This window comes from Mixophyes fleayi, chromosome 2, assembly GCF_038048845.1.
Source record: "Mixophyes fleayi isolate aMixFle1 chromosome 2, aMixFle1.hap1, whole genome shotgun sequence".
NCBI classification, from domain to species: Eukaryota; Metazoa; Chordata; class Amphibia; order Anura; family Limnodynastidae; genus Mixophyes; species Mixophyes fleayi.
The window spans coordinates 85,188,682-85,332,860 of NC_134403.1; the positions used below are offsets into that span (position 1 = coordinate 85,188,682).

The 144,179-nt window shown below is 42.2% G+C and overlaps 2 protein-coding genes across 6 annotated transcripts; both read left to right on the top strand.

Moving 5' to 3' along the window:
- The first annotated feature begins 19,518 nt into the window (after positions 1–19,518).
- On the top strand, positions 19,519–57,831 carry LOC142141215 (retinol dehydrogenase 16-like). 4 transcript variants are annotated; one of them, XM_075199442.1, is made up of 5 exons: positions 19,519–19,730; positions 48,001–48,323; positions 50,042–50,300; positions 52,599–52,762; positions 57,545–57,831. In XM_075199442.1, exons 2-5 carry the CDS (start codon positions 48,011–48,013, stop codon positions 57,760–57,762), a joined length of 954 nt encoding a protein of 317 aa, XP_075055543.1. In that variant the 5' UTR covers positions 19,519–19,730; positions 48,001–48,010; the 3' UTR covers positions 57,763–57,831. The 4 variants fall into 4 exon arrangements, with proteins under 4 accessions (XP_075055543.1, XP_075055541.1, XP_075055540.1 ...); XM_075199440.1 differs by lacking the exon at positions 19,519–19,730 and adding an exon at positions 35,638–35,725; XM_075199439.1 differs by lacking the exon at positions 19,519–19,730 and adding an exon at positions 38,179–38,273.
- Positions 57,832–80,492: 22,661 nt separating this feature from the next.
- On the top strand, positions 80,493–105,570 carry LOC142141216 (retinol dehydrogenase 7-like). 2 transcript variants are annotated; one of them, XM_075199444.1, is made up of 6 exons: positions 80,493–80,572; positions 98,075–98,416; positions 99,568–99,826; positions 100,658–100,821; positions 101,963–102,208; positions 105,380–105,570. In XM_075199444.1, the coding sequence occupies exons 2-5, from the start codon at positions 98,104–98,106 to the stop codon at positions 102,181–102,183; spliced, it is 957 nt and encodes a 318-aa protein (XP_075055545.1). In that variant the 5' UTR covers positions 80,493–80,572; positions 98,075–98,103; the 3' UTR covers positions 102,184–102,208; positions 105,380–105,570. The 2 variants fall into 2 exon arrangements, with proteins under 2 accessions (XP_075055545.1, XP_075055544.1); XM_075199443.1 differs by lacking the exon at positions 105,380–105,570 and having other exon boundaries at positions 101,963–102,806.
- Positions 105,571–144,179: the final 38,609 nt, after the last annotated feature.

A 144,179-nucleotide genomic window follows, 5' to 3' on the forward strand; every position in this document is an offset into this window, starting at 1 on the left:
AGGAGAGGTGGATGGGAATATTTTATGTAGTCTCGTAGGACCAAGATACCACCTGGTGTAATTTTTATTTATTTGAGATGGAAGGTTTGACTACTTTAGATGAATAACAAACATGAAGAACCACTGGCTCAGCACTCCTTAGTCTAACATAAAGATCCCTTCTCAAAGTCCTTGTGTTCAATATTTCCCTAGGAAAGTGAAGTAAAAATTGAACTAAAATAAAAGAATGTATCCAGTGGACTTTTTTTTCTTCTTTCAAGATGGTCTCTTCTTTTTTTTAACATTAATAATTTTTATTGAAGTTTTAAGATTAAAGGTTAAAGCGGTACAGAAACAAAAAATGGGGGAGCAGACATAACAGTGTATATTAAACTATACAACATACAGGTAGGTACATATCAACAATACCCCAATGGGGGGCAGAAGTAAACACTGTATTAAAGACTCAGCTGGAAGCTAGGGATAGATCAGCCTTATCAGGAGTTAGGGGTCAAGTATTTCTAGGGGGCAATTTAGTCTGGAGGCTTCGCCGTCAGTTGTAAATTCGTGCCACGGCATCCACTTGGCAAAAGGAAAGGATGCCGCCATAGAATAGGGAGCATACAATGTCTCTATATGAAAACTAAAGTGGATCTTCGCAATAACTGTATGGAGGATAGGTGGGGCATTACTGTTTTCAAAATTGCGCTATTGCTGCTCTAGTGGCTACAAAGATATGGCCCCAAATATATTGATGATGTTTAGCAGTTGTTCTGGGTAAAAATGGAGGAGGGCAATGAGTGGAGCCGGTGTTAATGATACGGAGGTGACTCTCCTAACAAGGTCAAAAACCTCTTGCCAAAGAGGTTAAATAACAAGGCACGACCAGAAGACATGAATAAGATCCAACACAGCTCCACAATTGCGCCAACAGAATTTAGAATAGTTAGGCCAAATCTTTTGGAGATGGGCTGGGGTAAGTACGATATAACAATATTATATAAAATTTCCACATGATTGTTACACTTAGAAACAGTAGACAAGTTGCCATATATGAATTCCCATTGAGCCGCAAAAAAGGGAGATGTTGAGATCTGTTTCCCACTCAAATTAGGAGGTGTGTTTAGGGATGGTAGGTAGAGAGGAGAGATATTGGTACCAAAAGTTGATACCACCCGTATTGTTACCCTTAGTCAATTTGGTGTCGAGAAGGGGCAGGGGTGGGTGTAATGGGCCGTTTTGGAGGTGGAGGTCCCTGATCCAATGCCGCAACCACAGGTATTTCTAAAAGTCCTTGGACGAGAGGGCATACGTGTCCTGCAGCTGTGCAAAGGAGCAGAGGCCCCCAGGGCCAAACAGGTGCACACAGGAAGAGAGTCCTGCGTGGACCCAACTGGAGACATCAAAATCAAGCAGTAGCGCAGATACCGAGAGGACAGAGATATTACTAGTTGGGTGGGTGAAATCTGTAGAAGAGCCAATTGTTCTGTCCCAAACTCTAAGAGCGTCAGCTAAAAGAGTTAAAGAATCAGGAGAGAGAGGCCTCAAATGTTTTAGTGAGCCAAATTAAGTCTGCAGTCGGACACACAGTATAGAGAGTCTCTAATTTGAGAAAGGATGCAGGCTTCTTGGTATCTGGTCAGATCAGATAAGGCTAAGCCTCCAGGCTTAGACAGGCTTTTCAATGGGGTCATATGGGCACAGGACAACCTAGATGGATGACCTCTCCAGATGTAGCGGAACATCAATGAATGGAATGCGGACATGACATCTTTGCGGAAATATTGGGGATGGTTTTGAATAAATACATGAGTTTGCATCATTTTAAAAGCCGCTACTCAGCCCAGTCATGAAACCTCAAATGTCATGCAAGAGCTAGAAAGTTTATGGAGTTGGGTTAGCAATGGAGGATAATTGACCTCAAATATCCCTGAGATATTCACGGGGACATGGATTCCTTCCATACATATTTAAATCTAGACTTCAAACGGACCAAAAAGTCTGGGGGTATATAAAATGGTAGTGTATCAGTCATTGTAGTATTTAACTTGTAGTACGAAGCCGGACTATATCTAGTCAGTATAAGATGTAGCAGATCTAAAAAGGTTTCAGGCTCAGAGATAAATAACAGAACATCATCTGCAAATAGGCATAGACTGTGGTTATTCCCCCCCCCACCCCCCACCCCCCCAGACCAAAGCCTTTGCAGGACTCCGATCTTCACAGCTGCCAGTGGCTCAAATGCCAACACATAAATAAGGGACGACAGGGGGCACCACTGTCTTGTCCCATTGATAATGGGAAACGCGTCAGATAAAAACCAGTTACTAAAAACCTCGGCAGATGGGCCACGATAAAGTGTCATTATCACCTGCAGGATGGTCCCCTGGAACCCAAATTTGAGCAAGACCTGCCTCATAAAGTCCCAGTGCAATCTGTTAAATGTTGACGACAGATGAAAACATCACTGGGGAGTATATTGGGGATTTATTATTTTTAATAAAATTATGTGGTATAAATGAAGGTGTTACTGTCTTTATTGGGGTTTTATTATCTTTATTAAATGTATGTGGTTTGAATGAGGGAGTTGTGGTTTTGTAAACTTTTTATTTTGTGGAACTACATGTGTTAGCAAGCCATGGGTGTCAGAACATGTTGGCACTTGTGGTTCTCCAAGCGCCAGCATGCCCTGGCTGCCATGGGTATGCTGGTGCTTGTAGTTATACAAGCATCAGCATGCCCAGACTGTTTATGGCACCCTGGCTGGCTGGGACTTGTAGTTCCACAAAACAAAATGGCGTCTGTTTGTTTTTTTACATTTCTATCACTGTTATTACCCTTCACCCACTGCCCAGGGGTGTAGGAAGAGCCCTAGTGCTCTCAGCACTGGGCTGGTTGTCCCTAGAGGGGGTATACGCTCATTTTTTTCAGCAGAGCCCACTCTCTAGGGAATCCAGCCCAGCGCTGAAAAGCCTGGGGTTGGTTGTCATTATGGCAGGGGGACTCCTGACGCATGTCCCCCTGCTATAGTGCCACCCACCCCAGGCTGGTTTGCCTAGTGCTGGTTAAGTGAAAATCAGGGGGACCCCACGCAAATTTTTTCCCCGATTTTCACGTAACCAGCAGTAGGCTGGCAGCACTAGGGTTAATAGTGGTAGGACGGGGGGCCCCACGATTTTTTTTCGAACATTTATTTTTTTTCAAACATTTGACAGCTGCCGGAGGTCCGGCTGTATAGGCAGAACAGTGTAACAGTGATGTGTTTACGAAACACGGGAGAGTTTGCTAAACACAGGAGTGTTTGACATTGCAGCAAAACGCCAGAGATGACCAGCGATTTTTAAGATCAGAGTCAAAATCGCAGTTTAATACATCTGGCAACGATGCTGCGATTTTAAAACGCTGAAAAAAATCTGACCTTGATACATTTACCCCCTGATGTTTTTGCCAGCAAAAGGGCTTGTTTTTGCCATGCCCTATATACTAACAGGGTTATTAATTGTTTTAGGGTTAACCTAAGCCAAATAATATTAGGAATAGTACTGGGAGGAGTAGAACACTAGGTATCAATCTGACACCCTGGAGCTGGATTAAGGTTTTGGGGGGCCCGGGGCACTTTAGACAGGGGGGGCCCTATGATGTAACATGGCTATCATTTTAGACAAATACACAGGCAATACTGTATGCACTACTGTTAGGTACACACAGTTCTGCCTTCACGAGCAGTACAGTGTGAAGCAGGACATACCTCCCAACTTCCTAAGCAAAACAGTCACCCAAATTCGGGACTGTCCCACCAGATTCAGGACAGTTGGCAGACTGTCCTGCTCTTTCCTACCTATTCTTGTCACTTTCACCACTTGTGGCTGCTGGATTCTTTAGCTCATTTGGTGGTTGTCTGGATCCTGGAAAGTTGGACACCCTATTTTTTTAAAAAAAAATGGGTACATAAAATTTAGAAAACTCCAACCAGCCCCGGTGTTAAATCAATCAATAGGACCCACTGTGACAGGATGGACCACCTATGCCACCCTGTCTGTTGTTGCTGGTAACCGGCTGGGCTTACATTGCCACTGTTCCCTTTCGTTATCACGAATACGCCCCTCCTGCCGCAGTGGAAGGGGCCTGCTGCCACCACTTAGCTCCTTCTATGGCACTCAGAACCACGTTCCTTCTGGGTCACTGACACTGCTAGCGTGTCTCATTGCTGGTGTACCTGGGCTGGTCCTCCTGACCTCTTACTATGGATCAGGGATGCTGTGAATGGATCCCCCCTGGCTTATCACATGGACAGGGCTGCTGGGTAGCAGACAGAGTGGTGATACTGGAAATGCTTGGGTCCAAACCGCAGAGACAGCCGGAGAACGGATTAGGTTTAGGGTCTAATCTGTAGATCACAGGAATACAACAATATTGAAGATGGTTCCAAGCAGGTCTTTGAAGCAAGATGGTTTATTTGCTCACACACACAGGTGGAAGATACCAGTGTGATCAGGTCAGATGAAAAATCAGAAGAACGATACATAACATGTTCACACAGTTCACTTTTTATACAGTTCTGACATAACTCCTAGTAGAGGTAAGCCAGCCCCTGGCTCCAACCCGTCTAGAATATTCCCTCAGATCTCAGGATGTAATCTAATTTTGCATCTAATAATTGAATTTATATATCAACTTGATTTCCATCAGACCTCAGGATGTAATCTAGTTTTACATCTAACACAATTTGACTTCCAAATTCCCCCTTCAGATGTTCTGTCTTCATTGTTTTGAGTCCCTGTCTGTCTAACAGGACCTGTACTCAGGTAATAGCCCCCCTGTTGTGCATTCAAGTGTTGTTCACACACATTAAATAGACTTAACTAGCCTTAATGAGGACACATCCTCTCCTCTACACAACAGACATACAAATGCTTATCAGACATCAAACATACCTTAGATATGAAGGCATTTCTTCTCACTAAGATATGCAAAAGGCTTTCAAAACAAAGACTTATTGTAGCCGATATATATATCAGAAATAGGCATTTCCTATAGCAAGGTTAAACAGAAAAAACAATTTTTCTACCCTGGTCTCAGAGATAACGACTTCCTATCTTACACTAAACAAAAATAAGTGCAAATGCAATTGCATAAATAAGTGCCCTGCGCTATTTGCTTTAAATAATTTTTTTTCCAAAAGTTATTTAATAGTGATCCAGTCTCACCCACGTTTTATAATTAGGTCTCCCTCCAGCCCAAACATTAAAATAATAATATTCACATTTGATAAATAGATCTCTTTCCCACCAACCAAACCAAACATTAAATTAATAGTGTTCCCATTTAACATATAAACCTATTTCCCTCCCCCCAAACAGCCCCAGCAATAAATTAAATTGCACTTACATTTAACAAATATAAACATTTTACACAACCACGACCGGCATTAAATAATTCATGTTCACGTTTAATAAATATTCATCCTCCCCAAAATCAGCCGAATATTCATTGAAGGTCAGCCTCTGCATGAGGCCCACAAATTGTCACTAAGTTAGCATTGGAGTTACCATTTTGTGTGTTTATGTTTTAATATACTCAGCGCTGCAATTACATAGCTTTCAAAAAGTAGAAGTGGTTAGTATACTGCAAGAACAGGAAAACCACAATAGCTCCTGTGCTATAAATTACCTGTTTAGAAGAAATGAGAGAGACTGTTTGTATAATAGAGTGACTTGTGGTTAGGTTTGAGACAAACGGAATTGAAAGGTTACAAGGGGAAACTTTGTGTAAGAGCTGACAGTTAAGAAACAAACTGTTAAACCTGTGTGATATTTAAGAATCTAAGGGGCACATTTATCATTAATCGGCAAAAGTGAGAAATAGTTATCAATCCTTATCGCAAGGATAAGGATTGAACGATTTCTCACATTTATTAAAAAGGGAACACAGAAACAGCAGTTCTGAAAAACTGCTGTTTCTGTGATAGAAAAAATCACACTTACCCCCCTCTTCGGATGCGCTGTCTCTGGATCTCCTCTTCGTTTCTCTTCTTCCTTCAATTGCGCATGTGCAGTGCACATGCGCACAAAGTCCCCACTCTGTCTCTGCAACTATCGTTGCAGAGAGAGCGCGCTGAGTGACAGGGAGGGATCATGTGATCCCTCCCACACATGCGCTGTCCAGCTCTGCTCTTCGGAGCAGAGCGGACAGCAGTGGATTTCTTCAATTCTGATAATGTACGCCAGCTTCAGCTGGCGTACATTATCAAGACAAGTTCCAGAAAAAAAATATTTTTCAGGACTTGTTAGATTGCGGCCAGAGCAGTCACCATTCTGTTGAATGGTGACTGCTCACAAAAATGATCAGGAGTGCAAAGCAGCAGATATCCATGATATCTGCTGCGATGCACCTTTAATAAATTTGCAGAGGGCACATCGGGACTTTAATTCCACGGTAAGTGCACAATAGTGCACTACCGTGATTTGTTAAATATGCCCCTAAATGTTTATTTCCTAAGACAGAGAGCTTCTGCATTATGACTCTGTGACCAACTTGCTGAATTATTCCTGATTTGTACCTTCCCCTGCCTACTTGAGAAGATTGATTAATAAAGACTCTCCTGATTGAAGAACTTAATGTAAAGTTTGGGTAACTTAGGCACATTGGGCTTGAATCATTTTTGAATGCAAGTTGCTCGTAAATTGCATTTTAAAAAAAGAGCATGGAACTTAAGCATGGTTCCTACATACAAATCCAAATGTATCTCAAGATACGCTTTGTTTCGAATCTGGGTTAATTACACCTAAACAGTACTTGCCATATGTAGAAACACAAAACACACTGCAGTATACGCACATGCGTATGTACAATAAAAGGTCACATCAGAATGCATCCAAAAAAAAATTGTAATATAAAATAAAAGAACAACTCTTAACAGTATAAACATTTATAGAAAAAAATGTTTTATTCATTTTTTTTACATTAAATACATAGACATGCTTGCAAAGCGTACTGTACATAAAATACATTTTTATAGTCTATCTTACTTGCATACACATGTTCTGTTCGGGGGGGGGGGGGTAATGATGAGAACAAGTTATTAATGGCTGTAACCAAACCTATATTGTCTGAATGAAAACATACCCTCCTGACATGGAACCTCTGCCTCCATAGTTCCACCACCAGCTCTATTGGGAAAATTTCCAACAGAACCTTTCATACTATCTTTCTTGGAAATATTCCCCAACATAACTGCACCAGTATAATTCCCAATCATCCACTAACTTCACCTGCTAAATTGACCATTCATTGTAGTTTTCAAGAAGCTCCTGAAATGTAGTTAATCTCTATTCCCAAAAAACTTAATTGTCAAAGGTATCACAAACGGTCCTGCCAGACAAATACTGCACAAACCGGTGATTCTCTTGAGCCCATAAGCAAAAACAATATCAAAGTAATGAATGGCCAACTTAATCCCTGTTTAGTAACCACTCTAGGAAAGAGCTAAATGCCTTGCAGAAGGCACAAAGGCACATGATATTGAACACCCCAATGAAATGCTCTTATTTACATATATTTTCTGTTCCCACAAACACCCCAACAGATGAAAATACTCTGAGTTCACTTTCATCTTTCTAATTGAGGACTCTACATTTGTCTTGACAAGGCTTCTGACCCAACCTCTGTAACTACCAAATCACCACATCAAATGAAGTATTTGATACCGAGTATCCTTGTCCTATCCATTTTGGATAGGACAAGTGTTGTATCAACCAAAACTAGAGATGGGCGGGCTCAGTTCCCCGAGATCCGAATTCATCCGAATTTAGCCTATCCGAGTACCGAGCCAAGCACGCTCTGTACTCTCCCGTCCATTCGAAATCGAGGCAAAACGTCATCGTGACGTATTCGTATTTCTGAGCTCAGTTCTTGCGAGATTTGAAAAGCATAAATAACAGCCTCCACAGCAATCCATCACCATTTGAGAGAGGGAGAAAGCAAAGTTAGGTCACACTGACTATATAGGCGCAGGGACAGAGCAGTAATTGAACACATTATTGTTTGTATGCAATACCAATGTAATCTTAATACCAGTTGTTACAGCAGTAAGAGGAGGATAGAGGAGGGGTTTTTTTTGTGCAGTTTCTGGCACTCCAAGTGCTTTTGGGGTGTCCCCCATTCTTTTGCATTAATATTTCTGGCTGGCAAAAGTACTATCTGTCAGCAGATTTAAAATATAATATTTAGCACGTCCAAGTGCTTTTGGGGTGCCCCCCATTCTTTTGCATTAATATTTCTGGCTGTCAAAAGTACTATCTGTCAGCAGATTTAAAATATAATATTTAGCACTCCAAGTGCTTTTGGGGTGTCCCCTATTCTTTTGCATTAATATTTCTGGCTGGCAAAAAAATTAAACTTTCAAAAGCTAACAGGGATGACGCAGGGGGCAGAACACAACAGTTTAATATCTGGGCTGGTTTGAAAGATTTTTCCAAAAAATGTGTGACCTTGCACATAAATCCATCCAATCCGAGTATTAACATGCAAAGGATGGTGGAGGATTATTTTCTAGAGGTAATTGATATGGAAATGTCAGACAGTCCCTTTCCTTACTGGGAAGAAAAGCAGGCCATTTGGAAACCCATGTACAAACTTGCTTTACAATACTTAAGCTGCCCACCCTCCAGTGTGTACTCTGAACGAGTGTTCAGCACAGCAGGGAACTTAGTCAGTGATTGCCGTAGAATGTTACTTCCCAAAAATGTGGAGAAAATGATGTTTATAAAAATGAACTACATCTTCCACGAGGAAGGCCTTCACCATCCAAGACATCCAAGCACTGACTGTTCTCTAATGGCGGATTCAAGCGGCGATGAATTGATAGTCTGTGATGATGACGTACACACTGATGAGGGTGAGGATGAAGCTGAAGATAATGACGATAACATCTTTTTAAAACTTTCTATGTAAGTGTAGGGTGCAATCTACCCCAAAAGAGGAAAGGGACTTGTGGCATTTCCATATCATGTACCGTCTTGTAAGGCTGCTGTTTGGGCAATTTCTCCTTAAGGGTAGGGTGTCATACACAGAGTGACCCCAAACTGTCTTTGTCCATTTCTCTTAATATTGTACAGTCTATAACGACTGAATTTTTTGGTATTTTATACAACTGGAGGGGGGCCTATACAGATAGAAACCAAACTGCCTTTGTCCATTTCTATTAATATTGTACAGTCTATAACGGCTGAATTTGTTTGCATTTTCTACAACTGGAGGGGGGCCTAGAGAGACAGAAACTAAACTGCCTTTGTCCATTTCTTTACATATTTAAGTATAAGTGTAGGGTGTAATATAACTCCAAAGAGGATGGCTGCATTGCCAATATTCATAGATGGAGAGGAAGACAATCTGGTCTGTGTGTAGAATTAATGAAGGCCTACCAGGAATTAAACTGTTTTTTGGATAATTTATTAGCTTTACAATTACATTACTGATTTTTAAACAAAATAGCAAAACAAAACCAAACAAAACCAAAAACAAAACCAAAACACACAATCACGGTATGGCAAAACCAAAACCAAAACACAACGTTAATCAAGATCCAAAACCAAAACACGGGGGTCAGTGAGCATCTCTAACCAAAACATTCCCAGTTTCTTCTTTGGTAACCACCCCCAATAGAGAAATCTGCAAGACCTGTACCAATGTACCTTCAACCCTTTAAGCTCTCTGAAAAGAATTCTAGAACCCTTCGAAAAACCTTTTTTTCAGCAATAATACAGACTCCTTATCTGGATATCTACTGAGATAGAGGTGCATCAAATCTATTTTCACTGTGTCATGCCCTTTTCCACAAACCCTGTCTTCCTACTTTGAAACACCCGCTAAGCAAGTTACTGCCTCCACAGTCAGGATTTATGATATTTGTATAGCGGTTATTGGTTTGGATTCCAGTGGCAGAAATAGTTTATAGTGAAAAGATTGTACTATACCTTAAGAACAGAAAATGCTCCTAAGTGAATAATGCAACATGTCACCTGGGGCAAAAAAATTATAACCCTGTGTAATAGTAGCTGCGTAATAGTAGCTGCCATCTACCCTTAGGGACATATTCAATTGACGGCGGGATCGCTGAAAATCACGCGCTCGAAAAATATTACCGTTAATACGGTAATCCTGCGCGTAAATACCGTTAATGCGGTAATTTACTCGCTGGATTTCAGCTCGAAGCTCAGGGAGCCGCGAGCTGAAATCCAGCGAGATATTACCGTATTAACGGTAATATCTTTCGAGCGCTGGATTTTCAGCGATTCCGCCGTCAATTGAATACCCCCCTTAGAGTCTGAAGTTAAAATTTCTCTCTCTCTAGTATATTTAATTCTCTGGAGTATGCCAATGAAAGTAAGTTACAAGCCAGATATCAGTGTCTGGCAAAAAGGTATAAGCAGAGGTCAGAGAAAAATATATTAGACAAGAGGAAGTAGTTAAGGTGAGATGTCTAGCATGGCTGTTAAATGAGAAAGAACCTTCACCAAGGGAAAGAGGATCTTATGTGGAACCCCTAAAACAAGGATAAGTAAAATAAACTACAAACCTTGAAACTTTATACATTTCCCCTGACATTTTGCCAGTTTCACTCTTAACAATTACATTTAAAGACTGTTGTGAACAGGAGAGAGCTGGCAAATTTCAGCCCGGGGGGCAGGACTTGACTCAGCAGCCTATTTTAAAGGAAAAAAATGCAGGTGGCCCAGTGACCCAGCCCAAGGTAGCCCACTATGGGACCTGCCCGTGGGGCTGATGCCCCCCTTCCCCTGGTTGTGAAGCTGTATGTGTAAAGACTCACTATCTAACCTAAGAACTGTTAATATAGGAGAGTGCCCTACATTTGAATTTTGCTGTTTAGTTTTTCCAAGTATAAGTGTAAAAACTGGTTATTTCCCCAGAAACAGTGCAGCTGTTTGTTATTGGATTATAGTCTGAATTGACATCATGGACTGTTCATGGAAAACAGTTTGGGGTTGCGCAAAGCAAGAAAGGATAACCCCACAAAGAACAATAAAGTTCATGGCTAAAAGTATAGTTGTCGATCAATTGAAAAAAATGTAACTGGGTCATACTTGCCAGCTTCTTATGTCTCCCCTTCAGGAGATCCCAAAGGACTGTCAAGTGCCTAGTGGAGAGGGGGCGTGGCAATTTGATTGTGCCCCCATAGCTCCATGGCATTTGTGCACTGGGGTGGGGCTTAATTACATGAATCGTGTCATCAAACCCAGCCTCCATCTGAGATCCGGGAGAACTCTCCAAAATTTGAGAGCCTCCTGAACATTATATATGTTTTTATATATATATATATATATATATATATATATATATATATATATATATATAAAAACTTAAAGTGAGCAGGAGGTGTTTTATACATGAACACTGCATGTTTATATTATTGGTGGATGAGAGGAGTATGAGTGCATACTGTGTCTACAGTACTCATATGTATGTATGCAGTTACAGTTAGGATCAAATTCAACAAGCATAAGGTGCTTATATGCACCCTCTGCCGTGCCAACTATAACTCCCACCAAGATATGGGACACCAGTGTTATCTCTCACCCAAAGCACTAAAATGTCTAGTTACAGCTCTGCTGCTGAGTTGTCTCTGAAAGGAAACATTGCATGTTATCTCTGACGGTGGTATAAATATAGATCCTGTACTACAGCAGAAAGACATTATGTATGTCCTGTGTTGCAAATTATTATTATCATTTAATTATATAGCGCCACTAATTCCACAGCGCTGTACAGAGAACTCACTCACATCAGTCCCTGCCCCATTGGGGCTTACAGTCTAAATTCCCTAACACACACACACACAGAGACACAGACTAGGGTCAATTTGATAGCAGCCAATTAACCTACTAGTATGTTTTTGGAGTGTGGGAGGAAACCGGAGCACCCGGAGGAAACTCACTCAAACACGGGGAGAACATACAAGCTCCTCACAGATAAGGCCATGGTTGGGAATTGAACTCATGACCCCAGTACTGTAAGGCAGAAGTGCTAACCACTTACCCACCGTACTGCAAATGAGGTAATTTCAGTTGTGTAGAAATATTTGAGGTGATAGAATGATGTTGAAAACCTGAGCTTAATGACACTACAAACCTCAAGAAAGTGAACTTGAAAAATTACAAAGAAAGAAACATTTTCACCAGGGCACAGGAGCTTGTGGAAAGGACACTGAACAGCCTAGGTGTAACAGACATGAGATAAGGGTTATAGACATAAAGTAAAAACAGTATGCCAAGTTTTGTAAATATTGTTTACTGAAAACTTTTTAAACATTTAGGGGCACATTTATCAATGTTTGCATAAAGTGAAAAATAGTTTTCAATCCTTATCGCATTGATAACGATTGAACTATTTCTCAAATTTATGAAGAACCCAACACAGAAACAGCAGTTTGGGGTGTGTTTTTTTGACTGATTTCAAAAGACTGTGTAGTTTGACATCGCCTTTCCCAGATGACGTACTGGGAACACTACCATCAGGCCTGGTGACAGAACCTGATTGCTCATTCTGCTCATATGTGGACTGCTTTGAATCCATTACGAGCCCAAAGCACTTGTAGTGCTACAAATTGTTTTGAGATACTGCTGACAAATATGACTTTTGACAGCCAGAAATATTAATGCAAAATAATGGGGGACACCCCTAAAGCACTTAGGGGCATATTCAATTAGGGTTCCGGTCCGCGAAACTTAATCCACGTTACCGCAATAACGTGGATTTTCGTTCGCAGCCCATAGGGTTGCGAACGAAAATCTGCGTTATTGCGGTACCATAATACCGGCAATAATGCACACTTTCCGCGGTAACACGCGTTACCGCGGACAGGAACCCTAATTGAATATGCCCCTTGGAGTGCTAAATATTATATTTTAAATCTGCTGACAGATAGTACTTTTGACAGCCAGAAAAATTAATGCAAAAGAATGGGGGACACCCCAAAAGCACTTGGGGGCATATTCAATTGACGGCGGAATCGCCGAAAATCCCGCGCTCCAAAAATATTACCGTTAATACGGTAATATCTCGCTGGATTTCAGCTCGCAGCTCCCAGAGCTGCGAGCTGAAATCCAGCGAGTAAATTACCGTATTAACGTTTTTTACGCGCAGGATTACCGTATTAACAGTAATATTTTTGGAGCGCGGGATTTTCGGCGATCCTGCCGTCAATTGAATATGCCCCTTGGAGTGCTAAATATTATATTTTAAATCTGCTGACAGATAGTACTTTTGACAGCCAGAAATATTAATGCAAAAGAATGGGGGGCACCCCAAAAGCACTTGGACGTGCTAAATATTATATTTTAAATCTGCTGACAGATAGTACTTTTGACAGCCAGAAATATTAATGCAAAAGAATGGGGTACACCCCAAAAGCACTTGGGAGTGCTAAATATTATATTTTAAATCTGCTGACAGATAGTACTTTTGACAGCGAGAAATATTAATGCAAAAGAATGGGGGACACCCAGAAAGCACTTGGGAGTGCTAAAAATTATTTTTCAGATTGCTGACAAACAGGAATGTTGACAGCCAGAAATATTAATGCAAAAGAATGGGGGACACCCCAAAGCACTTGTAGTGCCAAATATTGAAAAAAAAGACCTCTCTATCCTCCTCTCTTCTCTATCGATTGTTATCAGAATTGTATTGTCTGTCCCTGCTCTAATCAGCCTGTGACTACACCGTGCTCTCTCCCTCTGTCAAATGGCGATGGATTGCTGTGGAGGCAGGTATTTATAATTTTCAAGTATCGCGAGAACCGAGCCCCGAGATCCGATGACATCGCGATGACGTTCGGCCTCGATTTGGATTCCGAGCGGACAAGAGAGTACCGAGCCTGCTCGGCTCGGTACTCGGATAGGCAAAGTTCGGGTGGGTTCGGTTCTCGGGGAACCAAGCCCGCCCATCTCTAGCAAAAAGAACAGATCCATTGCTGAAATACTAATCTACAAGTCCTTGCAGGATTTTTTTCATAATTTGCACTAATAAGTGTAGGGTCTAATATACACCCAAAGAGAAGAGCTGCGTTGGTAATTTTGTCATTGCTGAAATACTAATATAGAAGTCCTTGCAAGCTTTTATTCTGAATTTGCACTAATAAGTCAACTGTGTTATCAAAATGGATTCACAGCAGTACACAGAAGAGCAGGAGCAGCAAGCAGCTGCTGCCATCAGTCCTGATGATAGTTATCCCTGTACGTCATCTGGTAAAGCCAATGAAAAAGTACATAGTCTTTTGAAGTCAGGGAAAAAAACAAACAAAAAAACACCTTTTACCGTGTTGAAGAAAAAAAGAGCTGTAATTCAGGAAAAGTTAACTGCTGATAAAATAAAAAATGCCAACATACCATTCTACACACGCAGTGGCAAAGAAAGAGTGAGGTCTTTGCCTTTCTCTATGAGTGCGAGATCTAAAATTGTTACTGAGGCTTCTTCTTGTAAGGTCACTCGTGACCAAGCAAGACCAAGTAATTTGGAGTCCAAAAGTGGTGCACAAATACTATTATGTGTAAAAACCGAGCTGGAAGAAAACAGTAAGGCATTAGAGGAAAATGTATGCTCAGATTCAGAAATGACACCAATCCCTAAGGAGAGTCCATCCACGAGGGCTATTTGTAATCATGACCATTCTGATAGTGTACCCATAAAGAAGGCCCCTTTCAGCATTTCTGCTGATGTGTGCCTGAACAGCCTGAGTGTAGCCGGTGATACACCAATTGAGGATGCCACTTTGGAATTGCAACAGGATGAGGGGGATATTTGTGTAGCCAAAGAGAGCGCTAATGAGGATGTTGATGAGGATGATGTTGTTTGTGTAAGTCCTGCACCGGTGGAAGCAGTCCTTGCACGTGATAAGAAGAAGGCCATTGTCATGCCTGGACATAGGACCAAAAAAGCCACTTCTTATGCGTGGAATTATTTTTACCCAAATCCTGCCAACAGTTGTCTAGCTATTTGTAGTGTATGTAAAGCCACAGTCAGTCGAGGGAGGGACCTTAACCATCTAGGGACCTCATCCATGTTGCGCCATTTGACGTGAGTTCATGGCAAGGTGTTGGGAAAATCAGAAAGTTATGGTAAAAAAATAACAACAAGCAGTCCATCATCAGCTAGGACCATTCTCTCACCTACATCCCGACGCCTGCAATCTACACCCACAACACCGTCCTCATAAATATCCTCAGTAGCGATCGGAGTTAGTCCTGCATGCAAGGCTAGATGACTCCTGCACTATCCTTGATTCCTCTGAAGAATTCTTGAGCGTTAGTCCCATTGCTGCTGCTGTTACTGCTGCTGGGGGTGATCTTCATCCCAGAAGCAGACCAAGAAGAAAACTACTAGTAGTTTACAACAATTGACTGTTAAACAATCGTTTGAAAGAGGAAGCAAGTATGAAAGCTGTCACCCAGTTGCAAGGCAGATCACAGACGCCATGGTGACTATGCTCGTATTAGATCTGCGTCCAATATCCACTAATAATGCAGCTGGTTTTAGACAGTTACTTGAGGTCTTGTGTCCCCGTTACCAAATTCCATCACAACACCATTTCAGTAGAAAAGCTATTGCTCACCTCTACCAGAAGGTTCGTAAAAATTTTATTATTGGGCTGCAAAATGCCATTCTATCCACTGTACACTTGCCCACATATCTGTGGTGAAGTGGAACTGGGCAAACTAAAGATTATATAACTGTGACAGCCCACTGGGTTGGTGATTCGCCTTCACCAGCAGGAACAGCAGCAGCATGTACCCAAGTACGTCACATTTGTCAGAGGCAGGCTACTCTGTGTATCACCGGCTTCACTAAGAGGCATACAGCTCACAATCTGTTACAAAAACTAAGGGATGTCGTTGCAACATGGATCCCACTTGGACTCTCCTCAGGATATTTCATTTCTGATAACGCCACCAATATTGTCAGAGCATTACAGCTGGGTGAATTCCATCACATTCCTTGTTTTGCTCACATAATAAACTTGGTGGTGCAGAGCTTTTTAAAAAATGACAGGGTCGTGCAGGAGATGCTGTCTGTGTCCCGTAAAATATCGGAACACAGCGTGTAGGAGATTGCAGCAGCTGCAAGAGCAATTTAATGTGCCATGCCACCAACTGAAGCAAGAGGTGGTGACAAGGTGGAATTCCATCCTGTATATGATTCTGCGTATGGAGGAACAGAGAAAAGTCATCCACGCTTACTCCACAAGACATGACGTTGGGAAAGGAGGGGGGATGTATTTTAGTCAAGAGCAGTGGAGAATATTTTTCGTTTTGTGCAAGGTGCTGAAACCATTTGAAGTAGTCACCTGTGAAGAGAGTTCAGACACGGCGAGCTTGAGTCAAGTTATTCCCTTAATTAGACCTTTGAAAAAGCAGCTTGAGAAACTGAAGGAGATTAAACAAAGCAATTCCGCTAAGTATGTCGGACTTGTAGATCAAGTACTTTATTCGCTTCGCCAGGATCCAAGAGTTATCAAAATCTTGAAATCGGATCACTACATTTTGGCAACTGTGCTTGATCCTCGATTTAAGACCAATGTCTTCTCTTTGTTTCCAACTGACCCAGATCTGAAGAGATGCAAGGAGCTCCTGGTAAGCAAGATGACAGCTCAAGTGTTACGTGACAGGACGGCGTCTCTTCCTTCAGTTTCTCACTCAAGTGCTGCTAGGAAAAAACTTAGCTTTCCCAAGAGACCCAGGGACGATGCAGATGACATTGCACCAAATTTTGACATTTGGTCTGGTCTAAAAGAATTGACCATAAAACGAGACACCTCTACCATAACTCCACCTGACCCTACAATCAACATCCAAAGTATGGTGGAAGATTATTTTCACGACAGCATAGAAATAGACACATCAGACAGTCCCTTTACATACTGGGAGGAAAAAAAGGGAACATGGAGACCCATGTACCAACTCGCTTTGCACTGCCTAAGCTGCCCACCCTCAAGTGTGTACTCGGAAAGAGTTTTTAGCACAGCCGGGAACCTTGTCAGCGATCGGAGTAGGAGGCTACTTCTTCAACATATGGAAATGATGATGTTCATAAAAATGAACTTCAAGTTCCATGAGGAAGGGCTTTCCTGCCAATTATATCAAAATACTGAGATTTTTGTAAAGGTGGATTCCAGCGGTCATGAATTACTAATGTGTGAGAATGATGTACAAACTGATGAGGGTGAGGATGAGGCTGAGGATGATGACAACAACATCTTGCCACAGTAGAGTTAATTAACAGCACTGTTACCTTAGGTGGCTGAAGGCCATTGTTATCTTGTTTTGTGGGGGCCCAAACAAACCAAGCACTTCAGCCACAAGGAGTGGCACTTTTGTGGCTGAAGTGCTTGGTTTGTTAAAATATGCATGTCCTTTTTAAGATCCAACATAAGGATGGGTGGGATGTCCCAAGGACAATTCCATCTTGCACAACTTTTCTGCCACTGCTGTGTGCCAATGTGTCCTAGATGTGGTAGGAACTGCCGTGTGTTTGAGTCATTGCTCTGTCGCTTACCATCCAGCCAGATTGCTGCAGTATTTGTACAAAAGTGTATGAAAATAATAATGTGACCTGTGAAGTGGTCAAAATTGACTGCAAATTATCTGAAATTAGTGTTATTGAAGTTAATAATAACGTAGGATCAAAAAAAGAGCAAAATTATCTGATTTTAGCATATTTTAGCAATTTTTCCAAATGAATACAGATCCAAAACCAAAACCAAAACACACGAGGGTGGTTTTGCCAAAACCAAAACCAAAACACGAAGCTAATCCCGATCCAAAATCAAAACCACTTCACATATGTATATATATATATGAGGCCAGGACATTGTTAGTTGGTTCATAAAAATGCAAGTGAAGAGCAGGAGGAGATGAGAGTCAGTTGGAGTGAAGACAAGGAATATCAACTAACAGTTAACTATATTTATTATTTTTATTAAATCCAAAATATATTACCAGTGGAACACAAACAAAGGAAACTTTCTTCAATTCATTCACGGCCAGAAAAACAGAACCACACGCACAGATAGAGAGTAGTATATGTTCTGAGTTTATCAAGACAATTCATCCTCTACATATAATGTTTCAGTCATGTAGACATTTCAGCACTTCGCAAATGTGAATTACAAAATACAGCATCAACAGATATTACAAAGAACAAAGAAAGATATACATGTCCTGGGAAACTGGACATAACTGTTACAAATCATAGATGCAGTACTTGCATGTCCTTGAAAATTAGAAAAAACTGTTAAATTACATATTTCTTCTGCACGAACTCTGCAAGCAGCTCCCCAGGAGAGGGCTTGTAATGATCTTGTCAGCTATATTCCTTACTGGCCACCTCTCCCGGAATGTCCGGGAGACTCTCGCGAAATGCGGGAGTCTCCCGGACATTCCCGGGAGAGTGTGGCAATCTCCCAGATCTGCCCACTTCCTAGTGAAGTGGGCAGAATTCGGTTCAAACGCCACGATTCACTGGGAATCGCGGCGTGCGGGGCCAAAATGACGCGAGTAGGCAAGTATGAGTAAAATAGAGCAGAGTTTCCATGTCAAATTACTTTTTGGAATCATTAAAACTATAGATATATATCAAAACTGCATACAAATATATTTTTGTCAGATTGCAAAGGTTTGGACAAAATTCTGCTTAGTCAATGAGCTAAGATAATATATCTGTGTATATTGTACATTTATTATTGCATAGATATATTTCTCAGACTGTAGTGAAATAGATCCACTTTTAAATACACAATCATATGTACATACGTGATAAATGTGCATACTTGCCAACCTTTTTAAAGTTCTTTCTGGGAGATCCCAGGCAGGGGGGAGTGGTTGGAGGGCGGGAGGGGCGGGTCGCGAGGAATTGCATCATTTTGGCCCCGCAATCCCCCCCCCCCGCGTGAAATGTTGTTCTTGTCACCGGGGGCGGGGCCAAAATGGCGTGAATTGCGCCATTTTGACAGCAAGAGGCCGTTTGCGGGATATTTGCCTGCTCTCCCGGGAGTCCGGGAGATCCGGGTGTGTTGGCAAGTATGTAAATGTGTTTATAAAATATATGATTGGACTAAAAGTAATTTTTGACCATTTAGTTTTATGAGCTGACCAATTGCAAGTCTGATATAATATATTTGCAGGTATATAGGAAAGACATATAATATATATCATTATAGATATATATTAATACTTATATGTTAAATAGAAATTTAAATTATAAATATATATCTATAAAGATTCCGTTTTCAATAGGTAAGTTATAGGTAACAGGTTTAGAGGCTGAGACTGAGTATTTTGTTAGAAGTAAAAAGAAATACAGGTATACAACAGTAAATACTGAACTATCTGTGTATGTCTATTGCAGTGACAAACTACTGCTGCTTTTGTCATGTGGCTCCCTCTGCTGGTGGTGTTGGGCTTGATCCTGCTGTACAGAAGGTACAAACAGTCAAATACTGGAGAATCTGTCGGATATATATGTCTTCATCACCAGATGTGATTCTGGATTTGGAAACGAGCTGTTGAGGAATCTACATAAACATGGAACTAGAGTTTTGGCTGCTTGTCTGACTGAAAGAGGGGCTGAGGAACTGAGGAATGAGACACCCAGCAGAGTGAAGACAGTAATCCTGGATGTCACTGACTGTCAGAGTGTAAGCTCTGCTGCAGAGTGGGTCAAATATATAGTTTGTGATAAAGGTCAGATATATGAATACACAAACAGATGGTTTTACATTTTACAGAAATTAAATAAATGATTAATTGATAAGGTTGTGAGTGTGTTACAGAGATACAGAGTGTGTTGCATAAGAATTCAGAAATGTTCAAATGTTGGTTGATTATTGTCACATCTTTACCTGTTTAACTTCTGTTTAGGCACCCAAAACTTTGCTATCTTTTACGTATTGACTGTTACCTCATACTTGCCTACTTTCCCGGAATTTCCGGGAGGCTCACGATTTTCGCCGAGTCCTCCTGGACTCCCGGAAGAGTACCCAACCCTCTCAGATTCTAAAAAATTTAGAAATTCACGCCATTGAATATCGGGGGCGGGGCTTAATTGTGTTATTAAGCCCCCCCCCCGCTATTTATTGTCGTGAATTCAGGCATTTTATATTGGGTTTGTGGCTATAGTCATGTAAAGACTTCACCACGACCCCCCTACCCCTATCACATGACCGTCACAAAGTAGGCAAGTATGTGCTACCTGCTATGCATGATCATGCTAGAGCCATGTTACATGTGTTTCTAGCATGATGACAGCTTAATAAATAGCATGTTAAAGTAAAGGCTATAAGTCTGGAACAAATAGTGACTTTAAAAGCACAATACTGTAATTACAAATAACTAAAGTGTGATCATCTGTGAGCATTTCTATATTCTTATGGGAGATGGAATACATTAAAGCATTATTCTCCATAATTCATATCTGTGATGGTCTCTGCAGGGGTGTATAATCAGACAAATTAGATGCATAAAATGTGTTGAGCGAAGACATCCGCTTAATACCAAAGAATAGAAAATAAATATCATCTCAAACAATTAATGTCATATTCATGTTTGGTATGCATTTGTGTACATTTATGCTCTGTTTGTTGATTTATTTTATATGATTCTGTTATGTTCGAGAGGAAACTTATGGCCTGTATAAGAATTTCTTGCTATTCCTGAATAGATTGTGAATCACACCCATATGTGAATTTCCCCCCTATTAGTATGTACATTGCCTTTCTAAGTGTCCTCACAAGGGATGAGAGCTGGGGCTAAAGGAGGATGTTTAAATGGCCAATGTATGTTATCAGAAATGGTCATTTCTGGAGGCCAATTTGTGTTGGAGGATTGATTGTTTCTGCGTCCTCCCACAACAGATAGAAAATTGCATACGTTTTTTTCTGTTTTGGTATTTCTCCTTTTTTATTTGTAAGACAATGATTTGCATCATTTTATATTAATGTGTGTCATTTTGTTATCTTATTTTGCATATCTTGAGTATTGTGGCTATTTTGCAAGATTACATTCCATTTGATAATTTTCTGCCTTTGTGTTCTTAACAAATTTAATGTGTTAAACATCTTGGCTATAAAAATGTTACTGAAATACAGGAGATTGCTGAGTACAATACCCTCGTTGATTTAAAGTTTAATTGTAGTGGGATATCAATTTTAATGATATTTTGAGTTAAGGAACTGCCCAAAGACTCCCATGAAGTGCTAGATTTGAAATCAAATCTTGGTGGTGGCAGTTTTGGATTGACACAGAGGGGCCTATTCAATTGATCCGGTAATATTATTTTAACGCTGCGATTAAAGTAAAAAAAAAACGCTCTGCATTCACTCTGAAGCCGCGGCTGCTTTCACGTTCTAAATAGTGCAATTCAATTCCAAAACTATAAATGCCTCCCCCACGTGTGAATCATAGGTGAATGCGAATGTTATGGGAGGAAGGGGGAGGGCTTAATGCTGCCATATTAATGCTATAACAAAAATCTCCAGCAACATCAAACTGTCATCTCCGGGCTTTCTGGTGATTTCCTTGTGACTCCATCGGATATATGATTATTTAGCAATTTTTGGCAGTGAAAATTTCAATTGCATTACATTACACTAACCATTTTTTATTATATTGTAATTACACTACAGTAATTTCCAGTTATATTCATACCAAAGTACCGTATATACTCGTGTATAAGCCGAGTTTTTCAGCATATTTTTGTATGCAGAAAAAGCCCTCTCGGCTTATACACGGGTGAACTAACCTGGTGTCCGGTCCCTCAGCTGTTAACTTCCGCATTCAACTGGAACTCAAGAGCCGAACTTCCTGTGTGTGGAACGAGCATGCGTTCCACTGCGGGGGTAAGTTAAAGGCTGATATATTTTTATTTTATTTTTTTTTCTCTCTCTCTCTCTCTCTCCTTCTTTCAAAGAATTACTTAATAAAAAAAAAACATCACTCAAAATACTACCAATTTCATAGATTAAAAACAATTATAATTATGGTAAATCAGTCTCCTAGAATGGAACTTGAGGGGATCTAGTTAATTATATATAAAATAGAGAGCTAAAAGGAGCTAGCTTCATTTTTTGGGTTAATTCACAAACTCAATGATCTGCAGATGCATCAATTTACATTACAAAAGAGCACCCCAGGGTATTGCTTAAATTATCTTTCATTTATTTATGTAAGGTTGTACCCGATGATTTTATAATCATTTATGAATGTTCCTAGTTGGAGTTGCCAGGTGATTTCCAAATGATCTTGTCTTTTGTTTTGTGTTTCCATGTGCATAGAATCTCTATAGAAATGTTTGAGTTATGAAATCATTTGTTAAGACTGTGATTATCCTGATTGTTTAAAACTCTGACTGCAATTACAGTAATTAAACAGAAGTGAGCTTTTAAAAAAAACCAAAAACATACCAGTAGCTGCTGCATTTCCCACCCTAGGCTTATACTCGAGTCAATAAGTTTTCCCAGTTTTTTGTGGTAAAATTAGGTGCCTCGGCTTATATTCGGGTCGACTTATACTCGAGTATATACGGTACCTCAAAACACATTACTACAAACATATATTCATAATAGGGTGGATTTGTAATCTTTTGAAAAAATATTTGCATGCTTTAAAATGATTCTTTTCAGTTCTTTGTAATTTTATTAAAAAAACACAATACATTTTCAGATTTTTAATACATACTTATTTCATTACTTTTTGGGGGTTTACAATTTATTGCCCGGCCAAGAGAGGTGGGAGATAAAACTGTCTATTTGACAGTTTACAATGCTGGGTTAAAATACAATTGAATAGCCCCCTTTAGCTTTAGCCTATACCTTAACATGGGGCTCAAGCCCGCAGCGATATGCTACTTTCAGAAAAAAAAACGGAATGTTAGATTTGCAATTGAATTGCGAGGAACATCATCATGCTCCAAAATGATACAAAATAGTGTTAACAATCGTTTAACGCTGTGCTATACTGTCAATTGAATGGGCCCCAGAGTGTAAAGTATAATTTTAGATTGACCTGGTGGTCTGGTAGTGATTAGCCCCTTGTTCCTTCTCTAAAACTAGTAGTTCTGTATTTGCGCAATTCCAATAATATTGAACCTTATGCAGATTGCCAAATCGCCCTCCTAAAAGGGCATAACATGCACATTACTTCCTATAAAAAAACGAATTGGGCATATATAGTCAGTATATTTATAAAACAAATTAAACTTTTTCTTTCACATAGTTGTGCTTCCACAAATCTATTAAGGAAACTTGTATGCTGTACATCACTATGAACCATCTGTCCACTTACAAATGTGTTCAGCCATTCAATAGAATTTCTGTACATGCAGCTTTGTCATGCTTACTCAGCTGAACATTAGCTACACCCAAATCAAAGTGAAAAGTTTTGTGCTAGAATATATACACTAAGACATATAACATTTCTTAATGTAATGCTGTATTAATCATTAGCCATTAGCTTTCAGAATAAACAGCTGATGGTGTAGTGGTTAGCACTTCTGCCTTACAGCACTGGGGTCATGAGTTCAATTCCCGACCATGGTCTTATCTGTGAGGAATGTGTATGTTCTCCCCGAGTTTGCGTGGGTTTCCTCCGGGTGCTCCGGTTTCCTCCCACACTCCAAAAACATACTGGTAGGTTAATTGACTGCTATCAAAATTGACCCTAGTCTGTCTGTGTGTATGTTAGGGAATTTAGACTGTAAGCTCCAATGGGGCAGGGACTGATGTGAATGAGTTCTCTGTACAGCACTGCGGAATCAGTGGCGCTATATAAATAATTGATGATGATGATGAATGTACTGACCATAATTACTGTCCATAATTAAAGGAAAATCTTCGCTAATGATGGTGAATATTTTTGGTGTCACATGGGTGTATCTAAACATTCCAAATTAAAATCATTAATTTATATGAGTAATTCTGAGAGATGTAACACTAGTGTTATAAATAATGGAGACGGTTTTAATATCCAGCATTTTGGTCAAGTTTAATTAAAACATTCGCTCAAAACACTCACCAACTGAAGTCCATTATATTGGAGCACAACATTTCACACAGAATATATCTGAGAGCCAGGGCCGGACTGGGACTAAAAATCAGCCCTGGCATTTATAGTCCACAGGCCCACCTCAGTTCCAGCAGGAAAGAAACCAAGGTGGGCCTTCGCGGCGGCACCGAAAAGGCGTGACCACATTGTGTTGTGGGTGTGGCCAACATGGGACAATGATACATTCATTAAAATAAAACATTACATTTATCACGCCACCCCCGAGGCACATTAGGACAACCCCAGCCCACTGTACTTATCTATGCTTCTGGTGCTGCTGACATCCATCAGGGTGGGAACTTCCTGTAGAGTGAGCAGGGAAGCTCTTAGTCTCACAAGATTACCAAATTATGTGATACTTAGAGCTCCTCGGCTTGCTCTGCAGGCTGTGTCCTATCCAGAGACTTGGAGCGGCTATCCGCTCCCTCCTGCTAACCAGAGCTAGATTAACGCTTGGGGGGGGCCTGGGGTATTTAAGACAGGGAGCCCCTATTATGTAACATGGCTATCATTTTAGACAAATGTTAGACAAATACACAGGCAATACTGTGTGCAATACTGTTAGTTGCACACAGCTGTGCCTTCACAAGCAGTACAGTGTGATGCGGGCAGGGCCTGATTAAGGGTTCTGGCCGCCCTAGGCTAATACGGCCGCAGCGCCCCCCCCCCCTCCCCCCCCCTCCTCCGAATATATAGGTGTATAGGAACACTCCTGAATATGAATGTTCAGGTGTATTCTCCAGCATTCAAATTTAGACAGATTGTGCCATTGTCTCTTACCTGTTCTTGCTCTTCTCTCTTGCAACTTTGTTATCCTCTCGCTGGCTTCTGGAAAGTTGGCGTCCTGTTTTGAAAATGCAAAAATGTATTATAATGCAAACCCTGAATGATTAGGCCCTTTAGTTAAAACAAAACACTCCATTATGGCCAGCTAAAAGTACCCCATTGGACAGGCATATATAAGCAATATCTGAATATTTGTTGTCAATCAAATACAAACCTCTACCAGCCCCATCTCACTAATATTTAGTATTCTAGTGATTGCTGAGACCACCCATGTGACCACCACACAATCATGAGATTCTGCCCCCCAAAGCTGCTGTATTTTTTAAATACCCCCTGCAGCCATTTTCCTTAACCACAACCCCCCCCCCCACAGCCATTTTCCTTAACCTCTGCTGCAGCCATTTTCTTTACCTCCCATCCTGCATCCATCCCCCTTGCAGCTATTTTCCTTACCTTCACTCTGCTAGCTAGCTATCCCCCCCCGTCACATCAAAACTCCCACAGTCACATATATCAGCCCCCCTCCTCTGCCCTCCTTCATACATATCAACCTCTCTCCCTCCCTATAGATTTTCATGGCAGCCCCCCCCTCCCACCCTATAGATTTGTATGACAGTCCCCCTCTCCCTCCCTATACATATGCATGACATTCCCCCCTCTCCCTCCCTATAGATATGCAGGGTAGTCCCGCCCCCTCCCTATAGATAAGCAGGGTAGTTCCCCCCCTCCCTATAGATATGCAGGGTAGTTCCCCCCCTTCCTATAGATATGCAGGGCAGTTACCCCTCCCTATAGATATGCAGGGCAGTTCCCCCCCTCCCTATAGATATGCAGGGCAGTATCCCCCCTTCCTATAGATATGCAGGGCAGTTCCCCCCCCCCTCCCTATAGATATGCAGGGCAGTTCCCCCCCTCCCTATAGATATGCAGGGCAGTTCCCCCCCTCCCTATAGATATGCAGGGCAGTTCCCCCCCTCCCTATAGATATGCAGGGCAGTTCCCCCCTCCCTATAGATATGCAGGGCAGTTCCCCCCCCTCCCTATAGATATGCAGGGCAGTCCCCCCCCCCTCCCTATAGATATGCAGGGCAGTTCCCCCCTTCAATTACCTGTAGTTGTGCCAGCATCGCTCCTCTCCTCAGATCAGCAGATAGGAAGTGAAGACGTCCTGCTTCCTGTCTGCTGCACAGCAACAGGCAGCCTGGCGATTGGCTGTGTGTTGCTAACCACTGACCACCATTGCTTTTGATTGTCGAGCCCTCCACCCCCCCCGCGGCGACCCCCCCCCCTCCCCCACCCCGAAAAAAAAAATGAATGATAAAAAAAAAAAAAAAATTTTTTTTTTTTTTAAAAAAAATACCCACAGGCCAGCGCCCCCCGGGACCCAGCGCCCCAGGCTGCAGCCTGGTCAGCCTAGTGGTTGATCAGGCCCTGGATGCGGGACATACCTCCCAACTGTCCTTGTAGTCGGCCCAAAACTCACTAAACGAGACAGTCACCAAAATTCGGGACTTCCCCACCAGATTCAGGACAGTTGGCAGACTGTCCTGCTCTCTCCTACCTGCCTTGTTAGTTTCACCACCTCTGGCTCCTGGTGACTTTAGTTCAGTTGCTGCTTGTCTGGATACTGGAATGCTGGAGGCCCTATTTGGAAAAAAAATGGGTACATGCAATTTAGAAAACTCCAACCAGCCCTGGTGTTTAATCAATACAACCCATGTTTTATAATTAGGCCTCCCTCCAGCCCCAACATTAAAATACTAGTATTCACATTTCATATAAATAGCTGCTGCTGCTGCTGATAAATAAACCTATTTCCCTCCCTCCAAACAACCCCAGCAATAAATGAAATAGCATTTACGTTTAATAAATATACCTAATTCCCGCAACCATCACTGCCATTAAATAATTCATATTCACATTTTTTTTTCAGAAACAGCCCCACTTTCAATTAATAGCCCCCAAACCACCCCATCATTAAATTAAAGGTCTAATTACCCTATCTTAAATTGCTAGGCCCTAATATAAAATTAACCCACATCACCCCACAAATAAAATAGCACTAATTAAATAATTAGCCCCCACCTAAACTTCACCATTAAATTAATAGCCTACCTCCCACATTATATTAACATTCTCCTCATTCCCTCATGCCTGAGTACATGTCCCCAATTGATATTATGCCACACAGTAGTGCCCCAAAGTCATATTATGCCACACAGTAGTGCCCTAAAATCATATTTTGCCACACAGTAGTGCCCCAAAATCATATTTTGCCACACAGTAGTGCCCCAAAATCATATTTTGCCACACAGTAGTGCCCCAAAATCATATTTTACCACACAGTAGTGCCCCAAAATCATATTTTACCACACAGTAGTGCCCCAAAATCATATTTTACCACACAGTCGTGCCCCAAAATCATATTATGCCACAATAGTGCCCCTAGTTGATATTATGCAACAATAGTGCCCCCAGTTGAAATTATGGCACACTTCTCTCTCCACCCCCCCCCCTCACCCCCTGCCTGTTATTGTCTGGCACCTTTCCTCTCTCCTCCCCTGTTATTGTGTGGCACCTTTTATGTTCTCCCCGCTACTGTATTCTTCTTGCAATTGCTTTAACAAAAATCGCTAGAGAAGAGAGGAGGATAGAGGTTTATTATTATTTTTTAATATTTGGCACTCCCCAGTGCTTTTGTGGTGTCCCCCATAATTGTGCATAAATATTTCTGGCTGTCAAAAGTCATATCTGTCAGCAGTATCTACCAAATAATTTTTAGCACTCCTCAGTACTTTTGGGGTGTCCCCCATAATTGTGCATAAATATTTCTGGTTGTCAAAAGTCATATCTGTCAGCAGTGTCTACCAAATAATTTTTAGCACTCCTCAGTGCGTTTGGGGTGTCCCCCATAATTGTGCATAAATATTTCTGGCTGTCAAAAGTCATATTTTTCAGCAGTATCTTACCAAATAATTTTTACCACTACAAGTGCTTTGCCATCAGAATGGATTCAAAGCAGTCCACATATGATCAGAATGAGCAACCAGGTTCTGTCACCAGTCCTGATGTTAGTGTTCCCAATACGTCATCTGGGCAAGGCGATGTCAAACTACAGAGTGTTTCAAAATCAGTCCAAAAAACAAAATCAAATATTTTTTTTACTGTGTTGAAGCGAAAAAGAAGTGTTACTGAGCAAAAGTTAAGTGCCAATAAAAAAAAAATTGCCAACATGCCATTCTACACACGCAGTGGCAAAGAGAGAATGAGGCCTTCACCTTTGGCTATTAGTGGCAGATCCAAAAATGTTCCCGAGCCTACAAGTGGTGCACAACTACTGTTACGCATCAAAGCCGAGCTGCAAGAAAACAGTAAGGCATTAGAGGATAATGTTTGCTCTGAATCAGAAATGACACCGATCTCTGTGGAGAGTCCATCCAACAGTGGTATGTCTAATCGTGAGCATTCTGTTAGTATACCCATAAAGAAGGGCCCTTTCAGCAGTTCTGCTGATGTGTACCTGAACAGCCCGAGTGTAGCCGGTGATACACAAATTGAGGATGCCACTTTGGAAATAGAAGAGGATGAGGGGGAGATTTATGGAGGTGACGAGGGCGCTAATGAGGATGTTGATGATTATGATGCAGACAGATACCAAATTGCCTTTCTCAATTTCTATTTATATTCTAGATTATATAACGGCTGAATAGTTTTCTATTTTATTCCTAGTGGAGAGGGGATCTGATGCAGACATATACCAAACTGCCTTTGTCCATTTCTTTGTATATTCAAATTTCTAGTTCTACAGTCTATGCAGGCTGCTTTTTTTTCTATTTTACTACACGTGGATGGGGATGGGGGGGGTCTGATGCAGACAGATACCAAACTGCCTTTGTCCATTTTTTTGTATATTCGAATCTCTAGTTCTACAGTCTATGCAGGCTGCTTTTTTTATATTCAACTAAAAGTGGAGGGCAGGGGGGGGGCTTAGATAGCCACCAAAGTACCGTGGTCCATTTAATTTTACTTTCTAGCTCCACAGTCTGTGCAGGCTGCTTTTTTTATATTCAACTACAAGTGGAGGGCAGGGGGGGGGCATAGATAGCCACCAAAGTACTGTGGTCCATTTAATTTTACTTTCTAGCTCCACAGTCTGTGCAGGCTGCTTTTTTTATATTCAACTACAAGTGGAGGGCGGGGGGGAGGCATAGATAGCCACCAAAGTACTGTGGTACAGTTAATTTTACTTTCTAGCTCCACAGTCTGTGCAGGCTGCTTTTTTAATATTCAACTACAAGTGTAGGGTGTAATATACACCCAAAGATGATGGCTACATTGCCAATAATCAAAGATGGAGGAGGTAGACAACCAGGTTTGACTGTATAATTTGCAGACAAGTGTTTGCATTAAGGACGGCCTACCAGGGATTAAACTGTTTTTTAATATTTTATTAGCTTTAGAATTACCTCACTTATCTAAGAAACTGGTGGAGCACTAAATTAGGTTATTTTAGACCAAATTTTTTTTATTTTTTTTAAAAAATAGCAAAACAAAACCAAACAAAACCAAAACCAAAACACGCAAGGGCGGTTTTGCAAAACCAAAACCAAAACACGAAGGTAATCCAGATCCAAAATCGAATACAAAACCAAAACACGGGGGTCAGTGACCATCTCTAGTTCTAAGTGAAGCTGGAACTACTAGAGTGAAGAGTACAGGTAGCCTGCTTTTCGGCATGTATGCTAGGGTTCCTGTGTTTTGGCATCAGAGACACTTATCCTTTTTAAAAGGTGGCAAGGGAACTGTTATTTGTAAGCTATTTCTGTGAGCATCTGACAAAACACTTTTGCTTTGACTGGATAACAATTTGCATTACCATGTGCACTATCCTTCTTGTGCTGCACAGGAAAATTGGACACTCAAAAGTATAATTTTTTATTCTCTCTTTTCAGCCTTGTGAGGTGCTTGGTGTCGGTGATTCATATAAAATGTGACTCCTACCAATAGCTCTGCACTTTTTTCAGGGCCCAAATTAAGCCCACACTGACTATAATTTTATTAATATTGTATAATAATAATCTACCTCGAGGCAGCAGCTTTGTGCTCATGTAAACAATTGAATGCTTCTTGCAAATCAACATAAATATAGGCACGCGCTAGTGTAAAAAATATAAACACGTGTAGTTAAACATCAAACATCTCATGATACATATATAGTCTCTATAGTCTATTAGAGAAACATCTTATTCAATTGCTTCAAATCACTGAATAGGACAATCCAATCGCCAAAAAAATAGATCGACATATACAGATGATAACAACAATAGATGACAGAGAGTCACTATTTCTTTCTGTTGGATTCACGTGATGTTATATACTGGGCCGTCGAGAGGGGGGACGGGCCCTCACTGTCGACCTTTTGTTTTCTTCTTTTGTTTGTTTAAACCTAAATGTTTTATATTTTTTCTCATTTTTTAAATTATTTTTTCCCGGGTGTGTGTGTGGGATGGGGTGGCTCCGCCCCCTTTTTTGGTGGGGGGAGCAGGCTATTTAAATAAAACAAAAAACAAAACACATACACACGTGATAGCGTCGCCGGCGTCCCTCTTCCTTCCTCTCTGCTCTGTTCACACTAAATGTCGGGCGTGACGTCGTCACGTCATGTCCGACATTCAGTGAGGAGCAGCGCAGAGAGGACCCAGACAGAAGAGAAGAGATGAAATGAAAGAAGCCAATACAAAGGTAAGTAAAGGAATGGAGGCAAAGGGAGGAAAACAGAAAGGCACCGAGTGATGAAGGAGAGGGGGGGGGCAGCATGTCACAGTGATGAAGGAGGGGGGGGAGCAGTATGGCACAGTGATTGAGGAAAGGGGGGAAGCAGCATGGCACAGTGATGAAGGAAAGGGAGGGAAGCAGCATGGCACAGTGTGATGAAGAAGAGGGGGAGCAGCATGGCACAGAGTAATGAAGGGGAGAGGGGGGCAGCATGGCACAGTGTGATGAAGGGGAGGGGGGGGCAGCATGGCACAGAGTGATGAAGGGGAGGGGGGAAAACATGGAACAGAATGATGAAGGGGGGCCAGGTGAAGGGGGGGGAGCAGCAGGGAGGGCTCAATGTGATCATAAGAGGGCATAGTGTGGTGGTGATGAAGGGTCGCAGTGTGATGTTGAAGGGGCACAGTGTTATCAGAAGGAGGCAGAGCGTGGTGATGATGAATGGGCACAATAATGTGTGTGTGATGGCACAGGGGGCTTGTGGTAGTGTGTGTGATGGCACAGGGAGCTTGTGGTAGTGTGTGTGATGGCACAGGGAGCTTGTGGTAGTGTGTGTGTGTGACACAGGGGGCTTGTGGTAGTGTGTGTGTGTGACACAGGGGGCTTATGGTAGTGTGTGTGTGTGACACAGGGGGCTTATGGTAGTGTGTGTGTATGGCACAGGGGGCTTGTGGTAGTGTGTGTGTGTGTGTGTGAAAGTGTGAGGGGCTTACCTGGTTCCGCCGGGACAGTGAGCCAATCAGGGCTCACCTCCCGGCCATTAGAAACCCCACAGTGGCGGCAGGCCAATCAGGACCCGCCACGTCATCGCTTAGTGTCGCGTCGATGCTACGTGATGACGTCAGCGCGTCGCTGACTATTTAAGTCGCGCGTGCCGCAATCTTTAGTCCGTCGCCAGAGAGACAAGAGGAAGGACGTGTTGCGGAGAGCTGCGAGATCAAGACAGGAAGAACAGAAAGCAGCGGAGACCAGTAGTGGCGGCAGAGAGCCCTTGTCAGGGCTAAGAGCGCTTCTGCTGCCTGAAGACCGGCATGATCAAGACCAGAAGCCGGCGGCAGAGCGTGGAAGCAGCGGCAGAAGGGGAAGGAGTCCAGGAGAAGCTCCCCGAAGACAGCAGCAGGTAAGGCCCTTGCCGGGCAACATCTCTCCCGGGCCCACGCCTGCAGCACCCTGCTAAAGTCGGGCACTAGGACTGTGGCCACGGTCGAGCACAAGGCCCGTGGGGGCATTGTATTAGGGGCACAAGGCCCAGAAGTTGGGCGATAGGCCCCTATTAGGTGTTGGGCAAGTGGCCCATAAAGTGTTTAAAGGGCATAAGGCCCCGTTTGATAGATAGGGGGGGCTCAGAGGCCCCAGGTGTACCCTTAGTTAGGTAGTGGCCTAGAGGCCATAGGAGAGGCCACAGGGCCCAGTTAGGGGGCTGAAAGCCCATAGACTGATGGGCACAAGGCCCTTAGTTAGATAGAGAGGCCTCAAGGCCTGAGTAGGCAGGGGCTAGTGCCCCTAGGTAGCAGGGCACAAGGCCCTAGTTAGTGGGCTCAGAGCCCTGAGTTAGAGAGGGGGCTAAGGCCCGAAAACAGAGCACAAGGCTCTGTGTACAGCTGGGCAGAGGCCCATGGTGTGTAGGGCATAAGGCCCTGGTGGTGTGATAGAGGCGTGAGAACCTTGTGAGTGTAGGTGCGGTCCTGTGTGAGGTGAGCACACGGAGTTAGGAGGTACAGTAGAGCGGAGGCACCTCTGGGTGCTGTAGCAATCGGCTGGTTGGATAGCAGCTGTGTGCTCTGGTGAGTAGCGTACAAAGTACTGTATTACTGTATTCTGTCTGTGCTGCGAGTATTGGCTGCATTACTGTATTTTGGGGTGTGCTACACAATTGTGTCCAGGGGCAAGACGTCAGGCCCCCATTAAAGGTAGGCTCTTGTTTCCTGTGTTTTCCTGTGCTAACCCGTGCTGTGGGGACAAGTGTAGTTACCAGCTTACACATAGTCAGGGAAGAACACGCATAGTTTTCCCGTCCCTTAGATCCCTGGGGTCACGCTGGTTCCCAGAGGGGGTGACTGAGTGAGTCGGTGGCAGTGCAGCACACCTTGAGGCAGTTCCAGGGGCGGCCCGTGGTTCTGGTTGAGGGTCCCCAAGGCCGGTTCCGTGCAGGTCATCCTGTGGTTCCGGGTGTAAGGATACGTTTCGATACCAGAGTACAGGCAGTCGGGCGGTTCAGTTTCGATCGGCTGTTCCGTGCGGCAGTCGCCCCGCGGGTTAGTTTGCTGTTCCAGCGAGCCTCAGTCGGGCCTGGTGCAGCCGGTCCTTAGGGTCCGTGGGTGACCCCATAGTAAGGAGACAGTCTCCTTGGTTAGACCTGGGTGAGGGGGCTAGGAACCGCCCTCCGGTATAGTCCGTGAACACCGGCTGGTGTTCCCCGTAGTGCTTAGTGAGTAGTTCTGTTAGTGCACCACACCTAGTTAGTCATAGTTGTTTGACTTGGTTGCTTTGCCGACCATTAGAGCGTTGTTAGGGTTGAGTCGCTGTTGTAGTCAGTTTAGCATTTGTGGGTGCACACCTTTAGTCTCACCGTTAACGCAGAGGGAGGCTGTGTGTTCCTTGTCATCCGCAGGTGTCGTGGAGGTGCAGGAGAGCAGGACCGGAAGCGGGAGTGTCCCAGTGAGTATCACGCTCGATTCCCCTTTCGGTTAGGCCCTCACCGGGAGGTGTGCGAGGTACTTGAGGCAGGACTGTTCCTGGTCTCAAGTGCCTGTAGTCCCCTGTGCCTTGGCAAGAGCAAAGTGAGGAGGCGATAAATGAGCTTGGACTGAGAGTGTCCTTATTCATTGCCATGTTCTCGGACAGCCCTTACCTGGTAGGTTCGGTTTAACTCTGTTTCTCCTCTTAGGTGTTGTTCGTGAGCGTACAGAGAACTTCCCGATCTGGGACCGAGGTAGGTTCCAGTCATCCACGCGAGACGTGGTAAGTCTTTAGGTACTAGGAGTTAGTCGCCATGTGAGGCACATCTCCTCGAGGATCCTTACAAAAGCACAGGGGGCTTGTAGCAATGTAGTGTGTGTGAAGTAGGTGGTGTCTAATTAATAGGTGCTATTTTGTTTGTGGGGTGATGGTGGGGCAATTTAATAGTGGGTACTATTCATTTTAGATGGGGTGGTTTGGGGGCTATTGAATGTGGGGGTGAGTTTGGGGAGAATGAAGTCTCTTTATTTAATGTGACTATGAATTTTTTAATGACAGTGATTGTTGTGGGAAATAGGTATATTTAAAATGTAAATGCTAATCATTTATTGCTGGGGCTATTTGCATGGAGGGAAATAGGTTTCTTTATTAAATGGGAATACTATTATTGTAATGTTGGGGCTGGAGGAAGGCCTAATTATTACTCGTGGGTGCTATTGATTTAACGCCGGGGCTGGTTGGAATTTTTTAAATGTACCCTTTTTTTTCCAAATAGGGCCCCCAACATTCCAGGATCCAGGGAAGCTGCAACTAAAGAAACCAGCAGCTACAGGAGGTGAAAGTGACAAGGAGAGAGCAGAACAGTCTGTGAAATGTTGTGATTCTAGTGGGACAATCTTTAGTGACTGTTCTGCCCAATGTAAGGGGCAGGCCAAGACTGTGAACTCTTTATGTAGACGCTGCATTCTTTATATACTACACTATGGTGCTAGATGTCCTGAAAGTCAAGAGTGCTGGGACATATGTCACGCTTGCCATGCGCCGGTGGTGTACACATCAATGCAGGTTTTTTTCTGTAGGAGGGTGGCCTAGCGCTTTTCATCTGCTAGCCACGCCCCAATGATGCATAGCCACACTCCCAATCACATGAACACTCCCACTTTCTCCATGCTCAACTACAAGGGGGTCCCATGATGTTGTTGTACCGGGGCCCTGAATTCCTCTTGGCAGCCCTGGTGCATTTCACTGGTTAGCAAGGATCCATATGAATAAAAAACAAGCACCCACAGTGCATTATCTTTTTTTAAATAGAAGAATGATTTATTTCCAAACATCCAGCTTCTCACGATAAAAGCGGGTATACAAAAAACATTAAAAAATGCATAAAATCTTCTGCAACAAATCTCAGCACATCACGTCCACGTTGGACTCTTACCCTAAGGCAGATGGTAAACAGCATGTAAAACAGTACAAGTGGAGAGCCGGCTTCCTCCACTGATGCCCACCTAGAGTTAGAAGATGTGCAACATATGGTAGATACACGTAATACATCAAGATGCCAGGTCAGGTGCCCCTTTTCCTTCCCCCTCTTACCACACTAACATTTCCTCCTTTCCTCTCCCTCTTTCCTTCCCTTCCCCCTGTTCCCTGCTTTCTCTCTTTTCTTTCCCTTTCTATGTTTTTGCTTTAATTGACAAAGTTCACATTGTTCTTTTCATTTGCATGGTACTTGTTGTTTGATCAATGTAACTTAACCTTTACACTGTTTTGAAAATTGAAAAATCTCCGTAATAAAATATGCTTAAAAAAAGAACCAAATAAGGGAAAATACTTTGTCAGGAAGACTGCATCTGATGGCCCGTACTAGTGCCCATCACCACTCTACAATAACAAACAATGAGCAATTTCTTCATAACAAAACAGCACCCTCTATAGTCTGTTATTATAATATTAAAGGTAACCCAGTATATGCATTGTGCTATAATTTATCTACAATTTATCTGTTTTAACAGGAAAATCAGAGATCTTTGAACTATCATTATTTTTGGATATTTTTATCTTTTTTTCTAACCCGATTTTTGTTTCCTTGTGAAGCACTGACCAGTTCATTTCCTATTTGTTTTGACTGTCTCCTGGCCTTTCCCTCATTACAAAGGTTACTAGAAATCAATGAACATTAAACTATGTTCCATTCTCTCATGCACAGGTCAGGCTGCTACTGATTCTTATCTTTACATTCTACACAGGGGAAGGGAGTGGGGGATCTGATAATGGTCATAAAGTCCATTTCACCCAAACACAGCCAATGACATTTGTACTTTGTGTGTGTGTTAGATTTCCTGCGTGCTGCATGTATTTTAACTTCACATCTACTCCTTCCTGAGGCTGTCTATTAAGAGGTACAGTAAGAACTACCTTGTACTCAGCAACTACCTTGTTAACTGTAATCTCAGTACCACAGGTAGACTGTTTGGTTTAATACTAAACTAAAAATAGTTACATTCTTATAAAACTCAGTTTCTGTTTTGTGAGGTTGTAGAACATTTTCAGTGACTGTACAATATATAGAGGGAGAGGAAGAGACGTATACGAGGGGTGATCAGCAGTGTAGGATTTAGCAGTTACAACACATCTGATTTTTCTGAGCTGTTTCACCTGGTGAAGAGGTAGTGGACAAAATATTTTTTTTCTCTAGCTCTCAACTGCACTATTAATAATTTTCTTTTATATTTAGGTTTCTTAGTGATAATTTTACCAGTTTGTTCTTCTAGTCCTTAGTGACAGTAATCAGGCTGGCTATATCTTAGTATAAACACCTTGTTTGCCTGGTGGATAGTGGTGGTGTATTACACCTACCTCCGTTGTGCCCTCAAGTCAACCACTGAACTGAATCTCTCTTACCTCAGGCTCCTGTGCTTCAGCAGCAAACAGGTGTCCCTGCATATGCAGGTTATTAAATGGCAAGTTTGTAAAGTACAGATACAGCAGGTATGGAGGTGCACTACCACCAGGTTTGAATTTAATGGACACCAGGCCATCTCCTTTGATGAAAATAAACATAGCAGATCATAATTTACAGCTTGCAACATTACTCTCCAGCACGTAGTTACATACTCTTCATAGTGAGATAGTCACTCTTTCTCACTTCTCTGACTCTACACACGTCTTAAGATGTGTACACACTACAGAAAATTTCTCCCAATGCAATATCTTTAACGATTTTACCAACAACTGAAAGTCCAGATCAGCAGCTGATTCATGTGTACACACTTACATGATCTTACACGATTTACCTCCAGATTTGGGCTCTTCATATGTCATAACCATCTGCTGAAAAGAGATCTGCCTATATGGTTGGTCGCGAGTACGTACACACACTACAGAATTTGTCTGACATTGTTCCATCATTTCTAGAGATTTTTAGTCCGGTTATAAAATCAAATGAAACGATACGATGTGCTATGTTATGATAAAACATGATTGTGGGAGCTTACACACTAATGCAATAGCGGACCTAACAATTGTTTATTGTGTGATAGGACAATGGGAGTTTGATACATGAGGTTAAGTGCTACATACTAAATACTGGTTCAACCAGAATGCAAATGTAAAAGCGCTTAGTGGGAACCAGTCACACAGCAATATTGGTCAGGAGGTCAGAGGGTTGTTGTCTTGTGTGAACTGTATAAAGGGTGGTAATAAGTTAAAGCAGTGAGGTTAAGAGGGTGTTTGAGGAATATTATAAGCTTGTCTGAAGAGGTGGATTTTCAGATAATGCTTGAAGACAAGAAAAAAGTCTTATTGGGCAAAGGAGCGAATTCCACAAAGTGGGTGTAGCCAGAAAAAAGTCCTGGAACTGGAGCATGTAATCAGTATAGATGAGAAACACAGATCTTGTGCTGAAAGATAAATGTCTAGTTGTGAGAAATTTTGCCGTTTTTAAATGTTCCCAGTCATCATCAGCTATTTATATAGCGCCACTAATTCTGCAGCGCTGTACAGAGAACTCACTCACATCAGTCCCTGCCCCATTGGAGCTTACAGTCTAAATTCCCTAACATACTCACAGACCGAGAAAAACTAATGTCAATTTAATAGTAGCTAATTAATCTACTAGTACATTTTTGGAATGTGGGAGGAAACTGAAGCATTCTGGAGGAAACCCATGTAAACACTGAGAGGACAAACAAACTCCACACAGATAAAGTCATGGTGAGAAAATGAACTCACAACCCCAGTTACCGTTAAATATGCTGCTGAGACCAGTAAAGTAGGAGAATTATGCCATCAGCCTGGGATTGTGCAGTCACTCTATCACACTGCTGCATTTAGAGTTTAGCCTCGCCCCCATCAATGAGCACATCAGCACTGGCCCTCACACATGTAAACTTCCTGATATTTCTCCCAGCTCCTTGCTGCTGCACCCTTCCACCTCGATACCAAATCTTTTACCGGAGGCTGCAGGGTATGAAACCAGCTTCACACAGAGCGTGAGAAGAAGTGAAGGTATAGCACATACTTGCCAACTCTCCCGGAATGTCCGGGAGACTCCCGCATTTTGCGAGAGTCTCCCGGACTCCCGGGCGAGTGTGGCAATCTCCCGAATTCTGCCCACTTCACTAGGAAGTGCCCACTTCCTAGTGAAGTGGGCAGAATTAGATCCCAAACGCCGCGATTCCCGATGAATCGCGGCGTTTAGCCCCGCCCCCTGCTGTCAAATGACGCAATTTGCGTCATGACGTCACAGGGGGCGGGCCGAAATGACGCGATTTTGGCCGCCCCGCCCCCTCACGCCCCCCTCCACTGGCTGGCTCCCGGAAGAGAGCTGAAGAAAGTAGGTAAGTATGGTATAGCATAATGGTACATATTAGATATCACACCACTTCCATCACTACCCCATAAATGAAGAAAGTTTCAGGCAAACCATCTAGGCTGAAATACACTCAGGTGAGCATATGGTACAATTAAAACATTCTATAGCATATATATATATATATATATATATATATATATATATACTCTTATCAGTTATAATTCACATTTACATTGTGTTTAGTTGTAATAGCTTAGATATATAATTTTTAAATAATAACAATGATTTTCTTTTGTCCACTAAATGCAACTGAAAGCTGAGCTGGCAAACTGGTAAATTAACCATACTTACCAACTTTCTGTTGGTGAAATCCGGGAGCCTGCAGAGGAGGTGGGCGTAACGGGGGGGCGGGGCTCCAAGTGGCGTCATTTTGGACCTGCCCCCATGACGTGATGACGCAAAATGCGTCATTTGACAGCGGGGGGCGGGGCCAAACGCCGCGATTCACCGGGAATCGCGGCGTTTGGGACTTAATTCTAGTGAAGTGGGCAGAATTATCCAGATGCGGGGGATTGCCACACTCGCCCGGGAGCCCGGGAGACTCTCGCAAAATGCGGGAGTCTCCCGGATATTTCGGGAGAGTTGGCAAGTCTGAAATTAACTCTTACCGCTTCAGACAGCTCAGCAATATTTTATTGATAGATTGTTGTGACAAGTGATTATTTTTTTAATCGCTGCGATAAGCAGCAATAGAATATCAGCCTTATCATGGCACATTAATAAAGAGGCACTTATGTCTGTAACAGTTTTATTTTTCTGTGAAGTCTTTTCCATCATATTTTTGTAAATCCTCTTTCCAGACACCAATATTACCCCCAGATTAAATTATTACCCACCCCATAAATATAAACTCCTCATAAGTAATATAGCCCTTAATAATGACTGAACAATTCAAATGTAATGGATGGCTAAGGTACTCAGAGCCCCATTCCGGCAGCCAGAATGGATGGTTAGGGTATGCTGAGCCCCGTTCCAGCTGCTTAGATGGATGGTTAGGGTACTCTGAGCCCCATTCCAGCAGCCGGATGAGATGATTAATATAATAATAAGATGATTAATATACTCAGAGCCCCGTTCCGGCACGTGAAATAGTTGTCTAAGATACTTAGAGCCCAATTCTGGCTGCCGGAATGAATGGCCAATATATTGAGACATCCATTCCGGCACCTGGAATTGATGGCTAAGGTACTGAGACTTCCATTCCAGCGGCCAGAATGGCGACTTTACGCACCATGCGCCTTAGTAGTTGTTGATCCCGCTTTGTGATTTTACGTGGTCTTCCGCTTCATTGCTGAGTTGCTGTTGTTCCTAAACGCTTCCACTTTCTGATAATATTACTTACAGTGGAATATCCAGCAGGGATGAAATTTCACAAACCGTCTTATTGCAAAGGTGTCATCCTATCACAGTACAACACTTGAAGTCACTGAACTCTTTAGAACGACCCATTTTGTGTCACAAATGTTTACAAACGGAGACTGCAAGGCTAGCTTCTTGACCTCATACACCTCTGGCAATGGGTCTGATTGAAACACCTCAGTTCATTAATTAACAGGTGTGGCCAAATACTTTTGTCCATCTAGTGTGTGTGTGTGTGTGTGTGTGTGTGTGTGTATATATATATATATATTAGGGATGAGCGCACTCGGATTTATGAAATCCGAGCCCACCCGAACGTTGCCGATCCGAGACAGATCCGGGTATTGGCGCCAAATTCAAATCTGAAACTGAGGCTCTGACTCATAATCCCGTTGTCGGATCTCGCGATACTCGGATCCTATAAATTCCCCGCTAGTCGCCGCCATCTTCACTCGGGCATTGATCAGGGTAGAGGGAGGGTGTGTTAGGTGGTCCTCTGTCCTGGTAGATCTCGTGCTGTGCTGTTTAGTTCTGTGCTGTGCTGTTTAGTTCTGTGCTGTGCTGTGCTGTGTTCTGCAGTATCAGTCCAGTGGTGCTGTGTGCTGTGCTCTGTCCTTCTGAGGTCAGTGGTGCTGCTGGGTCCTGTGCTGTGTCCTGTTCAGTCCAGTGGTGCTGTGTCCTGTGCTCTGTGCTTCTAAGGGCATAGTTATTTCCCCAATATTCCCCTGTGTTTAAAAAAATAAAAAAAAGTTATTTAAAAAAATACCAAAAACTACTTTAATTTTTTTTAATTACCACAAAATTTGCACAACCAATCCTGCAGTATAAGCCCATTGGTACTGCAATATTACCAAGTTCACACATTCAGCAGTAAAAGTCCAGTGGTACTGCAATATTACAAAGTTCACACATTCTGCAGTATCAGTCCAGTGGTGCTGTGTCCTGTGCTCTGTCCTGCTGAGTTCCGTAGTGCTGCTGGGTCCTGTGCCGTGTCCTGTTCAGTCCAGTGGTGCTGTGTCCTGTGCTCTGTGCTTCTAAGGGCATAGTTATTTCCCCATTATTCCCAAGTTTTTAAAAAATAAAAAAAAAGTAAAAAAAAATAAAAAATTAAAAATTAAAAAAAAAATATATAATTATAACCAAATTTGCAAAACCAATCCAGCAGTATAAGTCCATTGGTACTGCAATATTACAAAGTTCACACATTCTGCAGTATCAGTCCATTGGTGCTGTGTCCTGTGCTCTGTCCTGCTGAGTTCCGTAGTGCTGCTGGGTCCTGTGCCGTGTCCTGTTCAGTCCAGTGGTGCTGTGTCCTGTGCTCTGTGCTTCTAAGGGCATAGTTATTTCCCCATTATTCCCAAGTTTTTAAAAAATAAAAAAAAAGTAAAAAAAAATAAAAAATAAAAAATTAAAAAAAAAAAATATAATTATAACCAAATTTGCAAAACCAATCCAGCAGTATAAGTCCATTGGTACTGCAATATTACCAAGTTCACACATTCTGCAGTATCTTGTGCTACATATAATGGAGACCAAAAATTTGGAGGATAAAGTAGGGAAAGATCAAGACCCACTTCCTCCTAATGCTGAAGCTGCTGCCACTAGTGATGACATAGACGATGAAATGCCATCAACGTCGTCTGGCAAGCACGATGCCCAATCTCCTAGTACAGGGCATGTAAAATCCAAAAAGCCCAAGTTCTCAAAAAACAGCAAAAAAAGAAACTTAAAATCATCTGAGGAGAAACGTAAAGTTGGCAATATGCCAATTACGACAAGTAGTGGCAAGGAACGGCTTAGGCCCTGTCCCGTGTTCATGACTAGTGGTCCAGCTTCACCCAAGGATCTAAGCCCTCCTCCCCCCCTACAAAAAATTTAAGAGAGTTATGCTGTCAGCAACAACAACAAAACAGCAAAGAACTCTGCCTTCTAAACAGATGACATCACAAATCCCCAAGGCGAGTCCAAGGGTGTTGTTGGTTGTGAACCCTGACCTTCCCATCACTGTACGGGAAGAGGTGACTCCATCCAGCATTTGCAGCACGCCCTCTGCATATGCTGGAAGGATCACCCACAGTCCAGTTACAGATTTGGCTAATGAAGGTGTGAATGTTGTACACTGGGAGGAGGATATTGATGTAGCTGGCGCTGAGGAGGATGTTGATGATTATGATGCAGACAGATACCACATTGCATTTCTCAATTTCTATTTATATTCTAGATTATATAACGGCTGAAAAGTTTTCTGTTTTACTCCTAGTGGAGAGGGGATCTGATGCAGACAGATACCAAACTGCCTTTGTCCATTTCTTTGTATATTTGAATTGCTAGTTCTACAGTCTATGCAGGCTGCTTTATTTATATTCAACTACAAGTGTAGGGGGGGGGGGGGGCATAGATAGCCACCAAAGTAACGTGGTCCATTTAATTTCACTTTCTAGCTCCACAGTCTGTGCAGCCTGCTTTTTTTTATCTTCAAAGTATTTATATTTACAAGCCTTGCAATCTAAATTAACTAGAGGTAGTGACGTGGTAGAACTCCAAAAGGCAGTTTGGAAGCCCCTGTACAAACTGGCTCTATTTTTTAACTGAGTTGTCCCCCCTCCAGTGTGTACTCGGAAAGAGTTTTTAGTGCAGCGGGGAAACTGGTCAGTGAGCGGCGAAGGAGGTTGCTTCCTCACAACGTTGAAAAAATGATGTTTATAAAAATGAATAATCAATTCCTCAATGAAGTACAGCACTGCCCTCCAGACAGTACAGAGGGACTGTGGTTGTGGAGTCCAGCGGGGACGAATTGATAATGTGTGAGGAGGAGGAAGTACACACAGTAGGGGGAGAGGAATCAGAGGTTGAGGATAAGGACGACATCTTTCCTCAGTAGAGCCTGTTTAGTTTGTACAGGGAGAGATGAATTGTTTTATTGGTGTGGGGGCCCAAACAAACCAATCATTTCAGCCACAGTTGTTTGGTAGGCCCTGTCGCTGAAATGATTGGTTTGTTAAAGTGTGCATGTCCTATTTCAACAACATAAGGGTAGGTGGGAGGGCCCAAGGACAATTCCATCTTGCAACTTTTTTTTTGGCATTATGTGACCATTCAACAGTCGTTTGCCATGTTCAAAAAGTAAAAGAAAATGCCAACAAATTCAATAAATTAAATCAAAAGTTAAATGCCCTGTCATTATTTAAAATAAGAGGTTTTGACGTGCTAGAATTAGTGTAGTGTTAAGATGTTATAAACACTACACTTGGAAATTGGAGGAGGTAATGTGGCCCCGGTATCAAATTGGGTACCGGGGCCACCCCACTACGCAGTCCAGATACTTGTTTGGTGGAATTCAGACCAGTTGAGGGTGTATTTATTTTATTGTGGCCCCGGCACCAAATTTACTACCGGGGCCACTCCACTGTGCAGTCCATATTTAGGTGTATCATATATTAAACAACGGTGACAGTTGATGCCCAATTTTTTAATTATATTGTGGCCTCGGTACCAAATTGTGTATCGGGGCCACCACACTACGCAGTCCATACCCTTTTTTGGTGGAATTCTGACACGTGGAGGGTTTTTTAATTATATTGTGGCCTCGGTACCAAATTGTGTACCGGGGCCACCACACTACGCAGTCAAGATAGATAGATGCGTATCATAGATAAAGTACATTCAGTGGTGTGGGGCAAATTGAAAAATATTCAAAATGCACTGACATTATCAAAAACAAGAGGTTGTCACACGCTAAAACTCCAACATGTATATGATGGAGAGGATGGAGGAGCAGCCGTATGTGTAGTGTAATGCAGACCTGTTGAAGGTTTTTTATATATTTTATTGTGGTGCCCAGTGCCCACTCCTCTACGCAGTCCAGGTACATTTATTGGTGCGAATCATAAAAGTTCAGGGTTTTTAATATATATTGTGGTGACCCACTCCTCTACGCAGTCCAGGTACATTTATTGGTGCGAATCATACAAGTTGATGGTTTTCTTATTATATATATTGTGGTGACCCACTCCTCTAGGCAGTCCAGCTACATTTATTGGTGCGAATCATAAAAGTTCAGGGTTTTTAATATATTGTGGTGACCCACTCCTCTACGCAGTCCAGGTACATTTATTGGTGCGATTCATAAAAGTTCAGGGTTTTTAATATATTGTGGTGACCCACTCCTCTACGCAGTCCAGGTACATTTATTGGTGCGATTCATAAAAGTTCAGGGTTTTTAATATATATTGTGGTGACCCACTCCTCTACGCAGTCCAGGTACATTTATTGGTGCGAATCATACAAGTTGATGGTTTTCTTATTATATATATTGTGGTGACCCACTCCTCTACGCAGTCCAGGTACATTTATTGGTGCGAATCATAAAAGTTCAGGGTTTTTAATATATATTGTGGTGACCCACTCCTCTACGCAGTCCAGGTACATTTATTGGTGCGAATCATACAAGTTAATGGTTTTCTTATTATATATATTGTGGTGACCCACTCCTCTAGGCAGTCCAGGTACATTTATTGGTGCGATTCATAAAAGTTCAGGGTTTTTAATATATTGTGGTGACCCACTCCTCTACGCAGTCCAGGTACATTTATTGGTGCGATTCATAAAAGTTCAGGGTTTTTAATATATTGTGGTGACCCACTCCTCTACGCAGTCCAGGTACATTTATTGGTGCGAATCATACAAGTTGATGGTTTTCTTATTATATATATTGTGGTGACCCACTCCTCTAGGCAGTCCAGGTACATTTATTGGTGCGAATCATAAAAGTTCAGGGTTTTTAATATATTGTGGTGACCCACTCCTCTACGCAGTCCAGGTACATTTATTGGTGCGATTCATAAAAGTTCAGGGTTTTTAATATATTGTGGTGACCCACTCCTCTACGCAGTCCAGGTACATTTATTGGTGCGATTCATAAAAGTTCAGGGTTTTTAATATATATTGTGGTGACCCACTCCTCTACGCAGTCCAGGTACATTTATTGGTGCGAATCATAAAAGTTCAGGGTTTTTAATATATATTGTGGTGACCCACTCCTCTACGCAGTCCAGAAAGATACCTTGTTGCAACGTTTTGGACTAATAACATACTTGCCAACTCTCCCTGAATGTCAGGGAGTCTCCCTGAAATAGGAGTGATCTCCCTCACTCCCTGAAGAGTCTGGCATTCTCCCTGATGCTGAGCCAGTACAAGACGTGGTTGGCTTCACCATCTGTGGCATGATGACACAGTTCAGAAATTGTGTCCTATGTCCATGTATTGATGCCTGTGGAGGTGGCCATTTTCATGGAGACCAAGATATAATCGAAGACTGACAGGTAAGACAACATGACTTCAGTAATGGAGACATAAATGTAAAAGACACTTCAGTCTCTAGAGATTCATTACCTGTTTTTCTTTAACGCTACTCTCCCGGAATGTCCAGGAGTCTCCCGTATTTCTGGGAGACTCCCGGGAGAGCAGGGCAACTTCCCGGTTCTCGACCCTCAGTAGATAAGTAGTGGGGGCGGGACTTAATGATACAAATATCACGTCATCTTAGCCCGCCCCTGCTGTAATTGGACAAAATTGTGACAATCGTTTAGGGGGCATGGCCAAAATTATGCAATTCGTCAAGCCCCGCCCCTGCACGCCCACCTCCCCTGGGATCTCCCTGAAGCCAACGAGGAAAAGTTGGCAAGTATGACTAATAACTATATTGTGAGGTGTTCAGAATACACTGTAAATTAGTGGAAATGCTTGTTATTGAATGTTATTGAGGTTAATAATAGCGTAGGAGTGAAAATAAGCCCAAAAACTTGATTTTTAAACTTTTTATGTTTTTTTCAAAAAAAATCCGAATCCAAAACCTTAAATCCGAACCGAGACCTTTCGTCAAGTGTTTTGCGAGACAAATCCGAACCCCAAAAATAACGAAAATCCGGATCCAAAACACAAAACACGAGACCTCAAAAGTCGCCGGTGCACATCCCTAATATATATATATATATATATATATATATATATATATATATATATATATATATATATATATATATGTGTACACGCACATTTGCACACAATATAGTATATATGCAATATAATTTGTGGAATAGTTGTTCCACATATTACAGAGAACATATCTGTGTAGCAGAACAGAATATACTATAAAGGGAGAGAAAACACAACAAGCTTCACTCAAGAAACCTAGCAGCAGAGGGCGCCACACCCCAGTTTCTGTAATATTCATTTGTTCATGATTCACTTTCTGTTCTATAGGTGCAGTTGTTGCCATGTCAGGTATAGGGTTAACATGCTGGGATAGAATGGGTGGTAGTCAGATCTCACATTGTGCAAGAGAGGTAGGGAAGTTCTCTCAGATTAGCCTATCACTGCACTCTTTATTTTTACTTCCAATAGACAGGCATTGCTGAAAATTGTGAATTACACCCAGTAAGAAGCCTCCACTCTCTGGCTTACCTCTCCCAGACCTTGTAGTTTTACATTACAATTTTGCGATTGGGAGGAGCAGAGCAGAATGCAGGCTCCTTATTGTGGGTAAGTAACTGATGTGTTCAGTGATGCCTGCCTGTTCAAACAATGTTGTCAGCATAATTCAAGCACAAAGGGGAATTCTGGGCAACTGGAAAGCACTGCCCCCCCCCCCTCCTCAATGTGCAAGGGTGGAAATCTAGGTGCAAGAGGTACAGATGCTATGGGACCCACAGCTGAAGAAACCCCACATTCCCTGTCAAAGTACCATGTGTTTATGCGAGTTTTTCACCTTTTGGTCGTACATTTGAGCCCTTACAAAATTTTGCTATGTCTATGAATGTCTACTTTGGCCTGTGACAGTGCAGAATGGCATTGTGTGCATTAGTGAAGAAAAAGTGGAACTTGAAAATTGTATGGTTGTACTTCACACCGCAGCAAAACAGGCTGTCCCACTAAAAAAAATCCATTTGTGATAAACTTTGCTGCAATTTTCTCTCTACTCAAGACCTGTGCAAGAAATTTGCATTCAGTTTTGCTGCCAGTACTGGCTGTACTCCATGATCTCAGAACTCACCCGACTGGAAAGACTGATGGCTCTGGAATCTCTTGCTGGCCTGCGTGACACACTGCTGCATAGTATATTGTACTGTGTGTGTATTTGTCCATGTAATATTACTTAGGACATTTATTCTGCATCCTTGAACGTTCACTGTCTGGATCATAGATTGCCTTGCTATGTTGTTTGCTATAGTATCTGTTTAGCCTTGTCATAGTCCCCTTTATTATGCACAGTGTTATTGTTCATATTACAGACTGCAAACCATTATTCAGGGACATACTCCGCTGCCCCAGAGATACTGGTCCACAGTGTTTACCACCAGGCGCGGGCTTGTAGAGGCATGGCCGGGGGGCACACAGGCGGCCCATCACATGAAAAGGGATGCGGCCACGTCATTGATGACGCGGCCGCATCCCCTGTCATGGGATGCGGCCGCCTGTGCGCTGACGCATCTGATGTTATCAGATGCGACTGCGGGGGAAAGTATTGTATTTTGCATCCGGGGGGGGGGGGGGGCGTCCGGCCGGCCTACCCCCGGCCCTAATAGCGGCCTGGGCCAGCCCGCCCCTGTTTACCACTTATGCAGAAATGCACATGCATGAACCCGGCAATCGGATTACACATGCATATTGGAACTGAAAGCCCAGATTTGGTTTCACTTGGTAAATAAAGTGAAAAATAGAAAAAATAAAATGTTTAAAAATAGATGGGAAATATAAAAAACTAAAACATAAATAGAAACATGTTAATTTAAAAAATGCTTTAATCAAAGAATAAAGCATTTTATTTTTTTTATGATTTTCATCTCAAGATCATCTTGAGATGTTATAGACATAAAGCCAATCGGGTCTGAATTCATTCTAGACAGAATGACAGAATTTATTTGTATGGCTAAGAACTTTGCAAGGATTTTATAACAAATGCTAGCAATAAAAACAGCTTTTATGAGATGCTTTAACTAAGGTCTAACCTTGGCTTTGAAAGCACCACTGTCAAGGCTCTTAATGAGTAGGGCATTGGATTAATGATGCATAATACTTAATACATAATCATATATTGTGCTTTATTTATTTATTTTTAATCTAACAAAACAAAAACTGTGTCCTGCGCCTGGAGAACAAAACACACAGAAGGAAATTACTTAATTGATCAACAGCTGTAACGAACTCAGGGTTAATGCCAAACCACCTATGAAAATCCAAAGCAGAAAAAGAGACTAACCGCGCTTGATATAATAATAAGCCATAAAATCAGTACAAAGGCTGTTCCAATGAACTATCATATGGCAGAGTTTCAGACTTTGTACTGATTTTCTGGCTTATTATTATATCAAGCGCTGTTAGTCTCTCTTTCTGCTTTTATTATTTTTTTTATAACTATTTTTTTTACCTGAATTTTTATTGCAGGACGTCTGTCATGTGGCTTCTTCTACTAGTGCTCTTGACTGTGATCTATCTGATCAAGTGGAACCGAAGCCGACTGATCCTACCAAATCTAATAGATAAATATGTGCTGATTACTGGATGTGACTCTGGCTTTGGAAACCTAGCAGCTAAGCAGCTGGACAGACGAGGCTTGTATGTTCTTGCAGCTTGTCTGACTCCGCATGGTGCCGAAAACCTGAAGAAGGTGACATCCAGCAGGCTAAAGACTGTGATCCTTGATGTTACTGACAGTCAGAGCGTGAGCTCTACAGCTAAGTGGGTTGCAGATATTGTAGGAGATAAAGGTCAGAGATGATTTAATTTCCTACATTTGTACATCATAAAATACACATTCCACTGGGAATTGGATTATAGTGGTGGCTGGAGAGCCACAGGATACCTAAAGATAGTTTAAAAATACTATAGAAAAGGTTTTGTGTTGTATAGCATATGCAAAAGATCACTTTATACTCATGTTCAGTTTAATTTGGTTGTTGCTATTTTACATAGATAACATATCATTTGATAAAAGAACAGATATTGTGCATTTTAGTGCATAATAATTTTTTTACTTTGTTAGCTTACCTTTATTTGTGCATTTTTTTATTATTATGGGCTGTAGGAGTGGAATGTTGGTTATTAGTCCTCGCAATAGCCTTATGTTTGTCCAAATGCCCTGGGCCTGATTAAGGAATATTCCACTACTTGGGAATATTCTCCAGCATTCAAATTTATATAAATCGGGCCATTCCCCCTTACTTGTTGCCGCTGTTCTTTCTGGCATGTTCTTGTAGCTTTGTTGTCGTCTAGCTAGCTTTTGGAAAGTTAGGATCTTGTTTTGAAAATCTGCAAAAATAGTATTCAAATGAAATTATTAACAATCCCTGGATTATTAGACTATTTTGTTCAAACACAACACCCCATGAAAGTTTGTTGTCAAAAAGTTATAATCATTTACTCACATATACCAGCCCCATCTGACTAGTATTTAGCATTCTAGTGACTGCTGAGACCAGAGCCGTATCTTAGAATTCTAGCGCCTGGGGCGAGAAAGACAAATGCCGCCCCCCAGCCCTCAATTTTAACCAAATTAACCTAAAATATTCCTAAATTGCGCCCCCTTTAGCTTTGCGCCCTGGGTGGTCGCCCCTGTTGCACAGCCCTAGTTACGGCCCTGGCTAAGACCATAGAGAGCATCCTTGTTACCACTACACAATACAGTGAGCATCCTCATGCCCCTGCCATTTAATTAACTCCCCATAACATATCAACCCCCAGATAACAATTTAGGAACCCCCCCAGTCATTCCATCAATGAAAGTACACTCTGCCTAACCAGCACTTGCGGTACGTAGACACACAGAACAGACTGCTGTATTCACACATGCGTAAGTACAAGCTCACATAAGAAAACAGAAAACTTTTATTTGGTCATAAAATATCAACTTTTAACAGTATAATGATTTCTATAAAAAAATCAAATTTAATATATTTTTTTTATATTAATTACATAACTAAAAATTATTTTAATGCATACTGTACAGACACTGTGTTTTTATAGTCTATCTAAGTTGCATACAGATGTTCTGTGATCGCTACTGGCACACATAAGTGTAATTTTTAAATGAAAGACTATGCCATGTTAGTCATCACTATCAGTCACAATTTACACCTGCCCTGTAGTGGTGTAAATAGTGTAGCGCAAAAGATACGGCTTAAAACGAGCGTACTGCTGACAAACACAAGACTTGAATCGGCCACTTCTGCATAGGAACGCCCTTCCTTTACATGGCCTATGCTGGTCTGCCCCTTCCCACCCCATTCCGCTATTCGTAGGGAGTCGTGTGTGTCAGTTGTGTTCAGACATGTATTGCATGCAATTGCATTCATTGACGTAATGTCCGTTTTGCACGTGATTACATACTTAAGGTAAAACATGCAGAAAACACAATGATTTCATTAAATTAATAACAGTCTATCAATTTACAATCTGTTTTCAGTCCTCTCATTTTTTTGGTCTTCAGGTCTCTGGGGTTTGGTGAATAATGCAGGTGTGTCTGTTCCAACTGCCCCTAATGAATGGCTGACTAAGGAGGACTTTTTAAAAATCCTCAATGTGAACTTATTGGGGGTGATTGATGTTACTCTTCAGGTGCTACCCATGATTCGGAGAGCCCGCGGGCGTGTAGTGAACGTAGCGAGCATTGCGGGTAGACTGACCATCTGTGGTGGAGGATACTGCATATCTAAATATGGAGTGGAATCTTTCTCTGACAGTCTCCGGTGAGCAATTTGTACCTGTTCTATATTGGTTGTTTGGATCTTCAGATTTTATATGTACTTAGCTGTTCAGATTAAAGATGGCCATACAGTGATTTAGTTTAAAACTACAAAATTGGGCATAAATTGTCTTAAGTGCTTGGACCAAACTGCTTGCAAGAGTTGCAGAGACATAAGGATGATGTTATCTTGTACTGACGTCACATGCTGAGACTTAGCAATGATGGTGTGAAGAGGGGCCTGTGTACACACATGCTGGGAGCCAGGTCAGTAAAGCTGGGTACACACTACACGGTTTTCGTCCAATAATCGGCTCAATCAGCTGACATATGACAAAAGTCGGGTCAGTGTGTGCAGTGACACGATGGTCGAAAGTCTGCCCAAATGGACGATTGTCACCTCATTTGGTTGGTCGTACCGTTTAATATCTTCGTTCCAATCTCGTTTCCGCTGTGTAGTGTGTATAAACTTCCGACCGATCCACAACAGTGAGTACGAAATTAGTCATTGCTCACGACAACATGGCTGTAAAAAGTCGCTAAAGGGACGTCCGCTCTTCCCTTTATCATCCTAAACAAGGCTAGTGTGTATGCAGTCCATGGACCGAGCGATAGGATCATCGATCGCATGTAAAATCGCTCGGCATAAAAAGTTGGTTGAAATTTCTGTAGTGTGTACCCAGCTTAAGTTAGATATCATTAATTACCCTCCTTCCAGTGGCAACACTCAGATGACCTCTAGATGCCGTGGTAGGATGCTTGTTATGAAAAGCCCCCGTCAACATGGGAGCATAAATGTCCAAAGTGTCAACCCTAGACAGGTCTTCTGAGCTGTAGCCTCACTAACGTTGCAAATATTGCTGTTTCCTCACAGAGATTTTAGAAATCAGGATACACTGAATTTACATACACTAGATGTACCATTAAATAACCTTTAGCAAGTTCTTATAAAAGCTGTGCTGTCTGAACTGGCTGCACATGAGAAGTGAAGGTGAAGCACTTTAGTGCAAGGGTCAGTCATTCTTAGGGTTCTATTAATAATAATAATAATAATAATAATATCTTTAATTGATAAGGCGCCACAAAGGGTCCGCAGCGCTGTACATGACATACAGAAAACGGGGCCATGGCACAACTTTATGCAGAAAGAACAAAAATATATACACAGACACAGGTAACATGGTAATGAAAATCAAATTATTACTGGGACAATGAGTGAAAGTGATGGTAGAAATCAGCGAGAAGTAGGCCGCAGCTTAAGAAAATGGGGTGGAAAGCAGGCCAAGAGGTACAGAGGGTGATGGAATAGTAGACAGAACACACAAGGAAAGAGGGCCCTGCTCCTGAGAGCTTACATCCTAAAGGAAAGAGGCAGACACAAATAGGGTGGTACTACCTGGGGGAGAGAGCCGGGACAAGGGAGTTAGGAGGAAGACTGATAGATTTGAATAAAGAAATGAGTCTTAAGGGTATTCTTGAAGCCTTTGAAAGTAGATGCTAACCTGATGAAACGTGGAAGATCGTTCCACAGCTGGGGAGCAGCCTGGACAATGTCCTGGAGACGGGAGTGAGAAGAGGTGATCAGTGAAGCAGTGAGGCGGCGCTCACAGTCAGAGCGGAGGGGGCGGGTAGGAGTGTAGGTTGAGATGAGATTGGAGATGTAGGGAGGGGAGGATTGATTAAGAGCTTTAAAGGTGAGGGTGAGGAGTTTAAATTTAATTCTGTAGGCCATGGGAAGCCAATGTAGTGACTGTTGGAGGGAGACAGCAGAGATAGAGCGGCGGGAGAGAAAAATGAGATGGGCAGCAGCATTGAAGATAGACTTAAGAGGGTCAATGTGAGAATCAGGTAGGCCACAGAGAAGGAGGTTACAGTAGTCAAGGCAAGAGATTACAAGCGAGTGAACGAGGGTTTTCGTAGCTTTGGTGGTGAGAAAGAGGCGTATCTTGGATATATTCCGAAGGTGGAAGTAGTAGGATTTTGAGAGGGACAGAATGTGAGGCATGAAGGAGAGGGAGGAATTCTTCTCAGTGTATCTGAGGCTACTAAGAATGGTGACATGAAATCAACCCAGCACTCTGTTCATCTTCTACAGTTTCCCTCCGTCCCAAATGAACAACCATGGTAAACTTAAATATTTTGTATGAATGATAACATTGCTTAACATATACTTTTAGTTTGTCACAAAATAAATATTATATTGTTATATACTATGTAAGCTAATCAGTATAGTGAAATCCCTAACTGAACATATGTCTTACATTTTGCCACAGTTCTATAACATTGTAACTATATTTTATAGGCGTGAGATGACCTCCTTTGGTGTGAAAGTCTGTATCATAGAACCAGGCTTCTTCGTGACGCAGGTGACAGATGCTAAACTAATGAAAGAGAGCGCAAGTAAAGCCTGGACACGACTTCCAGAGGAAATACGCCGGAGCTATGGGCAGCAATACTATGAGAAGTGTGAGTATATTTTCTAATGAACTATAGTTTATTAAAACAACTAATCAGTATTTGTCAGTTTATTATAAAACCTACTTGTTTAGTAAGAGTTCTATTTTTAAAGAACTTATGTAGATTTTTTTTATCATTAAAGGGTCCTTTAAAACACTGCAGTACAGTGTAAAACAAGAGGTTTTCATGTGTGATGCCATTTCAGTCACAGTTTTGCAACAGCTATTAGCACAAAGATGCCGACTATGAAGTCTTTCTTGAATACACACACACACAATTTGGTTATATAATGAAACTATGATATTACCATAAGGATCAAGCATAGTTCACTTTGCACACCTGGGGGTAAATATATTAAAGAGCGATTTTTGCTAATCGCCATTATTCTGCGACTTCGACAGCTAAATTTAAAATGACTTGCCTTTAAAAACCTTAACGTTTTAAATGTAGCTGTCAAACTCGCCGAACGTCGGCGTTTAGCGAAAATCGCTTTGTAATACATTTACCCCCTGGAATAAACCTCAGTTATAAAGTACACTGGTGGCCTTGTGATTTTACATAGTCATTGTGTTTTGTGTACAGTATGCATTTCTGTACTGCACATATGCACCAACGATTCATAAGCATATGTCTGTTTGTAGATTCCTTAATGCTTAGAGAGGTGGAGCGGACAAGAGTAGATCAAGTACAGGAAGGGCGAGTTCATGTAATTGAACGGAATTAATGAAAATCAACAGCATGAACCTTTTCTGTGTAAAATAAATAAATTTTTCGAAAAGCATGCCCTCAACCAAAAAGTTAACTAAGTACCAATGCTCATAGCCTTGACTAGTTGGCACTGATACAGGGAGATGAAGTGTGGAGTTTCCACATAAAAGCCTAAACCAGCATCCGACTATGGCAGGCTAGTCTGGTCACATTATAAAATGTGCTTTGTGGGGTCCCCTATTATACTGGGACAAAGCTGCAGGTTGTTCAACAAGGGGCTGAATTCCCTAGGGGAAATAATAAAATGTCCAAAAATAAATATCCCCCAGGAAACTGCCCTGTGCTGATGAGAAAGACCTGACAGCCATAAACTGCTTGGGCATTCTGGCTTTGTAGAACTAAAAGTTCCAGCATAAACACGGCTGCCAGAGCATATTGGCACTTGTAGAACTACAAGTGCCAGCATGCCCTGATATCCAGGGCCTTCTGGGACCTGTAATGCCACATAGAAAAATACTGTGAACAAAAAAACACAAACACACACACACACTGTAGAAGAAAATCTTTTAATTAAAATACAGACTCGCCCCTTTCCATCATTCACCACTTTAAAAATCGGCTAATTCCAAATGGATCCCGTTCTTTCTTCTTGTTCCTCAGGTAGATCCATCTTGAGTTTCAGCCTCACTTATAGGTTAAAATAATGTTAAGAGTGAAGGGACAACAGGACGGCATTTGTTACGTTGGGCACTTCTGTGCATTTTAAGCTTTTTTTTTTTTTTTTTTACATTGGGCAATTAAACCTAGAAATTTGCTCCTTCATCGCACTACAAATGGAAGACATAAAATCTGTCCCACTAAAAGTACACAACGAGACACAATATCCACCAGCTCAAAGATGGGACAAAAATCGGGTCCTCAATTTTAATAAACTTGTACCACAAAATGAAATTCCATCTTTTTCAGTGCACTGGGGTGATTGCTCATGTACAGTTTGATGCATTTTATGTCAACACCAATGATACATTGGTTCCTACACTGTGACCTCATTTGAGGACAGGTAGGGCAGGAGTTAATCTGATTTAATTAACATCCTCCCTATGCCCATCTGTTACAGTAGGTAAGCCTAATCATGTTAAAAGGAAAAGTTTTTCACACATAAAGCTAATTGTCTGGCCAAGCTACAGGATGTTATGAGATAAGCTTGTTACCATATTTCCATCTGATAACTCAATTTCCCTCTTGCCATAGCTATATAAATTAAGGTTTTTGTAGTCAGGACCTAATGCAATTTGAAGGTGTTATTCTGGTCAATTTGTATGGTGGTGTGAGAAGTCAGTGACCGCACAGAAGAGAGAAGAGTGTGGACTTAAAAACCCAAAGTTATTAAAAATGGTCGGTTTTTGGGGAATCAATCTAATTAAGAGCTGTCCACTTCTTTCTGCCTTGCACTGGTATAAATATTATACTGCGTAAGTGTTCTGTAATTTTATTCCTTTTATTTTTCCTTATTGTAATTAGTTATTGCAATTATTTCATATGTCATTAATTGTATGTTATTATAATATCCAAAAGCCCTGTACCTTTTTATAATAAATCTAAAAATTATTAAGTTTGCCCTTGGTACTCTAACAAATCCATAAGCTTTTTAGAAGCGAAGTCTTGTTTGGCTATGCTAACCCTTTGAATGCTAGGGTGTTATGTGTTAACCCTTTTGGCTAACAAGAAACCTAGGGTGTGTCAGTGTGTACATTTGTGTAGCAGACTATGTATTGCCCTAATACAATAGGTGGTGGCAGCGATTAGGAGCCTTTGGATGTGAGAGATCTGCTTTTTTGTGTGTTTCAACTAGATCTCTAACCTGTGTGAAAGGTAATGATGAGGCTGAGTGCTGAAATTATGTTTAATTTGAAGAAACATCCAACATAGAGGTAGTGAGCAAGTTCGTTATAGGTCGATTGAACATTAACATTGACAGACATATTGTAGTGTGGAGATATCTCTGTACCAAATGTGTCTCCTCTTTTAAGTCTCCAGTCTACTGAAATCATTCATGTTATATGCCTACCTGCCTAAACGACACAATCTGCACTCAAAGCGTAACAATAAATTAGTCACTTTCTTTCATTGTCAAACTTAGTGATTCCCAAACGTTCTCACTTCAAGGCACCCTTAGGTCTCAATAATTTTTTCAAGGCATCCCTAATCCAAAATATTTATCGAGCAGTCCCGATTTATAAGTAGTTGGGTCAAATAGTGTAAAAAGTATTTAGGTCAAGACAGAAATACTTAAGATGTTTGCAAAAATAATACACATAAATACAAGGAAAAAGAATATTTTTCTATTATTTTTTTTTAATTATATTTCTGTCAAAGAACAATTTACAGTACTCATTAACAGGAATAAGATCAAACAAAATAAATCAACAATATATATATATAAAAATCATCACTCTGCGCACTCCTTCACCATCACGCTGCGCCCTTTCATCAGTTTCCCTTATATTACACTGCCCCATTCATCCTCCATTCCATTTCTTACTTATTTTTCTCTTCTGTCATCTTTTCTATTAGCTCCTCTCTGTGCCGCTTCTCACTGAAATTGTCTGGCGTGATGATGTCATGCCCGACAGTCAGTGTAAATGGAGGAAGTTGCCAGGCACCGTACTGTTAAGTATTTTTTTTTTTTTTTTGTATGGACCGGCCATAGACAAGACGGGAGATGGCAGGCAGAGGGGAGCCCTTGTTGCCCCCCCCCCCGAGCCTTGGTTTCTTCACTCACTGCTGGTCTTGGCTGCAGCACCCCTCTTAGATCACTGCAGTACCCCAGGGAGCCGCGGGTCTACCCCGTGTTAGGTACATAAAATGTAATTGTTGATTGTCTGCTATGGTTGTAGTAGTACAGATTTTAATCTTTGAAAAAGTTAGGAAACAATAGAGTTATTAATTAATTAAAAATGAGTAATCAATTATGTACCAGACCTTCCCAAGGAAATCATCCACTATGCTGTTAGAAGATAAACCATCTGTAACGCGGCTCACTTCCAGATATGATTTATTTTTTAGTTACTCAAATCCATATTGCAGCACAATGGAACAAACCCACTCTCTCAAAAACTACAAGTTGTACCAGAAAATCTATCATATTACATAATATTTACATATAATCCTGAGATGTGCTGCCCCTCAACCTCCATTTTAGCAACATAGAGGAACAAAAGACATCAGGTTGTTAATGAGGTTCACATAGACCATAACCATAATAAAAATAAAAAAATGTTACGGATATGTTGAAATTTCAATATAAATGTAATTATATAAATTCTTTTTAATCTGTATATGTGTTTTAAAAGCTGCAAAATAAAGTGAAATCAATAAGAAAATGTGGTGTATTAAAAATAATTATGTTTCAGATATTTATAATTTTGGATAAGAAGTGTTAGCATTTGTTAACATCACTGACCAATATAGAAAATGTGTACGTGTTTATTAAAAATAAAGATAAACAAAAGAACAACATAGTTATGGACTGCTCAACAGACCACAAACTAGGTGAGGAGAATGAAAGGTATCGCAGACAGGTACTAAAATGTTGACCTTCGTGACTGAGCTTTATAAGATTATCTTTGTTTAGATTATTATTAGCCTTGAGATAGTGTTTTATTTCCAAGGTGCACCTCATAAAGAAACTGTATATGTTTAAAGCTACTTTACCAACTGCTGAAACAGACACCCCCCCCCCCCCCTAGCTTTCGACACAGCCGTGTTTCCCAGGGCTCTCACAGCCCTGGCCGAAATCTCGGGAAGGAGGACAAATCACAATTAAGAGATTTTGGCTCGTGATTTGACCTGATATTTACAACCCCCTATTGTCATTTAAAATGGCAAACAACATTAATTTGCTAATTCTCAGCAATGTCCCCAGGGCTCCTACTAGGAGGAGGAGCACATTAGTAACATTCTACATTAGGTGGTAGTGCAGCTTTAAGAGAGAGAATACATAAAAACAAAATACAAAGCAATGATTATTCTTTTTTTTAATATTATTTGTAATAAATAATAGTTTACTATTTATATTCATAGATTGCAGTATTGTTGATCTTAGTATGTCAAGGGCCAACTCGAAGTTGTCTCTGGTGACAGACTCCATGGAACATGCGCTGACGGCTGTGCACCCCAAGACACGTTATTCTGCTGGCTGGGATGCCAGACTCCTCTACCTTCCTCTTTCTTACTTCCCTACTGCAATTGTCGATTTTATTATTGACGCATTGTATCCTAAGCCAGCACAAAGTGCCTAAGTACCTATACTCTCAATATTCCCTACTTTCTGTTTTATAAATAAGACAATATTACATAATAAACTGGTGTTTCTATACATTCTACTGGTGTCCAGTGATTTTTGCTCTCAGTATTACCTATAGATGATATATGTACAAAAAGATATGCTCCAGCCCCTATTGTTGTTGTCTTCTTTTGCCATAGCTCCTCCAGATGGTCAAAAAAATCTCAGCAGTTTCTATGTTTATTGTGCAAGATGTAGCTGCAGAGTGAGTACATAACCCCAGAAAACTGAGCTACATGAAATGTTTTGTTATTGATCAGTATTACATTCGTGTATGAGACATTTATAATGATTTCTATATTGAATACCCTGGAACAAGCAAAGATTTATGAAACTTAACTGGGTTAGGAATGAGCAGGTTTAACAGTGGTAACCAGGTAATAAGATTAACGGTGAGGATTCATTAGAAATGTTTGAGGGTGGAACTAGGTACATATATAGGATCTTAGGATTTGCAAGATGGTAGCTGGCAAGGTGACAAGTATCTATCCCCTTTGCCTCCAAACTATTTGAGCGATTAGTGTACAAATGCCTGTCTCAATTTCTCTTCTCTCATTCCATTCTCGACTCTCATCAATCAGGCTTCCGCCCCCAACATTCCACTGAAACTGCTTTTACAAAAGTGACCAATGATTTACTTACTGCAAAATCTAATGGTAATTTTTCCATACTCATTCTCCTGGACCTCTCTGCTGCTTTTGATACTGTTGATCACCCTCTTTTTCTACACACCCTTCACTTCATTGGCCTTCGTGACACAGTTCTTTCCTGGTTCACTTCCTACCTATCAAACCGCTTAGTGTTTCTGCCTATGGCACATCCCCCCCCCCTCCACTTCCACTATCTGTTGGGGGTCCCACAAGGCTCTGTTCTTGGCCCTTTACTTTTTTCATTGTACACCTCTTGGGGCAGTAATTCGCTCATTCGGCCTCCAATACCACCTCTACGCTGATGACACCCAAATCTATATCTCTTCCCCTGACCCCACTCTTTCAGTACTATCTTGTGTAACTAACTGTCTTTCTGCTATCTCCTCATGGATGTCCCAACGGTACCGAAAGCACAGCATGTTGAAAACAGAGGTTATTATCTTTCCTTCTGCCAGAATCACCACATGCCCTCAAATCTCCCTCACTGTCAAAAACACCACAATTTCCTCAGTCTCCCAAGCCTGCTGCCTTGGTGTCACACTTGACTCCGCCCTCTGCTTTTTTCATCACATCCAGACTCTCTCCCAGTCCTGTCAAATCCACCTTAAAAACATTGCCAGAATACTGCCTTTTCTTACTCAACATCCTACAAAAACTCTTATCCATTCTCTCATCATCTCACGTTATGACTATTACAAGCTCCTGCTATCTGGCATTCCTGACACCCATATATTAACACTTCAATCCATCCTAAATGCTGCTGCAAGACTGATCTTCCTCTCTCACCACTCCACATCTGCTGCACCACTTTGTAAATTCCTATACTGGCTCCCTGTGTGCTCCAGAATCAAATTCAAATTACTCACCCTTACCTACAAAGCCCTCAACAACAATAATACAAAATACTCTCCCTCCCGCCCTCTTAGATCTACCTCTGACCTGCACCTTATCTTGTCTCTGGTAACTACCTCTCACTCCTGCCTACAAGACTTCTCCCATGCTGCTCCCCACTTATGGAATTCCCTATCAATCTCAATCAGACTTTCCTACAGCCTTCAAATCTTTAGATGATCTTTGAAAACCCATCTCTTTTTTAGAGGTGACCCTATCCTCGATAACACTATTCACACTAATGCACCTTCACAACTATCCCAATCTCCAGGTTCCGGCCAAGTCAGGCCAAAGCCCACTGCATTTACTTAGTAATGAATCAATCCTGCCAGTTCAAAAAATATGAAATACCCCTCCCCCCGCCCCCTTCCCAGCTTAATACAGGGAGGTGGCATTATTGCTTAAGAAAAGCTTTGAAGCGGGTTTTAGGGAACCTAAAATGTTAAAGGTACATGGAAATTTAAAATCAGCAAGGGAAAAATCTGTGGTGGTCAGGGAAAACTTACTAAAAGAAGTAAAACTAGGTAGGATGGGGGTCCCTTTGAGCATCCATCATTGGAAAGCAGATGGATCTTTCTGCTGGGTATGGTTTTCAAAGAGCCGGGGAAGTTCTTGTTTATATATCATTTGTCCTATGCTATATGTATGCCGCGTATCATGTAGCTGAAAGGGTTGGGTCAAGGGGCTTTGTTAAGACAGGTATAGAGCCTGTCACAATTCAGTGGATTTAGTGGAGTTTAACGAACCCCCAGTTTTCACCAGCAACCCTTGCAAGGAGGTATGGACCTTGATGCATATTTATTCACAGGTTGCGGACCTCTGCCTTGCCTCCAGGTGTAACTGGTGCAGGTATGCGAAAAAGGTCAATAAGACAGGACTGGTACACTAGCAGACTGTGGAGATGCCAAGTCTGAAATCTCAGGACAAGCCCAGTCAGAACTAATCGGAGCAGGATCAACCTGAAGTCAGAAAGCAGAAGAGTAGTTGGGTAATAGGCCAAGGTCAATTACACTAGATTCATCAAAAGGTAATGGCTTAATACTCTGCATTTGAATTTTGGCTGGCTGAATGTTGACAATGCCCCTTTAAAATTTTTAGAGAACCTCACGCTGGCTCCAATAGAGCAGAGGAGAGCGGCAGCTACAGTGCGGCATTACAGACTCATGAAGATGGGTATTGTGGGCAATCTGCCTAGGGCAGAAGGTCAACCCAGTTACCCTGGTTGGCCGAGATGCACTGTGCATTCTTAGAACAGTCTCCAAATCTTGATTCACACTCTCCATTTGTCCGTTGGACTGTGGGTGGTAAGCTGTGGAAAAGTTCAGTTTAATAGTAAAATTTCAATAAAGGCATCTCCAAACTTTGGACACAAATTGCCCCATTATCTGAGACAATTTGCTGTGGGCAGCCATGTAATCTAAAGATTTCCTTTACATAGAGGTTTGCAAGTGTGAAGGCAGAGGGAGCCCTTTTAAAGGGACAAAATGCATTACCTTGGAAACTGTCATACACTACTAAGATGGTATTACCACCTCTGCTAGAAGATGTCTATGGATTTTATCACAGATCTAAGTGGGACCAAGCTTTTCTGGAATTGAGAGATTAAGGAGGGAACCAACTGGTCTCTGGCAAGGAACCTTGTAGTGTACAATTGGAATATACTCTCTTAGATGTTGATGAAGTGTAGGCCACCAGTAAACTCTACAAATAAGATCTACAGTTTTCCTGACTCCTGTTTATCTTGCAAACCGAGATGTGTGAGCACACCATTGTATCTTGAAACTGAATTAAAAAGACCCAAAGGTTTATATTGTGAAATGTTTGCAGGAGTCACTGTAGTAACTGCAATTATACAGATGGGATCTATAAATGGATGATCCTCGGATATGGCTTCCTGGTCGGAAGCATCAAAGGAATGATACCCTGCTAATCTTAGAGGCTGGGTGTAATATAAGATTGAGATTAAAGTGAGAGACAAACAGAGACCACCTCGTTTGGGAAGGGTTTAAACACTGTGCAGCCTGGAGGTACCGAAGGTTTTTGTGGTCTGTAGTAACAGTCACTGGGAAAGAAGTTTAATCCAATTTATGTCTCCACTCTTCAAGTGCCAGTTTAATAGCTAATAATTCCCTCCAATGGTTTAATTCTATTTTGCATGTTGTAGTTTCTGGAAAAGAAACCCCAATCCAGAAGAAGTCCTTTGTGACAGAGTGGCCCCTACTCCACTTGTGAATGCGTTTACCTCTGGGAAGGATATAGGGTGATGTACTGTAGCTTGATGATGGGTGTATAAATAAATGCCCTTTTAATTAGAAGAAAAGCTTCAATGGCCTCAGATGACCAAGCCTTGGTATTTGTAGTCTTCCTTGTCAAAGCAGTGATTGGAGCTGCTTACAAGAATTGTCCATTGGTGAATTGCAGCAATAGTTCGAGAATTCAAGAAAATGTTGAATTGCCTTAAGGGTTGTGGCTTATGGTCAATTTAAGATAGCATCTAGCTTCTCTAAGACCTGACAGTTAAAAAAATAACCCAGGGTTGCATTGTTCAAAGAAGAAATGTTAAGATTTCATCCAGGCGTACTACAACAAATTGGTATAAGACATCCCGGAATATTTCATTAACAAAATTTTGGAATACTGCCGGTGCATTACACAACCAACAAGATACTAATAGTGGCCATCCCTAGTGTTGATAGCGTTCTTCCAGTCCTCTCTGTACCTAATCCATGTTATAAGCACTTCTCAAGTCTAATTTAATGAAACTTACTTTGATATGCTCTAACAATTTGGAAATGAGGGTAGGGGGATAGCGATCCAATGATGGGCTGGAGACCCCCATCTTTTTTTACAATGAAAAACTCAGCATTCCTATAGAGTTGGATTTGAGAATGAAAACTAGCTCCAAATATTCTTGAAAATTTTTAGACACGTACTTTGTCTGGGGTAGTAACAAGGGATACACACGCCCATGAAAAGGGGTTTGTCCAAGGACAAGATTAATGGCACAGTCCCACTCCCTAGGTGGAGATAACACATCTACCTTGTGTTTACTAAAAACATCAGAAAAGGCAGCATACTGTGGAGGCATAAGGGGCTTCATAGTGGTATTGGGCACATGTAAATAAGAAAGTAATCAAACAAAGCACTGAGAGTGGCAATGAGGTCCCCAAGCTAGTAATTGCACAGAGTGCCAATCAAGGACAGGAGAACGTAACCATTGCCAAGAAAGACCCAGAATTATAGGTCTGATGGTAACAGGGATGACATAGAATAAGATACTCTCCCTATAAAGGGCTCCCACTTCTAGGATTAGAAGAGCTGTACACAGGCATATAGTGCCCTACATGATCTTACTGCCATCTATTGTAGTCAGAGAAATGGGTGTTTACAGAGCATTAGAAAGCTTTTGGACTAAGGATGATGTCATGTTTGTAATAGCAGAAGTTGCCACTGACTGGTATTGGCACAATTAGAATGAGAGTCCAACACACCCCTGGGTATTTACCAGGGACCCCAGAAAGGAGGTATGGACTTGGCTGCATGAGGTGCGCAGGTCGTGTTTCTCCCAGTTAGTCACCAGTGCAATGGAGTATACACAGGAATAGCAGAACAACCGGGTACAAGCCAGAAATGGTGAGGTACAAAAAGGAAAGATACAGGAGAGTTGTCAGGGGTAGCCAAAGTCAGGAGCCTTGCTGACAATGCAGTACCGAATCACAGAGCAAAGGGATGGTCACGAAACAAGCCAGAGGTCAGGATCCAAAGAGCAAAACAGGGGAAGAGGGAACAGGACACTGGAACGCTGGAGAATGTAAACCAATACTCTGGCAAGGTACATTTGAAAGTGAGGTCCTAAAATAGGAGGTAGTAAGCCCTAATAGGAGGAGAGTGATTTCGGCGGTCAGAGCGCAGCTGGTGGCTGACGGAGCCAGGGAACCAGCGTCCTTTGGCTGAATTGCGCAGGTGTGCGCTGCAGGTGGAAGAATCCTGAAGAGCGTCCCGTTGCTAGGCAACAGAATGTGAGCAGGAAGTAGGACAGGCGACCATTCCCCGTCACCTAGGATAAGTGTGGGGATGGCACCTGACAATATCCCCCTCCCCTCTCTCGGAAGCAGCTATAAGGTTTTTTATGAAATTCAGCCACAAGATGGGGGGCATGGGGAGGGCTGCTTTGTTAACCCAAGATCTTTCTTCAAGTCTTTAACCTTTCCAATGGACCAAGAATTGGACCTTGCCCTTGAGGGTCCATTTTCTAAGAATTCACATTCTTCACCATAGATGGTATGAATAGGAGGAGGATTTTTTTTGTAAGAGAGGTTTCAGCAATGAAACATAAAATAAATTGTGTACCCGGAGAGAGGGTGGTAACCGTAGTTTAAATGTTACCAGATTAATCACATGAGAAACAGAAAATGGACCAATATACCCGGTGCAAATTTCACTGAGCTTGAGTTTGCGGGTAGTGAGCCATACTTTATCACCCACACGGGGTACAGGGAAATTTCTCCGATGACGGTCTGCAAAGTATTTGTAGCAATCTGAGGTCTGCTGAAAGTTAGTTTGTACCTGGGACCAAACTTGAAAGAAATTGTGGACCATGTTCTGAACTGCAGGTACCGATGATTCTGGTAGCTCCGAGAGGGTAGGTAGGACTGGGTGTCTTCCAAAAATAGTAAAGAATTGAGTAAATCCGGAAGATTCATGTAAGTGATTATTATGTGAAAATTCCACCCACGGGAGAAAATTGCTCCAGGAAGTTTGTTGATCGGAACAGTAGCAACGAACATGTGTCTCGAGATCCTGGTTGACCTGCTCAGTTTGCCCTTTGGTCTGGTGGTGCTACCCCTAAGAAAATTTTACATTGATCCCAAGATGTCTTCAGAAGGATCTCCAGAACTTAAAAATAAATTGCACCCTGCGATCTGAAATGATCTCGCAAGGACAGCCATGGATGCGAAAGATGTGTTTAATGAATAGGTGTGCCAGGTAAGGGGCAGAAAGTAAACCCCTGAGGTGGACAAAGTGAGCATATTTGGAAAATCAATCCACCACCACCCAAATAGTATTATATTCGTGGCTGCATGGGAGAGCAGTGATATGCTGATAATGGACCATGAAGATTCAGGTATGGGGAGCGTAAGAAGGAGACGAGGAGGAGGCCGTCTGAGATTCTTATGTCAGGCACATACTTCACAGGTTTGGATGAATTTACGAACATCCGTGGGCAAAGAGGGCCACCAGTAATGCCGAGAGAGGAAGTTTTCTTATTGCCTGCATGACCGGCAAACTTAGAACTGCCCACATCAAGAGCTTATTGCGAAGGTGGAAATCAACAAATGAATGACTCACAGGAGGAGACTTGGTCATGGATTGAATTAAAGCCATTCCTCAAGAGCGATCTTTATAGCAAGGAGTTCCTTGCCCCCAATACCGTAATTGGATTCGTTAGAGGAAAATTTTTTAAGAGAGAAACCCACAGAATATTAAGATACCGGAAGAACTTTTCTGGGAGAGAACAGCTCCTATCCCCACTGATGAGACGTCTACCTCCAAGAAGAAGGCCTTAGATTGATCAGGTTGATTCAGCATCAGAGCTGAAGAGAAGGCTTCCTTGAGTTATTTAAATGCGAGAACTACTTCATTAGGCCATGGTTTGACTTGACCACCTTTAGGAGTGAGGAACGTGATAGGAAAGATAAGGGTGGAAAAGTTCTTGATAATTTGCTGATAGTAGTTCATAAATTCAATAAAGCGCTGAGTTGCCTTTAACCCCGCTGGTTGAGGCCAGTCAAGAATGGCCTTTACTTTGCTTAGGTCCATTTGGAGAACATTGCCGGACACCAAGAATTTAAAGAAGGGTAACTGAGGTAATTCGAAAAGACATTTTTCCAGCTTGAAATAAAGATGGTTCTTTCTCAGACGGAGAAGCACCTCCCTAACCTGTGCTTGGTGAGAACGCAGGTCTTGAGAGAAGACTAAGATAGTGTCTAGATAGACAACGGATACGTTTAACAGATCCTGAAAAAATTTTGTTAACAAATTCTTGGAAGACCGCATGGGCATTACAGAGCCTGAATGGCATCACAAGGTACTCGTAGTGAACTTCCCTGGCGTTAAAGGAAGTCTTCCATTCATCTCCTTGTCGGATCCTGATCAAATTATAAGCACCTCTTAGGTTCAGCAGGGGAGGATGATTTTCAGATAAACCTCTTTTGAGATTCTTGGAGATGTATTCCGAGAATGCTTGAGTCTCTTGTAACGACAACGAAAAGACTTTACCCCAGGTATACTTTTGCCTGGTATCAGATCGATGGGGCAATCCCAGGGACGATGAGGAGGTAACCGTTCTGCAGCTGAAGAGGTCCAGAAAGTCCATGTAGGCTTTGGGAAGGATTACCTGAGGAGAGCTTACTCGACAGGAAATAACCAAATTGTCGGGAGTGAGAGGCGTCAAACAACGTGACCGGCATTGGGGACCCCTGGAAACCACTTGCGCATGATGCCAATCAAATTATGGAGAGTGCGTTTTCAACTAGGGTAAACCCAAAATAATTGGGTTGATGGATTGAGGGAGAACCAGGAAATGTATCCATTCCTACCAACAGCTGAATAGGGATGGTAATGCAGGTGTTAGAGCCATTGGAGACTCGTTTCTATCTACCGCAGTGCCAAGGGCTGTGGCAATTGAGTGGTATGGAGATGAAGCCGTGAAACCAAACTGGAGGATATGAATTTCCCTGTGGACCCCGAGTCCACAAAGGCAAACAGTGGTTGAGGACTATCAGGAGAAAGGGGGGTGACAGGCATAAGAAACTCAGATTCTTTCTGAGAACAGGGTGAAAAGGACTGGGATCCTAGGCTGACCTCCCTGCCATCACCTAGGAGGAGGCATTTCCCGGTGTCTTGGGACAAGAAGAGAGAAGGTGGTCTGGTTCCCCACAATAAAGGCATAGACGATTTTTCATACATCTGTCCCATTCTTAAGGAGAAAGGCATGACTGGCCTATCTGCATGGGTTCCTCAGTAGGGGAAGTACAGGAGGCAGGGAATGTGGTGCCAGATGAGGCAAAGAGCAGAGACCCCGATCACGTTCCTATGTACGTTCTCAGTGGCATATGTCCAGGGAAATCACGTGACACTAGATCATCTTTTATGCAGTCATTTAATCCTTGCCAGAGGGTTGCAGTAAGAGCTTTGTCATTCCAACGGGGTTTGGGTGCTAGAGTCCAGAATTGCACCGCATACTGACCAGCTAATAGTGTTCCTTGATGTAGGCCTAAGAGGTCTGAAGCAGTAGAGGACACACACCCAGGTTCGTTGAAGACCTTACAAAAACTTTCATTAAAGGTCGTAGAATTCTGGAGCAGAGGGCATACCAGCTCCCACAAAGGCCAAGGTTCTGTCCGAAGAAAAGTTCTCTGGTACCAGTTCGAAATGTATGGCACATTGGTTGAGAAACCCGTGGCACTACTTCGGGTCTTCATCATATTTTTCTGTAGGGGGTATACGTAAACCCCTGGTGCTGGCAGAACTGGTAGGAGCAGTAGCCGCAGAGGTGGTTACCATACTGTAGGGACGGCTGGACGAGCTGGTAATGAACCCTGCAAGGTGTCCAGGCAGGAGACCACACCTTGAATGCATTCCAAGAGCTGAGCATGATACGCTTTCTTCTGATCCACTCGCTGGGCCAGATGTAGGAGAAGATCCCGAGCCGATGGTTCAACCTGTGTACTTATGGCCAGAGTATACTGTCACGTTTGTAATAGCAGAAGTTGCCACTGACTGGTATTGGCACAACTAGACTGAGAGACACAGAGTCTAACACCCCCCCGGTATTATTCACCAAGGACCCCTCCCAAGGAGGTATGGGCTTGGCTGCGTGAGGTGCGCAGGTCACGGTTCTCCAAGTTAATCACCAGTGCAATGGAGAATACATAGGAATAGCAGAGAAACTGGGTACAAGCCAGCAATGGCGAGGTACAAAAGGGAAGATACAGGAGAGTGGTCAGTGGTAGCCAAAGTCAGAAGCCTTGCAGGCAATGCAGTACCGAAACACAGAGCAAAGGGATGGTCACGAAACAAGCCAGAGGTCAGACACCAAGCAAAACACAGGGAGAGGGAATAGGATCCTGGAACGCTGGAGATTGGTTTACCAATACTCTGGCAAGGTACATGTGAAAGTGAGATCCTAAAATAGGAGGAAGTAAGCTCTGATAAGAGGAGAGTGATTTTGGCGGTTAGAGCACAGCTGACCGCTGACGGAGCCAAGGAACAAGTGCCCCTGTTGCCTAGCAACAGGACGCGGCTGAAATGCGCATGCGCGCTCTGCGAGAGGCAGAATCCTGAAGAGCGTCCCGTTGCTAGGCAAAAGGACGTGAGCAGGAAGTAGGACAGGCGACCGTTCCCCGGCACCTAGGAGAAGAGTTGGGACAGCGCCTGACAGATGAAGAAATTAAGTTTCCAGCTGTGCCAGAATTCAAGAGGCAAATATAGATCCTGCAGCATGGAATAAGGTAACCGAAATGGTAAAACTGGCATTATAGCCAAAGTTGAAGAGAAAGTGGACATAATTGTACCAGTCAGGCTTTGGAGTTTTCCAGGCGCTTAGGACAAGATCTGAGCTGTTCCAGGTTCCACCCAATAAAAACAGGAGTCAAACGAGAGCATCCCATTTGCATGGGTTCCTCTGTAGGTGCCACGGAAGTCTGGAAACGGGTTGCCAACTTGAATGTGGGACGTTGGCATGTTTCTCTGTCCTGATCATGCTCCCTAAATCTGTTATCCACTTTATTGCAGAGCAAAATAAATCATCAAGAGTGGAAGGAAGCTCCCATGTATGTGCTTTGCAAAAATGTTGCAAACAGCATATCATTGTTCCATTGAAACTCTAAAGTTAAAGTTCTTAACCGCACAGCATATTGAGCCATTGTTCCCAACCCCCGGTGAAGGGGAAGAATCTTGGCAGCAGCTGAGGATCAACAAATATCTTTTTGAAGGCGTGGATGTTATTATGTTCCCAGAGCGGTGAGGCCCAAGCAAGGGCTTGCCCTCGTTGAGGATGCTCCCAGTGCACCCAGTGTTTTTATTGGGTTATGGTTGGAAAGAGAAAATTTGTGTTGACAAATGCCTCCCTGTAGGGTTTTTGATATCACGTCCCTTCATCAAGGCCTTTAGCTTCTTCCTAAAGTAGATGCTAAGGTAGAAAACAGAGATTCCGTTTGTCAGCCATTACTTGGATGTTTTTCTTTTTTATTGGCCAATATTGCCGAGATATGAGGGGCAGCCGGCAAATCAATTTGGGATCTCGATAGTACTGACTAAAATGGAATACACAAGTTCGGCTATTAAGTTCTTGGGAATAGAGATGAATAAGTTAAAAACAAACTACAATGGAAGGTCAACATGGCAGTCAGTGGATAATTAAGAAATCTGCTTGTTTACATATGCAGCTGATACAGTTATGTGCAAAACCTATTTCCAAGGAAAATGGTGCAAAAGATTCTGTTGGGACATTTCCCAGTAGTGATCAGGGTAGAATTATGAGGGCATAGGTTCCAGGTTTCAGTGCAATAATATAAGTGTGGTCATGGCCATTAATAGCTTATCCTCTTCATCGCCCCAGGGTATTAACCTATTGAGACATTTGGTGTTGGTGTGTTTGAAGGAAAATATTTACTTTTATGCAAAACATGTGCTGCAGGTGGATTAAATGATAGCTGATGCCCTATCTAGTCCCCACGTGGACAGCCTTTATGTGGTGGTGAAGAAACTGCTCCTGGATCACCAAATATTTCAGACCATGAAATGTGTTGATTTTTAACCTACCAGTCTACTGTTGGAAAGCAGTTGATAATTGTCGCACCAGTTCAAAGTTGGTTTTCAGATCTCCATCGTTTTTCAGAACGGGGATATATTCTAGATATGGTCTGATACTACTGACCTCTCTGGCTTCTGGTGGGCTGGAGTGTCTAGCCAGCTCTAACTGGTACCTTAGGTCAGCCTCTTGGTCTGCTGCTTCTGGTTCTGACTGTCATTCAGCTCAGCGTTCTGCAGCCTCTTGCTGTGCTCGATGTTCTGCATTCTTTCAATCTGCTGCTACTTGATGTTCTGCCTGGGACTGTTATAACAGTTGCAATTTTATTGTCATATCCATGGGCCCTAGATATTTGGAAGCAGTTTGTAAATAAATGTACATAGCATTTTCCATAGTTGATTCCTCAGAACAATCCAATCGTTCAACAATCCAGTAATTTGCGCAAACTTCACTCCAATCTAGTCGCTGAAGCAGGGCTGCAGCCTCCATCTTGGCTACAATCTGTTATGAACTAGAATTGTAGCCAAGAAATAGGATCTCATCTGCATACCAGAACCATTATCTGCATTCCTTCCCTGTCAGTTAACAAGGCCTAGGGCTCTCATGTGTAGCTATGCAGTAGCACTGCCGCATATCCGATTTCTTGCTGGCGTTCTCCATATACTTATCCAGCCTCTCATTCATTCAGCTGGTTGCTCTGTAAATAATATCCAGCATGTCTTCAGGTTTCAGTTTAGCTGTACAATCACTGCTGAAATTGTCATTGTCATCATCAGCTATTTATATATAGCACCACCAATTCCGCAGCGCTGTAAAGAGAACTCGCTCACATCAGTCCCTGCCCCATTGGAGCTTACAGCCTAAGTTCCCTAACACACAAAACACACTAATCTACCAGTATGTTTTGGAGTGTGGGAAGAAATTGGAGCATCCAGAGGAAACTCACGCAAACACGGGGAGTACATACAGTCAATCTTTCAGCAACTTCGAAAGTGATTTGCTGGCTTTATATACTGCTTCCTGTCACCAGTCCAATGCTGGTGTTAGTTCCTGCTTGACCTAATGTGCCTTGTATCCTGACCTGTTCTGCTCTAAAAGTTCTGACCCGGATTGTTCTAAGGATTCTCTGTCTTCTCCTGCATTCTTACTTCTGGCTTGTTAAACCGATTTGCTGTAATATCTCTACTTGCCCTGACCTCTGGCTTGTTAAAAGGAACTGCTGATTTCTCCTGCTACTGACCTAGGCCTGTCTGTTATTCTGTATTAACCCCTGCCTGTCCTCCTATTAACATCCTGATTGATCACTACCTCCTAACGTGTTCTGTCCACTCCACCGGGCAAGTGCTAGATCAACAACTGATACCACCCAAGCTTGAGTCCTGGGTGCAACCGAGTACTGTGGAACATAACTAGTTGCTTGGAAAGGGGGCTGCTAAAGGTGAACATCTCGTGAAGCAGTTCTAGCAGTTGAGGATCTCACACTACTCTGCAAACGTCCTGCAAGAGGGCTTCTATCAGTTGATCTCTTGTTTTTGGTAATGTTTGGAATTCCTCTCTTCTCACATTGCGCAACAAGTACAATCTTTGGTGTTTGTTTATAAAGTGAAGCTGACATCTTTGGACACCTTGTGTCACAAATTAATAGATAGACAGCACGGTGGTTAAGTGGTTAGCACTTCTGCCTTACAGCACTGTGATCATGAGTTCAATTCCTGACCATGGCCTTATCTGTGAGGAGTTTGTAAGTTGGAGTTTCCTCCGGATGCTCCGGTTTCCTCCCACACTCCAAAAACATACTGGTAGGTTAATTGGCTGCTAACAAATTGGCCCTAGTCTGTCTGTCTGTCTGTTAGGGAATTTGGACTGTAAGCCACAATGATGAGAGTGAGTTCTCTGTACAGTGCTGCGGAATTAGTGGCACTATATAAATAAATGGTAAAAATAATAATAATGATAATAATAATAATAGAGAAACATAAATAAGAAGGGGGGTGCTGTTTGCACCATATGTCTTCAAAATATTTTAAGCATTGAGTTCTGTCTTGAGTATATCCCACATCCTGATTGTAAAGTACTACAGAATTTGCTGGCACTATATGAATAAATGATGATGATGATCCTGCCAACAATTTGTCACATACGACACTCACCTGAATAATGTGTGCTGGGGAGGGTTAATCCATCTGGTCTGCCTAACAATTATTAATATCCCCAAAATACTATCTCGTACTCACACTCTTTGTCCAAAACTGTCATCACTGAGATTTGTTTCAAGAGCTGACACTCTTACAGGAAGTCTTCCATTAACACTTTACTCAAAATACTAAATACCAAACCACCAAAATAATTTAATATTGTTAACCAAACAATCCCTCGTATTTCAGTTATGTAGCGTTTAATAAATAGCCAAGCTTAACTAGCAAGTGAATTCATTAAAAGCATAAAGACAGTATGTTAAATGGCCACAATTGTCACAATGCTTAATGTATACAAAAAAGAACATTAATAATATGGCATACAATATTAAATTGAAAGATATTTTCTTAAAATAAAAAGGTTTAACAACTGAAATGGAAAACGCACTTATTTTTGTGAAGCTGCACCTTAGGAAAGGTTGGAAAATTAGACAAGTCTTTAATATAAAATTCACTCCCAAAGAAATTATAATGGAAAGTATCTGCTGGGATTCAGCAGATTAAACTCCAATCTGCCATTACGGCATGTGGCTTAGACGGTAGTCCGTTGCCAGGCGGCAAGATTACTTGGGAGACCCCACCACTACAGTTGAACATTGGCGCTCTCCATTCGGAATCCATAGTCTTCCATCTTATCGAATGTCCGTCGGTTCCTTTAATTCTGGGCCACCCCTGGCTATCCCGCCATAACCGTGTCATGGATTGTACACAGTCTTGCTTGACACTACCTCTGCGTGTGATTCAGTCTATTCCGGAGCAGCTCCCTTCACAGTATCATGACTACTGGGATGTTTTCTCCAAAAAGGCTGCTGACACTCTACCACCACACCGGGATTTCGACTGTGCTATTGAGCTCATACCGGGCTCTAAATTACCCAAGGGATGCCTGTACTCTCTCTCCAGTCCAGAGGCCAAATCCATGCAAGAGTATATTGATGAAAACTTCATCAGGCCATCCAAGTCCCCAGTAGAAGCAGGGTGCTTCTTTGTATCCAAGAAGGACGGTGGACTCAGACCCTGTATCGATTATCAAGGGCTGAACCTTATTACGGTTAAGAACACCTATCCCCTTCCTCTCATCTCCGTACTTTTTGATCAATTAAGAGGGGCAACTATCTTCACAAAAATTAATCTTCGTGGTGCCTATAATCTCATACGTATTAGAGCAGGTGATGAGTGTAAGACGGCATTCAACACACTCTCGGGCCACTACGAATATCTGGTCATGCCGTTTGGCCTTAGTAATGCTCCTGCCGTATTCCAGGATTTGATTAATGAGGTGTTACGTGAGTTCCTGGGACACTTTGTTGTTGTCTACTTAGATGACATCCTCATATATTCAAAATCGTTGTCTGTGCACCAGGGTCATGTCAGACAAGTCCTACAGAAATTGCGGGAACATCACCTCTACGCTAATCTCGAGAAATGCGAGTTTGAGGTCCAGAAGGTATCCTTCCTGGGCTATATAATCTCCTCAGAAGGTTTCTCCATGGACCCAACCAAGGTCCAAGCAATCCTGGATTGGGTACAACCGAATAACCTCAAGGCGGTCCAGAGATTCCTGGGATTCGCCAATTATTACAGGAGATTTATTGGCGGTTTTGCTGATATCGTGGCTCCTATCGTCACCTTGACCCGCAAAGGAGGTGATCCAGCTGTTTGGTCACAACAGGCAATAACTGCATTCGAAACCCTGAAGAAAGCTTTTGTGTCTGCTCAGGTCCTCAGACACCCGGATCCTAAGGTACCGTTTATTCTTGAGGTAGATTCCTCTGACGTCAGTGCTGGGGCCATCTTGTCACAAAAAGATCCCCAGACCCACCGCTTACATCCATGTGCCTTTTTTTCCCGTCAGTTTTCCTCACCGGAAACCAACTATGACGTGTGAAACCGAGAATTGCTGGCAATTAAATGGGCCTTTGAGGAATGGCGACATTGGTTGGAAGGCGCTGCACACCAGATCTCCATTATAACGGATCATAAGAATCTGCAGTATATACAGTCAGCCAAACGTCTGAACCCCCGACAGGCTCGTTGGTCGCTGTTCTTCACTCGGTTTAACTTTATTATCACCTATCGTCCTGGTTCTAAAAATATTCAAGTGGACGCCCTGTCCAGAAATTTCCTGGCACATCATGCTCCGGTCACTAGCCCAGAACCTATTGTTCCTGTGTCTATGATCCATGCCGTATTAACTCAAGATTTTAGCTGTACCTTACAAAGGTTCCAGAGGTTGGCTCCTGACAATACCCCGGTAGGATGCTTGTTTGTTCCTGTTCATCTAAGAAAGGCAGTCCTTACCGAAGCACACAGTAGTCAGTCTGCTGGACACCCTGGAGTCTTCAAAACATTGGAAATCCTTTCCCGTACTGTGTGGTGGCCATCACTGTCTGCCGACGTCAAGAGTCACGTCTTGTCTTGTGAAGTTTGTGCCAGGAACAAAGTTCCCAGGACTTGCCCGGTAGGTCAGTTGGTTCCATTGGCCGCTCCTGCAAAACCTTGGACACATTTGTCCATGGACTTTATCGTTGATTTACCACCTTCTGCAGGACACAATACCATTTGGGTCGTGGTAGACCGCTTCAGCAAAATGGCACATTTCATTCCACTAACCCGGCTTCCTACTGCTCGAGATCTAGCCATTCTCTTCATACAACATATTTTCCGTCTCCATGGACTTCCTTCTGATATCGTTTCTGATCGTGGATCACAATTCATTGCACAATTCTGGAAATCCTTCTGTACCCTACTCTGAATTAAAATCAGCTTGTCATCCGCATACCACCCTCAGTCAAACGGGCAAACCGAAAGGGTTAACCAGGCCTTAGAGCAATTTTTAAGATGCTACACATCAGAATTCCATGATAACTGGTCCTCCTTGTTACCCTGGGCGGAATTTGCTTGTAATAACTCGTATCACTCATCCACCAAAATCTCTCTGGTTTTTTGCAATTATGGCTTTCACCCCAGATCCAACTCTTTATACTCACTCAAATCTGCTGGTATCCAGGAGATCCGCTCCACTGCCAGAGACCTCAGACTTATCTGGACGAAGGTACACTCATCTTTGAGACGAGCTTCATTTGCTGCAAAAAAAAATTTTGACCGCCACCTACCATCTGCTCTCTCAAGGTGGGCCAGAAAGTATGGCTCTCTACAAAAAATATCAAGCTCAGACAGCCTTGCAAAAAGTTGGGCCCTAAGTTCATCGGGCCATTCTCCATTATCAAGAAAGTTAATTCCGTAGCATTCAGGTTTAAAATTCCGGTTCTTTTAAGGATCCCCAACACATTTCATTGTTCATTGTTGAAGCCGGTACTGTATCCTAGCCAATCTTCAAGTGTGCCTGGAAGAAATTCGAATAAACCACTAAGATATGTGGTCCAAAGGATCCTGGATTCCAAAAAAGTGCAAGGGCAGGTGCACTTCCTGGTGCAGTGGAGGAACCGCTGTTTAGAAGAGCGGTCTTGGGTTCCGCGGAGACAACTCCATGCCCCTAAGCAATTGAAGGAGTTTTTCAGGAGATTCCCAAGAAAACCTGGATGTCGGGGTCCCTCGACCCTTCCTCAAGGGGGGGTACTGTTACGAGCCGCGGCGGTGCCCAGCCGCCGTGACTCACTTACCCACGTCCCGGCCGTCGCTATGGCGACCGGGACGTCACTTCCGCCCATAACCCGGCCGTTGCCGGGGCAATGGATGGATGCTTCAGCGCTGCGTCCCAGCGGTGAGTAGCCGGGCGCATGCGCTTAGTGTATTACTTGCCTGCGGGCTAATTAATTATTAGGTGTAAGGGGGCTGGATATTGCCAGAGCTAGGCTCTGATTGGCTGGGCTTACTATTTAAGGCAATGAGGTCTGCTGCCTCATTGCCGGTTATAGCTTCTGTTCCTCAGTCTGCTGACCTGCTTGTTCCTGTTCCTGTTCCTGTCTATTGTATTCTGCTGACCTCTCGTGTATGACCCATGGCTTTGGATTTGGACTTCGCTTGTGTATCCCGTGACCCTGACCTTTGGCCTGTTACCGTATCTCTTGTTTGCCTGTGACCCTTGACCCTGGTTTGTTATCTGGATTTGCTACCTGCTGCCGGCCCTTGACCTCTGCGTGGACCTCACTCCGCTTGCCTGGGTTCTCCCCAGCCAGTACACACTTCACGACCCTCTGTCAGTCTGCAGCCCAGTCTGTCCCCACCATCAGGGGCTCCAGTGAACACCTGATTGGCAGAGTAGACTCCGGGTTGTGTTGTGCCGGCTAGAGGGGTTCCTAACAGAAGCACGTCTTAACTGGTCAAATAACTGGGAAATCAATTGCAGCGGATATTTGTATTTATTGGTGTTCTGATTCAGACCTCTGTAATCAATGCAAGGTCGTAAATCCCCATCTTTCTTTCTGACAAAGAAAAATCCATCTCCAAGGGGTGATCGAGAAGGTCTAACGAACCCTTTCTTCAGGTTCTCTGAAATATAGTCTTCCATGGCTTTGGTCTCTTCCACAGCAAGAAAATATAAAATGTCACGGTCACTAGGAGTCTCGACCCAGAATTTACCAGAATAGAGATTTACTCACCAGAGGCATGGAGTCTAACACAGCGGCTGGTCTTCTCCTATAACTCCTGCAAGGAAGTATGTGTTTTAGCGGCTTCCACTGTGCAGGTCGCGGCCCTCTGGAGAGTATGGTAAATAGACGGATACAGCTATACACGATGGGAGCAGGGACCTCCTTGAGCTAGATAGAAAGAGGAACGCTGGAGAGTAGAAAGTCTCTGGGTAGTAGAAGCTGTACTGACACAGCGAGTGTAATGACCAGTAGTAGAGGAGAGTAGGTAGTTCAGGAGTAACTTGAATGCGGATGAACTGTAACCGATAGATATGTTCACTAAGTTGGAGGAAGACTTATTCAAGCTGCCCATGTAATACTAAGTAACGGAGTACTTGTGGCTGGCAGTTATTACCACTGACGTGGAGTAGAGACTTGTCCAGATTGCAGGTAAGATACAATGTAGCGTGGAACGATCTGCGGCTGGCAGGTATTACCACTGGCGTGGAGTAGAGACTTGTCTAGTTTGCAGGTAAGATACAATGTAGCGTGAAAAGATCTGCGGCTGACAGGTATCTTAAATAGTAAGAAGTAATTAATCATCCAATGAGGAGAGGAACAAGGTTTTATCAATACTATAGATCTGCACATGCGCAGACCTCCGGTCAAGATGGCGGGCGCCCGTGCCGCAAGACAGGCGTTGGCAGAACAGAGAGAGACCTAGATCTTGAACCAGCAGAACCAGCGATCTGGTGCGTGGCAACGAATCTTACTAAATTTACAGCTAGGCTGAATATCAATAGTGCAGTCATACAGATGATTTGGTAGAGTATCTGCAGCTTGTTTGGAGAACACATCGGCAAAATCTTAATATTGCAGTGGAAATTTGGAACCTGGTTTGTCCGAAGCAGTAGCAATCTTAAGAGATATTGCTAACCATGTCCCCTGGCAATTTTTCCCCCATGTCACCAGTTCTCCTATGGGCCAATCAAGGACTGGATTGTGCTTGATAAGCCATGGGTACTCCAGAACTATAGGATACGTAGGTGAATTAATAAGAAAGAATGACAGGGATTCTTTATGGAGTGATCCCACTGTCAGAGTAAGAGAACTGGTACTCTCTAGCACACTTTCACCCATAAGTAGTTGCCCATCCAAACAACAAACAGATACTGGATCTTCTAATGGTTGGAGAGGGACAGAAAACTTCCATGCCAGAGATATATCCAGAAAATTTCCAGCTGCTCAACTGTCCAAAAAAAGCTAGGACATCAATACTCCCAGAGGCTAAAGAAACCTGGGCAGATAACTGGAGGGAATTTTTCTCCTGTAAAAGGTAAACGCAAACTTTCCTAGAATCCCCTGTCATAGCTGACAGAGTAAAAATTATGCAGATATGATTTCTTTTCCAGTCTTATTTTATTTATTCGCCGATCAATGCGAATTGTTAAACACATAAAGGACTCTAGAGATTCTGAAGCTGGATATTGCACCAACAAATCCTTTATTGGTTCAGAGAGACAAACAAAACTGACTTTGGAGAGCTGGGTCATTTCAATCACAATCTGAGGCCCATCTGTGAAATTCAGTGCAGTATTCTTCCGCAGAATGACGCCCCTGTTTGGATGATCTAAGTTTAGACTCTGCAGAAGAGACTTTATCATGATTGTCATACAAGAGGCCCAAAGTTTGAAAAAAGGAATCAGCAGGACACAGCAGGTCAGCAATCAACAGGTAATTAAACGATATAACCGGCAGGTGGGTTAAGCTCTCCCTGCCTTAAATACTAAATGCAGCCAATCAGATACAGGGACAAGTCTAACATCATCAGCCCCACAAGCACTGCTAAATGAATGTAATTATGCCTGCTTAGAACACAGGCTTGATAGTAATAAGAGCACATATATAGGCGTCCAGCCATTGCCCTGGCAACGGTCGGCCCGGAAACCGGAAGTGACGTCCTGGTCGTCAAAGAGACGTCCGGAACGGTGCCCGCAGCCACCGCGACTCGTAACACCTAAACAGTAGAAATCTGAGATTGGATCCACCTATTTGATTGACAAGTCCTTAGATTAGTCCTTAGAATAAGATAGGATGGAGCTGGAGAGCAATATAGTGCAAGGGAAGGTGCCGAAGCGAGTTTTAGCTGTAATAATGGAAGGTGAAACACATCTGACACAGGTGAGCCCTATGGAACGATTAGAAGGCACCACGATCCTGTGGCTGGGAGGTGGTCTCACAGAAGCAAGGCAGAGTCAAACAACAGGCAAAGGGTCAGTCCAGACAGTGATATTCATAGTCGGGGTCACAAGCAAAAGGTCAATTCAGGCAGCAATCAGGGGTGGTCAGGTCACAAGTACAGTTCAAAACTGAGTATCAGATAGGAGCAGAATAGTCTCAGGATGAGAAGCATGGAGAAACAAGCGTGTGAATGACTTAGTGAAGCTGACAGGTATTGAAGCAGTAGTAGTCAATCAGGGTAGGTGTCAGATTGAGCTGTAGGTGAGAGGAGTTCAGGTTATCACACCCAGGCAGACAACAACACTGCAGCAGCCAAAATGAAACAGCAGTTACCTACTGTTCCTAACACTATCAACTATAGATGTTAGTTATAATTTAACAAGGGGGAGTGCTTAATCTGGTAAAACAGCCTCTGTAGATAATATAAACCACTGAAAAACATATGAAAGAGAAAAATTGAAGGTAACAGACATAGGAGGCGATGATCTGCAGGACTTTACCACAAAGTTGTGGAGATGACACACAAGATGCGACGGTGGCACTGCAGAGCAATGCACTGAAGGTAAAGGACACAGGATGATGAAGGTCTGCAGGCTTTACTACGAGGTAGTGGAGACTTCTAGTAACAATCTGCAACAGGGCTGTCCTCTGTAACACTGGACAGCTGAAAGCAGGTATTGGTGATAATACTCTGCAGCAGGACGATGCTAAAACACTGGAGAGCTGAAAGCAGGTACAGATTCACAGATAAGCCGAGTCAGGGGTCACAGGAAGAGGTGCAAAAATGGAGGGACGAGCAGAGGTCAATACCAGGAGATCAGTCAGGATAGGACACAGGGACAGCAACACAGTTAATGGCAACAGATAATCTGGCAAAGGTTGCTAGGACAAGCAGGCTTTTATAGGCCAAAAGTGGGTGTTAAGTATCCAGGAGTAACAAGGCATCTCTGACAGGTAAGAGAGCAGTCTGAGTACCAGAGTGGCCCCTTTGGTGGAACAGTGGTACTACAGGCAGAATGCAGATTGTGACAGGAAGGACAGCGGATTCTTATTGCACAACTGAGTCATATGATAGGCTGGGTGTTTTATGGCATACAATCGGTAATTACTTTTATGTTCATTATTGTACACTTAAGGTGTAGAGTGAGGACAGAGGTTAAATAATAATAATCACTGGGTAACTCACTGCTGGTTGTATATTCCTGACAACCATCAACAGAGGGAGTACCTTAGTTTTGACATGTAATAAATACTTATGTTGAAACAAGTGGATGTTATTTCATATAAAACTAGTTAAAACTATTTCAACTTGTATTTACTAATATGGTTTACTAATTGTTAACGAGATGGAAAATTATATCCAAACGCAACAAATACCTTTCTGCTATCTGTTTTTTACATTTACAAATTGTGATGGACTTTAGCAATACTAAACCAAGATTAATCTTTAATGGGATGAGATTTATCTTGGCACTGTTTATGTTTGCATGCTAAATGGTTTGAAATATAGATGCAAGGAACACAGTTACAAGTTCAATGGAGTTTATTGTAGTAATCAGTGAACCATAACTAATGATTAAGTGGAGAATCTGTGACATCTGTTTTCATATGTCTCCTTCCTTTTCCCTTGTAAGCTGGCAGCCAATGCTTCCACAAATACCTTTCCTCCACTGTGCTTCCTCTACTTCTGTGTCAGTGATTGTGTTCCTTGTGTTCCGGGGTGTGCTGCATTTGGGGGGATGGAGGGACTAATAGGAAGTTTCGATCTCTGCTATTTGCCCGTGCAGTCACTTGTTTGCAGTTGGGGCTCACACCCCTGTATACTGTGTATGCAATCTGGCTCTTCCCTTGGGGGCCTGTTCTGGACAGTAATCTTTAGTTCCAATACTGCTCATGTTGGCCAATTTACCCATACAAATTTCTATACAAAGTGGGCTAACTTTGTAAAATATATAGCTAATAAAACAATCATTATAAATCATCGAAATACAATTGTATAGAAGTGTATGTGGCAGAGTGAAAAATCATTTTCACTATCATTTGGGTTTACATGGGGGTGTTGCTCACCATGGTATAGAAAACCCCTTGCCCTTGCAAATGTTTTGTTTAAGGTCTTGATTTTGGATTTAGATATAGAGTTCTTATCTATATTAACCCATACACACAAATACAGCCTCCCAGCAACAGATAAGACAACAGTCTTTTCCTAGGAGCTGTACATTTCACAGAAAAGTGCTTCTATAATATACTTGAAGCGGAGCTTCAGAGCCATGTAGAATCCTTGGACCCTCTGAAGGCGAGAACAAATAATGCAGTGTTCAAGTTAAAAGGTGACAGACCTATCCTTTATTCTGATATCAGAAGGCAAAGTCCACTTTGTATTTACCTAAAACACATCAAGTTCAGTTAGTAAACTGATTTCCTGTCAAATTGCAGTACACAGGTAAGAATATTTTTTTCTTATTACTATTTATTAAATGTCCTAGTTTTACATGGCTAGGGTTGGGTTAAAGGATATGCAGGAAAAGCAGTAGTTTATTATGTACAATTGTATAAGTAAAACATATTAAGCGTTACAACATATTAAACATACACATTACAATGATGTCAATGTGTTTTAACAATGTCAAAGTCATTAACGACACAGTGTGAGTTATGCTGTTGTATATATTAACACCTTCAGGGCTACATGAGTTATTTCCCCAATTACCAGACCAAATTTCTCTGTATATAACTTTCACGGGGAGAAACATTTTTATTTTATAGCCTACCAAAAGTAAATGATTTAGATGTAGAAAATAGAAACACGTGCCTGTTGTTATCTGCACAAATATATTAATAATTTTATTTTTTACGTTTTTTTACTTTTAAAAGAATAAGCACATTTACATGGCAAAACTTTAGCTTAGATGTCACTGAGTAATTTGCCTTTTTCACTGTTTTAATGTGCCAGACATTCTTGAAACCAATAGAAAACCTCCCGGAGCCCACTCACTTCACTAGTGGGCTCCGGGAGGGTGCCTGCTCTCCTGAAAGTCTGGAAGACTACCCGAATGTCCAGGAGAGTAGGCAAGTATGTGTGGGGGGTACACAATTACTTATTAAGGACACATCCTGTACATTCTTTATGGCCTAGGATAGCACACAATCTAAAAACTGATGTGTTCTCTTTCCCCAGCCTGTTGGCAGTCCAAACCTAGTGCAATAGTTTTATATGGGGAAGGAAAAAAACATAGGGGTATATTTACTAAACTTCAGGTTTGAAAAAGTGGAGATGTTGTCTATACAACCAAACAGATTCTAGCTGTTATTTTTGTGGCATGTACTAAATAAATGAAAACTAGAATCTGATTGGTTGCCATGGGCAACATCTCCGCTGTTTTAAACCTGCACTTTAGTAAATATAGCCCCTAAACTCAACAGAGCCACATTATGAAAATCCATGGACAATGGAGACAATGGCCTCCCTTTTGATTTTGAATTACAAATTAGACACACAGCTTCACCATATCATCTCTTGGCATATCAATCCGGGACTCAAAAAATGGGAGGACAACGATAACGCCATCTACTCAAACATGTCAATACACTATCTACAGTGGTTACCTAAGATACCAATCCTGCCTAGGCATATCCTGCCCCATGATCAGTTTTATCCTCCCTATGTGGGACACCGCCAACACCCACATTAAGCTGGCTCTCCAGCCCTCTTCTTTATTCCCTGTCTGAAAGCATCCACTGTTTCCTCCTGGCCACACGGAGAACTTTGCCAAACCATAGAAAACCAGGAACTTTGACAGATTTGTCCTTGTCTTGTGGTAATTTGCCCCCACATCCTTCCTGGACATACAGATAAAATTCCATCTTCCCCGTTCATTGTATTTCCAGTATCTACAGATTCCGGATTTTATTCAATCGTAAATATCCACTAAAACACTTTGTAAACTTCTATCTTTTGAGAGACACTGTATTTATTGTGTAGGCTGTAAAGGCAACGTATCTATAATTTACCACTCCATCCTTGCTCCTCACCCCCAAAAGGAAGCCTGGGAAAAAGACCTTGTAATCCTTCTGGGCAGCGAGTGAGTATGTGACGAAACGAGTGTGATAACCCTGAGACCATTCTGTTTCTCATTTCTCACATAATGTGGATTTTATAGCCCTTGCTTTTGTTCCCCAGCTCACCAGACAACAACTGCATTGTCCAATTACATGTGGTTAAGGGGACATTGTAGTTCAATGTAAATATGTATATTGTGTATTATATATTTATGACTTGCAGTAATGTTATTCATTGTTCTTAAACTGATGCCAGGTGCATTATGGGTAAAGATCAGGTGGTGTCCAGGATACAGGTGAGAGGGCTGGAGATGCATTCATTCACCCCCCTCCTTCCTCTACAGGAAGCATGGAACAGCTGGGGACCCTGTGAGATCACAAAGTAGTGTAAGGGGTTAATTTTAGGAGGGGCTCACTGCTACCCTATCGTTGGAAGTAGGGGAAACCAATTAGTATCAATTGTTCTCCTTAGGACTAGTCCAGACATTCTGTCTGCATCCCAACAGGGGGCTTCTGTGGAAGGACAGCTCATCTTCACTGCCCTCTCCAACCGCCCCTAGTCCTGCACTGACCAATGGTTAAGAAGAATAGACCCAGGGGTTTGCCTTGGTAGGAGAAAGACAAAGGAAATTAGACCTGAGATATAAGGATCCACTCCAGGGGGGAGGGGGTGTTCATTCTGGGATTTCATTGATGAAGAGTGCAAGAAGGGTTTTGAGTTGTCGTTCTCTACTATAGTCTATATATGCAGCTGAGAGAGATCATGGGTCGTGGAGTCTGGACAGCCAGGTGACTATAACTCCTTAAACTAGTCGGGTAAGCGAGAGATGATGTGGTAAACCTGCCTGGCATTTATTTACTGTGTGTACATAATATTCTAGTGTTGTTTGTATGACAATAAATATACTGTTGTATTTTTATAACTGCATTTGCCTGAGTGACTATACGAATCCTAGAAGGTACTGGGTAGACTTCCCTGGCATAGGAAGAAGGCACCCGTGGGTGGCCAGCCAGCGTGAAGTGGGTAGCATTGGGCCAGAAAACCCGGTATCTTCACAGAGTATAAAAGAAAACTCTTATAGAATATACTCACGTTGGTATATGGTCCCCAAAAAAGATTCATCGCCTTTACCCCATTGTATCCAACAGATGTTGGAGAGACTGTGTAGAAATTGGAATGTACCTCCACTTCTGGTGGGATTGCCCTGTCATGCAATGGTTTTGGACTATCACCCTAGATGTAATTGAACCATTCACCAAAGGATCTCTTAATACTCCCATTTAACAATCTCATCAATTCACTTAGCAAACCCACAGATCAAGTGATCCTACATATCATTCATGCTTCTAAACTGTTGATAGCGAGGGCATAGAACCCCCCCCCCCCCCTCCAGAATGGAACTGTTGAATAGAATATGGCATCTATCCTCTATTGAAATATATAATATTATCGCTCACCTCAACAACATTTTAAATTCCATCCTTGGTTTCAATTCCCCGGTCTGGAAACTTTTAACTGCCCCACTGTCCATTACCCTCTCTCCCTCCCACACTTCTTCCCTTCTCTTCCCCTCCCTCCTATTCCCCCTCCTTTTTTCTCCACCTTCTTCTAAAAAATAAAAACCACTTCATCCTGATCGCTTAGTTTCATGTCCTGTATCAGTCTTATTCCTATTTCACAGTTTTTTTAAAGGTGACTATACCACGCAATGGCATTATTTGTTCATTTGGGTTCGCGAGTTACATGCTGTGTTACTATCGTGACTCCTGTTTAATTTTTTGGCTTCCTGTGTTGTTATATATTTGATGCTGTCTGAAAATAAAGATATTTAATATAAAAAAAAACAACAAAACTGATGTGTTCTGATTAAGGTACTGAGCAGAGCATGAAAGTTTGTTAGTACAACATATACATTTGTTCATACAATATAGACAATTAACTTTACTCGCACAAAATATTCCCCATAATAATGCCGATCAATTTTGCTCTTGTCAGGCAAAATATTTCAGACAAATCATTATCATAAAGGATAATGGACTTGCAATTGTTACTCAGAGAGGTTTTACAAGATGAGACTTGTTCCATATTGGTTTAACATATTGTAGCCTTATTGTAGTTTTCTGTATTTACCACTAGGTAGCGCTGTGTAGCCTGCTTTAACAATGGAGTTGTAAATAATGCATTTTAAAGGGACTCTAGTTCTTTAGATTATTTCTATTTATTTATTTATAATGAAAAGATATAGGGATTGAATGGATAAACAAATTCTGACTTTATGACTTTTCCTAGGTTCTATATAGGTGTTATCCCACCAATCAATAGAGCTGTAATTGTTTGTTCTCTATTTCCCATATTCCCATTATCTATGATCCTAATAATGTTTGATAACCCTCACAAAATACAATATCTTGGGAATATGGCCTAGTAGCACAGGATTTGTGCAGGGACATAACATCATTCATTTAGTGCTTATATGTTCCCAGTTGCACCCCGCACTGTGCTCCAACCTCATCAGGGATTTCAATTAAATGCACACCCCTTGGCTGCCAATGAGTAAGAGGGAGGTGTGACTAATTATGTAATATCTTTGTGCTTGGCCAATCATTCCCCTTCTCTGCCCTGTTATTTTTTGCTTTGATGAGTAGGAGGACAGAGGAGGGGGGTGTCAATCTCTGTGGTCATGTGATCACAACAGGAATAAATTGGATTATACTCTGCACCAAGCTACAAACCCCTTATGTGTTAATTGATATAAATATTGACAGCGTCGGACTGGCCCAGCGGACTACCGGTTAAAATACCGGTAGGCCCGGCTACCATACGGCCACGCCCCCTTTTTCCCATGGGCGGAGCTTACCTGGTGGCCCCGGTGTCAATTGCGATCGCAGCTGTGAATCAGTGGTGTGGTACTAGTGTCCAAATTTCCATTGCAGTGAAGCTGGGAACCCACTGTCAGTAGGAACCTTTCTTACCATACAGAGTTCCGAGCCGACAGGAATGACAGGTGCACCTGCGCAGACATACGGCCAAAGAGAAGTTTCCACGGAAGAGAGAAGTGAGTTCATTTTACCAATATTAGCGGTTAAACTCCGTTTATTTACTCACACATCGTGGATTAAAATCTCTTCCCCCCTGGGAGGAAGTCCAGGACATTAATCACACCTGGTAAGGAGCCGTATTATATTATTTCTTTCTGCATGTTGTCACATTGGAGCATATTGCATACAGTCACAGTGGATCTTTCTGGCATGGGGACTATTGTCATTGTGGGACATACTGGCACTGTGGTGCATTCTGCATAATGGTATTGTGGGACAAGCTGGTGCTGGGAAATATTACTACATAATGACACTGAAGGGATCTGCAGTTTTTTAAATTACAATTTTTCATAAGTTTCATAGGCTGGGTAAAACAGCAGCTACACCAGGCAAATTACTCCCATAACTCTTGGCAATGTCTTCTTTTTCTCGAAGAACAATTGTGCACTGCAAAAATGTTGGCACCCATTCTTGACTCTGCCCTAGGCCCAATGTTGTCCAAAACCATTCCTGGCTGCAGGTGTACACAGGGAGAGTGATGTTGGGCTTTGGGTGCTTCTTGGGACCCTTCTAGGCTGAGTGTGCCCTCCCGCAGTCTGCTCAAGCAGCTTGGTGAAAGGAGGAGTGTTACCAATATTGATCCACGCAGACACTTGGCTCCATATACTCTGGTGCAAATGGGTCTAGAGCCCAATCAGTCCTCATCATGACCACCAGCCCGCCAATGGAGGTCTAGGGACTTTGTACCCATCCCAAACTCTCTCTGCTCCTCTGGGTGTACATAAGTATTTTAAGGAGCCTGACGTGGATTGTTAATGTTCTTTATATGTGGTGAATTTGCTTAAAAGTCAGTTTGCACATTTAAGCTGCAATATTCTTGTTTTACAAACAGCTCTTATGCATCACCCAGCTAAACACCTCTAATTATCTTTTCTTTGTAACAGCTTGGGGGAAGCTCTCCATGTTAAAGATACAACGTACCAGACAGATGATAAAATACTATATAATTATGCTCAGCAGAAAGAAACTTCCTATTTTACAGATTTTACAGATCTTTGGCTGAAAACAATCCCTTTGGAACTTGGACATTCAATAAATAATTATTTTTAGCTTAAGACAACACTTGCATTCTGTCCCCATGGTAAGGGTTTCTAGGTAAATATAATAGGTGGTGTTTAGTAGCAATTTGTTGCTAACCATCTTTAGTCACATTGTGAAAATGGCTTTGATATTGTCATGCTCTAATGTGATAAAAATTACATCTGTTATTTTCAAATCTTAATTTCTGTCCATGCGCATAGCAATAAATGCGTAAATATTGTCCTAAGATAAAATATTTAATGCTAGGAATGGTTGTGCGAAATAGATGTATTAAACGTAAATGCTATTAATTTATTGCTGCGGCTGTTTGGAGGGAGGGTAATAGGTTTATTTATTAAATGGGAATACTATTAATTTAATGTTGGGGTTGGTTGGAGGGAAATAGATCTATTTATCAAATGTGAGCACTATTACTTTAATGTTGAGGCTGGAGAGAGGCCTAATTATTAAATGTGGGTGCTGTTGATTTAATGGCAGGGATGGTTGGCATTTCTAAATGTACCCATTATTTTTTCCAAGTAGGGCCCTCAACATTCCAGGATCCAGACAAGCCGCAACTAAAGAAACCAGCAGCCACAGGTGGTAAAAGTGACAACAACAGGTAGGACAGTCTGTCAAATGATCTGAGTCTAGTGCAGGCTTGGCTAACCTGTGGTACACCAGGTGTTGTGAAACTATAAGTCCCAGCATACCCTTCAAGCAATAAGCTGCTATATATTGGCAAAGCATGCTGGGGCTTGTAGTTTCACAACACCTGGAGTGCCACAGGTTAGCCAATCCTGGTCTAGTGGGACAATCGTGATTTTTGGTGACTGTTCTGCCCAATCTAAGGGGCAAGTCAAGACTGTGTATTCTTTATACACACACTGCATTCTTTAGATGCTGCACTAAGGTGCTACCTGTCCTTCGTGGGCTGACCACTCCCCCTCTAGTTTCTGGCCCCGCCTCTATGACGGCTGACCACACCCCCTTTGGTGGGCCCCTAGTGTTACATTCCCCGGTGGGCCCTTCATGCCCCAGTCCGACACTGAATATTGATCAATATTACATGGGAGGTGCTCCTATACTAATGCGTCAATATTATGTACAAAACAAGAAGGAGAAATTAGTACTGAAAGGGCACTCTTTTGAACAGATAATTGTTTAGATATTTTGAGATATACATTAAAATGAACAACCTTTATTAGTGTATATTAAAATAACCAAGCAAAATGTTAAAAATTGAAAATTGAGTGGAGTACTTATGTACCTAACTAATAATCAGTTAAAAAGTAGAAAACTACCTCACTGGCCTACTATTTTAGGTTATACCGCTGATGCTGATAGAGAAAATTCCATATAGTGTATTCACAGAAAATACTGTGAAGTATATAAAGGAGCCTGTACTTATTTCCTAATAATTGATCCAATCATGGGAGACAGGAAGGGACCTGCTTGCTGAATTTGTATACTCAAATTAAACCCAATGTCGTATAATCACTTTCCATATAGTAAAAGGTAAGGTGGTTCTATAACCTATCCGTATATTACTGATAGAATATGCTGTCGGAGTGAAAAACGTTCGCTGTAGATTCTATAGTATACTGCACTGTAGCGTATATGCGATATCACCAATCGCCCTGCTTAGCTCCTGTTAATGAGTCTAAGAGTTGATAACTAATAGCATGATGGCGAGTGGACTCGTGGATTAATAGCCACTACAGCGGATTCCCTCATTGACATACGATAGTGTTCTAATCTCCTATATTAGTATACATTATCTCTCAGCTTAATTTTGATAATGAGACCATAATAGCAGGCTCAGCGTTACGTCCACGCGCGTTTCGCTTTTGAGCTTTTTTCAAGGCAACCCGATGATCGATTACAGTGGGCTCTATAAAGGGGGGGACCCGCCCCCAATGTGATGTAAGTGTATCAGCTGTGTTTAGAAATTCCAGGGCTCATTAGTATTGACGTTTAATGATAGGCCCTTCATCACACGTGACATATCACATGATAAGTGACGTGGTTTGTTGATATCATTGTGTTTCCGGGGGCCCGTCTAGATTGGGACAGTTTGATTGGTCCTACGGGTCTTTAATGATAAACATAGTTTAATAATGTCATACTATACACAATCGGTAAGTAGAATTACTGTGACTCGGTAACTTGTATAAAAAGGAAATCAATCAGCAAAATTCCAAAGTCGTATCCCTCTAATCAGTATATTGTGGTCTAAACACAAAGACAATGATATCCCAAAATAGCGCTCCCTACTTGATGACTGCCTAAATATACAATGAATGCCACTACATTCAACACAAACTAATAAACACAATATACATAAAGCGCATCAAGCACTTGGAACAAATGAGCAAATTGCTAGAGTTCTCAACACCTGAAGCATATGATCATATAGTCCAACATAGAGTAATTTTTCTCTTCTCTCTTTATCCTTTAATCTTCTATCAATATAATGTTCTCTTGTAAGACTTGAAAATCTTTAACATGTGTGTTTTTTCTCCAAACGATGTTAGAAATATTTACATATAGAAAAAGGGCTGGAAAGAAAACTGGGTAAGTGATTGAAAAATCACCTATAATAAAACACCCAGAAATATCACCAAGAATTTATGTCATATAATTAAAAATATCACCAGAAAGTGGAGATAATGTTAGAATAATGATGGGTTTTATAAACACACTTACATGCCGATATATAGAATCCCTCTGATGGTATAGTGCTCTTTCATAAACATTTCTCCCGTTAGTCCGTATGTTCGACCAATATAAATGGGAGAAAAACAGAACCGTATCTAGTGTATTACCTCAGAGGTTTATTAAAACATATAATATAAAAAACTTTCAAATAGACAAATACAAATGGAATCCTGATATTAAAGCGGTTAATACACTCCTACCAGAAAGCAGGAGATGATTCAGCATGTCAATATAAAGTCCCGGGTATAGACATCCAAACGATCAGCTGCTTATCCAGGTGGGGTGAATCCACTGCAGAAAAAAGCAGGATATCCCGTGCCGACCAACGTGTTTTAACCCAGCCTCTGGGGTCTTTTTCAAGGTATGCACGGGATTAGGAATGATCATTCATTTATATAATGAACAGCCAATCGCTGCCCAGAGTTTCTAGTGTATTACCTCTGAGGTAATACACTAGATATAAAGTTGGCCTCCCTGGATGTGGAATCCCTATATATCAACATTCCTCACCAACAAGGCATTAATGCCGTACGATATTTTCTCAATATGGAAAAACAGAATAATATCAATAATTTTCTCATACAATTGTTACAGTTCATTTTGACTAAAAAATATTTCATATTTGAAGATAAATTTTTCTTGCAAATACGGGGGACAGCCATGGGGACGGCGTGTGCCCCTACGTACGCCAATCTCTTCCTGGGGTGGTGGGAGAGGGAACATGTATTTAATTCTCAGAATGACAAGTATACGAACCACATAAGCCTGTGGTTACGTTATATTGATGATATTTTAATATTATGGGATGGTCAGGATTCTCTATTCCAAGAATTTGTAATGATACTTAATACTAACGATATAAATCTCAAGTTAACTTCAGAAATTAGTGAAACAGCGATTGATTTCCTGGATCTTACGATCACAAAGACTCCTGATGGAAGATTGAATACGGACATATACCATAAAAAGACGGCCACCAACAGTCTGCTACACTTCACAAGCTCTTATTTCCCCCCGGTCATCAGGGGGGTTCCAAAGGGGGAACTGTTAAGAGTTAAAAGAAACTGCTCAGACGAAGCAGTATATACACAACGAGCAAATGAAGTGAAACAAAGATTTCTTGATAGAGGATATAGTAAAAATATTATCAGACAAGCAGAGCAGGCTGTTAGAGCAAGAGATAGAGAATCCCTTTTGTACCCTCCTCTCAACAAGAAGAAGACCCAGCATGATGACATCAGAATGATAGGCACCTATTGTACAGAGTGGAAGAATATTTCAGCTATCTTCCAAAATCATTGGCATGTCCTCATGTCAGATGAGGATCTTAGCCAAACTCTCAAAGATAGAGTACAGATTACGTGGAGACGTTCCAAAAACCTCAAGGATCACAGTTCGCTCCAACCACCTGGGAAACAACTGTCATCTAGACCTAAGGGCTTTTTTCCTTGTGGAGTCTGCAAGGCATGTCAATATGCGATTCCAACTAAAGAATATGTAGACAAATTTCAACAGAAGTGGACTATAGACCAATTTCTTAACTGTAACACCCCCAACATATTATACTGTCTTACTTGTCCCTGCCAACTCAATTATATAGGAATGACCAGTAGACCATTCAAGAAGAGAATTCTCGAACATGTGGGGAATATACGTAATACCATCAAAGATAGAACCAACATGAGACCACTGTCTACAGTGGCGAAGCATTTTTTAATCCATCACAATAATGATCCTAAACACCTCAAAGCATACGCCATTGAACAAATAACGTTAGGTCTTAGGGGAGGAGACATACAAACTGAGCTCCTGATGGGGAGTCTCACTCCCAAAGGCCTTAATGATAATAGTAATTACATGGTGTTTGCATGATACTGAGTGACAATACTGTCCCATAGTTAGACCTCCTAATACAATTACTTTGCATATGTTACAATTGCATAAGTAATCAGAACTAATAAGCCAATGCAAAATATTCAGCGTCATATTAATGTTTACATTTACACTATGTATATAGTATTTCTAAAGCAGCCTGAACTGCCAAATCAGTCTTAATCTATCAATTTTCACTTACGTATATACATTGCACAGTATAGTATGCACATTTAGCATACCGTAACAATTGATTGTTAACCACGTTTATCACAGTTTATTTTCACTGAGTCAGCTATTCACTTTAGTTATTCATCATTATTATGGATGTAACACATCTACTTATTTTTATTTTTTTATTAATAATATAAGGTAAACACTTTGTTATATATAACTCTAAACAAGCAAATATACACTTTATTAGTGGTTCACTATGGTATTATCACTTGCATAATAATTTTGTATTTATGTTTATTTTTATTCATTTGTCACATCACATATTCTTATTTCATTTCACTAATGCTGTATATCATGAAGCATAGCTTACAGGATGTCATTATTGATAATATATGTCTATTCACATGTTAATAAATGAATATTCTCCAATATATTACCATCGGGCACTGAATATAATACTATTGCTGTATATCATGAAGCTTAACTTACAGGATGTCATTATTGATATTATATGTCCATTCACATGTTAATAAATGAATACTCTCCAATAAATTACCATTGGGCCATCTATATAACTATAAAGAGTTCGTAGGGAGACCACAATATACTGATTAGAGGGATACGACTTTGGAATTTTGCTGATTAATTTCCTTTTTATATAAGTCACCGAGTTAAAGTAATTCTACTTACCGATTATGTATAGTATGACATTATTAAACTATGTTTATCATTAAAGACCCCTAGGACCAATCAAACTGTCCCAATCTAGACGGGCCCCCGGAAACACAATGAAATCAACAAACCACGTCACTTATCATGTGATATGTCACGTGTGATGAAGGGCCTATCATTAAACGCCAATACTAATGAGCCCTGGAATTTCTAAACACAGCTGATACACTTACATCACATTGGGGGCGGGTCCCCCCCTTCATAGAGCCCACTGTAATCGATCATCGGGTTGCCTAGTTAAAGCTCAAAAGCGAAACGCGCATCGGCGTAACGCTGAGCCTGCTATTATGGTCTCATTATCAAAATTAAGCTGAGAGATAATGTATACTAATATAGGAGATTAGAACACTATCGTATGTCAATGAGGGAATCCGCTCTAGGGGCTATTATTCCACGAGTCCGCTCGTCATCAGTAATATACGGATAGGTTATAGAACCACCTTACCTTTTACTATATGGAAAGTGATTATACGACATTGGGTTTAATTTGAGTATACAAATTCAGCAAGCGGGACTCTTCCTGTCTCCCATGATTGGATCAATTATTAGGGAATAAGTACAGGCTCCTTTATATACTTCACAGTATTTTCTGTGAATAAACTATATGGAATTTTCTCTATCAGCATCAGCGGTATAACTTAAAATAGCAGGCCAGTTGTCACTCACCGGACTGTTAGTGCCTCTAGTTTGGGACATGGGTCTCTCTCGCTCCTGCCGGCGCCTCTCCTGAGCCGCGGCCGTCCGCCATCTTGACTAGATTGCGCATGTGCAGAAACCCTGAACTGTTAAAACCTCGCCTCTAGTCTCATTGGTTAATTAATCACCTCTCATTACTTAAGGCACCTGTTGCCCTATAACCTTTGCCTGTTCTTAATTCTCATTCCCTTGAGACTCTGAGGTGTTTCCTGTTTCTGCTTGTGTTATCCGTTTGCTGTGGACAAGTCTCCTCTTCACATCAGTGGTAGAACTTACCCGCTGCAGACTACTCTCGCTACTCCGTTACATGCCTGCACCTGGACAAGTCTCCTCTTCACATCAGTGGTAGAACTTACCCGCTGCAGACTACTCTCGCTACTCCGTTACATGCATGCACCTGGACAAGTCTCCTCTTTACATCAGTAGTAGAACTTACCCGCTGCAGACTACTCTCGCTACTCAGTTACATGCCTGCACCTGGACAAGTCTCCTCTTCACATCAGTGGTAGAACTTACCTGCTGCAGACTACTCTCGCTACTCCGTTACATGCCTGCACATGGACAAGTCTCCTCTATACATCAGTGGTAAAACTTGCCAATTGCAGACCACTCTCGCTACTCAGTTACATGCCTGTACCTGGACAAGTCTCCTCTATACATTAGTGGTAAAACTTGCCAATTGCAGACCACTCACGCTACTCCGTTACATGCCTGCACCTGGACAAGCCCTCTCTTCACATCAGTGGTACAACTTGCCAATTGCAGACCACTCATGCTATCCTGTTACATGCCTGCACTAGGACAAGTCTTCTCTACACATCAGTGGTAAAACTTGCAAATCGCAGACCACTCATGCTACTCCGTTATATGCCTGCACCTGGACAAGTCTTCTTTCCTATATCAGTGGTATAACTTGCCAATTGCAGACCACTCACGCTATCCTGTTACATACCTGCGCTGGACAAGTCTTCTCTACTGTCACGGGCACTAGGAGTCTTTGCCCAGGATATCACCAGATGATGATCTTACCAGAGTAGTGTGGGTTACACAGTGGTCCTCTGGTAGCAGGGTGACTAGCGGAACATATGACTCAGCAGATGGTGAGAGGATGCAAATAGAAATGTCAATGACTAGCAGCAATCTGGTTAATGATTAGGTAGATATGAACACGAGGATCTTGATGGACGTCAAGAAGTGCAGGAAGGTAACAGGGAAGTCAGTGGTCTGCGTACAGCAAGTTGTACCACTGCTTATGGTGAAGAGACTTGTCCAGGTGCAGGTAGGTAGCGGGGAAGTCAGTGGTCTGCATATAGCAAGTTGTACCACTGCTTATGGTGAGAGGACTTGTCCAGGTGCAGGTAGGTAGCGGGGAAGTCAGTGGTCTGCGTATAGCAAGTTGTACCACTGCTTATGGTGAGAGTACTTGTCCAGGTGCAGGTAGGTAGCGGGGAAGTCAGTGGTCTGCGTATAGCAAGTTGTACCGCTGCTTAATAGGTGAGGAGGTGTACAAGTGTTGATGAGTGGAAACATAGAATGTAGGCACTGAGAGTACAAGGAACTTGATCCCAAACAATATGCACAAGTCTATGTTGGTGTGGCAGCTGCTGCTTGACAGAGACGAATTCACTACTGGAATCCAGGCTAATAGTAGAAGGTCAATTAGCATATGTATCTCACGACTGAACAAGGAGGTAAACTTCCCAGCAGATATGCGGAGTAATAACACAGTCTCAGGGAGATAGAGTATTCCGTGGGTAAGTGGAAAACAGTCCAAGCGGATATGCAGTAAACGAATACAGTCAATAGAAAGTAAGCATACCGCGGTTCAGTTGAACAGGCTGTCCACGAGAGGATACAGGAACAGCTGAGCGGCTGCACGCCAGCACAAGTAAAGAAACCACAGGTGAGTGGTAGCGGTAGTCAGGGTCCGGGTCAGCACACAGGCAGAGAACTTGACACGGGTAGAACAACGGTGAGCAATGCAGGAATCACTGGAGATAGCGAACACGAGTAGAACACTGGAGGTAATAGCGGACTGGAAGCCGCAGATGATTAGAGCAGGAATCAGCAGGGAACTGAAGACATAGTAGAACACAGGAGACTTGAAGCGGTCTGGAAACCGGCAATGAGTTGAGCAGGAATCAGCAGGAAGCTGAAGACACGGAGAAGTACGCAGGAACACCTTCAGAGACTCAAAGGGAATGAGACTCCAAGATCAGGCAACGAGGTAATGAACACAGGTGCTTTAAATAGGGATCGTTGCCTGATCAACCAATTAACTAAAAGCAAAGGTCAGAAGAGTTCTTAGGAACTGCGCATGCGCAGACCATCAGGATGGCGGGAGGCTACGTTTCAGGATAGGTGCTGGCAGGAATACTGGAGAGCCACGCACCAGTGAAGAGGCACTCATGGTCCGGTGAGTGACATCTACACATCTGTGGTGAAACCTACCAGCTGTAGACCACTTATGTCTCCTTGTGACATAGCTACTACTCTGTATGGTACCTATTAGTTGGACTAAAGTCTACAAGTACCTCTGTATTATAGCTGCAAGTCGCTGACTCTCCTACCGCATTGTTGATTGGTCGTTGCCTAACGTTCTCCAGTTATCAAGTACTGGCCTGCTATATGCTTCCTGCGTGCTAAGGCACTTGGACTCTTTCCTCATTGTATCCTGCTTACTAATCTGCTGTACCATCACAGTTCCACAGTGTCAGGACTCAGTATTTATACTATTGACATTCCTTTCCTCTATTCTGTTGTATGGTTCCACTGATTCACCACACTACCCAGAGGTCCGCACTTCTGGTAAGTGTAGCTACACCTGGTGAATTCTGGATAAAACTCCTGGTGCCCGTGACACCAGTGAGGTAGTTTTCTACCTTTTAACTGATTATTAGTTAGGTTCATAAATACTCCACTCAATTTTCAATTTTTAATATTTTGCTTGGTTATTTTAATATACACTAATAAAGGTTGTTCATTTTAATGTATATCCCAAAATATCTAAACAATTATCTGTTCAAAAGAGTGCCCTTTCAGTACTAATTTCTCCTTCTTGTTTTGTATGTCATGTGATCACACACATCATGCTGGTATTCCTAAGTGTCAGTGATAGGCTGGGATCATGGCTTAGTGACATCACAGTACAGTGCCAGACTCCCAATCACTAACACTGAACAGCAGCAACAAGCTGTGTTATGTGTATGATCCTATCACCACAGAGCCTGACCTCACCCTCCTGTGCATATCTGATGCACAAGGATTGGGAAAGATTCAGGACAGGCACTACCACTAGACAACCCAAGATTGTCGTCTAGGGCTCCAATGTTTGGTGGCATCTAGAACACTGAGCAATATAGTGGCACATCCCCACACTAGGCACTTGCCACTGATATGTAGGGGCAGCAGCCATCAGCTTATTAATTGTGAAACTGCCGGTTGCTGATCATACACATCATGCTGTTGCTCATCCTTTTCAGTGATAAGCCGGTGTCTGTTGTACTGGCCTATGAAGTCACAGCCCTGTGCCACACTACCAGTTTGCACAAAGGAGCAGAGGATGCCACCTCCCCATTTTGATTGCTTAACACAAGATAAGAAGTGTGGGGTCAGTGCTGGAAAGAGTGAATGGCTGAATGATTGGAGGGGGAAGTCGGGGAGGAGTGAAGCATTTGATCAGTTATGTAGTGTGCCCCTGAAAACAAAGTTCGTATACACACATGCTGCTCACCCAAATGGAATGTGCCAATCCACAGTAAAAACTATAAAACCCAGAGAAAGTTAAGCACAGATGGCCTGATTCAATAAGGAAAATAAGGCCAAAAAATTAGTAAGTTTTCTCCTGGACAAAACGATGTTACAATACAAGGGGTGAAAATTAGTTTTTAATTTTGCACATAAGGAAAATATTGGCTGTTTTTGCATGTAGCACACAAATACTTGATAGCTTATATTTACACTGAAATTTAAAGTTGACTTTGGACATGCCCTACCCAAATTATAAATCTGCCATCACATTTTACATTTACCTCTCCCTCCAATGCAACATGGTGTTGCCAAGGTGAAAAGTTACTCAATTTTTTTGCTTTACTTTCCTAAATGAATCAGGCCCAGAGTGTATATCCAAAGCTAAAATAATATATTAAATTTACGGAACATCACATAAAAAAAGATCAGAAAAGAACTAAAAACATTCACAATGTTGTTGTACACTCTAATTTATTAAAACATATAAAACCATATAAGAAATCATTTCATTTACAGAATGGGCTGTTGTCAAGGTGCTTACATGTAAATCAGTATCGTGTCAACAACAGTGTAAATAAGTAACTTGCAAAAACCATAAGTTGTATCAGGCACAGATAGAACAAGAACTTGTTCTGCATAGAAGATCTCCATATTTTTAGCTGTGCATCTGCGAAAAAATTAAGTTGTCAAAATTACCAATCCACAAGCCAGATGGCATTTGCAGGCATCCTCAGAAATACAAATTAGCTCCAAGGCACCTCCGCTATTGCACTCCTCCATGAAGGCTGCTACTGTCATTTATTAAGAGGTCAAGTGCTAATAGATTCAAGCAGCCACTTGTACTGGAAAAAGTAACAATCCTGGCGCATTTCAAGGGACCTAAACACCTTCCAACCAATCAAAGACTGGAGATTAATTATCCACTTACTGTAGATTACTAAATCCCTCATACTTTTGCCCAAGTACATGTTATCCCTCATAGTTGTGCCCCCAGTACATGTTATCCCTCATAGTTGTGCCCCTAGTACATGTTATCCCTCATAGTTGTGCCCTAGTACATGTTAACCTTCATAGTTGTGGCCCCAGTACATGTCATCCCTCATAGTTGTGCCCCCAATACATCTCATCCCTCATAGTTGTGCCCCCAGTACATATCATCCCTAATAGTTGTGCCCCCAGTACATGTCATCCTTAATAGTTGTGCCCCCAGTACATGTCATCCCTCATAGTTGTGCCCCCAGTACATGTCATCCCTCATAGTTGTGCCCCCAATACATGTTATCCCTCATAGTTGTGCCCCCAGTACATGTCATCCCTCATAGTTGTGCCCCTAGTACATGTCATCCCTCATAATTGTGCCCCTAGTACATGTCATCCCTCATAGTTGTGCCCCCAGAACATGTCATACCTCATAGTTGTTGGGCATGATATACTTGTCTACATGTTAGGTCTGTAATAGTGGGAAAATATGACAGGGATCAGGCAAAAAAATATGTGCTACACAAAACTAAACAAAAAGCATTTACTTTTAATTGTGTGCTTGTGTGGTAGAACACACCACAATTACAAATAGAACATTGACATGCAAGTGTAGAGTTTCATATAGTAAGTAATAAGCAATATTTATTTAATTATTACTATGGAAAAGGTCCCTGTCTGTGTGTATGCGCCAGTAAAATACACCAGATATGCCTAGAAGCAGACCACATGTGTCTTGTAGATGACAGTGCCCACAAGTAACAGTGAAAATGGCCTATTTTCAGCTCCCAAAAACACTAAAAAAGGATCAATTATTTCCATTCTCTTATTATATTTTCAGAGTTATAGTGACACATAACTGCCTCTATCATGTGGCTCCCTCTGCTGGTGATGTTGGCTCTGATTTTCCTGTATAGATGGTACAGACAGAGTCAGATACTGGAGAATCTGTCAGATAAATATGTCTTCATTACTGGATGTGACTCAGGATTTGGGAACCTGCTGGCGAGGCAGCTGGACAGACGTGGAATGAGGGTTCTAGCTGCTTGTCTGACTGAGACAGGGGCTGAGAACCTGAAGAAGGAGGCCTCCAGCAGACTGCAGACTATAATTCTGGATGTTTCTGACAGCAAGAGCGTAAGCTCTGCTGCAGAGTGGGTGTCTCATATTGTTGGAGAGAAAGGTAGGTTACAGTTTTGTTATATTTACGTACAAAAAAAGCAAATAATATGAACTGCTTTAGAAACATTAACATTCAAAAAACAAATTTGTTTGCTGATTATGAGTCTATGGGACCAATTCAGTTCGGCCGCTTAATTCTAGGAATAACGTGGCTGGCGCACTATTGCCATTACTACAGTAATAGTGTGCAGTATTACCGTTAGTATGGTAATTTTAACGCACATTTTTGCTCGCAGCCCTCGGGGCATCAAGCAAAAATCCGGGATAAAATTACCATATTGACGGTAATACTATTAGCGCCGCGTTATTCCTAGAATAACGTGGCCGAATTGAATCAGGCCCTATGTATCAAAGTTTCAAGTGCAAATTGAAATTCCAGGTCTGCCATTTGTATCTAGAGATACACAATGGAGACAGCTACATAGACCACTGATTAGGCTCCTGAATCACTCCAATTATTTTATTTCCCACCACTGAAGCTCATAAGTAAACTAAATAAGTAGAACTCCAACCATGTTTTTATCCCCACAGGAATTCTCCTCATTCCCTAAATATCAGATCCTATGGTTACCCTTGTTGTTTAAAGGGGTCCCCTCCTTAGAGTACAAGCTTAAACAAGTGAGACAGACTTTCTGGATTTGCTGTACCTGACAGCCAGTGCAGAGCATGGAGAAGATTTAACAGGCTGAGCAAAGCTTGTTTCAAGTGATGCTTTGGTCTGCTGTTAAAATGGAAATTAATATCAATTGTTTCATTAACAGCCATGGTACAGTATATGTCAGTATATGTACATGACTAGAATACCTCTGTTATTGGGTAGTTAGGTAGTCTTCCACAGTAAAAATAATGGCGGATGGGGTTTTCGCAGGAGCATGCGGGATTTAAAATTAGAGTGTATGCCTAGGATAGCGTGGACACTAAATGCAAACCGGTTAATAATGTTTGTGTCTAAAAAAATTCAATCATATGACCATATAATTACTATATAATATACATTATCAGATATAGTACAATATAATCAATTTTTAAGTATTGTGTATATATATATATATATATATATATATATATATATATATATATATATATATAATTATATGTATATAATGCTCTGATTCTTACATCATTAATGTATTCCATAATTCATTTTTGTAGGACTCTGGGGTTTGGTGAACAATGCTGGCATTGCTGGTAAAGTTGCTCCCAATGGATGGCTGAAAAAGGATGATTTTTTAAATGTTTTAAACGTGAATTTACTGGGGCTGATTGATGTGACACTGACCCTGCTGCCCTTTATCAGAAGGGCTCAGGGAAGAATTGTTAATGTTGCCAGTATTCTTGGCAGAATTGCTTTCATTACTGGTGGTTACAGTATCTCCAAATACGGCGTAGAAGCTTTCTCAGACACACTAAGGTAACAAGTTTTTTGTACATTTGTTACATATTGTTACAAACCAGCACTCACCTGAGCCTGCATAATGCATGTGTGAAAATGGGTTAATCACAACACAATCACCTGTTTTGTGGACAAATGATTAAATTCCCCTCTTTTTATATCACATGCACATTATTAATTCAAAACTGGTACCACCAATGTTTGACTCTCTTGTAGGAAGCCTTCAGTCACACCCTGCCCTATCTCAATACTTAAAAACTTAAATCAACCAGAGTTAACATTAAATCAAATAATATCCTGTGATACAGTTATATAGCAGTTATAATAGCCAAGCTGTCTCACCGTGATTCTGGTAAGAACAAAAAGACACACCCTTAATAATGGTTATTATTAAGAACCCAATCTCTGTTGCGGGAGCATGCAGAATTTTAGATCATATCCAAGGCCATCTTAACAACATTATGGGCCCCCGGGCAAAGCAGTGCACCGGGGCCCCTACATATATATATATATATATATATATATATATATATATATATATATATATATATATATCTATATATATAGATGTATAGAGATACAGATATAGATATATAGAGATAGAGATATATAGATGTACTTGCTTAGTGACCCTTGAAGGTTTTTTTTGTAGGTTTTATCTTATGCAGGATTATTTATTCTAATTAAGAGCCCTGTCTATGGGGCCCCCTTGCCCGTGGGGCCCCCGGGCACCTGCCCATCGTGCCCAATGGAAAAGGTGGCCCTGATCATATCGAATGAGATTGTTCTACAGGTACATTCTCTATATTTATTCTTTGTAGACTACTTTTAACATATTTATGTTTTTAGGAGGGAACTTAGTGATTTTGGTGTTAAAGTTTCCATAATTGAGCCAGGTGGCTTCAATACTGCCATTTCCAACTTGCCTTTGTTAAAGAATAACTTGAAGGAAAAATGGGAGTCTCTGCCAACTGAAACCAAGGAGATCTATGGAGAACTCTACTTATCCAAATGTAAGGTTTTATTCAAATGTATTCTGAGATAGTATTTAAGATAAACTGAAGTTAAACTGTTTCTCTTGCAGATGAAAACACAACCAAATGTTTTTTTTATTTGAATTCTTCAAGTATACATTTGCTTATGATTTTATCAAATATATCATGAGTTAATGTAACTTTCTCTTACAAACTGGGTGATATTAGTTGCTCTGCACAGCCAATGATATTTGCATAATTAAATATGCATATAAACAACATTCTTAACCACTTGCGGCAGCACCAGTGCATTCCACCACTGCTGGAACTGGACTGTCACTGAATGCATTTCATTGTAGCAAGGTCCAGGGATCAATGTTATTAGGATCCAGGACATTTATTAAACACAGCAGACAGCAGACTGCTTCTATCAGGTCATAGTTTGATGTCACTGAGCCTTGTCAAAGTTTGTGTCTCTCCTTCACTTGGTTCTAATGGTACATTTTGTAGTGATTTAATGTGTTACAAGAGATCTAATATTGTCACAATAACATCAAAACTTATCTCTTTTGACTCAAAAGAGTCACCCCTGATACAGAAAATAAAAGTGTTATGAAAATAATTTTAAAAATAACAAAATAATCTAACTACAGCATTGTAAATAAAAAGGGCAAAAAAATCCTATGGACTCCCTCAGTTTCTCTCCGAAACCAAACATACCATGCCTGTAGAAAGATGACCATAAACCCCCACGCGGGGTTATGTGCTGGAGTATTTCCACTTGCTTTCCAAACTTATTCCCATCTGCACAGTTGTAATTTTGCTTCTTGATCATTCAATCGGTAGAAATCAGAGTAGTAGATTTTTAAGATATATTATTGGGGTTGCCCAAATTTTGCAGAAGAACCCAAGATGATTGTTTATAGCCACAATATATATATTTACTTTTGTCTTTACAAATCTTTGAAGCTATAAAAAAAAATGTAATACTTGTTATAACTACCATAAAATAGGTTATGAAAGATTTACAGTTTAGTCGTAATTACTCATTTCTGTTATTTTTATTTTGTATATGATTCTTAAACCTATCATAAATAGTAATAGGTATATAGTTGTATATCGTTATATGTATTAAATATCATAATAATGATACATTTTATATATATATATATATACACAGTGCTAAAAAATATGGAAGATATGGTTGCCTCAGGCTCTTTCAAGATATACAAGGTTACAAACTGTATGGAACACGCACTCACCGCTTGTCAACCATGGACCCGTTATTCTGCTGGATGGGATGCCAAACTATTTCTCATCCCCCTTTCCTACCTGCCAACATTCATTAGTGACTATGTGGCATCTTGGAATGCCCCAAAACCAGCTCTAAAAGCACAATAAACCACAAAAGAGCAGAACCATTCAGGTGGGTGGCAAAACACAGACACACTTTGGTTAAAGGAGTTGTATAGTCAATGTGTTAATAGCTGATTGCTGCTTTTGTCAGTGATCAGTTTGTGAGCCGCAGCCACCAATCACATGCAGCCATCTCCAGATCACAACCAATCATATATGATCTCCCTTTCAAACTTCTTGCAGACTAATCACTGTTAAAGTATAAGTTGGCTACAAATTTGCTATACAGCCAATTTAAATTATGTGCTGATTGACAGTTTTTAATTCACCTGGCTAAGACTATTAAATTGCCTCTTTGAAATCCACTTTGCATTCTCCAGATATTTAAAGGGCTGCTAAACTCAACTAAACTAAAGCAAGCTGAATATTCACTGCCTGATTAAGGGTTCAGGCCGCCATAGGCTAATACATTTGTAGCGTCCTCTCACCTTCCACACCAAGCTAATATGTGGTAGGTAAAAATGAACTTGTCCTAAATTTCAAATCCGGCTTTCTTCACCTCCCAAACAATGTTTATGTTTTTGAAACTCAGATCCACTTGGCTTTTGTAAATGGGTCACGGCAATCTTTATAACCTATTGCATTAAAATCAGAACTTTACAGCAGAACGGAGGCATGAACTTTTCATATTTAAATTTCGACAAAGTTATATTGATATTGTTGCTAAATTGTGTGAGATTTATGAATGTTGTAAGTGTTGTGTTGGAATACTGGATATATACAAATTGCTAGAGGGAAGGAATGCTGAAAATGTAATAATGATTATAAAAACAGAAGGTCACTTGAAATTATACTAACAGTTCCAGAAGTAGTTATTTTTCCAAATCATTTATGCCTAATTGACAAAAATATAATTTTATGTTACCAGATTCTGAAATAATAAATCTGGGAATAGAAAACTTTGTTTTCAAAATATAGGTTTTGGCCACATCAGCCACTATAGGAGATGGAGCTCAGCAAACTATGTACTTTCTAAAATAAAAAATTCAAATTAAAATGTATGTGTTAGTGTTGAATGTATGAATGTTAGTGCTATGCAACAAGCGGTAGATGTTGCCATAGTAACCAGTCAGATTCTATCTAACATTTATCTAGTTTATTCTAGAAATAGATAACTAGAATCTGATTGGCTGCTGTGGGCAACACCTCCATTTTTCCTTTTTTACAAGCTATAGTAAATCTATTCTCAAGAATGTTGTTGCAATTTGAAGTTAGCAAGGCATTACTACAAAGGTAACTTTTCTAGGGCTCACAGTATGGAAATAATGTATATACCTGAAATACATGTATTGGTGAAAAGAGATGTACTTACTACAGCATAAAGGTGAATACTTTGCATGCGTGCAGTGGTGACAAGGATATTCTTTAATACAGTGCTCAAATTGTATATGGATTTTATGCCATACCTCACATCTCCTATTGCCTTCATTGTAAAACTATCAAATTCCATTCACTTACATTACTATTCCATTTTTCATACCGTCACTTCTAAATTTCCACTTCGGGAACTGCCTTTATTGCTGTACTTCTAGGCTAGGAATAGGAGTATTTAACCTTTAATGTGTGCAGACTGCACCCTACACTGTCAACCACTGCATGGAGAAAGACCCCATTGCACAGAGACAAACTCAATTGCCAATCATTAATTACATAGAAATAAACCTCAATACCTGTCATAAATAGCAAAAACTCCATTGCCAGTCACATATTGCACAGGAATATATAGAAATCCCCCCCAATTGCCAGTCATATATTACACAAGGGTCCCCCAATTGTCAGAGGCAAAGCTAATATATAGGCTTGTGTGGCATAATTCTGTTTATGTGTGGAGCAATGCAGAGATCAGAAGAGGAAGATGTAAAACAGCTATCACAGCATGGTGGCTAAGTGGTTAGCACTTCTGCCTTACAGCACTGGGGTCATAAGTTCAATGTCCGACCATGGCCTTATCTGTGAGTAGTTTGTATGTTCTCCCTGTATTTGCGTGGGTTTCCTCCGAGTGCTCCGGTTTCCTCCCACACTCCAAAAACATACAGGTAGGTTAATTGGCTTCTAACAAATTGACCCTAGTCTGTGTGTGTCTGTCTGTCTGTCCCTGTGTGTGTTAGGGAATTTAGACTGTAAGCCCCAATGGGGCAGGGACTGATGTGAGTTCTCACTGTAGCGCTATATAAATAAATGGTAATAATATCACGCCTTTAAAAACATTTAATCTTATTCCAGCTTTGTGCTTAAACTTTGCCCTAGAAAGCATTTTCAGGTCATTTAGCTGAAGGAATGTTTAGCATATCTCCCATTTGCAGGTTATGACATTAATTGTTGATTTATTTCCTTAGGTTAACCCTAACATTTATGTAAATTGGATTACATGGGAGCATATCTTTTTAATCTTCACCTTGCTAAGTAATCATCAGCCATCAGCCATGTTCTATGCTTGTGTCTATTCTATATGAAACTGGTCAAATTATAAGATAAAATCAAGTAGATATTCCGCATTTTTATCAATTATTAACTTTTGATCAATGTCATATGTGATATTTCCATTAAGAACATTTCAACAAGAACACTACATATAGTATATTGTTTTGATATAAGTAATTCTCCAATACAGTATCTGCAGAGGAGGTACAGTGCATTGCCCTGCACTACTGCAAAACTTGGGTAGGAGCCCTGCAATGCCACTGTAACCTCCCAGGTCTAAGGCAGAACTGTACCCTGTACCCAGTGGCAGATGTACAATGGATGCAGCATCTGCCGGCCCATTGTCAGGGCCCTGACCTCTGGACCCCATAGCAGCTGCGCTCCCTACACCTAGGGTAGTTAGGTAGGACTGGACCAAGAACCCAGAAATGCCTTTAGCAAAAATGTGTTGTGCGTGTACAATCTTTCTAGTAATACAGCCAAGAACATTACTCTTCTTTTATTAATTTACATCAGTGCTGAGAACAATATAAAGGACACTACCCAAATTCTATAATTTTACAATACATAATTTTTTTAATAAATACCATAATAATAATAATAATAATTAGTCACAAGAACTATCTAGACTGCTTGCTTACTGTTGCATCTTTGCTGTTATAAGCAGAAACAACTTTAATTATAGAACTGTGTAGATTAATAACGCTAGCTTCACCAGTAGTTCTCTATGTGCAAATATAATTATTTTTTTCTTTAACAGGTATTTTGTTCCTGACAATGTTTTGTATTTTAATATGGCAAACTTCATATAATCACTTTGTGCCGTATGTTGGACACAAATCTGGATACCTGTTCTTGTCGGCCATGCTGTACAATGTTAATGAGCACATTGAATTGTTTACCATAATTGATAATTATGTCCTAACCAATGGCCTGCAATGAGCTGTTTAACAGACACATTGAAATTGTAATATTATTAAATATATTGTATTTATGTTGCTGGCACTAAGGCTTTTTTGGGCATGCAATGAAAATAGTGATCATCATATCTAGTTAGGATTTTTGTTCTCTAATTTACAACTGTATTTCCATTAATCTTTCATACTGAGCGTTGTGTCAAAGTAGGTTACTGGTTACTGAGAACATACAGGCACTCAAATGAACCAACGGTGATAAAATGCTTAACGGCTTTACTTCACTTAACCTCTTAATAATCCATTAACTACTTTGAATTATTGGCACGAGACATAAATGTGGCAAAATTAAAAGGAGTTTATTAGCAAATATGGTTGTGGAGAAAAGAGTAGTCAGTATGACATCCACCAGGCAACCAGGATGTTCCAGCATCAACCAGGGGACATCCGCAAATGGGGGGACAATCATTGCACACCCCGGGTGCACTTATGTACCTTACCAGAACCATCTGTCCTGGGCACAACAGAACCTGCAACCCTTCTGGGCTAAAAGGAACGCAACCACAAGGCGACCCACAGGGGTGGTACTTGGACTGAAACTATACCTCACTCATCGTAGAGAGGCGGGTTCAAGGTGCCCACTACTGTAATGTGCGCCCCACCCACTGGCCGTCGACTGCACTGCATTTTTTGACATTTTACCATCCAGGATCTCCACAAGCATGCCAGACATACCAGGAACTGGCCACCATTACCATAGAACAGCCTAAGAATCCATAACAGGCACCTGAATTCAGTCAACCAGGGAGGGTGGGTGAGCAACTTCTTGAACTCAAGAGAATAATTTACTCCCCACCCATCAATCTTATAGACTATACCTAGCCCTCTCCTGTGGCATCAGATAGGCATACTTCTCCTCAGTTAAACTTTTGACCCCAGAGGCTAACTACAGCTTAGTGATATACCCTCAGCTTTTAATTGGCTTCATGCTTCATTCATCCTTCAGCTCTTATAATCAGCCCTTTCATTTTGCAAAACACACACTTCTAAAAATCCAAAAACAAAACAAAACAATGTAAATGTCACACTATTGAGTAAATACTCTAAATACTACTGCAAATGTCATCAAATCGTACAACCAATAAAATAAACTAGTTCAACAAATCCCTGTCTGTTCCCTCTTAGTTGGTGGTGATTTGGGCATTTTACCAGCCAGGAACAAGTAGGGATTAAAATACCCAACACTGACATGGGATCCAGGAAGTTAATCCAGTCAGCATATAATAGTTCAACACACTAACCGAGGCCATGTGATATCTCCTGTGTTAGGCTTTTGTTACATAGTAGTGTTACTAAAAAATGCTTCATGCCGAAAAAGCGGTTATATTTAACCACTCTTATTTTAGTTACTGTCTTTAAATTATTAAATGAAATTATTATTTTTCATTAATGAGATTTTATAGACTTTCCAAGGCACATTTTTTTTAAAAAAAAATAAATAAATAATAATTTGCTATAAATGCTTATTTCTTAACATTTTGACAATAGTACAAATGTATTGTAACCTACTACAATTCATCACATTGCTTCATTAATGCAACTTACCCTAGATGAAAAAAGTTAATATCTCCTGTGGGTAATCCCAGCCTAGAAACTTAAAATGACCTTTCACACATACTGCTAAAATGACATGTTATTTTAGTGTAATTGTAACATACTTAAGGAGGGATAGCTAACTACCCAATTGTCAAATTGATTGAGCATAGCTTAATCATCTTAAATATAGCTTATCTGTGTTTTAAATCTATATATCTTGAAGTATTTTATGTAAGACATGGGAGAGCACTTGCATGTATGTTGTATTATTTTGGGTTATGAGTAGGCAGTGAGGTGTTGCTTACATCTTATTTAGAATTTCTGTGTAAGAATATTGTGACCTATAAAAATATCTTAAAAGAAAACTCTCAAACCACTTTCTTACCCTACATAGGCTTGTCACGGTTTGGTATTCTGGACTCTTGGACCCACCCAACAGATGTTACCCCTAGCAGGATGCGGAGTCTAATGGGCGAATGGTTTTCACCAGCGGTCACCGCAAGGTGACTTGGGTTTAGCGGCGTTCGCCCGCAGGTCGCGGTCCCTACCAGGGGTTTTGGGCAGAGTCCTGGGGGAGTGATAGTAACTGGTGTGAGGTAGACACACTGGTAATGTCAGTTCTATACCCAGACAGCGAATAGACAACAGATGAAGGATAAAAGTACAATCACCGATTTAATGATGATTGGATGATCACAGAATAGTCTTGGTAAATTGGCACAAGGAACAGGGTGAGCAGTACCACCGGCAATGTAGTATGAGTGAATACAATATAGCGGTATAATCAGTGTATTCAAAATATAGCAATAGCAGGAACAGTCCAGCAACAAAGTGGAGATGGTAATGCAGCAGGTATATGAGACCACAATAAGGCAACACGATACAGGAGGTACAAGTAGCAGTCCAGCCAACAAGGTAATCAGAGTAGATGCAGCCAGAGTGGAATACCCCAGTATGCCGTTATATGCACAGATGAGATAGGAACAGTTCAGCCAGCAGGAGTGGATAAGAACAAGCAGCTTAGATGATACAACCTGTAATGCCATTGAGCCACCGAGACAAATGTGGAGTAGATGATCTTGAGTGGTGCAGTTCATCATCATCATCACCATTTATTTATATAGCGCCACTGATTCCGCAGCGCTGTACAGAGAACTCATTCACATCAGTCCCTGCCCAATTGGAGCTTACAGTCTAAATTCCCTAAACTACACACAGAGAGAGAGAGAGAGAGAGCAAGACTAGGGTCAATTTTTGATAGCAGTCAATTAACCTACCAGTATGTTTTTGGAGTGTGGGAGGAAACCGGAGCACCCGGAGGAAACCCACGCAAACACAGGGAGAACATACAAACTCCACACAGATAAGGCCATGGTTGGGAATTGAACTCATGACCCCAGCGCTGTGAGGCAGAAGTGCTAACCACTTCGCCACCGTGCTGCCCCATGGAGGGGTAACACAGTAGAGTTAGATGTAACTTGAGCAGCACGGCCCGTGTAGTAGCAGCACAACGAAGTGTGGCTTAAGCGATCCAGCCCTTGGAACAGCAATACAGCGGAGACAGGTGCAGCTTGAGTAGTGTAACCCGTGGAACAGCAACACAGGGGAGACAGGTGCAGCTTGAGCAGTATAGCCTGTGGAACAGCAACACAGCGGAGACAGGTGCAGCTTGAGCAGTATAGTCCGTGGAACTGCAACACACAGCAGAGGCACTGATGATCCAGGAGGAGGCTTCACAGAATAGGTAGGAACCTAATCAGACAGGTAACTTGATCAACAGACCCAGAAGAAAGAGAGGAGGTACCTTTTCAAGTTTAGAGCCAGAACCAGGAACCAATAGGAATCTTGCCAGCAACAGATAGGTACTCAGTCTGCACATGTGCAGATCAAGACTAAGGGTTTGAGGTCTGTTAATGAGGCACAGGTGAGTGTCTTAGTCTTTGTTTATGGAAGCCGAATAAGCGAGGTGTGACAAGGCTATTCTACCAGATTACCACACTTCTTCACATTTTACACTAGACTTAGATTTATTCGCTTTTTGTACTAAACCTACTCCGCCCCAAACTAACATTACTCTATGACTGTATCAGACAGCCTCATCAGCTTTTGTCATTGCTATTTGGTTTGGACCAATCTATCTATCTATCTATCTATCTATCTAACTATCTATCTATCATGTGTCTATCTATCGCAATTGTGAATAGCTCTTGTCATGAATGCCCAACCTGCCTCAAAAATGAAAAAAAAAATTCCACACCAATAGGCACCACAGAAAAAATAAAATTATATGAAAAACAATACACTTATCACAGTATTAATTAAGGAACAATTATGTCCATATGTCGAATGACATTGACATTGTTCTGCCTCAGATGGAGCAATCGGAAACAACTTGCCGTGACTGGAGTCACCTTAGTCACTTACCAATGAATACACCTTTTTCGCCACCACAAAGGATTTTCTATGAAGTCCTTGTATTCACCAAAACCACTTATTAATATTTCACACTTAAATCACATACACATGTAGCATGAGCCTCACTTGGCTTCCTTTTTTTACAAAGAATATGCTAGATTAAATGTATATAATCCGAAAATTGTTGACAAGACTTAAGTACAAAACAGTTAATAACAAGACATACAAACTAGGTTGCATTAATAAGTTTCAGAAATAGGAAATAAAACCAGAGTCACTAGCTTACTAGTTTAAGACTTGTCGTGAGAGGAGTACACTTTGGGAAAAATTGCACACTTCAGCCTAGACAGACCTCCCCATAGAATGAACAAACTTACTGGGTGAGACAGATGATTTTTAACCTTCCTCACACTGCTCCCATCCCCACATTTGTAAATTAACTCTCCCAATGTAAGGGCAGACTGGTTCCCAGAATCATACAGGGCTTTCAAAATGAATTATCTATTTCCTGAGATAAGGGGGGCCCCATGAAGTTGTTGTACCGGGGCCCTGAATTCCTCTTGGCAGCCCTGCTTGTAAGTATCTAGTTATGTTATTCCTTGTATGTCATTTGTGGACCTGTGTTACAGTTCAGACCACATATTGTAGATTTTAATGCTTGAAAGTACATGTGAGTACAAAGAACACAGGCAACTAATTTCTAAACTTAAAATGGCCAAAGGTTGAATGCTTTTTCTTTTTTATTTGAAACAGAAAGAAGACAGGCATTATGGTTTCCTGCATGACCTACCTTGCAATACTTCTAAGCAATGAGATGAAACCAACATGCATGTGTTTAGAAATTTTAGTTTACAAAGGAGTTGGTAGTTTCAGTTTATATTCACGTTTCATTTGCTTACTGTAACTGTTCAAAAAAAAATAAATTAGAATGTTTTAGTGATACTCATTTATCTGTAACTCTCTGCTGCTTTGGACAGTGATTCACACCCTATTCTCCTACACATCCTTCAATCCATTGTCCATCTAAACACAGGTCTCTTCTGGGTCACTTACTACCTCTCTAACTGCTCCTGTACTATAGCCACCTCTGGCACATTCTCCCTTCCAATATCACTCTCTATTGAGGTTTCACCAGGCTTATTTTGTTTACAAATGTTATACTTTAATATTGAACACCAGATGTCACAACGTTTTGGAGGATGTGCCCATAGTGAAAGCAGTGGACGAATGTAAGTATCTATAGTGTTTGCATTAATAACATGTAATTGTAAAGTGTGTGTGCTTCATACAATATTGATGTTTGAAACCATTAGATTTGTGGGTCTGCGTATGCCACATTAGTTAAGTTGCTATTTTAGTTGCTTATGGTTTTTGGGGTACTTTCCAGCCAAAATCAACACAATCCACACTCTGAAACCAAGATATCTCATGTTTGGATTTTGTATGCTGCAAGTTCAACATGGTATGTGAACTGAATCTTCTAGATTTTGGAATATCCTCTGCAAATGCTTGTTCCTTAAATGTTGGAAGAGTTGCCCAAAACACTTTCTAGGCTAGGACCTGTTCAAACCAACATGCCCAAAATAGACTTCAGATCCAATTGCCACTTTGTTTAAAATCATGGCCACAGACAAATGGCAAACACAAAGTCCAGACAATCAATCCAGTTTAATGCCTTTGTATCAGACGCAAGTTCAACATCTGTTGGAGTCTGTCTCAACATTACCTTTAAATCCACTTTGGGACACCAGATAAACAATGACACTATCCTCCCTTTTCAGTGTTGTACACCGTTGTAAGCTATTTGTGATATGTTACACATCACCTATATTGTTTATTGGTCCAGTCATGCAATGTTCCATTCCAGACCCACACAGATACACACTTTGTAGCCTACTAAAATGTGTTTGGAGACACAGATTGTTAGCCTGCACACACCGGACATATTTATGATTTTGTGACCTTCACAATCTGTGCTCCAAGTAGTTTGGATGTAAACTCAAATGTTCATATTGGATCTTGATGTCAGAATGTATCATTGCTTTCCAATAGCATTGGCAATGCTAATGGGACCGGAAAGGGCCAAACCTTCGAATTAAGTCACATTCAGGATGGGGATATCTGCTAGTAGGATCTGTCAGTGTGTGTGTATAATTAATCTGTAGGGATACTTTGTGCCATAGTAAGAGCAATGCCTGCTTCCACATGTGTGTAAATGTAAGGTATCACAAGTACTTAAAAAGTGTTAGACATCATAGCACTATGAGCCAACAATTTCATTCAACTCACACAGCAGAGTGGCCATCCTCCAGAATGACAAGCAAGTAGTAAGTAAGGACCACTGGCACACAATCTGTAGGTAGATGTTAACCCCCATTCCAAACATACGGCTTTACACCAAGGTGCATGTTAAATTTGCTGCATTTACTAGCCTTAGTTTTGGGTGGCTAAGTAGCTACATGTTGAGGAAGATACTATGACTGCATCCTGGAACCTAGAGGGACTGTGTTCTAAATGAAATCACTACCAATATGGCAAATGTGAACTGTGCACAACCAAGTCACAATGCAAAGGATTGAACATAAATTATGATTTAAGCATTAATACCAAATATTCCAAATCACATTGACCAGGCCAAGCACTCCACCAAAATGTTGACAATCACAGTTTGAAAGGGCCTATCCTTAATACCAAACTTCAACTTATTCCCAAAGGATTTGGCTCATATATTTTAGGCAAAGTTTACTCAAGGCCCAAACTGTATTGTAGGTACAAGTCTCATGTCCTTTGTGCATACCTGGAAATGATTAAACTATACCATAAGTTGTTTTAGAGCCTGTGATTGGTGTTACATTATTGAAAGATAACATTACAAAATTTTGATATCTGCTTTGGTTGAGGTATTGCCATACATAGCGAGGAACACTGTAGGTTGTTCATCCTTTGGTAGACACCATTTACTCACACAAACCATGAGACACTGTAACTGTGTAAAATATGTCTGTATTGAAGCGAAGTCCCAGTATGACACATTTCCCACAATCCACCTAATGTCGCTGCCATTCACAGGACACAATTTTACATTAAAACACACTACCGGCCTGATTCGTAAAGTAAATTAGTGCAGACATTTTGAACTTTAGGCTCCTGCCCCAAACCAGGTTTAAATAAAAGGGTTGTCAATTTGAGGCCTATGTTGAAAAAAAGGTAACGCATGGCTGCTTTTTCATGTAGGGTACCAATAAAAAATAATTGATTGTTTATTTGTTTGCACACTGAAATTTATAGTGGAGATTTGTGTGCTACATGAAAAACAGACAGTATTGAACTTAGGTGCAATCAGTAACTCATTTTGTACCTTTGCATTTTCACATGGTTTAGTCCAGGAGACTTAAGTAAGTAATGTCTGGACTAAGTTGCTTAAGGAATCAGGCCCTACCAAGCAAACTTTGTAGGGACAATTGCCTAATGGATTATGTTTAAAAGTACTACCTTATGGCCGTAAGGGTTGAAACTAAACATGTACATGTAATACAGAGCCAAGGACAATGAAACCTTGGCTTGCACTAAAGTTAAGTAGTACACACATCTCGGGAAGACACAATAAGGGGCAGACAGGTCTAAATGTGTTGATATTGGTCTGAAATGTGTACATTAAGCATCCATGATACTCACTTGGAAAGGTTGTAGTCTACTCTGACGTTAGACACTTGTCCCTGTGGAACAAACTATTGGAGTGTCCTCCAGGATTTTTGTACTTGAGTCTGTACCTGTTACGGATTACTGGATAACACTACTTATCTTGATTAGCGCTGGCTTACCTGAGGTGCGGAGCCTAACGATCTCCCCGGTATTCACCAAGAACCGCCGCAAGGCGGGATGGGCTTTGCTGCTAGGAGTCGCAGGTCGTGGTCCTCAGGTTTGCCCCAAGATGTAGTACAGCGGAATAGGAGCAGGATGAGAATAGTCGGACAGGCCGGGTTGGTACACAGGAAGGCAATGCAGACAGAATCAGGAGGCAATCTCGGAGTCAATCAAACCGGATCGGTACACGGGTCACCAGAACAGAAGCGAAGTCAGCTAGCCGGGTCGGTACACAGGAATGGCAGATAAACGTGTAGAGAGAGGAGCGTGAGGCAATCCGGGTCAGGAGCATAAGCAATCAGGGTGGTCAGCAAGCCGGGTCGGTACACAGGAGGTCCAATACACAGGGAACAGGCACAAGGAGGAACAGGAATCAGGAACCAGGAACTGGTAAGTTGCTCTTACACTCCTAAGGTGTCAGAGCACTGTTTATATAGGAAGTCCCTGTTTGAATTCCCCGCCCTTGGTTCTTGCGGTCACGTGACCGCCGAACCCAGAAGTGCGGCTTCCGGGTCCGATGGAGCGGCGGGGGAGCAAGGAAGGGTAAGTATCGTTACAGTACCCCCTACCTTAAAGGTGGACTCCGGACACCTACACAGGTTTACAGGGAATTTTTTTTTTAAAGAGTTTGAGTAGACGGGGCATGAAGGTCAGCCACTCTTGCCCAGAAGCGTTGCTCTGGGCCATATCCTCTCCAGTCTACCAAGAACTGTACAGAGCCTCTGACTTTACGAGAGTCTAGGATTTGTTTCACCTCATATTCACCTTGATTCTGAATAATAACAGGAGGATGAGCTCTAGGAGGAGTGGAAAACTTGCTAGTAACCACTGGTTTCAGCAAGAAAACATGAAAAACATCTGGAATACGAAGAGAACGTGGTAATTTTAGTCTGAAGGCTACTAGATTGATGATCTCGGAGATGGAAAAGGGACCAATGAACTTGGGAGCAAATGTTTTGCTGGGAACCTTTAGACGAATGTTCTGTGTAGACAGCCATACTTTGTCACCGATGGTAAAATTAGGACCAGCTCTTCTCCTTTTATCGTAGGCTTGTTTAGAGCGAGTGATGGCTTTTCTAAGGCTTAATTTGGTTTGTTCCCAGATGTGGGAGAACTTGCGAAATAATAAGTCCAGTGCTGGGACCTCGGAAGAAGAAATTTGGGAAAAGATGGGTAATTTAGGATGACAGCCATAGAGAACAAAAAAAGTAGAGTTGGACATAGCCTCGTGAAAATGGTTATTATGGGCAAACTCGGCCCATGGAAGGAGATCCACCCAGTTGTCTTGATTGGCAGAGATAAATATTTTTAAGAATTTCTCCAGCTCCTGGTTGGTTCTCTCTGTGAGGCCGTTAGAATGGGGGTGATATGCGGAGGAAAAATCGAGTTTGATTCCAGACTTGTGACAAAAGGATCTCCAAAACTTGGATATAAACTGGGAACCTCGGTCAGAGACAATGTAATGAAAATATCAGCCAAAGAGGAGGAAGAAGGAAGACCTTTTAGTGGAATGAAATGAGCGGTTTTGGAAAAACGGTCCATGACCACTAGGACCACAGTACAAGACTTGGAGGAAGGTAGGTCCGTAATAAAGTCCATGGAGATTTGTGACCACGGTTATTCAGGAACTGGCAATGGAAGCAAATGGCCATAAGATCTCCTCCTAGGGGTCTTGTGCTGGGCACATATGGAACAAGAAGACACAAACTTCCTTACATCCTCTTGTAGAGAAGGCTACCAGTAGTTGCGAGATAGCAACGCCGAAGTCTTGCGAATGCCAGCGCGACCTGAGAAGAGGGAACGATGAGCCCATCGTAAGAGTTTGATGCGGAGAGGAGCAGAAATTAAGGTCTTGTCCAGAAGACAGCCTTTTTTGATGTGAGTTGCTGCCAAAATCCAGCTAGGGTCCACAATAAATTTATTCTCCTCCAAGGTTTCCGGGTCAGCAGGATCAAATGAGTGAGATAGAGCATCCGCCTTGATATTCTTAGATCCAGAACGGAAGGAGATGTTGAAGTCAAATCGGGAGAAAAATAAGAACCATCTTGCTTGCCGAGGATTTAGACAGCGGTCAGTACGCAAATATAGCAAGTTCTTGTGATCAGTGTAAATAGTAATGGGAAACTGAGCTCCTTCTAGGAGATGCCTCCATTCAAAAAGAGCCAATTTAATGGCCAGGAGCTCCTTGTCACCGATACCGTAGTTCCTCTCAGCAGGTAGGAGGCGAAGGAAAAAGAAACCACATGGATGTAGTTTACCAGTAGAGTCTCGTTGAGAGAGCACTGCTCCTGTACCTACGGAGGATGCGTCCACCTCCATAGTGAATGAACAAGAACAGTCAGGTTGTTGGAGAATGGGAGCTGAGGAAAAGAAAGATTTTAAAGTAGCAAAGGCTTGGGTGGCTTCCACAGACCCTACTTTGGCATTCGCAGACTTCCGGGTCAGGGCGGTGATAGGTGCCACGAGAGTAGAGTATCCTTTACTAAACTGGCGGTAATAATTGGAGAAGCCTAGGAACCATTGTGTAGCCTTCAGGCCAGAGGGCTGAGGCCACTCTAGAATGGCCTTTAACTTGGTGGGATTCATTTGCAATCCTGTGCCAGAAATGATGTAGCCTAAGAAAGGAACTTGTTTCTGTTCAAAGGTAAATTTTTCTAGTTTACAATATAGATGGTTCGTTCTAATCCAAGACAGAACCTCCAGGACATGTTTATGATGTGATACTAAGTCTTGGGAGAAGATGAGGATATCATCTATGTAGACGACCACAAACTGATACAACAGGTCCTGAAAGAGTTCATTCATAAAACCTTAAAAAACGGCTGGAGCATTGCACAACCCAAAGGGCATGACCAAATATTCAACGTGACCGTTCCGAGTGTTGAAGGCTGTCTTCCACTCATCCCCCTCCTTAATACGCACCAAGTTGTAGGCTCCTCGGAGGTCCAATTTAGAGAAGATGGTAGCCCCTTAATATAATCAAATAATTCTGAGATTAATGGTAATGGGTACCGATTCTTTACGATCATGGCATTTAAACCTCGGTAGTCGATACAAGGGCGGAGGTCCCCATCTTTCTTTTTCACAAAGAAGAAGCCTGCCCCAGCAGGGGAAGAAGATTTTCGGATGAAGCCCTTTCTCAGATTATTGTGGACATAGTCCTCCATAGCCTTGGACTCGGGGATGGAGAGTGGGTAGACACTCGGCCTCGGGGTACTGGTTTGCCAGGAATTAAGTCAATGCTACAATCCCAAATTCTATGTGGAGGGAGTTTCTTAGCCTCCTGTTTACAAAAAATGTCGGCAAAGATTTGGTAGGGCTCAGGAGGAAGGGTCAAAGGCAATCTCTTGTGGCATTTGGGATCTCTCTGAGGAACCACCTTTGAAAGGCAATGAGAAAAACAATGTTGTCCCAAGATAAGATATGACCATACTGCCAGTCAAGATTAGGGGAATGGAGATGAAGCCACGGTAGTCCAAGGATAACTGGATTAGTAGATCTGTGAATTACGAAGAAGGAGATACTCTCTCAGTGGAGTGCTCCAATCTGAAGAAGAAGAGGAGTGGTGCATACAAGGATGGATCCCTCAGGAATTCTTCCCCCATCGATGGCTAAAAGGAAGATAGGTTGTTCCAAGGATTGCGTGGGAATGGAGAATTGCCTTACCAAAGCAGCAGAAATGAAATTCCCGGCAGCTCCGGAGTTTAGGAGGGCTAACTGAGAAAAGGTATGACGTCCTGACTGTAAAGAAATAGGGATGGTGAGACAATCATTATTATAAAGGATTGAGGGAGACTGAGTAAGGAGGCCCAACGACACAGCTCCCGAACATGTCAGGCCCTGTTGTTTCCCGGACGCTTGGAACAAGAATTCAGAAGATGGCTGCTCTCTCCACAATATAACACAACTTGTTACGAAATCTCCTCTCTCTCTCTCTTCGGCTAACAGACGGGTCCTTCCCAATTGCATCGGTTCCTCGGGCGGAAGAACAGGGGTTTGGAAGTTAGGAGCTAAACGGATCATACTGTGTCGAGATTGTTCCTTCTCGGAATTACGCTCCTTGAAACGTAAATCAATCTTAACGCAGAGGGAGATGAGATCGTCCAGAGATGCAGGGAGTTCTTGAGACACCAGCTCATCTTTAATCCGATCTGAAAGACCCTGCCAGAATGTAGTCACAAGAACCTGATCGTTCCAGCGGAGTTCAGAGGCCATGGTTCGGAAGTGAACCGCATACAGACCCACGGGCTGGTTTCCCTGGCTGAGACGCAGTAAGCCAGTAGCAGCTTTGGAGACCCTTCCTGGTTCGTCTTTTTAAAAGTGGACAAAAGGGTGGAGAAATTATGCAGGATGGGATCATTCTTCTCCCATAACGGAGAAGCCCATGCTAAAGCTTGACCAGACAGCAGCGATATCACATAGGCCACTTTAGCCTTCTCAGAAGGAAAATTCCTCGGCAACAGCTCAAATTGAATGGAGCATTGTGCTAGGCTGCTGGCCCTGATCACCACCCCACAGAACTAGATGACAGAGATCTTCGCCTATAGCAGCCGCCTTTCCCTTAGAGCGTGACGCGCTCACCGGTACTCGGATGCCCCCAGGACTTAGCTCCACATGTAGTGTGGGTTGGTAATGCAGGACCACAGCGGCGGGCCTGGAGACTGGTAGAAAGCAGCTGGTAGTCAAAATGATAGCCAAAGTCAAAGGTCACAGGCAAGCAGGGTAATCAATAAACACGCCAGAGGTCGGGGTCACAGGTACGGTAGCAAGGTCCAAGGTACAGGCAAGAAAGGTCAGGGTCACGAGCAAAACAGGCAGAGTCCAAATAATCCAAGCAGGGGGTCATACACGGGAGGTCAAACACAGTATCCACAGGACAGGGCAAGGAAACAGGACCAGGTCAGCAGACTAGGTTAGACACGCTATAGAGAGACCAATTAGGGCTTGTCCCTGAAATACACACAGCCATGCAGCCTAATGAATACAAACTCAGCCCACAGGCTGGAACTAATTGATAGTGACCTACAATGCGAGCACGCGCGCCCGGCTTCCTATACTGACGGGACACGGCGCTGAAGAAGCGTCCGGCCGTTGCCTTTGCAACGGTAAGGGTGCTGGGCGGAAGTGACGTCCCGGTCGTCAAGGTGATGGGCGGGACGCCAGGGGGCGCAGGAAGCGTGCCGCAGCGGCTGTGGATACCGCCGTGGCTCGTGAAACATTGGTTCAGGAATCCTCTGCAAAGTTTAGGGTCTCCATCAAAGTTAGGCGGATTAGGTATCCGCAATTGGGAGGAAGAAGCTGCTGCTGCAGCAGGAGGGTCCGGAGCCGCAATCACTGGTGTAGGAGGTCCGGTGGCTATTAAAGTGTTCTGAACAACGTCCAGTCGGGTAGATAAGCTCTGGAGAAATTTTAGAAGTTGATCTTGGTTAGCCTCCTGTTTGTTCATTCTTCCCTCTAAATGCTCCAGTAGATCTTTAGCCGCTGGATCCATGGTCAGAGCAAACTGTTACGGATTACTGGATAACACTACTAATCTTGATTAGCGCTGGCTTACCTGAGGTGCGGAGTCTAACGATCTCCCCGGTATTCACCAAGAACCGCCGCAAGGCGGGATGGGCTTTGCTGCCAGGAGTCGCAGGTCACGGTCCTCAGTTTTGCCCCAAGATGTAGTACAGCGGAATAGGAGCAGGATGAGAATAGTCGGACAGGCGGGGTCGGTAGACAGGAAGGCAATGCAGACAGAATCAGGAAGCAATCTCAGAGTCAATCAAACCGGATTGGTACATGGGTCACCGGAACAGAAGCAAAGTCAGCTAGCCAGGTCGGTACACAGGAATGGCAAGTAAACGTGTAGAGAGAGGAGCGTAAGTCAGGAGCACAGGCAATCAGGGTGGTCAGCAAGCCGGGTCGGTACACAGGAGAAACGGAGTCCAGAAAGGTCAGCAAGCCGGGTCGGTACACAGGAGTTCCAATGCACAAGGAGGAACAGGAATCAGGAGCCAGGAACTGGTAAGTTGCTCTGACACTCCTAAGGTGTCAGAGCGCTGTTTATATAGGAAGTCCCTGTTTGAAGTCCCCGCCCTTGGTTCTTGCGGTCATGTGACCGCCGAACCCGTAAGTGCGGCTTCCGGGTCCGACGGAGCGGCGGGGGAGCGAGGAAGGGTATCTTTACAGTACCTTGGAGTTTGGGGGTATTGGCTTGTTGTGGGTGAATGCTTGGGTATGTGTACTATTTCCCTCCTCCCAAACGTTTGCGTAATTAAACATAGGATTAGAGTTTGGCAAAAGTTTGCCGGACCATTTTAAAATGAAATGTATTGTAAGACACTTTTCAATGATTGTTTGAAGGAATGTAGACTAGTGTTCTGAGGTAACAATGTCCTGACACTGTCAAATATGTATGAATTTGTGCATAAAGACTAATATGTCTACAATAACTAACAACCAAATAGTTTAAACTGAAAATGTAATTTTAATAGCATTACACACATTTAAAAATAAATGCAAAATAAAACAATTGCTTAAACAAATCAAACATTATTTTTTACGTTTTTTTTGGTTGACCGTTGGGCCATGCCACCACGGGCCTAGCTTCTTGTTTGCCGTGATGTGCAGGGCTTAGAGCAAGCATCCAAACTCTTGAGGTCAGCAGATTGTGACCAACGTCGTGATGAAGGTGCAGGGGCCTGGGTGGGGAGATGGGCAGGGGTCTGGGCGGGGGGAGGGGAAAGGGTCTGGGAAAGGAGGAGATGGGCAAGAGCCTGGGTGGGGTGAGGGGCAAGGGCCTGGGAAAGGAGATGGGCAAGGGCCTGGGCAGAGGGAGGGGCAAGAGCCTGGGCAGGGGGAGGGGAAGCACATACAGAAGTGATAGGGGCTAGTGAACCTGACATAGGCAAATTAAGTTGAGACCACTGGTGTTCTGGGGGTGGTGAATGAAGCAGCTGTGGTGTGCGGTAAAATGGGTGAAGGTGTGGTGGCCGAGTATGATGGGACTTCCATCCCTTACCTTGTCCTCCAGACACGAGTCAGGTTCTTTTTTGGTCGGATATCCGGTGGTCAGGAGATAAATTCTTCAATGAAAGGGATAAGGATTGGACAAATAACTTGGGTTTATTAATAATGCGGTAAAGATAATTTTGGTAAGCAACCGCGCCACTGACCCCTTCAACTCAATGGTAATGACAAAATATTAATTTGATCAACATAGAGCACAATAGCATTTAACATCTAATAACAATAAATCAATTTTCAGGTAAATCACTTAACATTAATATTCAACTAAAACATTTGGTGCACCAATATTATCTTGGTAACGTTATCATATTTTACACTCAGTTCTGGGTTGAACTGTGCACAGGAATTTAGTAGAAGTGCTGCACGTGGTTGGGGCCCATAAATTACTTTTTCACGCCACATAAGCTGATGATCTTATGTATTACACAGTCTCTTTTGTGTGTATTCACAGACCTCTCTATTTTCTCTCCTCTCACACTGTTCTCAGTACATAGCTCAGTCTGTTTAGTGTGATGTCACAGATCTCTATACTGCTTATTTGTTTTCAGTACTTTCCTTTTTACTCACACCTCTCTTTGGCTCACTTCTTCTCTTCTTCTCTTCTTACACTTACTTCACCTTTAATCTGCTTATATTTCACTTTGTCCGATTTTCATTCTGTTCCTATTTTTCTCTCTCAGTCTATGCAGACACAGGGATCTCTCTCCCTCAGAAGTCTAGAACTTTCCTCTCCCCACTGCCTTCTGGGAGTTCACAGTTATTACCAAAGTTAGTGGACTTGTTGCTATGCCACACACTCCTTCCTGTCACTCCCGGCAACCACCAACCACTCCCAACTGTCACTTCTCCCTAAAGAATTATTATTTTTTTTTTTTAAATCTTTATAAACACTTTTAACAATTAACAAATTAAATGAACAAATTAAAAACATATAGATACACCCCAGGGTACTCAGATTTTGGGGCACCACAAAGGTAGTGTACCGAAAGTGCGTTGGGGGTGGGCATGCAAGATATCAACCAGGAGTGTACCTATATTTGTAAGGGTGGAATTTAAAGTGGACAGTTGGGTGGTGAGTGTGTTATTCAAAATGGTGAGTTGGTGTTCAAATTTTGATTCCATGCGGGTGAGAGTGCTTTCAATCTGGCCAATATATGTGTCAAGTGCTTCGGTGATGGATTCAAAATGTTCAGAGACGAGTGAGAGTTTCTGCATCCGCGCGAGTTCAGCATGCTCACTCTGAGGCTCCTCCACATCATGGCCAGCCACCTCCTCCACTTCCACAACATCCTGGTCTTCACGTGCTGTATATAGAGAAAAAGAGAAGAGAAGATTTTAAATCCAAAGTTTGGCAAAAAAAATAAAAGGGAAAAAAAATTAGGCACATGCGTGATGCCGCATTTAAAGATAATAAGAATGCAGGGAATTTGCCAACAAACAGCCCTTGGCAGTCAAGAAAAGCAGGCATAGGCCCATATTTCGTTAGGAGATTGTAATGGGCCAACATATTAAGACATTTTCTAATCAGTGTGGACATTTCAGTTCCTAGTATGTGAAAGGCAAACAGAGGTGTACCGTAAAGTTTGACATAAGGCACATACTGAGAGTTGCAACATGTGCAGATACAGAACCCAAACATTAACAGACATTAAATAATGAGAATCATCATGTACCTAGGGCAGATTGCGGCCCTATTAGGGGTGGGTCACACCCAATATCAATGTGGCCCACCCCAACAACTTCTGGCAGTGATATTGCCGCACTCGCACGCTACTCTAAGGGTATTAGTTGCGCCTCCAGGAGAGGCCACCCGCTAGTTCCTTGTGCATGTTAGTGCGTTGCCGCAATTTTGGGCTTCAGGTGCTGTTTATAGTCAGCCCATCTGTGGAAATGATAAAGAATATGCCGTTAAATGGCTGAATAGTACAAAACATGCAACCTCATAGTGTCCTTTTGCTATTAACATACCAAAGAACAATACAACTACACAGTGAAATGTGTGTGGCTTTTCAAGTTTGGATAATGTAGAAAACAGAACATGTTAATTTGTATAAGTACTCTGGTGATTTCGTAGTTTAACTAAGGCCTTGACAGAGAAATGACTTACACAGACACAAGACCTGTTAAGCTCACAGTCGTCTAACTAGTACTATGTTTACAGTCATCCAACCTAAATAGTGCTTTTGAACAAACATTTTAATTGTACCGTTTCTGCACTTCGTGCGTTTTATGCTGCCACGGTGACTTTTCATTCACTTTTCGGGTAATTTCTGGCCATTTTTCAGCTCTTTCATGGCCCGTTACATGTCTTTCCTCAGTATGAAAATGTAAAATGACTTGCTCTACAAGTACTTCCAGCTCTGTGTCTGTAAAATTGTGCCGACGCCGGGTTGCCACCCCTGGCGCACGCTCATAGCTTGGCCCTACATCAGACATATTGCTCTATAACAGAAATGCAGTGTGTTTATTGGCAAATCAAACAGTCAGGTGCAATGATAATCTGTAGAAAAACCCACCCCCTTAAAAAATGCATTCCTCAGACTCCAACCTAGTTAGCAAGCACATGCACCTTAATATCAAAATGCTTGTTCTTTCTATATATACAACAGTCACTTCTCAAACTGGACAAAAAATTGAGTTCTATAAATTCACTGACTCATCATTTTGCAAATACTACCACTAGTCACTTTTGACTTTATTACATTGTTAATCACGTTTGAAACACAGAGAACTCACCTATCTCCCATTCCAATTCCTGAGCAGGAACCAATCAATTTGATTTGAAATGTAAGGTGAATGCAAAAGAAAGGCATAACCATGATTAAGAGTGTAGACTATATTGTCCATGATTGTTTTTGGTGTCACCAAAGAGAGTGCCTAGATACATTTGCAGTAAACTGCCCAACAATGCTAGAATCTACTTACTAGTGGGTTTTGTGGGGGAAACCCATTAGCAGAGTGTAGCAGTAAATGTGAGACTTTGCTGTACATTTTGAGGCCAAAGCCAGTCTTAGAAAGTTGCAAGCACAGAAACATTGATTTAGGCCTAACAAGTTTGGTCCCTATTCTGAAGCATACATGTTGTATCTATTGAAACATATGACATCAAATAGTATTTACTGTAATAATAGTTGATATTTCACACAATAAAGTCCACAACTTCTTTTCTCTAAATCAGAGCCTGGCTTCCAAAATGACAAATTAGTAGGAAAGAAGGAGAAGTCCAGGTGGGTTTAAAAGCCTGATTTCGTTAATAGGTGTACACTGTCTTTCTCATTGCAGAGCACAGAGTACTTATCTAACCTGTGACAGATGCTATGTTTTTGGATGGAGAGGCAACCATTACACACACAGGTGTCTGAAAGATCTGCGTGAGACGCGAGAGCGCCCATACGTGCTCAGAGAACCAATCAGAGTGCAAAGTACTGTCTTTCCAATAAAAGATGAGGGCAGGCATTTTCAGCAGGCGTGAGCTGCGTGTTCTGACCAAGGGCATGGATAACGTGCCCTCGGGCAGATATATGTCCAATGAGGTTAAACAGTGGGCCTATCAAAGGGTCCGCAGACACCTCCGCCTGCGATACAACAAATGCAGGACTGTCGTCCAGCTCCAGCGGCGCTGGAGCGACCTCCGCCGGCGTCAAACACAGCTGTTACGGGAGCTACGGGAGGAGATTATAAGAAGTGAGTTCTCTATTAATCGTCGAAAATGTGTTTAAGCATTTATTTTGGGTATATGGTTCCAAGTATGTTAACCCAAATCACATGACATGGCCAACCACTACATATCAATCTTCCTCCACACTATAAAGGTCATTCTACTTCCAATGCAACCAACCTACTTTGCCTCTTGTCTCCTAATTTTTCTTGGTGAACATTTATTTTTCTAAATGATTGAGGGACGAACTCCAGAACATTCAAACAGGGTTTTGATTACAATGATACAACTCTTGACCCCAATGCTGTGAAGCCGAAGTGCTAACCACTAAGCCACTGTGAGATAGTCCACATCCCTAAGCCAAAAACCAACATTTGTTACAGGCCATGTGAAGTGGTTTGTGTCTGTCGGGTTTATATCCTTTTGGAGTAGTTAATATTTTTCCGTGTTGCAAACTAAAAGTTTCACAATGTCTGAGTACATGATTAGCGCACTACATCTACAATAAGCAGGTAAATCTGTGAACAATACACTTTTTTTACTTTTGTCATTCAAACAGACTGTAGACGTTGGCAATGACACCAGGCCGAGCAGGAGGAGGAGGAGCAAGCAGAGGAGCCAGATGTGGAGCCTCAGGCGGAGGTGGACCCAGATGAGGAGCCTCAGGCGGAGGTGGACCCAGATGGGGAGGCAGAGGTGGCGGAGATTATTATTATTATTATTATTATTATTATTATTATTATTAATTTTTATTTATAAGGCGCCACAAGGCGTCCGCAGCGCCGTACAGAGACAAATTACAATACAATGGGAGACAGCACAGTACAGTAAACAGTAAGCACAGCAACTCAGTAAGCTCAATGCACAGCTAGAGAGGGCGGGGAAGGGGGAGGATCCGCAAATGACGGGGCCCAAGAAGGAGGGAGCGGAAGACAGGGAGACCCCCAGGGGGGAGGAGGGAGCGAGAGTGGACGTGGGGTGGAGGACCCTCACGGAGGAGGACTAAGTAGCTGGAGAGCAGAGTTAGAAGTGGTGGAAACAGGAGGAGAGATGGCCCTGCTCAGAGGAGCGTACAATCTAAGGGGAAGGGTGGACAGACAGAGAGACGCAGGGGAGAGGGGGAGAGTAGGGGGACGGAGGCAGAAGATAAGGTAGGAAGTTAAGTGGGAGACAGAAAGGCTTTAAGAAAAAGGTGGGTTTTTAGGGCCCGTTTGAAACTGGACAGATTAGGGGAAGTTCTGGTGGAGGGAGGGAGCTTGTTCCAGTGGAGGGGGGCAGCGCGGGCGAAGTCTTGGATACGCGCGTGGGAGGAGGTTATAAGGGGGCAAGTGAGGCGACGGTCAGAGGCAGAACGGAGAGGGCGGTAAGGAGCATGAATAGAGAGGAGGGTGGAGATGTAGGGTGCAGTGGAGTTGGCGAGGGCCTTGTAGGTAAGTGTGAGGAGCTTAAAGAGGATTGTGAAGGGGAATGGGAGCCAGTGAAGGGCTAGGTAGAGGGGGGAGACAGAAGAGGAGCGTAGAGAAAGGAAAATAAGCCTAGTGGCAGCATTAAGAACAGATTGAAGGGGATCGAGATGAGATGGACCCAGATGGGGAGGCAGAGGTGGAGGAAGAGGATGAGGAGGAGGAGGTGCACACAGAGGCAGTGGAGGTGGCGGCGGTCATCCAAGAGGCGGAGGCCTTTGGAGATAGTAAGTATTTACATTAAAGCCTTTACATAATTTGATACCATTGAGATGTCCATTATACTGGTAAAAAAAAACCTGCTTCACACATGTTCAATTAAATTGGTCATAAATGTGACAGGTTTTAATCATAATTGGACTCCAATTTGTTTGGGGGGAAATGTTAGAAAGGAGTTTTTCAATGGAATGAATGAAAGGTGAGTGTGAACTGGAAACATAAATGTTATAAATGTTGTAAGGTGTTGTTGAATGGTAGATGGACTTCGAATCTGGACGTGACTCCTGTAGTGCTGTACAATTCTTGGAATGCCTGTTGTGTTTGGGATAGATTGTTGGTATAAATGAAAGCATTTATGTTACACATAGTCCTGTGTAATTCTGTGTTGGTTTAATGCTGTAATGGAGTTTTGTATAGTAATTGTATGGAAATGGTTGTGCATAGTTTGGTTGTTAAATTGAATGGTGGTGTCAGAAAAGCATATTTGAAGGTTGAACGGAATTGCCTGAGTTTAGTGCGAGTTATTTGGAGCCTGTGTTGGTTTCATGCCTTGTAATATTGTTGCAATGCTGTGTAGATATAACATAGGTATGGTGTTAGTCTGATTTGTATGTGATTGTGTAGTCTAATAAGACTGCATTGGCTGTAAACTAGGCAATTGCGAGCACATGTATTAAGTTGGCTGACACTGTGTTTGACTCCTGTAGTGCTGTACAATTCTTGAAATTCCTGTTGTGTTTGGGATAGATTGTTGACATAAATGGAGGCATTTGTGTTATACATGGTTCTGTGTTGGTCAAGTTTTGGTCATGGATGCATGGAGGGTAATTGGATGGTTCAGGAAGTGGTCAGATTGTTAAATATAACCTTTTGTTAGACAGTTGGTTTGAAGGGTAGTTTGTAGCTCTGAATCTCTGAAATAGTATGGTTTATGGCTGGAAATTTTGGTGTGGTTGATATTGCAGCTAAATGAAGTGTCATGTGTTCAGAGCAGGCCGAGTTTCAGACAGTGGAGAAAATGAATCTAGTTTATGGCAAGCTTGTAATATGACATTTAGAAACTCATGTGAAGGGAATGTGGATCGGAGATAATGTGGTTGAGATAAAATGTGTTAAAATGTGAGATGAATATAGTGTGTCTGTGTGGTCTCCCCCCCCCCCCCCGCCACTCCTCTCCCTGCACATACACAATGCATTCACAAGCCTTGCAAAATAGGTATAGCGTAAAACATACACACACACACACACCTTTATAGTTAGTCAAAACACATAAACAATTACTTATATATTTATATTACAGGCAATAAGTGTGATATGTGGCACCAAAATCTATATTTTGTCCAAAAGTTTTGTTACGCTGTGTACTGTTTCATAATATAAACACGTTTCGCAAATAGAATGTAAATAATACAACACATTTTAAATTAAACTATATTTTGTGTGTAGTCTTTCTTGAAGATATGAGCATAAGCTATTATATGAATGTTGGTCCTGTGGATTTAAGGGAATATAAGAATTATATTTCTTAGGTTAATTTAAAAGTACCTTTGCGAGGAGTTGGTTGACGGTAATAGTCATATATATAACGGTATTAAATGGTCACCTAAACATTTGCCAGAATATTAAGGAGATTAAAACCCATCAAAGGAGGAAATCCTTTTACAGCCCTCCACCAACAATCCACCCCTCCAAGAGGTAGGCCATCCGTAGTAATAGCATACCCATAATGTGCCCTGTGGTTGAGATTCAATAAAGAAAGTATATTGCAAATGCCATAACTAATTAACTAGTTCCCCAAATCATGTGCCATTTGAGTGGTAGTGCAAGGTTAACTTAATGCATCAGAGTAAAGCCAGTTACACCTTGAAGAGAACATCCAAACTCCACACAGATCAGTCTTTGTTTGGGAATAGAACTCATGACCTTAGTGCTGTAAGGTAGAAGTGCAACTGACACAAACCACCATGCTATTAGACTGTGGTCAGCATTCTAATTGGGTAAAGCTGAGTACATCACATCACCTGTAAGTCGTAGATACATATTAAACTAGGTTTCCTGGCAATATGGCATTACACTGCAAGGAGCCTGTCCACTCCAAATCCCCCCTCTTAGGCCATTCCTAGTAATAAATGTCAGCATGCACATAATAATGTGCATTTGAACTGTGGGCCATGATGCTTTCTGAAATTCAAACATTAGCATTGTCAGCCCTGAAAAAAGGAACTTGCCGTAAAAAAGTTGCAGTAGAGTGGTAGATACATGTTAAATATGAGGGCAGATTGACATTGTGGTTGAGTGTGTAGAACAAAGTTATAAAAAAAATGGTTTGGGGCATGTTCCTGTGGTGTTTCTTAGATGAATGATTAAAGTCCGCAATCTGCACATCTAACATCTGAGATGTTATGGGCATACATGGTATTTGAACTCATGACGGCAGTTTTGTGAGGCCAAAGTGCTAACCACTAGGCTACCTGTGAGATTTCTATTTTTTATGTATTTTGTATGTATTTTGTATTAATAATGAAGAGTACTATTAATTATCATATAAACTACATGTTACACATTAACTATATATAAAACTACATACATATTTATCGATTCTTTAGGCATTTTTCTTTAATCGAGCGATGTACATGCATTTTCCATAATATACGGTCACTTGATCTCAAAATAAAACAAAGCCATCATACAATCTGTCTTTTAGACAGTTTTTTAGTGTTGATTACGCTCATTAAAAACAATCCAGAATCATTGTTGAAAGTTTGCCAACTATGTAAAACCTGACAAGGAATAATTTGGTGACAACTGTCTTGTATAAATGCTCACAGGTGTGTGCTTTAATATGTGTAAACAAACTCGTTGGACCTCCCACATTGGCCGTGACGTATACATTGCTTAGCTTAACGTAGAGGAAGTGAACGTAGAGGAACTGGTGAACTGAGTAAATTGCTTGGGATCCATTGCTTATTGTTTTCCGCTACCTAAAGGACCACAGGTGGGGTTGTTTTTTAGAGATAAGCGGGCTCTGATTGCGCTAATCCGAGCCCACCCGAACAGTGCGGATCCGACGGGATCCGAGCACTGTTCGGGTAATTCCGGCGGGCAAAAAAAATGAAACAGAGGCTATGACGTCTAAGTCTCGCGTCGGATCTCGCGAGACTCGGATTGCATAAATTCCCCGCTTGCGGCCGCCATCTTCAGTCAGGCTCAGATCAGGGAAGAGGGAGGTTGTAGTTTGTAGTGGTGCTCCTGTGTCCTGTGTCCTGTCACTCTGTCCTGCTTAATCCAGTGGTTACTTTGTCCTGTGCTCTGTCCTGCTGATCAGTCCAGTGGTGCTTTTGTCCTGTGCTCTGTCTTGCTGAGTCCAGTGGTGCTGTGTCCTGTGCTTTGTTCTGCTAAGTCCATTCATTTGTTATTTTAAAATTATTTAAAAATCATAAAAAAAAGTAAAACAATTTTAAAAAAATTATTCAAAAATAATTAAAAAAAATTATACAAAAATAATTTTAAAAAAATATAAAAAAATTATTAAAAAATATAAAAAAATTTCTACTGCAATATATAAATATGTTCACTGTTCCTGCAGTCCAGAAATATTAGTACTGCAATATATAAATACGTTCACTGTTCCTGCAGTCCAGAAATATTAGTACTGCAATATATATAAATACGTTCACTGTTCCTGCAGTCCAGAAATATTAGTACCAGAGATTAAACTACGTTCACTGTTTCTGCAGTCCAGAAATATTAGTACCAGAGATTAAACTATAATGGAGTACAAAAATTTGGAGGATAAAGTAGGGAAAGATCAAGACCCACTTCCTCCTAATGCTGAAGCTGCTGCCACTAGTCATGACATAGACGATGAAATGCCATCAATGTCGTCTGCCAAGGCCGATGCCCAATCTCCTAGTAGAGGGCATGTAAAATCCAAAAAGCCAAAGTTCACTAAAATTAGCAAAAAAAGAAAATTAAAATCATCTGAGGAGAAACATAAACTTGCTAATATGCCATTTACGACACGGAGTGGCAAGGAAATGCTTAGGCCCTGGCCAGTGTTCATGACTAGTGGTTCAGCTTCACCCAAGGATCTAAGCCCTCCTCCTCCCCCCCTTTAAAAAATGTAAGAGAGTTAAACTGTCATCAACAACACAGCAAACAACTCTGCCTTCTAAAGAGATGGCATCACAAATCCCCAAGGCGAGTCCAAGGGTGTTGGTGGTTGCGAAGCCTGACCTTCCCATCACTGTACGGGAAGAGGTGGCTCCTTCCACCATTTGCAGCACGCCCTCTGCATATGCTGGAAGGATCACCCACAGTCCAGTTACAGATTTGGCAAATGAAGGTGTCAATGTTGTACACCGGGAGAAGGATATTGATGTAGCTGGCGCTGAGGAGGAACTTGACGAGGAGATGCTGATGTGGTTATCTTAAATGAGGCACCAGGGGGGGAAACAGTTGTTGTCCATGGGATGAAAAAGCCCATCGTCATGCCTGGGCAGAAAACCAAAAAATCCACCTCTTTGGTCTGGAGTTATTTCTATCCCAATCCGGACAACAAATGTATGGCCATATGTACCTTATGTAAAGCTCAAATAAGCAGGGGTAAGGATCTTGGCCACCTAGGGACATCCTCCCTTATACGTCACCTGAAGAACCTTCATAATTCAGTGTTTAGTTCAGGACCTGTGGCTAGGACCGTCAGCAGTCCAGGGACACCTAAATCCCTTGGTCCTGTTGTATACACACCAGCAACACCCTCTTTGTCAACTTCCTCCACGATCTCCATCAGAGATAGTCCTGCAGGCCATGTCACCGGCATGACTGAGTCCTCTTCAATCCGGGATTCTTCCAGAGGATCCTGCAGCAGTATGCCTACTACTGCCGCTGCTGCTGTTGCTGCTGGTAGTCGGTCATCTTCCCAGAGGGGAAGTCGTAAGAACGCTACGTCTTTCACCAAACAGTTGTCCGTACAACAGTCGTTTGCCATGAGCACGAAGTACGACAGCAGTCATCCTATGGCAAATCGGATAACTGCGGCCTTAACAGCTATGTTGGTGTTAGACGTGCGTCCGGTGTCCGCCATCAGAGGAGTGGGATTTAGACGGTTGATGGAGGTATTGTCTCACCGGTACCAAATCCCGTCGAGATTCCACTTCACTAGGCAGGCGATACCCGGGATGTACAGAGAAGTACAAAAAAGTGTCCTCAGTGCTCTGAAAAATGTGGTTGTACCCACTGTCCACTTAACCACGGACATGTGGACAAGTGGTTCAGGGCAAACTAAGGACTATATGACTGTGACAGCCCACTGGGTAGATGCATCACCTTCCGCAGCAACAGCAGCAGCAGCATCAGTAGCAGCATCTCCAAAACGCCTGCTCCTTCCAAGGCAGGCAACGTTGTGTATCACCGGTTTTAGTAAGAGGCACAACGCTGCCAACCTCTTAGAGAAACTGAGGGAAATAATCTCGCAGTGGCTTACCCCACTTACACTCTCCTGGGGATTTGTGGTGTCAGACAACGCCAGTAACATTGTGCGGGCCTTACATATGGGCAATTTCCAGCACGTGCCATGTTTTGCCCACACAATAAATTTGGTGGTGCAGCATTACCTGAAGAGTGACAGGGGTGTGCAGGATATGCTTGCGGTGGCCCGCAAAATTGCTAGACACTTTCGGCATTCTGCCAGTGCCTACCGCAGACTCGAGCAACATCAAAAAACCCTGAACCTGCCCTGCCATCACCTCAAACAAGAGGTTGTGACGCGCTGGAACTCCACCCTCTATATGCTTCAGAGGATGGAGGAGCAGCAAAACGCCATTCAGGCCTACACAGCCACCTACGACATAGGCAAAGGAGTGGGGATGCGCCTGAGTCAAGCGCAGTGGAGACTGATTTCCGTGTTGTGCAAGGTTCTCCAGCTGTTTGAACTTGCCACACGAGAAGTCAGTTCCGACACTGCCAGCTTGAGTCAGGTGATTCCCCTGATCAGGCTGTTGCAGAAGCAGCTGGAGAAAGTGAGGGAGGAGCTGTTAAAGCATTGCGATTCCACAAAGCATGTAGCTCTTGTGGATGAAGCCCTTCGTATGCTTTGCCAGGATCCGAGGGTGGTCACTCTTCTAAAGTCAGGGGAATACATTCTGGCCACCGTGCTCGATCCACGGTTTAAAGCGTATGTTGAGTCTCTGTTTCCGGCGGACACAAGTCTACAGCGATGCAAAAACCTGCTGGTCAGGATATTGTCCTCTGAAGAGGACCTTGACATGCCAACAGCTCCTCCTTCATTTTCTTCCACACCTGTGGCTGCGAGCAAAAAGCTGAGTTTTTCTAAACGACCCGCTGGCGCGGATGCTGAGAACATCTGGTCCGGACTGAAGGACCTACCAACCATTGCAGACATGTCTACTGTCGCTGCATTGGATGCTGTCACCATTGAAAAATGGTGGAGGATTACTTTGCTGACACCATCCAAGTAGACATGTCAGACAGTCCTTATTTTTACTGGCAGGAAAAAAAGGCAGTTTGGAAGCCCCTGTACAAACTGGCTCTATTTTACCTGAGTTGTCCCCCCTCCAGTGTGTACTCGGAAAGAGTTTTTAGTGCAGCGGGGAACCTGGTCAGTGAGCGGCGAAGGAGGTTGCTTCCCCAAAACGTTGAAAAAATAATGTTCATAAAAATGAATTATCAATCTTTCAATCAAGACCAGTACTGGCCTCCAGAGACTACAGAGGGACCTGTGGTTGTGGAGTCCAGCAGGGACGAATTGATAATGTGTGAGGATGAGGAAGTACACACTGAAGGGGGCGAGGAATCAGAGGATGAGGATGAGGACAAAATCTTGCCTCAGTAGAGCCAGTTTAGTTTGTACAGGGAGAGATGAATTGCTTTTTTGGTGTGGGGGCCCAAACAAACCAATCATTTCAGCCACAGTAGTTTGGTAGGCCCTGTCGCCGAAATGATTGGTTTGTTAAAGTGTGCATGTCCTATTTCAACAGCATAAGGGTGGGTGGGAGGGCCCAAGGACAATTCCATCTTGCACCTCTTTTTTTTCTTTGCCAGCTCGTTTTGTGGGGGTCCAAAAAAACCAATCATTTCTGCCACAGTTTTGTAGGCCCTGTCGCTGAAATGATTGGTTTGTTAAAGTGCGCATGTCCTTTTTCAACAACATCAGGGTGGGTGGGAGGGCCCAAGGACAATTCCAGCTTGCACCTGTTTTTTGGCCATTATGTGCTCTTTGGGGCCTAGTTTTTCAAACTGCCATCCTGTCTGCCACTGCAGTGGCACTCCTAGATGGGCCACGTGTTTGTGCCACCCACTTGTGTTGCTTAGCTTAGACATCAAGCTACCTTGGTGCAACCTTTTGGACTAAAAACAATATTGTGAGGTGTGAGGTGTTCAGAATAGACTGGAAATTAGTGGAAATGAATGTTATTGAGGTTAATAATAGTGTAGGAGTGAAAAAAAACAAAATAATGGATTTTAGCACTTTTTATGCTTTTTAAAAAAAAAATCAGAACCCAAAACCCAAAATCAGAACCAAAACCTTTCGTGGGGTGTTTTGGCAAAACAAATCAGGACCCAAACCTCAAGCTAATCAGCACCCAAAACCCAAAACACCAAAAGTGCCCGGTGCACACCCCTATTGTTTTTCGACTTTGCGTTGCTTATCTGATTGGCATATCTGCCGGTTTTACTTAGAGTACGCTACGCAACTTACAATGCGGAAAGATAAGGATCCGTAGCTAGATGAATCGGGCCCAGATTTCTTATCTATATTAACACTAGAGATGGGCAGGCTCAGTTCCCCGAGAACCGAACCCACCCGAACTTTAGGTATCCGATTACCGAGCCGTTCGGAATCCAAATCGAGGCCGAACGTCATTGTGACGTCGTCGGATCTCGGGGCTTGGTTCTCACGATACTTGAAGATTATAAATATACGCCTCCACAGCAATCCATTGTCATTTGACAGAGGGAGAGAGCAGGGTGTAGTCACAGGCTGATTAGAGCAGGGACAGAGAATACAATATTCTGAATCCAATTGTGCTAACAAAAATCGCTAGAGAAGAGAGGAGGATAGAGGAGTTTTTATTTCTTCAATATTTGGCACTCAAAGTGCTTTTGGGGTGTCCCCCATAATTGTGCAAAAATATTTCTGTCTGTCAAAATTACTATCTGTCAGCAGTATCTACCAAATAATTTTTAGCACTCCCCAGTGCTTTTGGGGTGTCCCCCATAATTGTGCATAAATATTTCTGGCTGTCAAAATTACTATCTGTCAGCAGTATCTACTAAATAATTTTTTAGCACTCCCCAGGGCTTTTGGGGTGTCCCCCATAATTTTGCATAAATATTTCTGGCTGTCAAAATTACTATCTGTCAGCAGTATCTACCAAATAATTTTTAGCACTCCCCAGTGCTTTTGGGGTGTCCCCCATAATTGTGCATAAATATTTCTGGCTGTCAAAATTACTATCTGTCAGCAGTATCTACCAAATAATTTTTAGCACTCCCCAGTGCTTTTGGGGTGTCCCCCATAATTGTGCATAAATATTTCTGGCTGTCAAAATTACTATCTGTCAGCAGTATCTACCAAATAATTTTTAGCACTCCCCAGTGCTTTTGGGGTGTCCCCTATAATTGTGCATAAATATTTCTGGCTGTCAAAATTACTCTCTGTCAGCAGTATCTACCAAATAATTTTTAGCACTCCCCAGTGCTTTTGGGGTGTCCCCCATAATTGTGCATAAATATTTCTGGCTGCCAAAATTACTATCTGTCAGCAGTATCTACCAAATAATTTTTAGCACTACTAGTGCTTTGGGCTGAGATTGTATTCAAAGCAGTCCACATATGAGCAGAATGAGCAACCAGGTTCTGTCACCAGTCCTGATGTTAGTGTTCCCAGTACGTTATCTGGGCAAGGCGATGTCAAACTGCACAGTGTTTCGAAATCAGTCCAAATAACAAAAACAAAAAAATTTACTGTGTTGAAGCGAAAAAGAAGTGTTACTGAGCAAAAGTTAAGTGCCGATAAAAAAAAATTGCCAACATGCCATTCTATACACACAGTGGCAAAGAGAGAATGAGGCCTTCACCTTTGGCTATTAGTGGCAGATCCCAAAAAGTTACCGAGCCTACAATTGGTGCACAACTACTGTTACGCGTCAAAGCCGAGCTGCAAAATAACAGTAAGGCATTAGAGGATAGTGTTTGCTCTGATTCACAAATGACACCAATCCCTGTGGAGGGTCCATCCAACAGTGGTATGTCTAATCGTGAGCATTCTATTAGTGTACCCATAAAGAAGGGCCCTTTCAGCAGTTCTGCTTATGTGTACCTGAACAGCCCGAGTGTAGCCGGTGATACACAAATTGAGGATGCCACTTTGGAAATAGAAGAGGATGAGGGGGAGATTTGTGGAGGTGCCGAGGGCGCTAATGAGGATGTTGATGATTATGATGCAGACAGATACCAAATTGCCTTTCTCAATTTCTATTTATATTCTAGATTATATAACAGCTGAATAGTTTTCTATTTTACTACTAGTGGAGCGGGGATCTTATGCAGACAGATATCAAACTGCCTTTGTCCATTTCTTTGTATATTCAAATTTCTAGTTCCACAGTCTGTGCAGGCTGCTCTTTTTATATTCAACTACAAGCGGAGGGCGGGGCATATATAGCCACCAAACTATCGTGGTCCATTTAATTTTACTTTCTAGTTCCACAGTCTGTGCAGGCTGCTTTTTTTATATTCAACTATAAGTGGAGGGTGTAATATACACCCAAAGACGACATTGCCAATAATCAAAGATGGAGGAGGTAGACAACCAGGTTTGTCTGTATAATTTGCAGACAAGTGTTCGAATTAAGGACGGCGTACGGGGATTAAATTGTTTTTTTCATAATTTATTAGCTTTAGAATTATCTCACTTATCTAAGAAACTGGTGGAGCACTAAATTAGGTTATTTTAGACTAAAAAAATTGTATTTTTTTTCAAAAATAGCAAAACAAAACCAAACAAAACCAAAACCAAAACACGCAATGGCGGTTTTGCAAAACCAAAACCAAAACACAAAGGTAATCCAGATCCAAAACCAAAACCAAAACCAAAACACAAAGGTAATCCAGATCCAAAACCAAAAACAATACCAAAACACGGGGGTCAGTGACCATCTCTAATTAACACATACACACAAATACAGCCTCCCAGACAACAGTCTTTTCCTCAGAGCTGTACATCTCACAGAAAAGTATATACTTGAAGTGGAACTTCGGAGGCATGTAGAATCCTTGGACCCTCTGAAGGCGAGAAAAATTAATGCAGTGTTCAACTTAAAAGGTGACAGACCTATCCTTTATTCTGATGTCAGAAGGCAAAGTCCACTTTGTATTTACCTAACGTCAAGTTCATTTAGTAAACTGATTTCCTGTCAAATTGCAGTACACAGGTAAGAATATTTTTTTCTTCTTTCAATTTATTAAATGTCCTAGTTTTACATAGCTAGGGTTGGGTTAAAGGATATGCAGGAAAAGCAGTAGTTTATTATGTACAATTGTATAAGAAAAACATATTAAGCGTTACAACATATTAAACGTACACATTACAATGATGTCAATGTGTTTTTATAATGTGAAAGTCATTAACGATACAGTGTGAGTTATGCTGTGGTATATATTAACCCCTTGAGGGCTACATGAGTTATTTCCCCAAATACCAGACCAAAATTTCTATAACTTTCACAGGGAGAAACATTTTTATTTTATAGCCTACCAAAAGTAAATGATTTAGATGTAGAAAAAAGAAACACGTGCCTGTTGTTATCTGCTCAAATATATTAATAATTTTATTTTTTACATTTTTTACTTTTAAAAGAATAAGCACATTTACATGGCAAAACTTTAGCTTAGATGTCACTGAGTAATTTTGCCTTTTTCACTGTTTTAATGTGCCAGACATTCTTGAAACCAATAGAAAACCTCGCGGAGCCCACCCACTTCACTAATGGGCTCCGGGAGGGTGCCTTCTCTCCTGAAAGTCTGGAAGACTACCCGAATGTCCAGGAGAGCAGGCAAGTATGTCTGGGGGTACACAATTACTAATTAAGGATACATCCTATTCATTCTTTATGGCCTAGGAGAACACACAATCTAAAAACTAATGTGTTCTCTTTCCCCACCCTGAGGGGTATAGGGGTATATTTACTAAACTCCGGGTTTGAAAAAGTGGGGATGTTACCTATAGAAACCAATAAGATTCTACCTTTCATTTTTGTAGAATGTACTAAATAATTGAAAACTAGAATCTGATTGGTTGCCATAGGCAACACCTCCACTGTTTTAAACCTGCACTTTAGTAAATATAGCCCCTAGACTCAACAGAGCCACATTATGAAAATCCACGGACAATGGCGACAATGGCCTCCCTTTTGTTTTTGAATTAGAAATTAGACACACAGCTTCACCATATCAACTTTTGGCATATCAATCCGGGACTCAAAAAATGGGAGGACATCGATAACGCCATCTACTCAGACATGTCGGTACACTATCTGCAGTGGTTACCAGTCCTACCTAGGCATATCCTGCCCCACGATCAGTTTTATCCTCTCTACGTGGGACACCGCGAACACCCACATAAGCTGGCTCCCAAGCCCTCTTCTTTATTCCCTGTCTGAAAGCATCCACTGTTTCCTCCTGGCCACATGGATAAGACCGCCAAACCATAGAAAACCAGGAACTTTGACAGATTTGTCCTTGTCTTTGGGTAATTTGCACCCAAATGCTTCCCAGACATACAGGTCAAATTCAATCTTCCCCGTTCATTGTATTTCTAGTATTTACAAATTCCGGATTTTATTCAATCGCAAAGATGTACTAAAACACTTTGTAAGCTTTTATCTTTTGAGAGACACTGTATTTATTGTGTAGGCTGTAAAGGCAACATATCTATAATTTACCACTCCATCCTTGCTCCTGACCCCCAAAAGAAAGCCTGGGAAAAAGACCTTGGAATCTCTCTGAGCAGTGAGTGAGTATAAAAGAAAACTCTTATAAAATATACTCACGTTGGTATATGGTCCTCGAAAAGATTCATCGCCTTTACCCCCTTGTATCCAACAGATGTTGGAGAGACTGTGTAAAAATTGGAATGTACCTCCACATCTGGTGGGATTGCCTTGTCCTGCAATGGCTTTGGACTATCACCCTAGATGTAATTGAACCATTCACCAAAGGATCCCTTAATACTCCCATTTAACAATCTCATCAATTCACTGAGCAAACCCACAGACCAATTCACCCTACGTATCATTCATACTTCTAAACTTTTGATAGCGAGGGCATAGAAAAACTTTAGTTCTTTAGCTTATTTATCTTTATTTATTTATAATGAAAAGCTATAGGGATTGAATGGATAAACAAATTCTGGCTTTATGACTTTTCCTATAGGTGTTTTCAACCAATCAATAGAGCTGTTATTGTTTGTTTTCTATTTCCCATATTCCCATTATCTATGATCCTAATAATGTTTGATAAGCCTCACAAAATACAATATCTTGGGAATATGGTCTAGTATCACAGGATTTGTGCAGGGACATAACATCACTCATTTAGTGCTTATATGTTCCCCGTTGCACCCCGCACTGTTCTCCAACCTCACCAGGGATTTAAATTAAATGCACACCCCTTGGCTGCCAATGAGTTAGATGGAGGTGTGACTAATTATGTATATAATACTAATATCTTTGTGCTTGGCCCTCCCCTTCTCTACCCTGTTATTTCTTGCTTTGACACTGAACAGCAGCAACAAGTTGTGTTATGTGTATGATCCTATCACCACAGAGCCTGACCTAACCCTCCTGTGCATATCTGATGCACAAGGAATGGGAAAGATTCAGGGCAGGCACTACCACTAGACAACCAAAGGTTGTCGTCTAGGGCAGAGCCCGAGCTGCACCCTTACACTGGAATGACCTCCCTCGTTCCATCCGTCTCTCTCCAAACCTGTGCTCCTTCAAACAGGCACTTAAAACCCACCTGTTGCTTAAAGCCTACCAACCAGCCACCTAACCCTCATCCACTCTTTTCGTTCTCCCTTTCTCCCCTGGCCCCTTTCTTCTCTCCCCCTGCTTCACTGGCTCCCTTTCGTGCCTGTTTTTGTTTCACCCTCCCTTAGGATGTAAGCTCTTATGAGCAGGGCCCCCCCTTCCCTCCTGTCTCCATACCGGTTCTTCTGCTCTGTCTTTACTCCATATGTCTTCCTGGAGTTCTGAAGCATTGGTACTTTGTGTTTATTGTTCTGTACTTTGTCACCCTGTTTTGTACTACTGTTTGTACTGTGTACGGCGCTGCGGAAACCTTGTGGCGCCCAACAAATAAAGGATAATAATAATAATAATTTACCGCTAGGCAACCTAGGCACCTGCCTAGGGCCTAGCGGCTCTTAGGGGGCCCAGATGGGGGGGGAGAAAAAAAAATGCGGCTGTTGTTATGGTAGCGGCTAAATCTCCATTCAGCTTAGGTACCTACCCACGTCACTCTGACATCACAGGGTCATGTGCGGTCACATGGTACACAGTGTTAGGTGGGCTGCTGGAACTCTATGGCAGTGTGCAGGAGTGGTTGCGACTAAATCCCCTTCACTTTAGGTACCTGGTACCTACACTGCATGGGAAATAGCACATTCAGTGTGAGCCAGCTAAATCCCCTTCACCGAAGGTACCTTTTGGCCCCCTGCTGGTCAGGTCATGAATTGGAAGGGGATTTAGCCAGCTCAGTGAGAACCAGCTAAATCCCCTTCACCGAAAGTACCTTTTGGCCCCCTGCTGGTCAGGTCATGAATGGGAAGGGGATTTTGCCAGCTCACTGTGATGTGTCTAAATCCTCTTCAGTGTAGGTACCTGGTACATTGACTGAATGGATAGCATAATATGTGCATTTTGTCTTGAATTTGTTTCCAAGTCACCTGAAAAAATAATATTTATTTAGCCATTTATTTTTTAAAGATAAAATGTACTTATTGGGACAAATTTTTTTTTTTTTTTTTTTTAAAGTTTTATTTTGTAAAAGGTCAGTATCAAAATAACAGACGTTTGACAACAAGAGTACAATTGAGAAGAAAAAAAAACCAAACAAACCAATTAGACAAAAAGTGATCAAAACATTGCTCAGTACAGAAGTAGCAAAACACTCAGTCAAACGAACTTTTGAATGTAGAAGCCGGAAATGACCTCAGGTTTTTAAAAGAGAAAGAAAAAGAGGGAATAGAGAAAGTGAGGAAAGAGAGAAAAAGGAGAAAGAGGGGAGAGGTAAGAGGTGACTAGATCCACTGTAAGAAAAGAGAAGTCCAAGAAAGGAAAGGTATTGGAACTGGATTATGTGAAAGGTGGGCAGGCCTGAAAGAAGGCTAGCCATGGGTCCCAAACCTTGGTGAAAGCCCTCGAAGTGTTCCGAATAATGCTGGTCATATACTCCATCTGATGAGTCTGCCAGACTCTATTGATTATGGATTGCATGGAGGGAGGGGATAGCATACGCCAGTCTGCCGCTATTTGGCAAGTAGCTGCCGACACAATATGCCTAATCAGTTTGTTTTGGTGTCGGGATGCTGAGGGAGCCCCCAAAAGGAGTAGAAAGAATTTAGGATCAGGGGGAATGTCCACCTGAAGGATTGCACTAATCAGGCCTCTGATCTCAGCCCAGAAGCCTGATAATTTTGGACACGACCACCATATGTGGAGGAATGTGCCTTCCTGGGAGCACCCTCGCCAGCACCGATCAGATGAGTCTTGGAGAATTCTAGATAGACGCGAAGGCACATAGTACCATCGGTATAACACTTTATAGACGTTCTCCTTGATTCTAACACAGATGGAACTAGAAGCGGCGTTTTCGTAGATGTCAGACCATTCCTCCTCCGAGAGCTCCTCACCAAGGTCCCGCTCCCAGGCCTGTTCATGAGAAGCTCTAGAGGCTGAAGAGGGAGGGGCAAGTTCATAGTACAATGTTGAAATTAGTCCTTTGGTTGAAGATTGGCGTAGACTAAGGGCTTCAAATGTGGAGAGGGGTCGGGATAGGAGACGATCTTTAACGACACTGTGAAAGTGGCGGAGTTGCAAAAACTGATAAAAGTGTTTTGAGGGGACTTGAATGTGTGATTGAATTTCAGAAAACTGTGGAAAAGTAGCCGATGTGGATAAATGATTAAGGTAAGTGACTCCCCGCGAGTACCATGGCTGGAATGCGCTATGATGGAGACCTGGAGGAAATTCTGGAGAGTTAAATAGCGGTATAACCGGAGAGGGATGGGGAGACAAGGCAAATTTCTGGGATGACGAGTCCCAAATGGATAAAGAGTGTGCAACTACTGGATGAAGTAACAGTCGTTTAGAGCGACGTGATCTTGGGAGCCATAGGAGCGATGATACAGAGAGCAATCCCAGACCCTCAGCCTCAATTTTGGACCAGACTCTGGCTTTCGTCGGACCAGACCACAAGACACATTGAGCAAGCTGGGCAGAAAGATAATATCTTCGGAAATCAGGGATCCCCAAACCTCCTCCCCGCGGGGACCTCTGTAGTACCTTGAGTCGGACTCGGGGTCGTCTACCCGACCAAACAAATCTAGAAACGTGGAATTGTAGAAATTTAAAAACATGTGGAGGGATGCGAATGGGCAGAGTCTGAAAAAAATACAGCAGTCTTGGGAGGATATTCATTTTGACGGCGTTAATACGACCAATCCAGGAGATATAGAGCTGAGACCACGATGTAAGGTCTGATTTTACTTGGTCAAGTAGATGAGGAAAATTAGCCTGGAAAAGATGCCGATAGTGTTTAGTAATAAAAACGCCCAGATATTTGATTTTTTGGCGACCCCATTGGAAAGGGAAGGAACGCTCTAGCAGCAACTTGTCTGTAGTCGGTATGTTAAAGTCTAGAACTTCTGTCTTGTCTGGGTTAATCTTGTAGCCCGAAAAATAGCCATAGAGGTCCAGTTCATCTAAAAGGGGGGGCACCGATGTGTTGGGGTTAGTGATAGACAGTAGGACGTCATCCGCATACAGAGCGATCTTATGTATAGAGGGGCCCACCTGGATGCCCGATATTTCATGATTATTTCGGATTCTAGCGGCCAGAGGCTCAATGATAAGGGCGAATATGAGTGGGGAGAGGGGACATCCCTGGCGAGTGCCATTCGTGATCTGAAAGGGCGTCGAGGTCAGGCCATTAGCAGACACAGTAGCCGACGGGGATCGATAGAGAGCTAAAATACCTGTCAAAAACCTGTCTGTAAATCCCATCGCTCGCAGCACCCCCTCCATGAACGACCAGGAGATGCGGTCAAACGCCTTTTCGGCGTCTAGCGCCATAATGAGGGAAGGAAGACCATCGTTATTTATTGTATGAATTAAATCAACAATCCTTCTAGTGTTATCAGGGGCTTGGCGCCCTGGGATAAAGCCCACCTGGTCAGGATGGACAAGGGCTGGGAGCAGTGGGTTCAACCTAAAGGCCAGAATCTTTGCAAATATCTTCAGGTCTACATTCAATAACGGGATGGGCCTGTAACTAGCACAGAGGGAGGGATCTTTCCCCGGTTTAGGAATAACGATTATATTTGCTCTAGTAGTAGCTGAGTCAAAGGAGGCTCCCTCAAGTATCTCGTTGAAAAATATTGTCATATGAGGGCCGAGAACCTTGGCAAACTTTTTATAGTACTGGGGAGTAAGACCATCCGGGCCAGGGGCTGAGGAAGACTTCAAGGACTTGATCGCTGCCAAAACCTCTAGCAGGGTAATATCTGCATTTAGCTGAGATTGCTGCGTGGTGGTAATTCTTGGGAGGAGAGTAGATGAAAGATAGTCAGACAAAGTAGGGGCCAAGGGATCTAGACGAGGGGGGGGAGCCTCCAGATTGTAAAGAGAAGAGTAAAAATCTCTAAATTCTCTGACTATCCCTGTTGGGTCATACGTTACATTTCCGGAAGGAGTAGAACAAATTTTATCAATATGTTGCAGGGCAGTTTTTTTCCGGAGCTTTCTGGCAAGTACAGAATCGGCTTTATCTGCTTTGTCGTAGTAACGCTGTTGAAGTTTCTGCAAGGTGACCGCTGCTCTGCGGGAGAGGATGGTATTTAGTTGACCCTTCAGTGAGGCAATTTTGGGCAGTAAGGCTGGGTCATTGTGTGTCTGATGCTGCGTAAGGAGTGAGGCTATTCCAAGTTCCAGAGATGCTACTTCATCGGCAGCCTTCTTTCTTACCGCCGCTGCTTGACTAATCAGTTGACCTCGTATGGTAGCCTTGTGCGCCTCCCAGACAATTCCCGGTGTTATGTCAGGGGTTGAATTATCTGAGAAATAATTGGTAATGGAGGTCATAATATCTAGACAAGTAGATACATTAAGTAATAAGGAATCATCTAGACACCATCTACTGCGCTGAGGGGGCGGTTTAAGAAGATCTAATGCGATGGATACGCCCGAATGGTCTGTCCAGGAGAGGGGGGTAATGTCTGCCCGTACCACATGATGAGCGAGTGATTGCGAAATGTGTAGCATGTCTATACGTGTGTAAAGTTGATGCGGGGCAGAGAAGTGAGTATAATCCTTAGCGTCCGCATTACATAATCTCCACGAGTCAAGTAAGCAATGGTGTAATAGGAGTGTGGAGAGACTAGCGGATTCAGGAGAGGAGGAGACACCCCGCCAGGAGGAGGAAGGGGGAGACCTATCTAATGTCGGATCGAGAGTGACATTAAAGTCACCTCCCATGATAACATGGCCCTGGACCAGCTGCTCAATTCGCCTAAAAAGCCTGGTGAAGAAAGGTTTTTGCTTCTGATTCGGGGCATAGACCGATACCAGTGTAACGGGAGCAGAACGGAGAGTGCCAATCACCAACAGAAAGCGGCCTTCTGGGTCTGCATGAGTTTTGGAGTGAAGAAAGGGAACCTTACTATGAATTAAAATAGCAACGCCCCGTTTCTTGCAGTCTGCTGAGGCGAAGAAAGTCTGGGAAAATTGCTTACCCTGAAGCTGTGTATGGGCTCCCGTAAGGTGAGTCTCCTGAAGAAATACAATGTCTGCTTTTTCTCTCCTACAGGCACTCAGGAGTATCGTACGCTTTCGAGGAGAATTGAGGCCGTTCACATTAACGGAGAAAATCTTCAAAGCCATGGCGGTAGCGGGGAGCCAGTTTCCAAAGATAGCACTAGACAGTTAAATGGGGAACAAAACCAGTTAGTTTGCAGGAAGGACACAAGCTTAGTAAACCAGTAAGAAGGTGGATCAAAGTCACAAAGGAAGGAGAAAGGGGATAGAGAAAAAAGAAGCCCAATTGGGCGAAAACCCTGAAAAAAAGGAATCCTGTACGGATTCAAACTCATTATCCAGTGTTGGAACACAGTAA

Bases quoted from the DNA above. Each gene is read 5' to 3' on its own strand.
- LOC142141215 (XM_075199438.1), top strand. From the start codon at position 46,079: ATGCAGGCTCCTTATTGTGG. The intron at 46,099-48,000 runs GTAAGTAACTGA...TTTTTATTGCAG, and splicing joins ATGCAGGCTCCTTATTGTGG to GACGTCTGTCATGTGGCTTC. The intron at 52,763-57,544 runs GTGAGTATATTT...TTATATTCATAG, and splicing joins GCAGCAATACTATGAGAAGT to ATTGCAGTATTGTTGATCTT.
- LOC142141216 (XM_075199444.1), top strand. From the start codon at position 98,104: ATGTGGCTCCCTCTGCTGGTGATGTTGGCTCTGATTTTCCTGTATAGA. The intron at 98,417-99,567 runs GTAGGTTACAGT...TCATTTTTGTAG, and splicing joins TCATATTGTTGGAGAGAAAG to GACTCTGGGGTTTGGTGAAC. The intron at 99,827-100,657 runs GTAACAAGTTTT...TTATGTTTTTAG, and splicing joins GCTTTCTCAGACACACTAAG to GAGGGAACTTAGTGATTTTG.